Source organism: Nyctibius grandis, chromosome 17 (assembly GCF_013368605.1).
Source record: "Nyctibius grandis isolate bNycGra1 chromosome 17, bNycGra1.pri, whole genome shotgun sequence".
In the NCBI taxonomy this organism is placed as follows: Eukaryota; Metazoa; Chordata; class Aves; order Nyctibiiformes; family Nyctibiidae; genus Nyctibius; species Nyctibius grandis.
The window spans coordinates 2,234,442-2,377,860 of record NC_090674.1 but is presented as its reverse complement, the minus strand read 5'-3'; the positions used below and the strand labels follow the sequence as shown (position 1 = coordinate 2,377,860).

Sequence of the window (143,419 nt, the reverse complement as noted above, 5' to 3'; positions counted from 1 at the left end):
GTTCAACAAACAAACTGTGGTTTTTAAGGGCTGTAGGAAGCGCCCGCGCTCCCCATCCCCTCCAAAAATGCTGCAAAATTACTGAGAGGCTTCTAATATTTAGCATTTTTTTGCTAAAGCCCCAAGTCCTGGAGTCATGGGAATACAGCAGGATGTCAGCTTCCAGCTAAAATAAATAAAGAGGGGATTCACCTCCCCTGGGCTCACACGGCGACGCGGGAAGATGTGACTCCCCCTCCTTGGGGCCGGGAGAAAATCCTGGAAAGCAAATAAAGGGACCAGAAGGCAGAAAGCCCCTATAAGCCCTCCATCTTTGCATGACCACACTGCTCACTGAGCAATTAAAAATCATAAAAATTAAAAATAATCCCTCCAGAGGAGAGCACCCTCGTCCCAGGGCATCCAAGGACACCCAGTTCCCTTCCTCCCAGCCTTGGGTGCCTTGTCCCCGACCCTCGGAGGCACCGGTTGGCCTCGGGGTGCGTTGGTGGGTGCCCCGCGGAGCTGGCAGCGGGGTGAGGAGCGTACCTAGCCCCGTGTTTCCCAGTTTACCCCAGGGAGGGCTTGTCTGGGAGCCTGAATTATTCCGGAGCCAGGCTGCTTGAGAAGAGGAACAGGTGAAGGCGGGCGCCAGCGGAGCCCGGCTCGCCGGCTCTCGCCTCCTCCGGCTCTCCGGGGAAGCCCCCCCAGGAGAGAAATTACTCGCTGGTGTCTGACAGCCTCGAGGTTGGCTCGAAAGGGAAATAAACGGCGCTTCTGGCAGCAGCGGGGAACCGCAGCCAAGTTGGCCCAGGGCGGCGTGGGATTAAGAGGAAACTTTTGCATCTGCCAAGCGGTTCCTTCGCAGCCTCCCCCCCCCAGCTGCAGCCCCCGCTGTCTCCAAAATCCCCTTTTCCGTGGTCAAATCAGCCCCCCCCGAGGGATGGGGAGAGGCCAGGGGCAGGATGAGGCGCAGTCTCGCACCTCGAGCTGGGCGGTCGGCACAGCCTCAGCCCCGGCCATGCCTTGTAAAAAGCCCCTCTCCAGCTTTCCTGTAGCCCCTTCAGGTACTGGAAGGTGCTAGAAGGTCTCCCCGGGGGGTCTCACGAGAGCGGAGCAGAGGGGCAGAATCCCCTCCCTCGCCCTGCTGGCCACGCTGCTGGGGATGCAGCCCAGGACACGGTTGGCTTTCTGGGCTGCCAGCGCACGTTGCTGGCTCATGGTGAGCTTCTCATCACCCATCACCCCCAAGTCCTTCTCCTCAGGGCTGCTCTCAATCCATCATCTCATCATCATCCTCACGTGCCTCCAGACTGAAGCAAAGGACCAGCCTCATCCCCACAGACTCAGGGACGGACAGTCTTCCCTTGCATCACAATTTCTTCGCACCCAGAGGCCACCTGCACCCTGGGGGGGTTTATCCCCTAAATCCCCCTCCTGTCCCTACACCCTACTCCCCCCGCCCAGCCCCAGCCCCATCAATCCACCCTCCCGACTTCGCAGCCCTTCACGGCGCATCCCCCCCTCCCCAGCCCTCCGTTGGGGTGTTTAAGATGTATCTGCAGTACCATCTCAGCTGCTATTTTTCATCCTTCAGCGATAAGGCATCTGCGTGTACACAGCACCCAGAAAATTACTCACAAACAGCAGCTTCCTCCTGTGGATGTTTTTTTTCCCCCCTCTCACACCAATTATTAACATTACCACAGAGGCAGAGGCTCTGCCGTTGTTTTCCTTCAAGATTTTTCTCCCCCACCCCACCCTTTGGTGTTTATTTTTGTTTTTTTTACCCCCGCCCCGCGTCGTGATCGCCGATTTGAGATCACAAACCTGACATTTCGGTGCCTGCTTCACAGTGCCAGGCGGGCAAAACTGCCGGGGACAATCAATTTTCCCCGCATCGTCTACCGGTGCCATCCAAAACATTTAATCAAGGCGAGATCAACCCTCCTGGCAGCTCCCCGCTTGGCTTTTTTTTTCCCCAGCCCCGTGAAAATACACAACACCCCAAAAATGAAGGGTGCCAAGAGCAGGGGTTGGAGCTGGGTGGGAGCATCCCTGCTCCAGGAGGGTGGGAAAGGGAAGGGGTCAGCCCGGAGCACACAGAGCCATGGGCTGTCAGCGGGAAAAACCAGTGCCCCCTCCACAAGACAAACTGGTGTCTGCTGGGACGGCTGTGGGACCGCACCTGCAGCCCGGTGAGGGGCAAGTAAAGGGGATCCCAGCCTGATCCCTACCTAAAAGCGCCCGGTGGAGTCTGGGCGCTTGCAGGGAACTGGATTAATTTGATTTTGGGCTCCCAGAGAGTGATTTGCTGGGTGAGAATTTCCCTGAGCTTCAGAGGGTGCAGCCTGGGCCAGCCTTGGGTGCTCAGCCGAGGTCCCTGCCACCAGCCTGGGTGCAGTGAACACATCTACAGCCGGCTCCGTAGCACAGAGGTATCCTGACGCCCTTGCCCAGGGACATGCTGCCGTATGGGGATGCTGGGGCAGAACGTGGGAGATAACGAACCCCCCCATTGCAATGACGTGGCAACGGGGCTTCCCAGTGCTCTGCTCCCCCCCTCGGCCTGGGGACAGCGGTGGGCACGCGAGAGGACTCTGCGAAGGGGGTGAATGCCACAAAGCTGGGGATGATGCACTGGTGGCACCCCAATTTCTTCCTGGCGTGCCCCCCCCCTGCTCCTCTGTGCCCAGACAAACTCCCACGGTGGAGCAAGAAGTGGGGGCACAGGCAGTTTGCGGGGGGCACGTGGCTTCGAATAAACCCCCAGGGCCATCAATCCGCAGGGAGGGGGGAAACACAGGCAGGGAGGGGAGCGCCAGAGTGACGCCCGTCCCCCAAGAATGCGCGTCCCCCTCCCTCTCCTCCCAGCCCTAATCCAGGGGTGGCAGCGGGATGGCTGGAGACAGCTGTGCTCGTCCCCACCGCCCTGACGTCACCCACCCGCTGCGGAGGTGCTTGCCTTGGCCAAGGGGGTCCTTCGCCAAGTTTTTACTGGGGAGGGGGGAGCAAGAGGCGCCCGCGCTCCCCTTAACCCTCTGCAAGCGGGAGGCTTGACCCTAAACCTGCCCCAAAATCCAGCTGGGAGCTTTGTTTTCTCACAGCCCCAAGTCGCTGCTGCTGGTGCCTCAAAGCAGGGAATAAATAATAGGTGGAAGGAGGGAAGGAAGGAGCTGGTTGCACCAGATGAGACCCAGCACCGCGCCTGCTGCTCTGAACTCTGTGGTTGCTGCTGCTTGGGGGCTTATACATCGATACCATCCAGCAAAACGAGCCCCAGGGTGGTCTGGCTATGCCTAAAAAAGGGTGCTGGCATCAAGGGAGCTGTGCCAGCGTCCTCTGCTCCAGCTAATTCCCCTGCTCCTGGTAACTCCTCGGGGTTTGTACCTTGGCACCTCTGCAGCTGGTTGCTTCCAGCATTTTCCTGCACACTCGATGGGTTTGCTCAGAGCTTTTGTATTATACACCAGGGTGTAGCTACCCACACAGCTACTGGGAACACCACTGGGACAGCTCTGGGGTTAAATGGGAAGGCAGCTTTCCCTCACAGGCTGACCAGCACCCCAAATTTGCTGCAAGGTACGTTGGAGAAGAGGGTTTCCTTCAGTATTTCCTACGACCGAGGGCTGGATGTCACCAAACCTTCCCCTAAGCTGTTGCTGGTGAAGAATTGACCCACCAGGGAATCGTGTCCAAGCCCCCCAGAGATGCTGCGTCCCCTCCTCTCCTCTTCCATCCTCCATCCCTGGCTGGGTAACAAGTAGGATGACCACAACCGGTCCCAGCTCGCTGCTGGGCTTGCGAGGGGGGATAGGATGTCAGCCGGCTGCGCCCCTGAAAGCGTGACCCCCTCCGGGCTGATCTGCCTGATGGTTTCACTGGAACCATCAATCAGTGCAGGAGACACAATCGTATTTTATAGCCAGAGCTGCTTGTGAAACTCAAGCTCGGCATGGCAGCCCCTGCTCTGCTTGCTTGGAAGAGGCAGGCGAAGCCTGGACGGGTCTTTAACCCTTGGGATGGGTCCTTTGAGCTGCAATTCTGCTGCAGCCTCGGCTGTTCTGCACGCATGATTTCTCCCCTCCTCTCTCCTCAGCATCTGATGCCGCAGATGCTGTGTAGGGTGGCGTTGGATGAGGCTGCAAACCATCCTTAACGCTCCCAAGAGGCTCTGCAACGCGAACAGGCACCCGCAGAGAAGCATGGGTATGCGGAGACGCTCCTTCGCACACTATTTACAGCCCACGTTCCCAGAGTCTCGCTAAAAACAGACGCCGAATCACAGAATCACGGAATCAATGAGGTTGGAGGAGCCCTCTGGGATCATCGAGTCCAACCATTGCCCTGACACCACCATGGCAACTAGACCAGGGCACTAAGTGCCATGTCCAGTCTTTTCTTAAACCCCTCCAGAGATGGTGACTCCACCACCTCCCTGGGCAGCCCCTTCCAATGTCTAATGACCCTTGCTGAGAAGAAATGCTTCCTAATGTCCAACCTGAACCTCCCCTGGTGAAGCTTGAGGCTGTGTCCTCTTGTCCTAGCGCTGGTTGCCTGGGAGAAGAGGCCGACTCCCACCTGCTACAACCTCCCTTCAGGTAGTTGTAGACTGCACTAAGGCCACCTCTGAGCCTCCTCGTCTCCAGGCTAAACACAAGCAGGTCTGCGCATTCCCCTCCACTCCCCCAACACCCAGCCCTCACTGCGGGGCCCGAGATATTCCCAACGCATTGGCAGACTTGCAGCTAAAATAGATATCGCACAAGTCGCTCCTTCTCCGGGCACAAACACAACAACCCTCACCCTGGCGATGCTGCTCTCTGTGCGATGCTGCTGCTATTAGGCTCAAATCAAAGTGATGCTCCAGCCACATAGCCCAGCTTCAGGAAGTTTATCCCGGTCCTTTTGTTTCCCCTCTCCTCGGGGAGCTTGTTCCCAGCCACCGTCCCACTGTGCGACGCCGTTCTCCGGGAATTGCTCCGGTGCCTTCGGTTACTCTCGCCCGGGAACAAAGCGGCTCTGGCCGAGGGGCAAGTGGCCTCCCCATCGGGGGACTCGGAACCTTGCTATTGAGACGAGGGGATTGGGGACGCCTCGGGGATGTTTTTACAGCCCAGCCATGCCAGGCTGATGGATTGCTGGTTGGAAATTAGATTTCCAAAGCTTAAAGCAGTCGTAAGTGTGGAGGAACGACAGCTCCTACGGGGAATGAATGCAGCTGGGGTGGGGACAAGTCCCTGGGCACGATGTGGGACAGCCACACGCAGAGATGCTGGGTGACAGCACGGGGCAGGCCCTCTGCATCCCGGGCACAGAGAGATGCAACGGGCCATTGCCAGCTCTTCTGCACCGGGTCGTGTGGCTCGAGAGCACAGAGCAACTGCAGCAACCAAAAGCAGAGCCTGAAGTGTGTATATATACCCAGGGAGGGCAGTAATTAGCCAAATTGGATTTTTAACGGGGTGATGGGGACGATGGGGTGCACCAACTGTGCTGAAGACCTGTTCTGCATGGACCCATCCCTGCTTCGGCGCACGCTTGGGGGTACCAGGGTCTCTTGGCAGTAAACGATCTCACTGCTAAAGGATCTCACTATAAACAGCGGATTATAAATGAATAAATCTGTCGAAGGAAGAAATCAAACACACAGCAGGGAGACGAGCTGGAAGCAGCTTCCACGCGAGCAAAAATAGGAACGGGGTGATGAAATCAGGCACAGTCTCGTGCCCAAACACGCCGGGGACTTGCAGTCACAAGTTTGTGGCTTGGGGGGTGAGGGGTGAAGCGATGGTGGGGGGAATCAGCTGAAACCCTGACATCCACTGACCTACTCAAGACTCAGAGCCAAGAGCTGAAGGGTTTAGTCTACACAAATAAGAAAATATTGTCGGCTATGGCCAAGCTGCCTGCCCTGCCCCACACCCTTTGGGTGCTGTCCTGCCCTCCACCTTGCATAGGACTGAAGGAGGGGGTGGTTAACATTGATAAACAGCCCTTGGAGCAGGATTTTTTGTTCCCTGTTGAGGGGCAGAGACTAACTGACTATGGAAGGAGAAAAGAGGAAAGGAGGTGGCAAAATTATTGTCTTTTCCTTCTGCTTTGGTTCCTAAAATGGGAACTACCTGGCTTTTTTTCCACAGCCGGTGTGTTTTGAGCCCCTCAGAGGATGTCGGTACCCACCAAGCCCCTGGATCCCGACTAGGATGTGACTCATGTCAAGCAACATCGCTTGGGATCTGCTCCCTGAGCCCATTCCTGCACCAAAACTCCCCGCTGGCTCTGAGCATCCTCGGCCCCAAACGATCCCACAGCGGGGCTGATTTACTGCTGCCCAGGCTGTGGGGAAGGTGATAATTCCTCGGTAACACCTGCATTTACGGCCGGGCTGCCTCCCCCACTTGTCAGCTCCTCTTAACCGCGGCTGATAACTTGTCAGAGGCTCTCGAGGTTGTTTTTTCCCCGAGCTGGGCGATGTGGCGAGCAGCTGCGCGCAGGGCCAGGCTCATCTTTCTGCTCCAGCCAAGGAGAGCCAGCCCGTAACCTCCCCACCTCCCGGTTTCATTACGAACATTAAGACTTTGGCACTGCTTCAGACTCTCCCTCCTGGCCCGGGGTGGGGGGGGAAGGCAGCTGTGATGCCTTCTCACAGCCTGGGAAAATAGTTCAGGGCTCTGCTTTTCCCTGAGAGCCCTGAAATTCGAGTGGCCAGCGCTCTCGCTCTCCCCCTCCATCCTTCCCCCCTTCGTTTTCCCTCCCCTTTTCTCACCCCAACCTACACAGCCTGTGTTTAAAAGTAAGGACTCTTCCTGCCTCATTAGGGGCGAGATCAGGCCACCCAGCCCATACAGAATCACAGAATCAATGAGGTTGGAAGAGCCCTCTGGGATCATCGAGTCCAACCATTGCCCTGACACCACCATGGCAACTAGACCAGGGCACTAAGTGCCATGTCCAGTCTTTTCTTAAACACCTCCAGAGATGGTGACTCCACCACCTCCCTGGGCAGCCCCTTCCAGTGTCTAATGACCCTTGCTGAGAAGAAATGCTTCCTAATGTCCAACCTGAACCTCCCCTGGTGAAGCTTGAGGCTGTGTCCTCTTGTCCTATCGCTAGTTGCCTGGGAGAAGAGGCCGTACGTTCCTATACCTCTTCAGGGTTGCAACTCCCAGGCAAAGAGCCCATGTTTATGAACCTCTGAAACCTCCCAATTAATAACTATTAATTATTAAAGTCTATCAATGCATCTCAGCCTTAAGCAGTATCACGCTCTTCCCCCACGGCAGATGAAAACACCATTTATCCCTGTTTTGTAGATGAGGAATGAATGTGCAAAGGGATTTCACTGCTTCCCAGTACAATGGAGTAGGGCCAATGGACATGAACCTAATTCCTACAGCTACCCAGGACCGCTATTTCAGTAAGCTTGTCCCTATTTGACCACTGAGGAACTCCCCCAACACCTCACAGTCAGTGATTTCTGTAGTTCAGGCATGAAACCCTGGTGCAAAGGCCCCTGTTTCCCCAGCAGGGAGTCGAGGGAGAGCCAGGGCTGCTGTTTGCAAACTGGATTCCTCCAGTTTTGCAAATATTTGGCATCACACCCAGGTGATGGATGCTTGTTTGCAAAAAAAGGGCCGTGCAAATGGACTATCTACGGAGTGGAGACCTTTGAAACCTCTGTCAGCACCTCCAGGCGATGCCTTGCTATGCCCATCTTTATGCAAAATAATATTTTAATGCTACTTGGCAAACACAGGACCCAGTTCTCTCCCGAGGCTTTTGATACTCCTGCAAAACGCCACCAGATCAGAGTAGTGGTGGTTTACACCCATTTTGTACTACAGAAAGCTTAGCACAAGGCACAGTTGATAGCTAGTGTATGGAAACAAAGGCTCTTCGTGTGGGCACGGCGTTAATTCCCACCCAGGGTGCACTCAGCATCAAGAAAGAAGGGTGGCTGCATCCCACCGTGTGGACGGTTGGGCAGAGAATACAGCTCGAGCAGTCAGGAAGGAAATGTGAGCGGTCACAACACAGGGTTTACTAAGATAATGCACCTCTTCTTCCTCTGGTTTTCTCCTTTTTTTGTTCTACGGGAGGGAGGTGGCTGCTCCAGAGGCCGGTGGCTCTCCAGGTCTGCCCCTTCTCTGCTGGGAGAAGCTTTGGGGGTGCATCTCAGTCCCATGCAGCGGATGATTTGCATTAGCGATTTGTCACAAACCCCCCTCGACTCATCGGGTTTCAACGATGGGAAAGATGCACAGATGTAAAACCTCACTCGTATGGCTTTGATTCAAGGTTGGATTGACAACCGTAAGGAGCTTGGGGTTTGATTCAGGTTCAGACACAGCTGAGAGCCATTATCCCACATTTGTGACCCAACACGATCAATAAATTTGGTGGTGGGGACAGAAATGGGCAGGAAGGTTTTTTCAGTCCAGGAAATCCAAACTTCAAGACAAAGCCTGAGCTCTTCAGAGAGCTGAGCACTGGGCTCCGTCTCCATTTGCCAACCATCACTCAAACCAAATTCGCTTGAAGTTTGACCCAAAAAAATGTGCAAGAGGCTCACAGATGTTGCAGTGAAGCTGGTTCCTGTTCTCTGCCCTGCCTGCAGTCAGATGAGTTTCAAGGATTTGGGAAAAATGAGATCTTGTACCTTTTCCTCCAAAGGGAGGATGATCAGCACTTCCAACACACCCCAGCTGGGCTGGATGCCTCCTTCTCCCACCTCCTGGCAGGGCAGCAGCGGTGGGACCCTGTTTGGGACGCTGCCGTTCTGCCTAATCACCGCAATAGGAGGAGGCAGCTTTTAACAGCTGTGAAACGCTACAGGGATCGGAGCGGTGAAGCTCTCGCCAGCTCCCTTCTTCCACCCCTGACACAAGCCATTTATTTATTAACTTCTCCCCTCACCTTCCTTCTGTCTGATGCGGGGGGGAGGCAGAAAAGGGACAAGACCGTGGGGGTTGGATGCCATCAAATCACCCCAGAAAGGAGGAATCCACTCTCAATTTTGACATGTTCAGCACACAAAATCCCAGCTGACCCAGTTTTACCCCTTTCCCTTCCACAGCTTACCTTCTAGGGAGGCACAAAACAGGGAGCAGGATGGTGTGAAGGCCAGTGGGCTGAGCTAGGCTTGGGAGAGGTGGTGTGGAGAAGGTTTACGTTCCTCTTCATTGCATTTAATTGCAATTGCAATTAAATAAATGCAGCAGCAGAGATGGAAGCAGCTGCCGATGACCCGAAGCCCATCCCCTGCTCTTGTTAGAGGGGAAGTCTTTACACCGCACACAGGGAGAGCAGATGGTTTTCCCAGATGGGTCCTCAGTGATGGGGACAACCCTTTCTCTTGCAGCCAGCACTTCTCCTGTGGACAAAGGAGAAAAGTTGGATTAGGAAAGGGAAATTGCCGGTTTGGGGAGATAATAGAACCAAAGGGTTGCACTTGTGACTTGCAGAGAGTGTCAGAGCAAACGTTGCTGTTCCTCTCACAGTTTTTTGGCCTCTGATGTGAGGCAGGGCTGTGGCCAGCACCAGCTCAGGTCACCCACGGCTTTCCCCAGCTTGGTTGCTCACATTTGATACCACCCGGTTACCCATTTTGATTGACCTCCTCGATACGGAGGGACATGAGCAGAGGGCTTAGCTCCCGTGAGGACACCATGAACTTCGGGCAAGTTTGCTCCTAATCATGAGACCTCAGGGTCCCACATTCCCCTCTTCCACACCAATTTCTTTTCAGGTGACTCCAAGAGCTGTTGCACGTTAACCTCAAGGAAGGCTGAAATCAAGCCATCAAGCAGCCCCGTCCCCGTGTCTTTGGGTCTCCCCATCCCGAGCAGCGCGTTTTCCCAGCCCTGTGCACCTGGAGTAGGGAGGATGGAGTAGGATGCGATGGGAAAAATGACAAACAAAGCAGAACAGCACATCTGACACCCTGTGAATTAATCAGAGAGCGGGGCCAGCACGCCGGGCAAACAAGACCTGGGATTGCGTCTCGAACCTTGATTAAATTAGAAAGCTCTCCAACTAATACAAACACCCCTCGGTAAACAAGGGAACAGGGGCTAATGAAGTGGATAAGAAGCAACTTGACAAGTGACGGGGCTGGTGAGGGAGAGGCAGGGAGGGATTTAGCAAAGAGAAAAGGGAGGAGGGAGGCACAGAGAGCCAGGAATGGGAGAAGAGAGGGATGGAGGGGGAAAAGGGAAAGGTGATTTCCTTCCAAAACATTTTCCTAAAAAGCCAACATGCAAAGAAAGTGTCTCTTTTCTGTTAAAAGAGATGTAAACGCTGGACAGTCAAAAGTCACCGGCAAAGGCCCTGGGTTACGGCCGCAGCGCAGCCCCTTCCCCTGCACAGACGCCGGTTTAAAGGCACGAGAACGCCCAAGGCTGCGATACAGTCGGACTCCAAACCAGCACGACTCTGCCAGCTGACCGTAGTCTTTGTGGGGTCAAAACCGGCACCAACCAACTGCCCTTGACCGAGATGTCGATTAAAACTCAGTAGCTGCGATTCTGCAAGCAGGCAGGTGGTCTTGTTCACCAGCCACTGTCAGGCTCCCTCCCTCCGCACACCCCATCGACGGGCTCCTCTGTCCCTTGTATGTCGACCCTCTTCGCTCCCTCGTTAAGCCATATGTCTCATTTAGCTCATTTGGATGAAAATTACGGGACCAGCTCTGAGGTAAACCAGGAATGACCTGACTGAAGGCACTGGAGATGCATCAGTGTCAAGGGACATGAGAACAGAACCCACCGAGCCCCTTCTCCTTCCTTTGTGGGAGCTTTTACCCTCCACATCCAAAAATAAGGAATAATACAAACATTGCTGAGACCCTCGTCCCTCCCGACAACTCCCCGGCATCCAGGCCAAACCTCATCTGAAGACACACCACCCAGCTATGATGGAACCTTGTAGAAAACCCCTGACTAACCACCCAAGTACAGCTGGGAGTGAGAAAAGGAGAAGCTGAGCTGGGGAAAGAAGAGGTGAAGCAGTCTGGGATCAGCTTGGGGTAAGTATATCCCCACGCTGGGCATATGGCCGAGGTCCTCTGAAGGGACGAGGAGTTTTCTATAGGTGATGTGGCTACAGAAAGGACGGTGTGATGATGAAGTGTGGCAGAGCTCGGCAAACACACAGAGCACAGCCAACACTTCGCAGGCATCCCCTAACCTGGCTCCTCTGCCCAAAGGCTGGGAAAGGGCTTTGGGGTAAGATAAAATAAAGCAGTTTCTTTCCTAACACCTTGTCTAGCATTGGAAGAGCCCGTGCAGAGAGGCAACATCCACCGCGGGCCGTGAAACGACGCTGAGCTGTATCTGCTCGCATTTATCCCTGTCTCCCGTCCCTCCTCGCTCACGCATCCTCCACCTTTGCCTGCCAGCTCGTTAAAAAGAGTTAAGCATTGCTTTTTTTTTTTCTTCATTCTTTTTCTTCTTTCTTTCTTTCTTTTCTGCAAACCAGGAGGCAGAGCAAGGCGATTCCCACCCCTCCCCACCTCCGCTATGCCAGCGAATTTCCAATTTTCAGCTAATCTCAAGGTCGTGACAAAAAGCGCAGAGGCCCTGGTAGGACATAATGGCAGAAGAATTGTAAATGTTGCTTTTAGTGAATGCAGAATGAGGAAGGGCCAAGGAGGGGAAATTTTCCATTCAGCGCCGGCCTCTGAAAAGAGAATACATTTTCTCCTCCAGTGTGTCGCATTAGATTTCCAGAGGTGCTCGGCACCAGGTACATGTCATTAGTAACAGTTTGCGTGGTAATGAATCCTTTTATTTCTCTTCCACACAGCTCATGAATACATAAAGAGGCCGGGTTTAGTCGCATCTGGTTCAGCTGCAGGAGCTTCACATAACTTAATTTTGCATCCTCTTCGGGAGGGTGGCAAACCCAGCTGGGGCCAGGCTTAAAGGCACAGGGAGGTTTAAAAAAAATAAAAAACTAAGTAAAAATCTAGGCTTGGAGGTGGGGACTTGCTTGGGGATGCCTTGGAGTTTGCTTTATTCTCTGGTGGTCTTCTTAGAGACGGGGCGTCCTTTGGTTTAATGCAGAGGAAGGGATGAGCTTGAGTTTGGCCAAAGTTTGCCTGGTTGGGGCAACGGTGGGTACGTGTTTCTGCAACACGTGATGGATGGGACCAGCCTGTGTGCCTTGTGATTTTGGTTAAAAAAAAAAAAAAAATCTCCCTTCCTTGCCCTGGGAGGATGGAGCTGATGCCTGTGATTGCAGGTAGTCAGGTCTTTCCTGAAGTTAAAAACTTCATAGAATCACAGACTGGTTTAGGTTGGAGGGACCTTAAAGCCCATCCAGTTCCAACCCCCCTGCCATGGGCAGGGACACCTTCCACCAGACCAGGTTGCTCCAAGCCCCATCCAACCTGGCCTTGAACACTGCCAGGGAGGGGGCAGCCACAGCTGCTCTGGGCAACCTGGGCCAGGGTCTCACCACCCTCACAGCAAAGAATTTCTTCCTCATATCTCATCTCAGTCTCCCCTCTTGCAGTTTAAAACTGTTCCCCCTCGTCCTGTCACTCCATGCCCTTGTCAAAAGCCCCTCTCCAGCTTTCCTGTAGCCCCTTCAGGTACTGGAAGGTGCTAGAAGGTCTCCCCGGAGCCTTCTCTTCTCCAAGCTGACCAGCCCCAACACTCTCAGCCTGTCTCCAGAGCAGAGGGGCTCCAGCTCTCTTGCAGGCAGGAATTACAGCTGCATTAACACCCTCGTTCTGCAGGCGAGGAACTGCTGCCAGCACCCCGCCAGCGTAAGTACTGTGTTTCCCCTTCAGAAGTTTTATCTTTCTTAATTACAATTAATTGCCTCACAATTTTAATAATAATAATAATAATAATACTCTCATACTTTTGGCTCTCTGCAACCACCCTTCAGGGCCACGGCTACTGGCCACAAGAGCTATCAAGCGGTGACAGTAAGAGGTGGCTGTGAGGGAAGGAGGATTCCCCAGCCAAGCGAAAGTGCCTGTGGAGCACAGCTGGGGAACAAATGAAGCCCAAACCTCCTCGAGCACCCAGCAAACCCAGACCTGCACCATGTCTCACTCGCAGAGAGCCTCATTGACCCCCCTCCTGCCATGGCTGGATGACACCCGGAGCTCAGAGCATTCCTTCAGAGCTGTTTCTCTAACAAAATACCATCTGCAGTGTGAGTAGACTCCTAGCTCGAAATAAGATGCTGGGAAGATATTAGACATTCAGATATCCAGTGGATCTACACCAGGAATGAGCTGAAGCCAGCGGTGAGCTTAAGCCACCTGTTTAAATTGAAGGTTTGAGAAGAAGATGGCTCTAGGCAGCATTAGAGGGTGCCCAGGCTACGCATGGTCCTGCGGAACCAACCACCAGTAACCAGGGGCTTCACCTGGATAATGAACTGAAACCCGTTGTTCCCTGGTGTTACCAGATCTTGTGGGCTCAGACACTCCTGGACCTCTTCCAGGAGCAGCAACGCTCTTGCAAAGTTTGACAAGTCGCTTTTAAATCCAGAGCTGAGCTCTGCGGAGGTGGCACATCTCTGGGACAAGGTAGGGCTGAGATGCGCATTGGACATGTGAAATCTGGCTGGCTGAGGGCAGCTTTGGGGACAGGTAATGGCTAACTGCTCTCTTCTGACTTCTGGAGCTGGATGTGGAGCTGATGAGGACTTATTTCCTAGTTCCCCTCACTGGTAAGGGCAGGAAGGGTGCACCCAACACCCATCCCACCGTCCGCTCTCTTTTTTTCCCCCCCTGCCAGACCCCTCCTGTTCTCTCCTTTAGGAGATGGGGAGGAATGAAGGAGTTGTCCCTTGACACAGAGCAAGGTGTCTCTTGAACTCATTTATGGTTTGTTTTTTTTTTGATTTATTTGTGGACACACTCCCTCTGCGCTGCCCTGCACTGTCTTTGCAGACACTGGGCTTGGCAAAAACGGGACAGGTTCCTTAGGATGCCTCTAAATCCAGAGCACCTTCACTGAAGTCAGGGTGTTCAGTGTTTTGTTTTTACCTGGACAGTTAATAACAGATCAGAACCTGCCTCTGCTTCATATTTCAGTGGAAGGTGATATCGTGGAGATCACCAGAGCCAGCTCTGGCTCTGCCTCGTGGTGGTTGGGGCTGAGCTGAGACCGTACAAACTCAGCTCAGCTGTGACCTCAGCCTGAACCTCAGTCCCAGCAGGACAGCAAACCTGGTCCATCCCCCCCCCCAGCCCCAAGGAGCTCTTGCAGATGATGTCCCCAGAGCACCTGGGACACCACATTTTGTTGCTGGGGTGTAAAACAATCAGGTCTGACCTCTGTTCAAATGCTTTTCCTTATCAAGTTAATAATAACTTCTCAGCTGAAATTATTGATTACATTAAAAACAATACTCAGCGCTTTTCTGCTTATGTATTTTTCTCGACTGAAATATGTTTGTTATTAAATATAAAGAGTTGCTAGGTTTTCTAGATTAAGATGGGGAAATTTTTAAAAATATGTTAATAAAAAATAAAAACATTTATAGCGTGGGGGAAATAATTTCCTGGCCAATCCTCGCATCCTTTGCTGGGTTGCTCCTGCCACAGGCAACTGGATTTCAACTATTCACACTAAACAATTCTCAGATCCTCCTTATTTACGAGCACCCAAAGCACTGAACACCATAATTTCCTTGTGGATGACTTACAAAACTTCCAAAATTCGGCTCAATACCCCACTTAGATAATGAAGGAGCTGTGCTGGTCTCAGAGTGCCCAAGCCCCTGTGGTGTGACACGAGCAGCTACGTAGGACGCCCACCTCTGCCATCTGCAACAGTTTTTTGCTACCAATTCATCTGAATTTGCCAATTGAAATGAGATTATTTTTTTCCTCCCCTTTCCTGACATGCTGAACACAGATCACAGAGTGGGAATTTTCAGTAAGAAACTGCAGCACTTGTGATTTTGGGGGTAAAAATCTCAAAAATATTAATCAAGGTCAACAAACCTTGAAGCAACACAGACTGGAAATACCCCAGCGAGCTCCCCCTTCCCTAGAGAGATGCCACAGGCAGAGACTCAGTTCTGGAGAGAGAGAGAGGGAAGGAAATCACAAAGAAAAGTTATCCCATTGCACCCAAAGTGATGGCTATACACCACAGAGGTTTTTTTGGTGAGAAACCTACCTGCACCAGAGCTTGGCTTCTTGGACGTCGGTGGGACATGCCAGGGGAGGACTGAAGAAGCAGGACGAGCTCCGTCTACGAGGTTTCTCAAGAACACTGTCTGCAACACAACCATGCACAAAAAGCTGCAAACGTTTTAACTTAAAGAGCTGGTCGCACCCACCACGAGGCCAATATCCAGCATTATCCCACCTCACACCCAATCTCCACACAGGCAGTTTTAAGCTGAGCCCAGTTTTACATCCAGGCCACACAACAAAGCCAACAGAACACCTCCCAGCCCCATCCTCCTGGTTTGTTATCCCAAGATCCAAAATAAATCTGAAAAAAAATGCGTCTCTATCAATTCTGTGCTGCAGCAAAGGCTGCACCAGCTCGTCTCAAGGTACCTTTGAGCAGCGCTGCAAACGTGATGGTGGTTCTTTCATCCCAGGATCAGCTTTTGACTCCTCCTCAGCCTACAAACAGTGGGGCCAAACCTTGGGGCTTAATGACGATGACTTTCACCTGTCCAACGCAGGTGTTCCCATCAGCAGGCTGCAAAGGCATCGCTGAAGGAGCTTCTCAGCTACAGAACAGGCAGAAATAGGTTATATATTTGTCATCTCAAGGGATGTGGCTGCATTCTAGGTGATGCTTTAACCACAGCACGCACCCGCCTGGTGAAATATTCCTATTGCCCATTTTATAAAGGAAGTTAAAAAAAGGACAAATCTGCTACAGATCTACCAAAGTACCAGACAACATCACTCATTTTCAGGCACAGTTCATTCTCCTCATCCCCTACTGGCCTTTAATTTAAATATAAGCTAAATAAGAGTGTGGGTTAGGCAGGAGGACAAAGGGACGGAGCTTGGGACCAGCTCCAGCCCAACAGCCACCCCACGCACCATCGGGGTGTCTAGGTGGGATGCTACAAGCCCTCAGTGATCAGCATCGCTATAAATCAGGATGGGTTGGTGAAATCTCAATAGAGGCACCTCAACTTTAGCTATTTAAATGACTTTTTACCCCAAATAATTGTCCTATTGTTTCAGAGCCGGGTGTCCAGCTCCTATTCTGGTCCCTGCAGTGGGTTTTCTTGAATAGAGGAGGGAAAAAAAAAGAAATCATGGCATCGCCTCGGCACAAAAAGTATTCACCCTGGGTAACCCTGGGTGAAGGAAAGCAGCAGAGCATTTGGCACCGCTGCTTTGCAACCAGGCAGGCGTCGGGGCCGCTCTCGCCCACCGAATCCTACCTCCTCCTCCAAACTTTCCTTCTTGTTATTTCTTTTTCTTCTCCCTCCCCCTCCACTGGTAAGAGCGTGGGTCACAATTTCTTCTGATTCGCCTTGTGTCTCCAGCTATAAAAAGAGAACATAATGGGAAAATAATTAAAAAATAAAAGAGAGGAATAAAAAACACATCATTTTAAGGGAGGAAAGGGGAGGGGGGCCAGGAGATCTGCGGAGCCAGTAGATAACCAGCAGATGTGATTTTTGCAGATAAGCGTAGTAATTTAGATAAATCTGGAGGCTTTAGAGCCTTTCGCTTGCGTTCCTTTTCTTTCTGTCTGATTTTTTTTTTCAATTTTATCTCGCAAGTCAAGGGGGGGGGGGGGGAGCGCGAAGGAGGGAGAGAGGGGGGGAAAGCTTAATCTTTGGGTAGTTTTTCTTTTCTTTTTAATGTGTTTTTCCCCAGAAGGTGGGATAACGCGAGCTGCTCTCCCCCCTCCACGCACACACACACACGCGCGCACACACAGAAGCCGGGGCTGTGTTTTTTAAAAGCAGCAGACAAAAATCAAAATATTTGAAAATGTATTTCATGGTAATTATGTCATATTTCATGGACTGATGCCACTACTGAAAGAGAGCCTGAATGCCTTAATTTGTATAGAAATTGTAATCATTTGTTCATTTCAAGGTGAAAATTGCATTTTTTAATTTAAATTGTATCCTGCGTGATAGTCTATTATCTAGTAAAATTGTCTCCATGTCTGAATGCCTTATATGCAGCTGCAATGCTTGTTACAAATCCAGTTATATTCATAAAAGCTTTGTCGACGTCTCAGGAAATGTGAACAGTTTCTTGTGGGTTTCTTCTCTCTTTTTTTTCTATTTTTCCCCTCTTCCCTCCCAGTCTCATCCTCCCTCCCCTTCCCCCTTAGTCTTTTTTTTTTTCCCAGTTGAAATAAACCCATATCTACTATTAATAATAATTAGCCTGGGTATATACAAAAGACAATTCTGCGTAGAACAGGGCGAGGGACGTGCAGAAAGCATCCAGGATTCCTGCTTAATTATTTATTTCTCAGCAAGCCACCTCGAGGTTGCATATTGCTGGGGAATAAGGGACGGGAGAAGAGAAAGGATGAGCTAAATGAAGGCAAGAAGATGAGGGGTGAGGTTTTGTTCGGCGGCTCCTGTGCAAAAACCTCAGCCCTGAAGGATGGCACGGGCAGGTAGGGGGATGTAAGAGAAAAATTACATCGCGCTGATGTAAAAGAAAAATTTAAGTCACTTTGGTGTTTCGGAGATTTGGGACCATGGTGGAAGGGAGGTAGAAGGTCACTTGGCTTCCAGCCCCTGGTTTTGAGAAAGCCCTAATATTTTATGTCATGACATGTCCTCTCCTACAGTGAATCGCAGCCTTGTCTCTCCTGGTGTCTGGTTTGATCCCCGGTGTGATTTAGGGATGCCCAGAGTCTGCTGAAGGGGCAATCCCAAGCACAACTACAGGCTGGGTGGAGAATGGATTGAGAGCAGCCCTGAGGAGAAGGACTTGGGGGTGATGGGTGATGAGAAGCTCACCATGAGCCGGCAACGTGCGCTGGCAGCCCAGAAAGCCAACGGTGTCCTGGGCTGCATCCCCAGCAGCGTGGCCAGCAGGGCGAGGGAGGGGATTCTGCCCCTCTGCTCCGCTCTCCTGAGACCCCCCTGCAGTGCTGCGTCCAGCTCTGGGGCCCCCAACAGAAGAAGGACACGGAGCTGTTGGAGCGAGTCCAGAGGAGGCCACGGAGATGCTCAGAGAGCTGGAGCCCCTCTGCTGTGGAGACAGGCTGAGAGAGCTGGGGCTGTTCAGCCTGGAGAAGAGAAGGCTCCGGGGAGACCTTCTAGCACCTTCCAGTACCTGAAGGGGCTACAGGAAAGCTGGAGAGGGGCTTTTTACAAGGGCATGGAGTGACAGGACGAGGGGTAACGGTTTTAAACTGCAAGAGGGGAGATTGAGATGAGATATGAGGAAGAAATTCTTTGCTGTGAGGGTGGTGAGACCCTGGCCCAGGTTGCCCAGAGAAGCTGTGGCTGCCCCCTCCCTGGGCAGTGTTCAAGGCCAGGCTGGATGGGGCTTGGAGCAGCCTGGTCTGGTGGAAGGTGTCCCTGCCGGTGGCAGGGGGTTGGAGCTGGATGGGCTTTAAGGTCCCTTCAACCCAAACCGGTCTGTGGTTCTATGAAATAGAGTCTGAGAAGTTAACTGTGGTGTCAAGATCCCCCGAAGCACCGGTAAAAGGCCAGACCCCCTAATCTGTCTTCTGCATATTCAAGCTCCTTTGCTGTTCTGCAAGAGGGTACTTGGATGGAGGGGATCACCCTTCTGGGCACCCTCAGCTGGGCTCTGCTGCACCCACACAGCCCCCAATGGAGAGCGATCCTTCTCCCCCACCTCTCCGACCTTTTCCTGGGAAGGCAGAGATGGATGTGCCTGCATCAGCCTCCACTCCTGCTTCAGGCAAAGAGCCCAGGACACCCCATCTCTCAGCACCCAGCTTTTCTGGAAAACCTCCAAAAATAAAGCCAGCTTGGATTAGAAATATTGGAAACGCTGTTCCAAGGATGCACAGCATCAGGGGATGAACGGGAATGCAGGATGAGCTCGCTGGCTCGTGTAAATCAGCAAAACCAGTTAAAATTCTGGGCTGGTTTGTGCCAGGTGAGAACGTGGCCTGCCCGGGACAGGATATTAATTATATTAATCCTTAAAAAAGAAAGAAATCGGCCTCACAAGGAAATCCTTTTTCAGTCATTTAATTCCCTTTCATACACCTCTCCCTGCTCGGAATACCCTGATTTTATGCAGGTCCACAGCCCATTATAATAAACTTCTCTACACTTATTCTGAAAAGAAATTGCTCATGAAATGCTGCAAAGCTAAAGGCTGCCGAGCCAAATCTGCTGGCACAGTCACTGTCTGCCAGTAGATACAACCACTGAGACGAGCAACAAGGGATCTAAACACAGGTCATGAGACGGGGCTGACCTCAGAGCCAGAAGGATTAAGACTGGGAAAGGGGGGGGGTACCAAAATGCTGTTAGCGTGATGGTTCACGCAGGGATGCGTTGGGTTAGTCTTGAGAAGTGACGGAGCTGGCAAGAGGCAGGAGGAAGCATCCACCCCAAAAAAGATGTGTGGATGCACTCATTGCCCCTCCGCCTTGCTGTCCAACAGGTCGCATCTGCTACATGCAGAATCACAGAATAGAATCAACCAGGTTGGAAGAGCCCTCTGGGATCATCGAGTCCAACTGTTGCCCTGACACCACCATGGCAACTAGACCAGGGCACTAAGAGCCATGTCCAGGCTTTTCTTAAACACCTCCAGAGATGGTGACTCCAATCTTTGATGGTGACGCAAGGCATCTGAATTAATTTCACTGGGGACTTACAGCGGTACTCGAAAAAGTTGTTTGGAGATAGAGAGCAAGGTGCTGGGCACCTCTTCCAAGTTTCCCTTGGGACTCTCCTAAATTAGGCATCACCTGGACACTTTCCTGGTCCCTGGATTGTGATTTCAGGACATATTTTCAGCATAAATATAAAAAAGAACAGTAGACAGGCTGCTAAACGCCACCCAAACCTCTCACAGCGTTCACCCCCTGCAGGGCTGGGCTTTCTGCCTCCCTTTTCTCCGATTTTTATCGCATTGCTGTTGAGATTTGGGGACTGGTCAGTCGGGACACGAACTAGATTCAGACAAAACACCTGAGTCCCTCAACCTCCATCTATCTGTAAAACAGCTTTTGAAAGCCTTGTGTTACAGCCATGCTGAAAAAGGTGCCGTGATGGTAAAGAGGAAAGAATAAAGCTGGTTTAAACAATTTTTTCTGAAACTTTTTGTTTTTATAATAAGGACCTTTGCCAAATTATTTTAATTATTCAATTTTTAATAAAGGAAGAAAATTTTCAGTTTCTTTAGTTTTAGTTAAAAAGAAAATAGTTTTAAATCTCAGGATAGAAAGGCAAAAATGTTTTGCTTCCCTTCCAGGTTGTTCTCTTTTCTTGCACGCCTTTTAAAATGAAAAAGAATCAGAAAAGTGGAAACAGCCTCAATATTTAAAATATTTTAATCTATTCCTCATATTTCCTCTGAGAAAAATATTTGTGAGAATGTCCAGGAAAATAATGTAAACACATTCAACTTTTCTCTGAGTAATTAAAAGTGCTGGTTACTCTGGCAAGTGCTTCTGCCCTCCAAAACTACATAGCATTGGGAGAGAGATATGAATATAGATTAGAGATAGAGATAGAGATAGAGATAGCGATAGCGATAGAGATAGAGATAGAGATAGAGATAGAGATAGAGATATATAGATAGATATAGATATCGATGTAGATATAGGTATAGATATAGATATAGATATAGATATAAATATAGATGTAGATGTAGATATAGATATAGGTATAGATGTAGATATAGATAGATATAGATATAGATTATATAGATATAGATGTAGGTATAGGTATAGGTATAGGTATAGTTATACATATAGACATATATATAGACATATATATAGACTTGTAGATGTAAATATAGATATAGGTATAGATCTAGATCTAGATATAGATATAGATGTAGATGTAGATGTAGGTATAGGTATAGATATAGGTATAGATAGAGCTATAGATATAGACATGTAGATGTAGCTGTAAATATAGATATATGTATATAGATATAGACATAGATATAGATGTAGATGTAGGTATAGGTATAGATAAAGGTATAGATATAGATATAGATATAGATATAGACATAGACGTAGATGTAGATGTAGATATAGATATAGATATAGATATAAATATAGATATAGGTATAGATGTAGATGTAGGTATAAGTATAGATATAGGTATAGGTATATCTATAGCTATAGATATATAGATACAGATATTGACATATATATATATGTGTGTGTGTGTTCTGTGTCTCTGCTCGCCCGGAGTCGCAGTGTCCTGTGCCATCTCCAGCTGCTGAACGCAGAGCTCCAGGGGCACACGCCGCAGGGGGTAAGGGGAGGCTGCAGGAAGCGCATGGACGATGGCTCAGGTCGCAGAGGGCTGCGGAGGGGTTTGCTGGAACCCGGCGGGAGTACGTGTGAAACCCAAATAAAAAAAAAAACTGAAATAAAAAGCAGAGCGAGGAAAGGCACACGGAGTCAGACCCCACAGCCCCTCTCACGCAGCCGTACGCAGCACGGCTGTACCTGCGGGTCAAGTCCAAGGACACGGGACCGACACGGCCACGACGCGGCGACCGGGCTCAGCACCCGTTCCCAGCCTGCAGGGTGCAAGGCGCTTGTAAAAGTTAGCAGCTGGTGTCAAATTGACTTGAATTTGATTTATCGCCGGCTTATCGGCAGATTAAAGTTGACGACGGCTTAGAGCCATAATTGACCAGTGATAGTTGCAGCGGGAGCTGTATCGGCCTGAGCAGCTCCCTTGGGGGCCGGCACACGCCCTTGATGTCTTTCAGAGGTCAACGGATCGACTCTGGCAAGGCCTGGGAAATATCCTGCGCTTCTCGGAGAAGGTTTGAGTCGTTAGGAGAGAGGATGAGGAGCTCAGGGAACGGTTGAGGGCAGTGTTGAAACGCTTGCGACTGCAGGGCCAGTGGGAATGGAGCCTGAACGTGACCATTGCCGGAGCAAAGTCATTTCTGGGAGAGCTGGCGAGGAAGCACAAAGCTGTTACTTTTCAGCCAGCACAGATTTAAAAACAGGGATATGGCTAGAAATAACGTTGTCCTCTTTTAGGGCTCCTGGAAAATGATGGTCCCTTCCTCTACAAACCCCTCTGCGGGCGAATGCGCAGTGGGGCTGGCTTGGCCACCGCCAAAACACGCAGGGTGAAAACCAAGTGCTGCTAGTGAGTGCAGACCTGAGGTGGGGAGGGGGGTTTAGTGCAGGTAAAATTTGCAGATGCCAAATATAACTCCCCTAGGATGCAGCTTGGAAGCTGGGGCTGCCAGCCCTGCTCTGATGGCTGAAGTTGGTTATGGTTCTTACACTAAGGCGAGCCTCTCTGTTTCACAATTATCACAAAAAAGGGGTTTTCTGACAGCACGGTGCCCTTGGTATCATGCAAGAGCAGTGGTTTCCAGCGTCTTCCTCATTTGGAGACCTGTAACATCTTCCAGGGATCCCCATCAAGGCCCTCAGAGCCCACCAAAGCTCCATCCTGTGCAGCCCCTCCTGCCCAGAGCTGCCCCCGCCCTGGGCCAGGCACCCCGCAGCCCCCCCAGCCCACTGCACCCTGCTGCAAACCCGTCTGCTGGGGTGGGCAGCCCTTGGCTCCTGTGTCCCCCATTTTCCTCCCAAACGTGGATTATCCAGGCGTGGAGCAGAGTCACACCACGCTTCACCCGCAGTAGGACAGGCTCCGCTGCCCAGGGTTTCTCCTTCTAGGACTGGAGGAGGCTGTTCTGTCCCAGGGAGGGAGGTTGATTTTCTTAGCAAAAACACTTTCCCTCGCCCTGACGGAAAGGAAAGCTGTGCCCAGGGTTTCTATACCCACCTAACCTGAAGGCAGCTTTGCTGGGCACTAAGAGCAGCTTCAAAGCCCTGTTGTGCCCAGAAGACTGCAGATGACACCGCACAACTTCCAGTGAAGGTCTCTGCCTAAATCCAGGGCTCCGGGCATTGGCTCAGTATTTCTTCAGAGACATAGGACCGAGGGGAGCAGGAGAGTGTTAAGAAAGCATCTCAGCAGGTGCTCAATAGGGACTAACTCTGAAGCTAACCGCAACCAGCAGCGTGCACGTGAGGCGAGGAACGCTGGTGCTAGCAGGGTTTGCAAACAGAATCACAGAATCACAGAATCAACCAGGTTGGAAGAGCCCTCTGGGATCATTGAGTCCAACCATTGCCCTGACACCACCATGGCAACTAGACCAGGGCACTAAGTGCCATGGCCAGTCTTTTCTTAAACCCCTCCAGAGATGGTGACTCCACCACCTTCCTGGGCAGCCCCTTCCAATGGCTAATGACCCTTGCTGAGAAGAAATGCTTCCTAATGTCCAACCTGAACCTCCCCTGGCGAAGCTTGAGGCTGTGTCCTCTTGTCCTATCGCTGGTTGCCTGGGAGAAGAGGCCAACTCCCACTGCGCTACAACCTCCCTTCAGGTAGTTGTAGACTGCACTAAGGTCACCTCTGAGCCTCCTCTTCTCCAGGCTAAACACCCCCAGCTCCCTCAGCCGTTCCTCGGAGGTCAGACCCTCCGGACCCTTCAGCCCTTTTTCCTCCGCTGAGCGTCCTCGCACCGGTGGGAGACACCGGGCTGGCACATTGCTCCTCTTTGGCTCACAAAAGACCAGCACACGAGCAGCATCTCATCGTGCAGTTGGTGTATCTTATCTAACGGTGATCTCATCTGGGCTTGGGAAGCCACTTAGCTCCTGTGGACTAATCCCTCTGCTGAGAGACAACCAGAAAAAAAACCCCAGTGGCTAATGAGGCTAGTTTGTGCGTGCAGATATTCATCCAGCACGACTTGGATGGAGATCAACTTATTTTACAGAGAGCCAAAACGTCTTCAGATGGGAAGGGCTTTTGAATTCGGCGCTTTGTCTAAAGGCAAAATGCTTTATTACCCATTGCCGAAGCCCCGAGCCATGTATCCCTCCGTAGAGTTTCAAAATGTTTTTCCGCTTGTTGATGCCGCACTTCGGCCTTTAACGCAAGCCAGGTGCCTGCAGAGCTGAGTGAACACGGCAGCCTGCCTCGCTCTGCCCGTGCCATAGCTCGCTGAAAATGAATGCATAAAGAACCGGTTGTGTTTAGAACAGGCCAGGTAATTGTTCTTCCCTTATGAAAAGTCACAGCGAAATTAAATGTTTTCTTTATTTACGCAGGTTTCCACGTTTTCACTAGTGAATGAAGCACAATTTCGCTTTTTACCCAGAACATCTGCAGTTTGTACGTACGTGTGAGTATTTTTGATTATTTTTGATTTACCGGCGTTTCCCCCTCGTGCTTGGCAGCCTGCAGAGAGCGAGGGAAGCAAACAAGCCACCCAAAGCCACTTTTAATCCTTTTTTTTTTTTTTTTTAATGTATAACAGTTATGCCTGAGTTACAAAGAGACACCTACAGGCAGCAGGTAGTTAAAGCAAATACCAGTTTCTCTTTTCTACTATACTACTCCATATAGCTGAATAAATTATGGTGCGATTATATATATACACACGCACGCAGGCAGGCACACACGCACACGCACTCACGCGCAGGCACACACATGGAGCAAAATGGCTATGAGGCAAACACAGAAGCGACATATCCGCAGTTACTAGGAATAAGGAATGTCCTATAGTGCTATGTAGATATTCCCCAGGTGGGTGTAGGGAGGTGTTAGGGATGACGGGTTAGAAGCATTAAATACACAAAGTCTCTGAGCGACGGGAGCCAATCTGCTGAGTTACTGGACACAGTGAGGAAATGTCCGTTTTGGGGCGTCAGGAGGGTGCTGAGAGGTGAAGGCAGGGTGTGGGGAGGTAAAAGAAACCCACTCGACGTTTTTCCTTTCCCCCAAGGATGTCAATTCTCGTCTGCAGGCATGGAAGAAACGTCGAGCTGAGAGAACGTCTCTGGAGTGTGTCCCTTCGCTTGGTGGTTGGTTTGGATGAGGTGCAGAAGGATTTTTGGATTCCCAGGCGCCCCGAGAGTCACCAGTAGTTGAGTATCTGCTCAGTCCCTGTTCGGTCTGCTTCGAGCGACCGCAACCGCACGTTCTTCAGGGTCCTGCTGTCCAACGCTTGTCTCCTGCCGATTGCTACTCTTCCATGCTCGGTTTTGTTTCGCCTTCAAGGCACCTCCCTCTGTTCTGTCCCCCCCCCACTCCCCATCCCATCCCACCCCGAGTTTGTCTCTTTTCAGCAGAACTGAGGTTGGCAATCCATAAAACAAAACAAAACAAAAAATACTTTGATTTTCATACATGAACGTACCTTAAAACAAAACAAAGAAACCAAAACAAATCCCCAAATCAAACCCATCCCACCCCAAAGATTCTGGAATGTATTTTGAAAACACACGATAGGCAAATTTCTACAGTTCATCCCCCCTCCCCCCTTTTTTTTTTTTTCTTTTTTAACTAGCACGGCACTCACTGTGGTTTTAGTATAAAAAAAATGTCAACTTTCTATAAACATACAGCACATGACCAAATTTCCAACTAATGTACAAAGTGCGACCACGAGGGAAAGGTCAGAGAATAGCTATTGGCGCTAGCACGGGGCGTTTTCATATTCCTCTAAGAACTCTATTTACAGCAGTGCCCGGGTGTTCACGGACTTTCTGGTGAAGGTAATTGGCAAATAGGTTTCTGCAGCGCTCCCTCTTTTAAGTATTTTTAACTTTCAGGGATCCTGAGCTCAGCTGAAGTCCTCCTCGACGACACGCTGGCGGCGAGGACCAGCCGTCTGGTGTTGAGGGATGCTCGGGAGACACGTACGCACGCACGGGAGAGTAGGTAACGGCGGGGAGAAGAGAGCTGACAGGGCTTTGTGAGCGGGAGCAGCGGACAAGCGATTCTCACGGCAAACTGAAACTTGCCTTCTAGTTTAGCAGGCAGCTAGGAATGCGTTCGGTCAGAAATCTCAGTAGAAAGAACAAGGGGTTGCAACTGTCTGGGGCAGATACGGGGCCAACAATCACCAGCTACAAACTCCATCTTCCAGTGGCAAGGAGGATGTAGATTGGAAGGTGCTCCCAGACTGGGTGATTACCGGCGTTTGGCCTCTTAAATACTATGAAATGTGGCACGCAAGAAAATCACATGCTCTGTTGTTTTAGCAGTCGGCTCGGAATGATACTGAGACACAGGAGGGAATTCAAACAGGTCATTAATCCCTACGCTAGTGTCTACCGTGGAGACACTCTGGCTCTCACCCTCGATCCCCCAGTTCAGGTGTGGCTGAAGGTTGCTGTTGTTGAGAATAACATTTAAGCCAGGACTGGAATTCAAAAGGGATTTCTTCCTTACATCAGCTCTAAAGCGTAAACAACAAAAAACAGAATCTTTTGTTGCTTTCCGAGATCAGGGGAGGGCTTCAGATAACGCGACTGGTCCCAGGTATTTTGGCTGTTCAGTCACCTCAAGGAAACTGGTACCTTTGGCCTCACCTATTGATCCAGCTGTAGGTGCTATATATTGCCCTGAGAAAGGATGGGAAGAACGCAAGCTTCAAGTGCTTCAAAAGCTTTGTCATCAAAGGGAAGTCTTCCCCAACTAGAAGGAAGCTTTATGTGTGATACAGCCGGACAAGCAGAGGCTGAACTGGGATCTCTGGGGCATAAACACCAGCAATACAGCCTCTCGATGCGGATGTCACCCCGCACAGAAACACGCACGTGAGCGTGTGAGAGGCAGAGTAGCCAAGCTGGTGTATTAATATGCTTTTAGGAATGTAGAGCAGGCTCTGTCACAGCCTGAAAGCAAAGCTGATGAAAGCCATACGTGGCTCTGATAGGATGCTGAGCAACGTAAGAAGCACAGCTCTGCTTTGGTCAGAACAGGTACTTGTCCACATGGCTCAAGAGAAAGCAGCTTGGTGGTTCATGATAAATGATGTTGGGGCAAGGCAGGGGATAGTTCCCCAGAAAAATGTTGTTTCAGCTGCAAAAACAAGATCAGATTATTTGAGAAGAATGGAAGAAGCAGCAGCAACAGAAGAGAGCACAAGAGAAGTGTCTCCTTTAACAACCTAGGAGTATATGCTAGACGAGAACTCGTCCGACCACGTGGTGCCCCGTTATCGCCACTGGACAAAAGCAGACATTCATTACCCTAACGTAGACGTATAAAATAGTGAGTGTATTATAAACCCTGACAGTCTGTAGATGACTTTAAGTACTGCTTGTTGCCATTGGACTTTACACATCAGCTACTGGCTGGCACGGACTCTGTGCATCGGGGTGGTTATCTCAGGGGCAGCTTTCCATGTCCTCTCCAGGTCAAACTTCAGCATGTTCTTGAAGTGAGCCCTCTCGACACAGGAAGGTGAGGGGAAAAACACTGATAATATTAGACATCTGCTTAAGAATCATCCAGGATCATCACCACATGCGAAAGGGAAACTATTTAAAAGAGCCATGTGGGTCATGACTTAGCAATAACCTCTTATTGTTGGCTGCTTTTATCTGAGCAGCGCGATGAGCAGAATCATGAGCCGATACAGACGTGAGAGCGCCGGCTGCTACAGAAAAGTGGGGCGATAAATCCAGAGAACAAGATCTGGCTTAGAGTGAGAAAGGCTCCATCACCAAAATGAAAAGCAGGGGGGACTGAGAGATTGGGTTGTAGAGAGTAGTACACGAAAGGAGAGGGGTGGGGGAAGAGCCAGGAGGATGGACAAGGGCAAGCATTTCTCCTGGCAGCGAGAGGATGAAGAATGCCGTTAGTAAGGTAAATCTTTTCCTGCAGTACAAATGTTGCAGCTGAAAGTACTTTGCCTTCCTAGCTGCTGTTGGAAACACTCTTCAGGTCACCTCCCCTCTGATTCCACGGCCACATCCATCCCTCAGTGAGAGGCAGCTGCGGGAAAGCACCTTCAGAACAAGCACCATTTTCTTTCAGGTGGCCCTTTACTTGTAGAAGAACCTGGCTTTGCAGACTGACCCCTCCAAGCAGGCAGCTAACGAACACCTCTGACTCTTCCCTCTCTTGTCCTTGCGCTCACGGCCAGCTTCTCTCCCCCTCAGTGACAGAAGGGCCGCTGGCAGTCCTCGCCCTTCTCCACTGGATGGGCAAAAGCTCCGACGCGATCGGGTGTACCTGATGCCCTTCCTCTGTGCATGCAAGGCCAGCGTTCGCTATCGCGTCTCCTGCTGCTATCTGATGCCCGTGTCTTTTCAGTGATAATCAGGTCTAAATTGGTCCCTAAGAGGAAAAGTAAATGTTGCTCGTGCCTGTGCCCATCATCTCCAGTCCTCATGCAGCAATTTACATTTACACTTTCCAAAGGTCCCAGGCTGGAAGGACTTATATCCTGCCCCTGCTTAGCAGCAATCTGGCCTGCTTTGGCCCTGCTTTGGGAAGCCATCAGTGAGAACGGGAAGGTAAAGTGGGGTGGGGAAATTTACTGTCACTTTAATATGTTTTTCTGGTTTTGTTTGTCTTTGTTGTGTTGTTTGTTTTTTTTTTTTAAACAAGTTCTTATATTTGGTCCATAGGTCTTCTGTGGTCCCGAATTACATCACCCTTAATGATCAGCTTGGTTATTCCTTCCTATACAACATTCACCAAATTTACAGCAATGGAAAGAAAAGGAAACAAAATGAAGCATTTCTCTTTTTTACAAAGAAAAAAAAGATCAATTTGGCTTTGACTATGCCAACTACCTAGATCAATGGAAAGTCCTTAAGTGTGGGCAAAATGCCATGGCCAGGTAGGTTAGAGGGAGAGCATGAGCTCGGGGTTAATAAATGTACCCAACCCATTGTCTCTGGCCACAGGAGGAGTCAGGTCCCAGAGGCCAGGCTTGCCTCTGAGTGCTCTGGGAGGAGCTGGACACTTGGAGAGCCCTCCCTCCTCTTTCCCGTCTCCTTCACAGCTCAAGTTGGTGCAAGGTGGAAGGGAATTGGGAAGGAGTAGGGTCCGGGTACAGGCAGATCCCTGGAAGGCTGGTGGTGTTTTCTCCAGTGGTACCAAGTTGCTGGAGTGGGTTGTTGGCACAGTCAGACTCTTCAGTAAGCTTGGCCTGTCTCTACTGGTAGGAGGCCCAGAACGGCTGAATGTTCTCCCAGCTTCATCCTACGCTGTGTAGACAGACTCACGTTCTTGGCCAAATAATCAACAGCGGCTGAAGAGGAGGGGAAAAAACAGGGGGGTGAGAAAATAGCACAACATTAGCATTTAGTGGAAATGAGGCTTTCAGCATCAAAGGGTGCATAACCAACAGACCCCTCACAGACTGACTCTTACAGAGAGAGGCCCAAAGCAGTGGTTGTCACGGACACGAGGGTCCTGCTGCAAAATACATGATGGTCCTGCCAGAAACACCTGACAGGACAGACGCTGCGGGGGTTAAGCACGGCTGCGGTGTGCAGAGTGCTGTGTGCTGCTGCAGTTCCTTGAATCTCTCCATGGACCTACTGAAAAGAGCTAAAATTCTGCCATGGAAAATGGTGTTTCCAGGGGAGCTGCCTGAAGATGAGCCTGAGCAGAAAGCCAGGGGGATAAGCCTTCCAGCCTCACCTCCCTGTATCATCTCATGGCGGCAAAGCCAGCTCCTGCACTCAGTGATGGTGGTGTAAATGATTCCAGAGATTTCAGTGGAAGCTCACCAAGTCTGGACAGGGCTTGAATCTGACTCATCCGCTGCATGCTGACTCACGCCTGCGAGCTCTGCTGCCTGCCTCCATCCACCCTTCCTAAGGGAAACCGCTTTGCTTATCTCCATCTGGGTGAGAAATGCGGCCACACCTCCTGAGGTGATCCTGAACCTGCATCCCCGCTCGCCTGGCTGCCCCCTGGTCTGAGGGGGAAGAGGACCGGGGCAGGATGGTGACATTGCTCATTAGCTGAGCTTCAGTCAAAGTCTCTCCCTTTCACTGGCTTTAATGTCTCAAATTAGATTAATAAGGAGCTGGCAGGAGATGTACAATCGGTGCCAATGAGTAAACAAATTTCAGCCGTCAACGTCTTGTCAGACGCCTGCCCCAGAGGAGGTCCCTTCCAGACACAAATTCTTATTAGACTTGTCATATCTATTAGAATTCCTTTCACGCTTCTGCGTTCCATCACCGGCATCATTAACACAGCTCCGGCCTTTGGGAACCGCAAGGACCACGTTAATCTGGCATCTCTGCTCCTCACCGGCTGGGACAGCACAGGCTGTGCAAGCGCTGGCAGGCTGGCGCGCTGGGAGCGAGCAGGCTCGGCACAGGGTGAGTTACCTGCTGGGGAGCAGGGCTTCTGCAGGCGGCCGAGTCTGAAAGGAGCTGAGTTAGGCAAGTGGAGCTGGCACGCTGGCCGGCACTCCTCAGGGACTGGGATCCTGGCGTAGCTCGACTGGGGCACTGGGCTCTGTAACGTGTTATGGTGCCTCTAGCTTCAAGGGGGGTGTACATAGGATTAGACCCCAAGCTGTGGCTCTCCTCCAGACCTTATCAGCGTGGTCCCCTGATATTTCAGGTAACCACATTAAATAATGTCTTTGAGAGGTAGGAAATTCACTCCTCGGACATGCTGCGGTTGTGCCTCTGTGTCTGTTGTCCCCTGTGCTCTGGGTGGATTCAGATGGGTGCTTGGGAAAGGAGGGGGGTGAACGGTCAGAGCCGATCACCCTGCTCAGGGCAGCACCCAGCGAAATGGCAATTTGATGGCAATCCCATCCTTCTAAAAAAACCACGCTCAACTCCCAATATTGCTTTTTGTGCCAGTGGGAAGAGCCCAAAGGTGCCAGGGTATCCCACGCCAGAAGTCAAAGATATGGTCTGTTGGTTTAATACAGCAGAAGCCAAAATAAAAACAGAAACTCACCAAAAGTACTCTGGGTGTTTGTTTATGTGAGAGAGAAAGTGTGTCTGGGTTTGTGTTTCTAAAACAGAGAATAAGGAGGAGAGAAGCCTGTGGGGAGAGAGATTCTCTGCAGGCCAGGTCCAAAGCCTATCAAAGCCACAGAGCTTTTATTTACAAGCCCCAGTTATGTCCCCTGTTATCCAGAGCCTGCCCCCACCATAACAACTCCCTGGTTTTATTATATCAGTGTTCACTAAAAAGAGTTTTGATACTTTTTTTGCTGCATCATAGAAGGAAGAAACATGATTTGAACATCAATAAATGATGATCTTGTGGAGGTCACCTCACACCGATCAGCATTTATAGGGCATTTGAAAAGAAGCAGTGAAGAATTAAAAAGCAGGAGGAATTAGAAGTATCTGCTAAATACAACATGCACCGAGGAAGACAAGAAAAAACGTTGTTATATCAAGGTCAACTTCATGTAAGTGATTGCTCTAACAGGACTAATTACCAATGAAAACTGTTTCCTCGCCTAGAGATGATTATAAATGGGGCTCATTATAAGAAAGGTTTATAGTGAAGCAGACTTACACATTGCCTGTACAGCGCTGTAAATACAAATATCTATCTGCACACACGCAGAATTTGCTGCCTAACATAGATCCTACCTTTGAACAGCCACAGTTGGTTTGTGCTGCAGCTGCCACGCAGCATGGCATTGGCTTTGGCTGTCAGACTTGCCATCACACCGGGTGAGACGCCAGCTCCCAGCACTGGGAAGCAGTGGCACTGGGGATGGTGCGTGATGGTTTCTCACCTGCCTTCCTTCAGGAGGTAGAACGCCTTGGTGACTTGCTACCTGCATGTCTCTAGGCATGGGACATGGCTGGACTAACTCTGCTGACCATGCAAGACTTGCTGCTGGGCACGGGCCCGTTGGCAGCCTGGATTCCTGTTCTGAACCGAGCTCAGTGGGCTCTAAATCGGACTTGTAAATTTAATGTGTGTCTAGCGGAAAAGAGAGAGCTGTGCTACAGAAATCAGGAAAGGGGGCAAACAAACAACATAAACAGAGCTTCGAGAGCAGTTTTTCATCAGCACAAGGAGAGGCCCAAGTAAAAATTCCTGCAGCAAACCAAGACAAACCCTTCTTTCTCTTTCCTTCTCCTTTGCTGGTCTCTGTCTCTCAGAAAACATACCTCGTCCTCCTTATTTTATTTTTTACACACATGGGTGTGACTAACTTCTTGCCCAAGGGAATCTTTATTGGAAATACATGGTATTGGAATTTGTTTAAGATTTTTATCAATAGCACGTGTGTCCAGCCTCACATCCAGAAGCGAGGGGAAGGTCAAGGGGTCACAGATCAAACTCCCGAAAAACAAAAAAAGGAGGGGTGGGGGGAAGCTGCTATTGATCCCGTCTGCCGCCACAGCCGGTTCTCATTTAGCTGTAGAAGTTAAAGACATTAAAGGGCTGTGAGGGAGAGGGGAATAAAAAGCCACAGCCAAATGGAAGGAAAGGTCACTGAGGACAAGCTATGGGCAAGCAGGAGCGCTCCCGGAGGAAGAGGATGCACCTTTAACCCTCCGCGGATCACTCTCTCACAACACCACACTCATTATTAGTTTAACACCGGCAGGTGAGCCCTTTGCCAGGCTCGCTGGTGTTTTTGTGACCCAACCATTCTGGAGGAGAAAGAGACCCTCCCAGGGTCCCTCTGCCTTTCAGGTCTGAGATTTAGGTTCAGGATTACAATTCCAGTCTCACTTCAGCTTTCACAGAACCACAGCCCAGTTGACAGGCATTGACTTAATGTATTTTGTAGCAAAACCTCTGAGCATGGACCCAGCCCTCACCTTACGGAGAGCAGGGGAGGAAGCAACACATATAGTTCTGCATCACTAAGGGATGGCATTAAAACCCCAGCTCTCCTTTGGCTGAGCAGGGTGTTGTAGGGCTTTTGGAGAAACAAGAATTGGAGAGGTGGAAGGAGACAGGTCTGGAAGTTGTCCTTTTCTAATAGAAATCTTTTATCTAAAATATTTCAATTGGGACTTTTGAATTGGATTGCAAAGGTGTTGGGGAGGCTGTGTGGGGCAATCTCCATCTGTGTCTGGTGAGCAGACTCTCTTTTCCTCTCTAAAGGGACAGATTTCCATGGGAATCCCTTCCAATACAACATCCACACCTTCTTACATTCCCTCCCGCTCTTCTCCTGTTCCCTGTGCAGGGGGAATACAATCAGCACACTTACTTTGTCCATACTGTCCATACTGGTAGCCAGCCACTGGGTCCACACTGTAACTGGTGGTGCTGTAGGTGGGAGGACAGTAGGACTGGGAAGTCGGGAGACTGTCCACAGACTTGATGGAGTCGCTCCGCTGGCTGCAGCTGGCAGAGATGGAGTTGGTGGTGTCCAAGCCACCGTGAAGGGGAGAGATGGAGAAGTCAGCCTGGGGTTGAGGAGGAACCCCACTGGGGTTGCTCAGGATGCTCATCACCTGGAGAAACACAGGAGGCAACACGTCAATGTCTGGAGGAGAAAGGGTATGTATGCAGCTGCCTTCATGCATACCAGGGAGAAACAGTCTACAGTGTACAGACAGACCCCACAGCTGGCTCCTCTATCTCTAACACTTTATTTGAAAGACCTTAATAGGGATAATTGGGAAGTCCTTCACAGCACACTCCATCTTTGGTCTTTCTTTGCTGATCTTTTAGCCTGGAGAAGAGGAGGCTCAGAGGTGACCTTAGTGCAGTCTACAACTACCTGAAGGGAGGTTGTAGCGGGGTGGGAGTCGGCCTCTTCTCCCAGGCAACCAGCGATAGGACAAGAGGACACAGCCTCAAGCTGCACCAGGGGAGGTTCAGGTTGGACATTAGGAAGCATTTCTTCTCAGCAAGGGTCATTTACCCATTGGAAGGGGCTGCCCAGGGAGGTGGTGGAGTCACCATCTCTGGAGGGGTTTAAGAAAAGACCGGACATGGCACTTAGTGCCCTGGTCTAGTTGCCATGGTGGTGTCAGGGCAATGGTTGGACTCGATGATCCCAGAGGTCTCTTCCAACCTGACGGATTCTGTGATTCTGTGATTCTGTGACCTGCCAACAAGGTTAGCTGTGCTGTTCAGAGTGGAGAAAAGAATAAACTTGGGACAAACCTGCTTGACACGCACTGCCATGAACTAGCACCCCCTCCCTTCCTACGCACAGCCCTCACAGAAGAGGAGACACACAAGACAGGGAGCAAAAATCCATGTTTTCAAAAAGGGATGCTGAAAACAGCCCCTTTCTTTGGAAGTCTGCGGGGGGCTTGGTTTACAAAGGTCCCTAACGAAACCAGACGCAAACCCTTTCTGGCTTTGATGCAGATTCAGCTTTAGGGACTGAAATGTCAAAGTTCTCTTTACCCTCGAATGTTAAAGGATAACAGGTCCTGGTTCGGCTCAGCTCAGTGTAGTGCTTGGTTTGAAAATGTAATTAAATTTGCGCACAAGCGATCTTCCTGCTTTGAGACCTGAAACAGATGAACTTACAATCTTTTTTTTTTCCTTCTTTTGCAGCAAAAATGCCAGGTTTGTTCCTGCGGGTGAGTTTGGGGTAAGCCGCTGCCTACAGGCCTTCACACAAGGACCCCGATCCTGCCAGCACTTTAATGCAATTGCCTTCTGCAATCAGCAAAATGACCCCGGGGCTGCCAAGTTAAGAGTGTAAAGAGTTTGCAGAAGCGGGGCCGTGGCGAGGGAAGGAAGGGGACTCCTGATGCCTCTCGTTGATCCCCGCAGGCGTGCCTTGCCGTATTTGTGCTGGGGAAGGGCGGGGGCAGAGGGGACAGCCAGTCACCTCGGGGGGCCAGGCCAGCGCTCGGATGCCGAGCGGCTGAAAATCTCCGAATTTAGCATAACCTTATTGACATCAATTAAAGTGGCAAATTGGAAATATTTGGAGCCTGGCAAGTGGTAAAATGAGCCCTTTATCCCCCACCAGCGGCCTGGTGAGCTATTGTGCAGAGGATACATTTTCTGGAAGGACACAAGAGGGGTTGTATAGAGCAGCGTCTCCCCTTCCTGCTCACCCCGACACCTTCCCCATCCCCTCCTCCCTCACCTTCCTGCTGGAGCGGGGGCTTAGGCTGAATGACCGGCTCCGCGCTGGCCTTTGCTTTCTAAAGCTTCTCCTCCCTCCGGAAGGACTCAGGAGTCCTGCAAAGATGCTTTTCCCTTGATGTGATGCCACCTCCCGACTCAGCCGGCCTGAGATCCTTCCCAGGCATTTGTCTGGGAGGGGAATTTGGGAGCAGGGGTGGCTGGAGCCCTGCAGAGGGAGAGGCAGCGGGGAGGTACTGGGGAGGGGGTCAGTTTAAAAGCCTGGAAAATCAATCTAACCCCGACCACTGGATTTGTCTGCAGTGCGGTAGAGAGACACAGGAACGAGCTTGGAATGAGCTAAGTAAAAGCAGCGCAGTGGTGGCAGCAAAGAGCTCAGACAGGGTTCATTTACCCTCTCCTCCTTCAGGGTTTTCAGCCTGCACTGAGCTTAGAGTATGCTACTGGTCCCCAAAGTTAAACCTAGCTTAACTATCTCTACCCTGCGGGGCAGACGGCGCTCCAGACAGAGCCTAAATTACCTCCAGCTCTCCAGACCCTCCGGGCACAGCTTCTTAATCACAGTGATTAAGCCTCAAGGTATCTAGATGAAGTTGTTTAGCCATAACGCTGTGCAAAATGTGCCCGTGGAACTCCCTGCCCCGTGACAGCCCAAAGACTGAAAGGCAGAGGGATGAAGAAAGGAAATTGCATTTAAATACATAAGACAGAGTGGATTAATATGAGACTACGACTGTCATGCTTTTCTGTATGGATGCAACATAAACCTCTCTGCCTCAAGGCTTATGCAGCGGGGAAATCATGGGAGTGCAGCCTGAAGGTAGGTTTTCCAGCTGCAAAGTTATTTGTAACCTTCCACTAAAGCCAGGTCACGAACTTTGATCTGGCTCAGCTACGCATCCCCCTCCTCTGCCCCTCGGTCCCGCTGGCTGCAGGCAGACCTCACAGCTTCAGCATCGCCTTAGCTCTAGGTGTTACACCCTGCACTTCTTTCCCCTGACAGATATCCAGGACACTCGTGTATACAGCAGCCACGAGATATTATTGAATTTAATTCACAAGCAGAATCAGATGTTTAAAACAATAAACATCCTTCTTGCGTGCGTGAAAACACAGACATATGAATGATGAGTTATTTTTGGAAAGCTCCAGCTCGGGCAGCGCAAAGCCGGGCCGTTTCGCCTCTCCCTGCCTGAGCTGTCCAGGTCTGGCAGTGCTGCCCGACTTCAGCCGTGCTGTCCGCACCGCCAAGCCCTGCAGATGCAGAAAAGAACTCATACGCTATAAAATCAAGGGCAACTGGAACCACTCACAGAGCAGAGAGTTTCCTAGTGCTCTCCCTCCTGGCCATCTCCCCAAAAGAGTCAGCTCCTTTGTATTACTCAGAGAAAAGAAAAGGCTCCTCAAGCAAGCAGAAGTCATATTAACACTTCCGCTAAGGCCCTTTTAAAAAGAAAGGGGGATGTAAAGCAACGTTGGTAAATGAAACCCAGATTCACACTCTTCAAATTCAGAGGAGCTAACACCGGAGAAGACACTTGCACAATCCTACTGAAGACAGTAATTGGCTTTAATCAGTCAGAATCAGGGCTGATTTCTAATCCCAGCCCTGCTCCTGACTCACAAGGGCTTGTGCAAGTCATTTAAGCCAGGACTCGACTCAACTAACCTTAGCCATGTGAAGTTAAGTTTCTAGTCTTTACTAATCCTCTAGAATCCCTCTACAGAGAGACTGACACTTCTGAAGGACAATTCATGCCATCCTAAGACCTCTTTCTTAAAAAGACGGGCTGAATTTCCCCCTGGAAATCCGTGGTGAAAAATAAGGATGCCAACATTTCATCACGACGATGCCAGAGTGGTGGACGGATACGTAACCGTATGGAGGTTGGAGAGGGGAGATGCTGGAAGGTGTACGAGATGCACGTCCCTGCTGGATGCTCTCATGGAGGTAGGGTGGCTGAGTGCTGCAGATGAACCCTGACAGAGGTTCCCAGAGACACCCCCAAAGATCTCCGTTCCCTCTTTGGGAACACCAACCGTGGGAAGCGTCTGCCTTTTCCAGGCAAGCTGAGAGCAATTTGGGGCTGAGCTCCCCAGAGACTCTGTTTGCACAGGTTTATCATCTGATCTTCCCCACCACAGGACACAAAGGTGTTAGAAATAACAAGAGTGAACCAGAGATTTCTATTCCCTCCTCGCTACGCAGCCACCCAGCACGGATAACCCTACACAAGCCCTCCAGCCTCGGCAAGCCCGCGTTATCTGACTTCTTGTTTCAGCTGAATAAACTCATTTTCCAGGCAACTTTTGAACTTAGGAAAGTCTGGGGCATCTGGAGAAATCCCCTCCTCAAGAATGCAAAGTCCTTTTACCTTTTCTTTTTGACCTTGCTTTCTTATAATTTATTACTTCTTGGTGCATTATCATCACTAACTAAAAATCAATACCTACTTCACATCTGTAAGGTTTTATCTGGAGGGAAATCTGCTACCTGTCCATCACAGTGATTGACAGCCTTCCCTTTCCCCTCCCTCTCATCAGTTGTCTCTCTCCCTTTCCCCCTCTCCTTTCCCTTTGCTGCTGTCCCAAATCAGTCACAGGCGTGGCGTGGGCTTGCACTTCGGGGTAAGTCAATAACAGCCATGGTGCTAGGAGCCTTCGGCCTTGTTTCTACCCTTTCCAGAGGTCATTTGTCATGGGGGAGAGGGGGTAGCGGTCTTGATGTGTTGGGGAGACCAAGGTTAATGCACAAAGACCCTCCTGAATGAAAGAGCCAGCCCCCCTTCCCCTCACCTCCTGCTGCTGCCTCCCTCCCCACCCTCATCTCTGCAGCTCCCCCCTGTTCCTCCCCCCCCCCCGGGACGTTTCATCACTCTCTCCCATACTTTAAAAGAAGGGGAGTTAAAAAAAATGTAATTAATTCCCTCCATTTCTGAGCTGGCCCTCAGGGCCTCTGTCCGTGGAAACTGTAGCAGGGGAAATGTGCACCCTTTATGATAAACGAATGCGGCTTTGGAAAGGGAAGTGCAATTAGGGCCTTCAATCTGTGCAATCAGGCCTTCGTTTAGGTTTGGGGGTTGGGGGGGGGCGGTTGGGTGTGTTGGGGGGGCAGGTGGGGCTCGAGGGGCAGACAAGTGATAGGGAGAGATACCACTTAGGTGTGAGAGCATCATGGAGGGGAAAGGGAAGGCAGCAAAGTTTCATAACAAAACCTTGGCCCCGCAGAGCTGGTTGCTGCACCTCACTGGTCCCTGGGGTCAAGAGCTCTACGGGAAATATCGGCCAGGCTACACATCCTCAGAGCCCCTCCACCTCCTGCCCTGCATTATCAGTTTGCTTTAGGCTTGCTAAGATACCCAGCCAACAGAGACATCAGGCCCTGGACACAGCAGGCTTTACATCTACACTACACCGCCCCATGGCAGGGCAGCCGCAGAGGTGTTGTAAGGAGCTCACAGCCAAGCAAACAAAACGATGGGGAGGCAGGAGCCTGGGGACAGCATTTTCCAGAGTGACCCCTGATTCTGTGGTGTCTCCATTTCTGGGCACCCGATTTGACACAGCGCAAAGCATCCAAAATCAGAGGCTGCCTTAGAAAAATGCTGCATTTAGAAAGTGCTGAGCCTGGCTAAGTTCTGAATAAAGGGAAGACGTAATGATCTGCGACTAGCTGAAGGGTGTTAACTCCAAAGAAGCTGCTGGGTGGTCCCAAGGGAATGCAAAGTGGGTACCAGGCAGAACTGGAAAAGGGAAAACCAGAGGAAGGGTCTCCTGGCAGTGGGGAGCATTTCTGAGGCTGTGGTACTGCTTTCCTGGGTATGGGTAGAAATCCTCTCTCTTTGGGAAGGGCTGGAAGTGTGATCAGTTGGAATATTTGATACTACATCAGGCAAAAAGCACTAGGACATTCTCTGTTATGAAGACTGTTTGTAGGCTGAAATCTCTCTTTGTTTCAGCTTCTCTGGTGTCAACATCTACACCACTTCCTAGGGAATGGGAAGTCTGACAGCGGCCTGATGGCCGTGCTGGGAAACACGCTGGATCTTACGGATTTACTAATGACATGGACCAAGCTAACGATTCGCTCTGAGTTCCTCCACGAGGGCTTGGCCTCGCTGCCATTTGTGGTTGATTCAGCCTGTGCTCTGGGCAGGTCATGCTCTGTCCTCCAAGACTGTTCTTAGCTACTTGATGGGGACCCAGCTTAATCTGTTCCATCTTTAGTTTGCAGCCTGTTCAGCTAATCTTTTCCTTCTCTGTTGCAGAAGGCAACCCTTCCTCATATTAATGCTTTTTGATCTCTGTGGCTTCATTTTCACTTGGTGGGAAGAGGAAGAGTCGATTATTCTATACATACATTAAATGGAAACAAAATGAAGAGGTGACTGTAGGACTACTAAAAGCCGAAGAAAGAGTTGGGAGGAGATAAATACAGTTTCCCCAAAGATCTTCACTTGAAAGGAGGATAAATATATGCAAATATGCCCCTAGGTAGGACTAAAATGACTTATGTAGCAATCACTAACACTGCACTCACAAAACCAAGCAATTAATTTTGAATATTTTCTAAATCACCAGACCCAGCGGAGTTGTATCCCAATATGCCAAACCAATCCAGTAAGTACACCCATTAAATTGGATTTTGCAATCAGGCCAAGGATCCGGACAGTGCTTCACACTTCTTGCACCTAGAAAATGTCTGATCCAGTCCCTTCTACCTAATGTCACTTCCAACTAAATTTTGGTGCCCCACGAGCAAACTTCACGTTAGCCTTCCTTAAGGGTAACTTCACTGACTTCAGGCACGGTCCTGATTCACGCTGGTATAAACGAGCAGGTGACTTAACTCTCTACTTCTATTTTGTTGTGGGTTAAAGTTTAAGAAAGCTGATGTTCCACTGCCTCATCTAGCCAGGTATTTATAATCCATCCATCAGCACGTTACTAAAGAGAACAGTGTTATGAGTACAAACTAACACCATCTCACAAGTCCTTCCTGCTACAGAAGGACTCCAGGGCTGACGTGGCTGCTGCTGTATAGTGGTAATGTCTCATTTTCCCGACCTTTGCCGCTCCACTGGAAAATATGTGGCGGGCAGTGAAATGCCTTTCCCAAGGCCACACAAACTGTGTCAGAAGCAGAGCCGGGAGCAGAACGCAATGTCCCTGAATCCTTTCTGGTGTGTATGGAACAGATCCTACCAGATCCCTTCAAAGTGGGCAGAAACGGTTAACTGTGGGCCTGTGCTTGAACAGTGGTATGGTTTGGCAGTGAACAATAAACCCAGAAATATCATCAATGCCTTTCAGTGACTTGAAACATCTGAAGGATGTTTCAGTACCATAAGGGAGCAGTCTAGGACACAGCGGGTGAAATGGACATGAGCATTTGTGTCCTAAAATGACCCTGTTCACTTGACAGATGAAAAACTGCCACACACTCATGATGGAGAGGGCTTGGGGAGATGCTGGGGATGAGATGGAGCTGGGGATGCAATGGTGAGCTGCAGCAAAGCAGACCAATGCAGGCTGCACAAGGGGAGGATTAGAAAAAAAAAGGCGATGGGAAGTTATTACCTGATTGTTCAAGGCTATGGTGAGGTTCCACCTGGAGCACTGCATCTTGTTTTGGGCACCCTGCTTCTGTAGAGATGTACAAATTATGGAGAAGGTCTAAAGAAAAGTTTCTAAGCTATACAAAAGAACGGGAAGGTCTTAGCTATAAGGATTAGAGAAATTGCTTAGGTCTTGATGGTATGGGAAAGAGGAGTGGGCTCTTCTTGCAATGGAAATACCGTAAGGAAATCAGAAGCACCACGGGGTTATACACCCATAATTTGGAGGGGAATGGGGGGAGGCATCACTGTGAAAGGGAATTCCATTAAAAACTGCTTGACCTAGAAACACAAGCCACTATCCCTGGCATTAGGGCACCAAACTCTACTATCACTTAGATAAAAGCAGATGGCAAGGTTTTTAGGAGTCTGGATAACCAGAGAGGAAACAAAAAGACATGCTGTGCTAGTGGGGGCTGTTTAAGATAAAGAGGGGTCCCAGTTCTATGGGCATTAATTTCGCTAATAAGCCAAATCAAAAGACATGGATTTACCCCTTCCAGAAACAGGAGAGACTCAAGCCAAAAGGCTAACTAGCACCTTGCCACCTTGAAACTGTCGAAGGGGTCTGATTTTCATGTACTGCTGAGTCTCTCCCCTCTGAAAACGGGCAGTTTCTGCTTTACTAACCACTGACGTCATTATTCACCTTGTATTACCTAAGCACGAGGTGTTTTTCTGGTTGAAATAGGAATTGCTAAGGCATTTGACATAGAAAAACCAAAAGAAGGCCAATGCTTCCCAAATATGCTGGTTGGCAAACTGAGCCACCCCATCCTCTTCATTTCCCCGCAGTAGTCTGCATTAACAGAAGCAAAAATCATCTGGGAGGAGAATGCAGAAAGGCACAACCATGGAAAACTGCAATTCCTAAACATTTCTGAACTGGCAGAAGGACTCTGGTTAGGTTTGGCTTTGGAAACAGGCTGGGCTGGTGATCACTTGTGTCTTTTCTTCTGCAGCTACGTGTCTGTTCTTGGGTAAGCTCAGACATGCTGATGGCAAGCAGGGAAGGAAAAGGGCTTGGTGATAGATTCAAAATACCGAGAAATAAACAAACACACACAAAGGTTTCCTGCCAAATCAGCCCTAAATCTATTGCTGTGTATCTGCCTGATGTGAATAATGGCAGGGTGGGGAGCTCACGCAGCACAGCTAAGTCCCAGCAAATTAAAACTGTTTTATAAACTTCTGTTATTCCTCTCTTCAGCAGCCCTACGCCGGCAGAGACTAACAAAGACAAACCCAAATTCACAGAAAGCTCTCCTCTTCCCCTCCTCCCTTTCCATTTCTCTCCCTCATTTTATTATTTTTTTTTTCCCCATTTCTCAGCTAAGCTGCTCTGTGCTCGCTCACTATCACAACCCCCCGCGGACACTGGTAATGGAGTGCGGGTGCTGACTTACTGCTTCGAAACAAGATTTCCTGAGATCCTTTGAGTCTGCTCCATGCCCCCCCTTCGCCGGCTTTTCTCTCTCTTTTTGGAGAGTGGAGGGGAGCCTCTATAAATGTGAAAGGAGCTGCACTACAAAGAATCCCCCGAGTGGCATATCCCAGCCCCAGGCGAAGCTGCTTGGTGCACTGATAGTCCTGCGTATCTGCTCTAGGACTCCTCTTTCTCTTCCCCTCCCTCTTTCTCTGATCAATCAAGGGCTGTAATCAGTTAAGGTCCAGCTTAACTGCAGTGTAAGATACACCAGTTAAGCAAAGCCAATGCCTCCAGGGTTCCCATCGTAAATACGGAGAGGTCATGGGGAGATGAAATAACCCTGATAAGTTCAGCAAGTGCAGGGCCAGCCAGGCTCGCACCAACCACTTAATAACTCAAGCTGGCAAAAGAAGGGAAGAAAGGGAAAATCAGAAGCGTTTCCTATTGCCAGCTCCTCTGCTGCTTGTTGGTTTGCTCTCTCTGGGTTCCCTGCTTTCCCAGGGCAGAGGTTAGTGCATTTTTTAAGGTAAAGGTTTCTCTTTTCAGCTCACCCCTAATAACCTAAAGCCTGGTCCTGTCTGGGAGCACCTCAGCTGTTTGGATCTTCTGAGGCTAACACAGTATTAATTTTTAAAGTCATTTAAAAATTACTTTTTCCCTCACCCGTAGGAAGATCACAGCTCCTGAATCCAAGGAAATGCCTTTTGCAGCCCTGCACAGTGCCATGTGCTCTTCCTTCAGACTCCTCTCTGCTGCTAGGGAGCACTGTGGTATTTTCAAAGACAGGGAGCTGCTTTTTTTTTGCCAAGCATGAACCCCAAAACCCTCGCGGGATCTGAATTGGGGGATAAGGGAGCTGCATCCACCAGGGCGCAGAGTCTACTGGTGTGGAGGCATTAGTGTAACAAACAGGAGAAAAGAGAAGAGCAGAAAGTGGGGATCCTTGCTGAAAACACTGGCTTTAATAGGTTACCCTTAGAGCTAAGGTGTTCTAGCTCAACCACTGCTTTCCCTGGTTTGCTCCACAGTACTGCTTTTCCTTTCTCTCCAGAAATGTCCATTCTCAGAGATGGTCCAGGGCAAAATGAGCCCTTTGTATTCACTATTTGTAATCACCTTTACACTAAGTTCATGCTGTGCTGGATCCAAAGAGCTTATAGTTTCATAACGCCCTTCTTGAAGAGGAGGCTGGGGACACTTGGACTGTCGAGGGGGGCTTTCCTGTGCACGACAAGCTACTGTCTGCTTCCATTTCTGAAACCCCAGAGCTCATTTCTGCCCCTCAGATGTGAGAAATCCAGCAGGATTCGGTCACCATCAAATCCTCCCCCAAATTCTACCTGGTCTTAATCCCAAACTCGTGACTCTAGCTGAACACAACATGAGGTTTGGATCCAAATACCACTGCGTCGGCTCCCTTCTAATTGGACATTGCCCCACTAGGCATTACAGATAGGCAAAAAAAACATGTAGGATTTATTAAAAACGATGCAGACACACAAAGAGCAGAACAAAATCTTTAACCAGAAGCGATAAGAAAGCCCTAAAGGATTTGAGTTTAGATAAGTATCCCTCTTTGAGTCCTCCAGCTCTTTAAAAGCTATTTGGACTGGAGTTTTCCTGTGGTGTTATAGGTGCTTACTTAAGCAGGGGATGAGATTAATTCTTCCCTGGGTATTTTGGCATTCCTGCACCTGGGGTCTGCAAGAGAAGCAGCACAAACCTCGATAAGTTTGCAATGATTATTTGAGTAGCCATCACAAGCAGGTGAAGTCTTTGAACAATGAGGGATAAAAGCAGCAGCTCCTGGGCTAACACATCATTAACTGTGCTTCCTTCTTCCTTGTCTAGCACAATTTGGCTATGTCTGAAGGTACTCCAAAATAAAATATTCTTTAGAATTATAATACGAAGCCACCAATAAGGAATCTCAAGCATCAGAGTAGCAAAATGCCTGTTTTTAAAACCTTGCTCTTCTTATGAACACCATTTACTGCCTTGAACTAAGTGATTTTTAAGAAGAAAAAGATACACTGATGAAAGGTAGCTGTCTGCTGGCAAAGCTGTGGCTGAGCCAAAGGGAAAGGTCGTTACCTCATTAAAATTAAACCTCTTCCAAACGAAAACAGCACTACATTTACTAGGAGGGTATGTAAACCAGCACACAGCTTGCTCTCCTGTACAAATGCAAGCAAAGAACTTTATACATTAACCCCCCAACTCCTGGCTGAGCTACAAGCTCTCTTTTATGAAAATATCTCAATCAAAAGCCTCCAAAAAATGGCAAATCCTCTAATTTGCTGAGTAGAGTTGTGCCCCTCACCTGTCCTACTCACTGCAAGGCCAAGGGCAAGAGTGAAGGTATCGCACCCTTGTATCACTCAGAGTTTTTAAGGCATCTCCTGCATGCAGAAGTTTAAAAGCATACAAGCTACTGCTGATCCAGAGATAAATGGTGGAAAAGGGATTAGAGATACTTAGCGGAGGAGAGGGAAGACTCAGGAAGGGCTGATTATTTTAAAGATATGACTATTTAAAGATAATGATTGCATAAATTTAATTAATGCATTTTCATGCTGCAAATGGCCGTTTTGTAATTAATGTATCTGGCCTCGCTAAGCATGGGAGATCACATCTCCCAGCCCCCCCCCCTCCCTTCTCAATTCCCCCCTCCGCCTCTCGTTTAATGAAAGACAGAAAGCAGATGACAGAAACAATTTGTCAGCCAGTACGGGTGTCAGATGCCTAATTGGTTGCGCTGAGTTAGTGGAAAGTAAAGGGGGAGAGGGTCGAGGCTGGCGGGGCTCTTTCCTCTTTATCCGAGGCTTCAGGGTGGGTGTCTGTACCGGTGCGGGGGAGCGAGGGGGCGAAAGTGTTTCTTGTTAATTGATGGAGATTAGGACACAGATTGGCTGTGGCAGGGACTGGGCAGTGACAAGAAGGGGACAGGAGAGGCTGGTTAACACCCGTGCAAACAAGCTGCCATATCTCACAGTACGTTAAGTCCCGGCAGCGTTGACAACATCAACGGTTCTCTCCCGCGCTCCCCGCTCCCGCTGCACCCCGGTACACCCAGCCACAACTGCTGGGGGAAGAGCTTAGTGCACAGAGCAGCGGCCCTGGGCACAGCTCTCCTCCATGTGGTTTGCACCCTCCAGCTTAGAGAAGAATTGGGACCTTGGCAGAAAGTTCAGGACTCCGGGGAAGGGTGCTGTGCGTGGGAGAATGCAGGGCTGAGGCCACGGGCAAAGCAGAAAGACTGAAGCCCGAAAACAAGACCACTGCCTGGGTCTTATCTGCCCTAAGCCTTGCCCTGGGTTCAGAGCACTGTGTCAGTGTTAGCACCTAAGAGATCCTCAGAAAATCTGCATCCCTGTCTCCTCCCACCCCTGCCCCACTATGAGACTGTCTTAAAAATGGCAAGATTAAGCAAAACTGGAGTTAATGTATGTACCAGCTGGTGCCTGAGCTTTGTGGGTGCATTTGGGTCAGTGGTAATAAAGCACCCAGCTGATTAATTCTCCCCTGGTCATTATGTGGAGAGGAAAACCTCCTGTCCACAGAGAAAGGCCCAGGAGTCTGGAGCTTTCTGTATCAGAGCCGAGCCCCCTGAACCCCAGTAAGAGCTGAGCATCCCGACCCTGCAGACACCCCCAAGAAAGCAGCAGGACAGAGCACGTGCTATCCAAAGTCACCCCTACATAAAAAGCAGAAATGTGTCTTATTTCTGCAACATTCTTCTTTCTTCAAAGATTTCTGTGGCCTGCTTTAATGTATTTATCACCAGCACCAGGCAGAGCAGGGCTGCACCTCTCACCTTACGAGTGGAAAAACGAGCCCAGTAAAGGCTAAAACCTGAGACGGCGCAAAGTTTATTGGGGAGCAGGAATTTGAACATCCCAAAGCCAAGATTGATGTCCTTACCTCTTCTCTTGTAATAAGTTAACCACAGAAATGAGGGGAACTCATATGATGCTCATTGTTTAGTGTATCTACAGGCCTTTCCCTGGCAGATATAAGAAAGTTTTACAAAGGTAGGAAGGGTTTTATCAGCTCTGTTTCACTGCCACACACAAAAAAAAGGTGATGGGTAGAGAGGCATGGGGAGAAAGAGCTAAGAACAGACAACGTTGAGTTGCTGGGCTCTGATCACATTTAAACATGCAGCCTAAGTAATGAAAATACTACTAAGCTTCTGCATTATATTACATAATGTAAAGCTCTATAAAAGGTTTACAAAGGATCGACAGGTGATGAATAAATGTTATGAAAACGATAAACAACACTTTGTTTTGGATGAAAGCGAGCCTTTCAAATAGCATAAATGAAAATGGAAAGGAAAGGGGTGAGGGATGGAAGCTCCAACACAAACGTTTGATGGAAAGATCAAAATGAAGTCAAACATTGCAATTTGTAACAAAAAGATTTTGAAAATAAAATATCCAGTTGCAACAGTTTTGTCCCTTTGTTTATAAAGGGAGAAAAAGAAACTCCAGAGAGTGCTGAATGACACAAAACCATTTTGCTCTTTCCAAAATGTCCCAGCAACCCGTCCCCTCCTCCGCAGTGATCTCAGTCATCCTCTCCACTGCAGGGTGAGCACGTTACAGATACACGACAGGACTTGGTGACTTATACCTGAACCCATTCCTATTGCTATTTATTTGTGGTACAATGACACAGAAGTGCTGCAGTCAAGGAGCACGTCCCACTGCACGAGACCCTGCACAAAACAAAAAGAAACAAAAGCCCCCAAATGCCAGATATTTCAGATGTGGGGACTGGCCAGCTCCTCTCAGCCCTGGCGCTCTCTCTACTTCCATCCCAAGAAAGCAAACCCAGAAGAAAAAGAAAAAGGAGGAAGGCACCAGCTTCCTGAACCTATTCCCCTGCAAAGTCAAGAAAATAGAAGTCAAGCCTGGTCCAACTCTAAGATTTAAAAAAAGGGCCTAAGGTGCTGCAGGTAAAATGGAGGCATGGGAATTATTAATTAATCCCTTCCAAAAATTCACCATGCACAGGCACTGAGGAAGTACTCAGCATTTACTCCTTCCATAAACACAACCCACACACACCCTGCCACAGTCCTCTCGTACACACGTAGCTTTTTCCTTCTGGTTTATAAAACACGAGTGGTGGAGCTCTGCCGGGGAGGAATATGGTCCATCATCTATTAAACAAATGCTAACTGATTACAAGCACCATATTGGCTGAGGTAAAAAGCAGGCTGTGGTGAGTTGTGCCTGTCACATCACTGCTCCTGCTTGGCAAATAAGTTCTAATGCACAATTGGTATTTATTAGATGACATACAACAACTGTCTCATTAAATCAGGGCTTGAGCGTAGGCCGAAGTCTTAATTTGAAGTGTCACCAGCTATTGAAATCAGATGGTTTAGGCAGGAGCAGGGTGAAGGAAAGGGAAAAAAAAAAGAGGCCTAAAGAAGTAGGAACCAGTTGCTGGTCCTAACCCACCTTTAGAAATGGATTGTGATTTCTATGCTGGTCTGAGCACTGGTTCAAAAAAATATTTGTTCTGCATTCGCCTTCTCTACGTGCACTTTCCAACTCTCCCCCTAATAAACGGTTGGGCACCTTTCTCTGTGTTTTAAATGCAGCGTCGAAAGCAAAGGTTAATGCTGGAGATTGCATTGCAATTGAAAACGCGGCAACCGGTAAATTTGGTTTGTTTAGAGTGGAAATGCTTGAACTGCTGTAGATGGGTGGCGGGTGCGAGAGCGTGGGGAGAGCGGGGTGGGAGACGCTCCCTGCGCCCCGGCTCCTCTCCGGACAAAATTAAATTTCAAAGTTTAATGAGTTGCGAAGGGCGCTGGAATAAAAAGCCTCGTCCCTGCGCTGCCAAAACTGAAGCAGTGCAATGAAGAGAGAGAGAGAGAGAAAAAAAAAATCCCACCAAACTCAAACCGTCAGGGAACAGAGCAAGTGAAAAATGTCAGGGCAAATTGCTCTTGACAGTGTTAATATCTGCACCTCATAGCAATAATTACATGTAAATAAATAGTGAAATAGCTCTCAGCTGGAGTCTGTACTCTGCGTGCAGATGCCACTAACAGCCAGCTGGGGACCTTTCGCTCTTCCACTGCCGTTTCCCCCCCTTTTCTTCCCTCCCTCCCCCGTTTCATCTATGCCAGAGCTGAGAGAGCAATTGCTAGTGACTGCAGATCTGTTCGCAGTCCTCCCCCCTTTCTCATGGCACCACATTCGCTCCCTCTTCATATCACCCTCCCAGCCAGGGGCTGCTGTGGGCTGTCGTTGCTTTTAGCCCCTTGCCAGGGGAAAACAAGCTTTACTGGATTCACGTCCTGCCATCGCGTGAGTAAAGCCGAGAGGATGGGAATGGCGTGGCTGACTATCCTTCCATCTCTGTGGGCTCCTAAAAATGTCAGGAGGAACGGAGCTATCTGTTTCAAGCACTGGGATTATGTTCTTCTTATCACCAAGGTTGTCTGTATTTCAAAAGGACACTGGAGAACATACGGTTTGGCATCAGGATGCAAAAAAGATGCTTCGTTTCCACAGGAGATGCATCTCCCACTGCTATCAGTAGCATCCACAGAGATTTATAAGCCTGAGCTGGTGCCTCCAACCCTTGCCCAAGAACAAAATGCACTTCTACAAACCCGTATCGCTCCTTCCAAGGGCCTCACTGCGAAACTGCTGTGGCCCAAGCAAGGGGGAAAAGAAGCCACCGCACCATCAGCATCACCGGTGAAGGTGGGCTGGAATCAATCAGCACCTTTCCTGGTTCCCCAGGCTTTGGGGATTTGATGGCAGCCTAAGAAATCACAAATGACACAGAGAGGGTGAATATCAATCGACTATTCACCGTCACTTCCAGTAACAGCCCTCAAATGAATACAGTAGGGGTGAAATCCAAAGCAAATGAAGTGATGCTTCACTCTGTGGAGAGTCAACCTGTGGCACTCCTTGCCACAAGATGCAATGGATGCTGAGCTGCGTGGATCGAATAGAAGACTGGATAAGTACTTGGAAGAAAGGTCCGCTGAGGATCACCAGACAGACAAAGCACCTTTCTTACGAAAATCCCCCGCGCTGAAAATAGTGAGAGGCCAGGAGAGCACCCTGGTCTTGATCCTCATGAGGAGTCTGGTCGCTATCGGAGAGGACTCACTGCGCTAGGCAGAGCTTGGCCCCAACCACTGTGATTGTCACCAAGCTCTTGGCAGCTCCAAGGAAAAAATTCCCTTCGTCTCCCAGGCACTCAGATAATACAGCCAAAGGGCTGCGGGTGTCTGAGTGGGGAGGGAAGAAGGGAGGACTCCACAGGACTGAAAAGAAACATATAACTACACAGAAATACAGAATTACTGAATATGGAAGCACTTTTACAGAGAAGGCCTTTTGAGCTAGCAAAGGGCCTTGACAAAGTCTCAGGTTCCTACCTTACATTTAAGCAGGATAAAAACTCTGTGCCTCCGTTCCTGGCCTTGGAGATAACAACCTTCCCCACGGTACCGTGAGGAGAAACACATCCCAGGATGATGAGATGCTCAGATATTACGATGAAAGTCTTAGATAAAGTTAAGCTCATTATTTTAGCCCTATTCTTTTCCACTCGGTCGATTTATCTCTCTGTGCCCTCAGTTTAGCTCCCAGCCCTACAAGTCAGGGTCTAATTGTGAGCCATAGGGCTCTGCTAACCAGCCAGCAGCCCCCTGATGCTTATACCTGAGCGAAGCTGGCGTGTGCCCGGCCCTGCCGCAGAAAGATGCCATGCTCTTACGCCGACACAGCTCGTTAGCCACTCCCTAATCAGCATCACTCCAGGGCCAAATTACTAGACCAAAGCAAATTAAAAAAAAACCCCAACCTGCCACTGATAGGAGGGAGACGTTCCTACTCAACCGCTGCCTTGCGTAAGGGAGAAAAGCTTTGAGGCCTTTCCTTTGGGCTAATGAAATTCACAGCAACACCCCACACTGCACTGAGCAACAAACACAGCTCCATTATTTGGAAAACAAATATGTTCTTTAGAGCTTCCTGGTTGTCAAACACCTTTTTGTTTAGCTCAACAACTAATCCACTTATCGGAGGATAAAGCTGCCAGTGAATCACCAGTATGATAAAAGCATGCACAAAATTAGCAAAAATTTGCCTATGGCTCCTGCACATTTAACAAACACCAGCTAAGAGAAAAATGATTCCTTTTTTTTTTTTTTTTAATAACTGAGATCCCCAGGAGAGATTCTGTCAGATAGCGGCTTTTATTTTGCTTGCAGTTTTTTTTTCCTCTCTCTCTCTTTTCCCATATAGCCCAAGCACTGAGGCTGGGAGATGCTGGGAGCTGATATGAGATCCACGGAAATTGGCAGTATTTGAATAAGCAAGAGATGCAGTCAGGCAAAATTTTAATAAGTTGGGGGTTTTTTAAATAAAAAAAATAGTGCTTAGGCATTGGCTGCTTCCCTAGGACCTCAGCGCTGCTGGATGCTTTGCTGCTCATGAGGTTGTAACACCTACAGGATGCTGGATTTGTCCTTCCCTGCGCTTCACTGTGGTTTGTAGCCCTTTGATTTTAGCCTGTCTGCATTCCTGCGTGGCGGATCCACGCCAACTCTCCCTGCTACATGGACAGGGAAAGCACTGCAGGCAAGAGTAAGTAGTTAGCCAGGGTTGGGCAACCAGGTTAGCAGCAACCTGAGTCTTGTAACTTCCAGTCTTCTGCTGCCACAAACATGAAACCACCTTCCCTCTCTTGAGCTATTTCACCGAAACATTCAGCAGCACCTTGCAGAGCATTAACTGAGGAAATGGGATTTACCTACTCTCTAAAATTCACTTGGCTATGTAAACCTTGGGGATTTCTCCAGAGTGGATGTGTGCAGAGACGTTTTGGTGAGATTTCCAGCATTTCTGGAGAGAGTTACCAACCTGTGTGTGTGAAAGAGGGAATGAGAGAAAGAGGGAAAGAGAACTCCTTAGGCTTGGACTCTAGCAAAAGACTTGTTCCAATAAAGACAAAATAAATCTCTCCATAGTCTGTGGCGTCAGCAGAGAGTGATTCAGTTTTTCTGAGGTCTGACTCATTTTCTGAAGATCCTTGTCTCTCTGCACTCATCACACAGAGCATGTAAGATGACTGAGCCCCTAATGGAAGTGCGTTAGTTAAGAGGAATGAATTTGGGTGATATTCTCTCTTTGTCACCTTTAAATGATGACAGTCTGAAAGGGAGAATCACCACAGCATGACTGTGCTGCCTTCAAGATTACTGTAATCACGCTACCATGGCCGTTAACTGGGCAGGAACCAACACAAGCTGACTGACGCACTTAGTGGCCAGACCTTGCACCACAGAGAGCTCACAAACCTCGTCAGAGCCCACCTCCAAAGACTCAAGTCATCTCAGATGATGAGGATGCTCCCTTGATCCCAAATCCTTATTTCCCTGGACCATATCAACCTCAGCTGGACATTTGCATCACTGTAGATTAGCAAGAAGATGTGGTTAGTTCAGAGCTGCACCACAGCAGCCAAGCTGGGAGAACTGGGGGCTTTGAAGGTTTCTGACTGTATTTTCTCAGCACGCATCTTTACTTGAAAGTACTGTCAGCATGACGAGTGCTGGAGGTGAAGATCTGCAACTCTTCCAGGCCACGGTCCCATTGCAAGAGCCTGAATGGGGAGAACCTAATGCATTCCAATATTCTCCTTTTTTCGCCCCTAACTTTGCCTAGACTTGAACGGGACCACAGCACATGACGACAGGAGCATTTAGGGGAGCTGGGAATTAATCAAGAGGCACCCACCTGTCAGGCTGGTATCTGGAACTAAACGGAAACACTTGCTAGTGCTTGACCTCTCGCCCTCCAGACAAGCCTGCGGCTCTTGAGTGGTTTGAGAAACCCTCTTGCAGGGACCGCAGCTCTGAGACCCCGGGTGAAATAAAGCAAGGGGAGCAGGCAAGGAGAGACACAGGAGCTGGGTTACGAGCAGTGAGGGAAGGAGGAAGAGGCTGTAGCTGGTGGGGCTGATGGGGGGACTGGCAGTCTTCTGGCATGGCTGGGATTATGTAGCTGGAGAGCTGGTGTAATGATGTGGACACGATGGGAAAAACCAGGGCACACAACGGGTTGGCCAACAGGCCAAGAGCAAGAGCTGTCTGAGGCTCAGTGCTGTAGGTAAAAGAGGCTGGATAGTAAAAGATATTTAGAGTCAAATATCCCCACGACTTTCTATATATCCCCTGGATAGGGTTTGTGTTGGGTGAGATATATTTGATACATCAGTGCATGCTCATTAGCAGTCCAGCACATGTTTCAGTGTTAAATCAGCCTTTCTTGTAGGTAATGGAGGCCAAAACTCTGCACTGACGACTGTTCAAACAGTGAAACCTAAAGCAATGCTAACTGCTAAACAGCAGAAGCAAGCCCTGCATGCGTGCCAAGGGATTGTGAAATACCAATTGTAAGGTACGGGATTAAGATCTTAATTTTTAAGAGATGTGGGGCACTTGCTCTTCAAAATGCACGAACAGGCTCTAAGCTGATGTAAAATCACTCGGCCACTCTGGTAGCATGGACCTCAGACCCAGATGATGTGACCAGAAAGACACCACCCTAGTTCTGACTTTCAGATTTTCAGTTTTAAGACTTCTGGGGTGTCTGTGTAAAACCTGTCAGAAGGGAAAGGACAAATACTTCAGGAAAACCAGCCATCTCCACCTGCCCCAACACTGAAGAAAGAACAGTGCAGAACAAGATGCAAGCCAACAGTGCAAAGAGGTTGGGACATCCTACGCCAGCAGCAGCATCCTGTAAGTTCCCACACTTTAACAAGTGCAAGTCAGTTTGCCAGTATAAAAGACTCTGATGTTTCCAACAGGCATCTGTTACACCTGCTTCCTCCTCCTCATCTGAGAGAAAAAACCCTCCTTTCCTTGGCAGCAGAAGTCACTCAAGCATTGAAGTTACTGAGTGTCTTAAGTCTTGAGAAACCTAAATACTGGGGGTTCCATTCCACCAATGGCCCCTGGATCTATAGGGTATGGACAGAGTTTATACTAGGAACCTGCTGGAGCTGGAACACAGACCCTGAAATTCTTGGCATGGAAGATGCCACTTTATAGATGGGCATAGAAATGAGGTAGGGAAAGGGGAATGGACATTCATGGGAGCTGGGCAGAGACTAAGGCTAAGGGAGCAGCTCAGAGTGAGTTATAATGTGCCTGTGGCCCAGTGATGGGAGCAGGAGGACAGAAATAGTTGCTACAGAAACAAAGAGAACATTTTCTACAACTGGTCCCTGCTTTTTCTTCTCCATTGCTCCAAGCAACGATGACTAAAAGCCCCAGGGAGACCCCAAAGCCTCTGGTGTTGTACAGAAACATGCATTCCCTTCGGCTAAAAACCTGGAGCTACGGATTCTGCAATGAGCAATGCTTTTATGGAGTCTTGTATGTAGGCAAGATCAGGAAACAGAGCACAGATCCAGTCAAGGATGCAAAAATGCCTGGGACACATCAAGTAGCTCAACTGAACGCCCGAGAAATATCAGCCCTACCTGGTGCTGAAACCACCTGGCTCCCCAGGAGAGCAGAAAGCACCATGAAACCACGCTGCAAACTAAGAGGGAGCACGGCAGAACCGTGTCCCTTTTTCACTGCAATACCAGTGACCACCTCCAGCCCAGCTCTCCTGCATCACTGACCTGCTCTCACCACTGCTCCTCATTTTTAGGGAGCCCTGTGCCCCCTCAGGAAGCGGTTCTCAGGCAGCCTCAGCATCACCTCCTCCTCACTGCAGCATGCAAGTCCCACAGCAGGAGTTGGTGCCCACCCGGGCTGGCTCCTGCCCTGTCTGCCAGGCCGGAGCAGGGCACGGAGATGCTATTAGCAGCACGCGTGGCCCAGAGCTTCATTAGAGCTGGAGGACCCACGCGCTCCCAACAGAGCTGCTGAATCCAGTGTTGGCTTTTAGGGTCGGGGAGACCCCATGTGGCTCCTAATTCGGGGCTGGATTTGTGCTCAGCTGCGCACTTTAATCGCTAATTAAAGGTTTGCCATCATCCTCCAGCAGCTGTTAGTGTCCTACAGGTCGATCCCCAAGCAACACTCTGCTGAGCCAGAGCTGCCGATTGGGAAGTTCATTGGATGGGCAGTGTCCATCCCCCTCCCCAATACACACGGGTATTTATTTCCTCATCAGAAAAGGGTTGCAACATCAGACGATGCTCTGCTTTGCACCACCTCTTCTTCTCCTCTTCTTGTCGTCAGCCCCCAAATATTTCTTGCTTTCCCCTCTCGTTCATTCTTTTTTCTTTCTTTTCTCTTCTTCCCCCCTCCCCCCTTTTTTTTTTTGAATGAAAAAATGTTATTTTGTGCCTCCTGAGCCTTGCTGGCTGGGCTCGGCGTCTGTATCAGCTGGAGGAGCTTATGAGCCTCGTCTCCTCGGATTTAGACTGAAATTTTGATTTTCTGCCGCGCTCAGATAATGTGGAAATCCTGTTCCCCGATATTTACTGTTTATCAGCGCAGCACAGCGCAGTTCTGGGGGGAAGGGAATCTCTCCCTCCGTGTGTCCCCCCTCGCTCCCCTCCACCCCCCATCCTGCATGCTAATGGAGTTGGACTTCGGAGCAGCCACTACAACAATAGCCTCATTACGGTGAGCGGAGGGGAAGAGGAACTCCCTGGCAAAGAGGTTCTGCCATCGCTGGGACGAACTCTGATCCCTGTCCCCATCACCGGAGCCAGCCGGAGCACAGGGCTGGTCCCTCGTCCTGCCGGGGATCACTAAGCCACCTACCCCTCTCGAGGCCCGCTCCTAAGCCAAGCTTTGTCACCTCAGGTGGACCTCAAGTCCCCTCCAGCTTTAGGAAGCTGAGGATGGGGAAGCGCAGGAGCACAGTGAGCCACACCGCATCTGCTTCCCTCCAGCTCCTCATCTGGATTAAGTGGTCCTGTCTCATGTGTCCAAGCCAGGTTGCCCTCAGCATCATGGTCTACGAGGCCACCTTCCTGTCCCTTTTGCATCGCATTTGTCCCAGAGGGAGCCCATGTGTTCGGGGACCCCTCTGCAGCCTGGCTGCAAGCACAATCCCCTTCCAAGGTGTATATCCTGCTCCCCCATGTGCCAACACACACGCCAAGTCCTGCACCCTCCAGTGAGGATTAGTGTTGCTGAGCCCTTGCAAACTCATGCCTGCAAGCAACCCAGAGGCAAGAAGGGAAAGGGAGGACACATTTGCCTGTGTAAGTGACATGAACTAGGCAAAAAAAAATAAAACAATAATAAAAAAATCTGGGGCTCAGCAGCAGGGGAACAGCCCTAAGGACCACTTAAGTGGCCAGTGGTGCATAATGCTTTGCTATTAATGAGGCCTGCTGCCGATCCCTGAAAGGATTGGTTATTGTCAGATAACGTATGGGGCTTTCTCTCCCCCCAGCCCCTCACGGGGAAGGCAGGCATTTCCCTGTGGTTGGGATTGAGCTGAATAATGTCCTGGTCACCTGCAAATGCGCTGGGCTTTCTCTGCAACTGCATAATTAGAGGTGGCATTGGGGTAAGGCAGCAGGGTAACGCAGCATGGAGAAAGGAGGGGAAGAAAAATGGCAAAAAGAGGGTTTTTTTAAAAAAATTAAAAAAAAAGGGGGGAAAGGAATGGAAAGGGGGACAGGAAACATGATAAAGCTCAGCCAGGCGCTCTCTGCTCGGCTGTTCTCTGTGCAGCTTGGCTGTTGGCTGGCTCTTCTGGTTTAAAGTGACTCCGCTTCTTATGGAAACGGAGAGGCGGTATTAAAAAAAAAAAAAACCCACCAAGACACAGAGAGCTTCCTTATCTCATGGAGACAGTTGTCAGGAATCACTTTGACTGAGTCGTTTTGTCTCCATGCTTTTTTTCGCTGTCAAGCAGGCCTCAGGACATGGATCAAAGGAGAGGCGCCGAGCGCTCGCTGAAACTTCTGATCCCTTCTCGGTACAGACGCGCGAGTGGCAGACAGCTCTCCTCCACATCAAATGGAAGGAGAGAGGAGAGGGAGGCAGAAGGGAAGGGAGAGGGAGAAGAAAAGCTGGGAGAGAGACAGAGAGAGAGGAGGCTGTGAGGGGCTCTCTCTGCCGCTCCAGATCTCAGGGGAAAGACAACAGCAGCCTTCGCTTTCCCTCTTCATTCCCCGAGTGTCCCCCCGCCAGTGTCCCCCCAAAAGGGCAGCCAGAGGGAGGTTTGGGGCATGCAGCAGCGCAGATATTTCCCCCAGACTAACAGGTGAGCTCCCCACAGGGCCTGCCTCAACCCAGGCTTGGCCCCACGCATCCGTGGGTCCCAGACCAAGCTTTGCACTGAAGCAAGAGTCATGGTGAGAGCTTCCACCCGTGTGGGCTGCTTGGACATCTCTGTTTCAGCTCTGCACTGGCTTGGTGGGTGAATTCCTACCCCAAAACAATCCCCTCCACATCAGCCTTGCCTCTTTCCCTTCAATCTCGAGCCAGTCCCTGTGATTTTCCTATAGCTGCTTGGCGAGCAGCTCCGCACCCTTTCCCCTGTGTGGCTCACGATTCCCTTTCAGGTACTTATTCCCTGAAATAAGATCCCCCTCATCTCCAAACTGGATAGGCTTAAGGGCTGACTCCAGCTTACCGCGGCCAGCTAAGACCCTCCACACCTTTGATCAATTTACTCCTCGCACACCCCAGACCCCGCGAGGATTTCTGATCTTCAGCCCTTGCTGTAAATTGATCTCGTGCACGCCTGTCTGATGGAGGCAAGAAGCAGCATCTTGAAGCAGGAGGCCTCGCCGCACCCAAGCCATCTTCCCTTGTGCCCACCACCGTGCGAGGCAGAACCCCCCGTGTGGCACGCACCCCACAACCTGACAGCCCCCCATTATTTATCTGTTGCACACACAGCTGTATCTCCTCTCCTTTGCACTTCCCACACTCCCCGTATGCTACAGAAGCCCCTGTAACCCCAAACTGCTAAAGCACGTGTTGCACAGCCATGTACTGCTCCCCTCTCCGCACGCAGTGCATCAAGAGAGCCTGCACCATAAACACTCTGCAAGATGAACACTCTGCAAGATGAACACTCTGCAAGATGACGCAATACCCAAACTCCCTTCCACCTCACACAAAAGACCAGTGCAGCAGCATTTTAGGGTACATCTCCCCCATAAGCGTCTCGTGATGCCTCAGGACCTAACAGCTCTTCTGAGCAGCCCTCCAGGATGCTCCTGAGATGGATACAGCTCCCAAAGTCCTCCCTGTCCTCTCAGCCCCAAACGTCCTGCTTGCAACCTTTGCCCCAAGACGCTGCAACCCATCTGTCAGTGAACCCAGCAGCTGCTAGCTGTGGGGTGGGAGCGAATGCAGGTTTCCTTCATCATTAGCACTCATGGATGGTGAAGCAAACAGAAAATAAACTGTAGTGAATAGTGACCCCTTTCAAAATGCATCCATCAGCTCTTGGAAAGCTGGACGTCACGGCATATCCCCCTATGTGAGCACTACGTGAGCAATGCACAGTCCTACGTCCATCTTCAGTGTTTCTTGAGCCAGGGCAGGCTTGAGGCTCCAAGGAAAGCAATGGACCCACGTATACCTGGAACACACCGTCCCACCTCCTCTCCCAGCACAGTATCTCTGCTGTTCTGTCACACCCACTGAAGTTAATACACTTTCTACAACCTCTCTTTGTGGAAAAAAAAAGAGGGAGGCAGGCTGGGGTTAGTGCATGATACACTGCAAAGTATGTTGCTGTAGGTTTTTCCTATCATAGATGTTTTTTCACAGCCAGGGCACAGTTGGAGCACAGCTGTTACACCGTTGCTGGATTTTAACAGGCACACACAACGCAGAGGCACACACGCTGGTGTGCACACACAGAACGTGCACGCAGGACACCGATGCCCTTGTGCACGCAGGCGTGCAAGAGCGCGCGCGCGTGCCCCTGCCTCTGAATCCTAATTATTCCTTTTATTGCATTCCACCCTTTTAAGCTTCCCCTCTGTCTCACATCCCTCATTCCAGGGCTGCCTTTCCCCGCTGCGGTCCCTTGATTCCTCTCGCAGCTCAGCACCAGCTCCCCAGTCCCTGGGATATTGCAGCTCTTCGAGCCACACGGCGAAACACTCGCCTCTGAGTGCCAGAGGTCGCTCAGAAACGCCTGTCACCAGCCTGGATGCTGTATTAATTGCTAATCTCTCATTTTCTCTGTATCTGCCCTGCCTGCCTTGTCTCGAGTTCCCTTATTAATCATAAAGCAGGGCAAATCCTGCATTTGAATTCTCCAAGTCTGTGTCTCCCGGCCAAGTCCCTCTTACCGTCCCTGGTGTGGAAAAGAGACAGGACCCAGAGGAGAAGTGTTTCAGCAGAGCTCAAAGCCCCACCAGTCCTGTCCGGATTTCAGTAGGAATTACAGCCCCTGCGATGCCTGTTCCACCCACCTGGCTTCGGCTTTGCTCCCACCAGGCAGCAGGGTCTGGGTGGGAAGGGATATTTAGAGATTTTTGGGTACAGATTTCCATGTGTTAGCCCTGGGTGTCCTAAATACGTGCTGCCTGCTCTGAGGTCTGGGGGCTTATCAGACACTTTCACACCTCCCTGCATTTCTTCTTCTTGCTGTCATTGGTCTTGTCATTCTCCTCAGGTTTTTTTTCCTGTATTTCTTCTCCTATTTTCTCGTTATTCTCTTTTCTCCCCAATTTGTCTACTTCTGATATCTCAGTTTACAAATAGTGCAGTGCCACAGAGGCTGATCCTGGACCCACCGAAGGTAATGACAAAGTTCCTGTCGAATTCAAGGCTCAGGAACCAACTGTTTGCTCTGAAACCCTTCAGTGTTTCTAATATTTTAATATCTCAGTAATACACACAGAGAACAATGTCTGGAATGGAAATCACATAGGAGTAAACACAATCAGTGCCACCCAGAGCATTAGAGTTAGGGTTAAGGTACTAAGATGCTGCCTTATTTGCTTCTAATCAGTTTTCGATGGGACCAGAGCATCCAAATAAACTGAGGAAACTCATGAAACTTCAAGATTGACAGCAAGTGAAGTGGCCCCTCAGATATGAATTTCCCCCTTCCCACCCTACTCCTTCGCTCGCAGAATCAGAGTCATTAGGAATCAGGCAAATAAATACGTCTCTGTTTTCACATGAGAAAAATGTTCCGTTCTCCCCTTTTCCCGGTGCTGGGAGCAGAGGCGTCTAATTGACAAGAGCAGATGGGCTTTGTTTGGTTAAATTAAAAAAAAAAAAAAAACACAGAAAGAAACTTTAGTGGAAAAACTACCAGCTTTCCTGGGACACATAGGTTAAAAGTTTAGAGAGATGGAGCTGCATTTGACACCGAGCAAGGGAAAACGCCAACGCAGTCTCAGAGGAGCCAGTTTCTCCCAGAGAGAAACCTGGAGCTCCCATGGCTCCTTTCCATCCCCCTGGCAAAAAAAAGGACACGGATTTTAGCACGTGTTCACCTCCTTCTCCAAAAATCCTGCGTGCAATCTGCCACGAGGTCGTGGGGAGGCTGAAGACTGAGAAAGAAATGGGGTGTGAGGAATAATTGTGACTCAGAAAAGGGACAGCAGCCACTTTCTGAAGGGCAGACACTTCGTTTGAGGGAATCACGGTTCTCTAGAGAGATGGGGCTGCAGGGGGAGTGTGGAGGAGGCAGCGTGGGGGGAAGAGGGCAGAGACCACATGGAAAAAAACAGGAGTGGAAAAGAAGGGTGGGAGAAAGGGGAAGGAGCGATGGAAAAGGGAGGTAGAGGAACGCAGGAGGCAAGGTTAAAGAAAAACCCTCATGTGGGGTGGCACCCGAGAGCGTCAGAGGTTAAAGAATATTAGAAGAACATGTTCCTACACTAAGATAAGCCGGAGAAATGAATCCTTATCCGTCCAAAACCAACCCTTTAAAATTCGAGCGAGAGAAGGGTCTCCTTTCAGGGAAACGGGGAATCCTTAATGCTTCCTCCCTCAGCAACTGTAATGCCAGGATGTTCCCAATCTGCTTTGAGGGATGGAAAGATTAAGAATAATAAAAAAATTGCAATAAAATATGTGTGAACGAGGGGGTAATTGTGGACAAATGCAGCATTCAAATTCATTTTTCAGCTCTTTTACACACCATTTCAATCTTATTTTCTGCTTGTTAATGAGATCTTGTTGGTTGGGGTGGGCACGGCTGCCCAGTATCGCTTGGGTAATTGCACATAATTTTCTCTCTACTAGTGATTTGCATCAGATTTTTTTTTTTTCTAATTCTTTGCTATTTAAACCCCCTCCTCCCTTTCTCCCTCCCCCCCAAATCTCACCCTATCCTCCCCCTCTTTCTTCCCCTCCCCTTCTCCTGGCCCAGCAAGACTCATTTTGAATGCTTATTATAGGCACAGTGTCTCCGACAAAAAAAAAAAAAAAAGAAAAAAAAGAAAAAAAAGAAAAAAAGAAAGAAAAAAAAGGAATGAGACAGAAGGGATCTGTGTCACTGAAGGAAGGAGCGCTGTCTCATTGGAGCCAGACACCGCGATGCCTGCTCCCCTCTCGCCAGCTAACATCATGTCCTTCCCAATTGCCAGGTTTCCCAAAAAAAAAAAGGGCTCAGCTGGCTCTTCTCACGCTTCTGCCAGGATCAGTGTGCTCCTGACAGGGATTCAGATGATCTCTAATCCCACCCCAGTGAGGCTTAGGAACACGTTACCCTGGATGGTGGAAGAGAATGGAGCCTGGGACGATGTCAGGAAAAACAAAACTGTGCTACGGTTGTGCAGACTAAGAAGGTCCCTGAGTTTAGAGTGTAAATTTGTGGGCAGAGCTTGACCTGCGCCTCAAGTGTCCCTCCAGGAACAGTATCAAGAAACAGTGATAAAACAAAAATTGTAAAATCTGACTCCAGCCTTCAGATACTACCATTACACTGGGAACGAATTTGCTCATGGAGCAAAAAAGCCACTGAAAGCCCTGAGAAAATTAAAGCAACAAATATGAGATGGTGAACAAGTTTCTCTTGGCTCTTCGTATTTCTGGAATTGTCTTAATCTCTGGGTGATCCTGTGGGTTTGTTAAAAGATTCAAAGGTCTCAGAAATAACATATTATGAAAGTATAGGAAATACCTAACTCTTAACTATGCCTTAATATGTTCTCCAGTGAGAGGGGGCCATCTGCAACAAACTAATGGTCTTTTGCTTTTGAGTAACCCCCTTGCAAGACCCCAACATGCTACAATGAACAGTCAGACACATTTAAGATAAATGCCTGGATCTACAAGGGCAGGAGAAATTTTAGGAGGTGAAGGAGTGGACAAAATCCTCCTAAAAAAAACATGAAGTCATTTTAAAAGGCAGAGAGATGTGCTAAAGATGAAAGCAGCCCAGAATACAACACGACCCTACTTCCTTGCTGTTTGAAAAGCACCCAGGGAGTTTCCCATCATTGCAAACGGCAGAGGCACAGTCAAATGTGTCTCTCACGTTTCTCTTTATGCTGATTTGTAATGTACTGCTTAATTTACCTCATTTCCTCCCACCTCAGCCCGCACTGCAGCATACACATTTCCTGAAGGACTGTCAGATGCTGATCAGGACGTAACTGGACTTAAATACTGAGTTTACCATTATATTGAGCTATTTGTCACAAGCCTTACCCCAGCCACAGTGAGGGGCAACACTCAGCTAGCACAGGTCTGAACTTCAAAACAGATGGATGCAAAGTTTGTTCTCGCTGCCAGTGTGACCTGGCTAAGGATGTTTTGCTGCCTGGCCTTGTTCTAGCCGAGGTTGATAGGTATTCTCAAATAAATGGGAAATGATTCCTCTGTGGGACAAAAATAAGTTGGAAATATTTACAATGGATTTATGAAATCCCACCCACCCACGCACACACTTGGTTTACAACCCACTCTTGTGAGAAATGATGAGACAGAAGCTCCAGGGCCAGAAATCACGCTCTATGACTGCTAACTGGTTACTCACTCTTCATATTCAAGTTTGCTTCGGGTCTCTATCTCTTTGCTAAGTTTTGGCACAGGCATTAATGCCACCTCGGAGGCAGTTACGAGCCACTGAGTCAGCCCAGCTGAATCGGTGACAGCTGCTGCTAACGCCCGCGGCCTTTGGGGAGCGATGGGGACCTCGCTGCTGCGTGTTCCTGCTCCCCGGTACTGAGCTACTTTCTGACAATCCGTGACTGTGGCAGCCACCCGGTGCATCCTGACAGATGCAAGGTGACTCATCTGGCTGCAGCTGGTCAGCCTGTGAAGTCGCTTTCTCAAACAGGCAACGCTCGGAGCAAGATCTGTCTCCTACAAAGGCTGTCCCAGCACGAAACCATTACAAATCACTGCTCGGGTTACCCTGAGGTCTCTCGCTAAGGTCTAGGAAGGAGCATGACATGAGGAATTCTACTAGGTAGGTTGTTTAATCATGTGGGACTATCCTTTGCACAACCAAGTCGGTGTTCTTGTATGAAGTGTCACAAAAAACATCATCATGGGATGAAGTAGCTGAAGACAGAAATTCCCGGCTGGTCTCTCACTCTTTGGCAGCCTCAGGTCTGGGATAGAGGCAGAACCACCTCTAAACTGGGAAAACCACATGGGAAATGCTTTGGAGAGCTGGACAGGCACAAGGTTTTGTGTGCTACAGGCTGGAAAACAAGGAAGAAACCTGGCCATTTCCCACGTGAAGTCTGGGTAACTTTCAGCAGGGCCTGCTCTTTCTGTCAGGAGGGGGAGGACTAAAGTGCGTGTGTGGACCGAGCCCGCAGAGGCCAAACGTAATCCCCTTTGTTGTGAGAATGGAAATGCCATGCTTCTCCTCTAGAATTTCAGCTGCCAGCACCGAGCCCGTCTGGTGGATTCTGGCTGGGACACCCAATCCTGGGGTAACTGGATAGCGTGCCGAGTGGGAGCAAATGCTGGGAGCTCTTGGCCAGGCTGGCCCCCTCCTCCTTGTCTAAACTGCAAAGAAATCTCCCTCCTGCTGCTGCTAAGGGATGAAACCAGAGACCTGTCTGTTTGCAGCTCAGACAAACTGCCATCATTTTAAGTTCCCAGGTTTTTTTTCTACCTCCTGAACTCCCTCCTTCCCTGTAGTTGATATTTACCCCTGCAGAGAGCAACCAGATGCCACAGATAGCTGGACAGGAGGATGAGAGGGTTGAGGTGCAATGGGTTTTACCCGTAATGCCACGGAATAGATGAGTTATGCACAAATACGTTACTCAGAGCATCGCATATTGAGACCTCACAACATTTCTACCCCGGCCCGACACATAAAAGAGCACACTTCCCTGAGTTCTAATGCACGCCGTTAGGAGTATTTCTTGCATCTTTCCACTAGGAACAGCAGAGGGCTTAGAAAGGCAGGAAGGCAGCAAGATAAGTAAATATAAAGCAGTCATAAAATAACCTGGGTTAGCCTTTCTATGCACAAAAGAAATAGAAGAATTCATATGCTGATATCTTGGCCCTCACATGATTAAAAGCATTAGGAAAATGGGAATCTCCCCTTCTTGGGGGTGCAAAGCTCTCTTTTCTTCAGGATTGCCAGATAATGTATCCTCTCTTTCCCATACAAAGGGCTTATTGGCTCAGGACTCTATCTTCCCCTAGCCTGAGCCTGGGGGCAGGGTAATTTGGGATAGGGATAAGCATAGAAAAAGCGTTGGTCTGGTCATTTCACTGAGCCTCTGATTTAGTGAGCGGGACTAGTAAGCAGATGATGAAGCTACAGAAATGGAAATTGCATGATGGACTTGTATATGTCTAGTGCTAGAGCAGCTTATCACATGGATCTCATCCTTAACTTATTCTATGGTGCTAAATTGCACTGGTGATAATCTGAATTAATCACGTGCCCTGGACCACCTAACCTGCGGTCTGCCTTTGAATTCCATACTATAGGCTCATCTCCCAAGCCCAGTGGTATTAGAAATCCCCTTGTCAGAAAAATGTCTCCCTCTTTCCCCCACAAATGACACTGTTTGAGGCAATATTCAGCCTCACGCCAGTCACACTTTTACATTTTCTATCTTATGACCATTCAAAGCTAGAAGTGAGATTTTTATACCATTTCAGAGAAGCTGCAAAATTTCCCTCTTTCCATTGACACTCAATGTTTGTTTTCACACTCGAGAGATCACAAGCTATTGGACCTTTAAAATCTATATACCTCTCTGATGTCCCCGTTTATTGGGCTCCTCTCTAAACAGTTGTAGCCTTTTCATTTCAGATGCCTACCTAATTTCTCCCCGTAGTTTCAAATTATTTTGCACTTCCTGTCTTAAATAGTGTTACTGGCCACTCTGAAACAACTGCCATAGTGCACTTCATATGTCTCCATATTTCACAAGTGACTGAGAGCAAAAGTAGAACATATTTGGTACCCTCTCCAGGATGGCAGGCACCACACGACTCCAAGTCCTTGCTGATAATTTTCAGCGTACAATATGTGCCTTGTTTCACTTAAAAGCAAATATGCATTTGGAAAACAGATTACATTAAGTAAACCAAAGAGAAGGTTAAAGGCTGTATCTAATGTGGTGACAGAAAATTAGAATTCTTATCCCAGGATAGTGATGGAGAGAGTGGGCTGTATTCTCAGGTGGTGAACATCCTGGTGTCCCCACTGACTTCAGTGGAGCTCACCAGCTGAGAACATAAGCCTATCCCATAACACACACATAGCACAAGCTCTGCTCTCTCTAGACCCGCTGATGATGGAGGCTTTAACCTCTCTACACTGCTGAGGCTTGCTTCTCTGTCACATGCACCACTGAAAAGCCACACATACAACTGGCAGCAATCTGAGCAAACCTGGGACAGGGCCCTTTGGAAGGCAGCTGGGCTGAGGCTTGGAGCACAGATCTTGGAGTCGGGTCATGGACGCTCTATTCTGAGCTCAGGCAGGGATTTTAAAATCAAGGGTGTATTACATGGGGAGAGCGTGGCTGTTGCCTGGTAAACTAGATGCGTGTGAAATATATCTTTCCTCCTTTAAAGCTTACCTACACCTCTTATTCTGGCCTTGTGGAAAGCATTAACAGAATTGTATACATGACAATTAGTTTCTCAAAACTAAATCCCAGCTCTACATCCCTGTGTTTTGAGGAAGCTCAGATCCATGGCACTTTCATAAGTAAGGGCTTTCCATGTTCCAAGCAGACCTGGACAAGCTGGCTTCAGCTAATCTAAATCAGTCACCCACAAATCATGGACTATTTCTAAAGCAAGCCTGCAAAAAGTAATTAAAAACATCAAGCGTGCTGTCATTAGGCTAAAATCCACAGTCGAAGGGCCCACACCTGCACTGGAATTTTTTTGGAGGGCTGAGAAGATGAACACCGATGCTCTAGGTCCTCGTGTTTGGAATTACAGTGTGCTAACCTGAATATGGGAGCTAACAGGATACAACAGTGCTGAGCTCAGGACAGAGATACTGCCAATAAACAAATTAACTAATTTCTTTAACTAGGTTGTCTCCAATAATTTGTGACAATAACAATAACTCCCTTGTTAACCATAATACACTGCGATCGCCTGAAGATTGCCCTGCTCTCAGAGGATCTGGCCAAGCCAAATACTCTCAGCCAAAGAAAGAGAATGGAAGTGGGTCACATACCTGTGGCGAGAGGCCATTGCTAACAGGATTCATGTGGTTGGCAGGAGCTGCAGCATTCATGAAACTGTCCGAGTAGCTGGAGAAGCTGTGTCGGGCCCCGTAGGCAGAGCCGGTGTCAGCAGCGGCGGCTGCAGCAAGCCCTCCCTGGTGCATGGTGGATGGCGGCAGGGGCTGGGGTCTGTGTACAGTGCTTCCCCCATCTGTGGAGAGAGTGTTTAGAGGTAAATGGTCGTGGGGTGTTACAGCTGGGACTGTGCAAAGCATAAATCGATGGCTTGGCTATCCTGATCTCAGCTTCTGAGTCCCACCATCTCTGTGCTCCATGTGAACACAAGAATATCATGTGAGAGTTTATGCATGGTACAAAATATGCAAACCTGAGATGAAGCATCTCAATTTTCTCTTGGTTTTCCCCCAGACAGAAGCCATAAATTCCTTTGTAAAGTCAAAGGCCAAAGCCAGCTGGAATCAGCAATACTCCTTCCACTGAGCCCCGGTATGGAGCGATCACCTATACGATACTCACCTTGGATTGATGTGCTCTCCATTTCAAAGCTGAGCAAAAGAACTACAGTCATGAGACACACTGACACAGCAGACAGGACCATGAGACAGAGGAGAAAAGTGTGGAGTTTCCATTGACTTGAGGCAAAGCCTGGCCTCCCCGACTGAAGGAAAACCACCTATGTATTACAAGAGCCCCAGTGGGATGTCACAAATCAGACAGGGAAGGGATGATGGGATGACGTAGGGCAAGAGAAGAGGAGCAGTGCAGGCAAAGGGGTGATCACCTTGGGAAATGGTGGTCGTTGGGTAGGTGGAGTCCGGCAGCTGGTACGGGGGGAGGGTCGGCATCCCTGTGGGCGGGAAGCTCCCCGGCAGCAGGTGGTTGAAAGCCGCAAGTTGGTTCGCTCCCGCCTGCTTGCGCCACCTCGCTCTTCGGTTGCTGAACCACACCTGCGGGGGGGAGAGGAAAGACCATGTGTGACTCCCTCCGAGCTGCTGTCCCTTCTCATCTGGGTTGATGGAAACACATCCTGAATTACTGCACTGGCCACAAATAGGCTCAAGTCGCTGCCTGACACAGACTTTGTGAATATTCATCTCCGTTCCTCAGTTTCCTTTCTCCCAAATGACAGTAATACTATCACCCTGTCTCCTGGGTGCAGATACATGCATTTAAAATTGTTAAAGATACTACTAAGAGCATGGGAGGGTGCTATCAGCAGTAGGGTGAGACGAAGAGGAATCATTTAGCTTGTGTATTCCGAGAGAGTCCATACCAAATAGATGCACTGCTACCACCTGGCCATTCTGCCTTGTTATCTGACAACTATGTGAATTATGCTGAAGGATTAAGTACCATAATAGCAACACGGCTGCACTGTTAGGAGGGATAAATAGACAGATTAGCATCATGGTTTGTATGTTAGACAAGCTAAATAGATAGAACCAGACCGGAGGGAATACAGGGTTTTCTTAGCTTCTCTGTACTGCAGCAAATCACTGTTGTCCGTATGCTAAGACATGCTCTCCTTGCAAGAGGCACTGCAGTGTGCACTAGAATTGTACTGCAGCCAATTTACATCTCTGTGCAGCAAAATAAACCCAGTATTAATGCTGTGCAAAGCTTGACACATGCTTCCTACAGTGCTAGTTTACCTGTAAGACTCAAGGGGAGATTTTTCTAAATGCATTTGTCTGCCCTGATGTGTTTTATCATGGGCAATCTCCCTTCTGCATAGTGGAAAGGGCTTCTCAAGCTGTCTCTTGGGCTTGGTTTACTTCATTTAATCAGAGAGGCTCTCAGGCCCAGTCCCTGTTTGGGGTTCAGAAGTATGCGGATAAGCTTTCAACCCAGATGAGAATGCAGCTGCTGGACTTTGTGAGGCCTAAAGGGCTAGAAAACACGATTAAATTTCACAGCAACAAGAAAAAATGGAGCAAAAATCAAGAGTGTAAAGCATTCGGGGGGAAAAAAATCCTCCATCAGGCTTCCAAGCTGCTCAACGTCAGATCAGAAGCTGGGGTTACAAGGGTTTGAGGCGCTGCAGTCCAAACTGTCCCCACATCTTGTGAACCAAAACAAAACTCTCTTCCCTAAATATAGCAGAACCTTAGTCCAATGCGCTTTGCAGCTCAGACATGATCCAAATCTCAAAGTGGGAGTCTTTCTCTGCCCTTTAAATTGAGTTCCCCTGTAAACAGTCACTTGTTAGTTTGCCTTTTTCTTATTGGCACCCGTGGGTATGTATAGTCCACTCGGCACGACAAGGCAACGTGTTTTCACTGAGAGCTGCTTATTTAATGGCGTGTTGGCTCTCAGTCCACACACACTGCAGTGGTGCTTGCGGCAAAAAAAAACAGACACTGAGCTTCACACACAAATCTCTGTGAGGTTCTCTGGATCACAGCCTATTATTGCTCTTTCTACATGTTACTCATCTACTAGTGTGCTGTGGAAACCGTTTGATTAAAACATGCTAATGATAGTTGTGTGTGACCTGCTGACGATGGCGAGGAAGGACCCAGTCCTGGGCAGCGCTTCCCTTCACACCGTTATTTACATCCATGTACAGCGAAAACAAAAAAAGCCCTTTTTCCTTTGGACACGCTGGTCTAAATTAACCCCCCTGAAACGTACACAGTGCTGATGTCAGGTCCTTGGCACCAAACGTGGCTTTTTACAGACCTGTTCCTGCTGCACTGCACTACTGGCTGAAGCAGCATAACCTCTTAGCACCTTCCAAAAGCGTGACAGAAATAGGTCAGCTTACATCCGATCTGCATTGATCAACAAAGTCCATGCAGGTCAGAATCTCTGTGTTCATTTTTGGCACCAGAAGTCGCTAGCAAAATCTAGGACAGAGTTAAGGAGAGAGAAATGAATGAATATAAGGTCTGTAGCACTTCACTCTTTTATACAGTCCAATTCATGGCACAGTTTCTAGGAGCAGTGAGCAACATCAATGAATAAATAACCTTTTGTTTGCCCTGGTCACGCAAAGAGGACGGTCCTGTCCTTTTCTCATGCACGCATGTGTGTGTAATTCATGCTTTGAATGAGGGATACAGAACTTGGCTCCTCCTCTCATATCATTTGCTTCCACTTTCACAGTTAAGGACATAAAACCTCACTATTTCTGTTAGCTGAACATAGGGAGATAAATAAACCTCCTCTCTTCAGAGAAAAAGGCCTAGTCCCAGGCTGGAAGAGCTTCCACTCCAAAAAAAGATCTCAGTGCTAAGGGTAGCATATAAAATACCTGAAGAGAAAACATAACCACACAGTTATGAATCCAGGAATCAAGAGGAAAAGAGAAACTGAGCTCCAAAAAAGTAAAAGCCACTTCAGTGATTTCTGACACTTTCACACTGCAAAGGGTGGGAAAGTGCCTTTTTTATAACCAAGAGCCAGATGTTGGCAAATCCACTCGGGATTAGAAGTTCAGAAGAAACATGTGGAGTGAGATGGTCTAGTACAGGACACATTTCTCCAACATCCCCACAAGTACTCAGCTCCTCTGTGGTGGTTTGTCAGTTGGCTTGGCTGACATATGATCAAAACACAACTTTGAAAAGATCTGTGTTGTCTTATGTTACACCACGTGAGGTTATTGTTGTCCACGCACCAACACGCACGTTTGCATCCATTGTTCACAATTAAAATTCACACACACGCGTACGACTCCTCCCGTCCTGCTTCTCCACATCTAGTTAAGGGTGTGTAGCTCCTTTATTTTTTAAGGGAGATAAAAGGATACTCTGGATCCTTTTACAACCAGGTAGAGTCGAAGAAGAAAGGAAAGCTGACTTTCAAGACAAGGGACTATCACCAGAGAAAGACAGTCAGTTCTTAATTATGCTACAGGCTCCTTTTGTGCCTTCAGGAAAGCTACTGCTTTTCTGATTCGAAGTCAGTGGAAACATTGCTGCATTCAACACATTTTGGTCCTTGCACAACGCACACATCAGATCACCACCTCTAAATTGAGGATAAAAACCATATTTTCTTACATATCAGTTTATTTCAACCACCAGCCATCTGAGATAGAGGCTCTCTTTAACTGCCAGTAGGCACCATACCCAGCGCAGCAAGATCTCTGTCTTGGCTGGAGCATCATAGCAAAACAAATAATAAACGATAATAATGGTAAATACACACGCACCAAATGAGATTCACAACTACATGCTTAAACATAGTGCTTCCTAACAGAGCCTGGCTGGAGAATCCAGCCACAAATACACTGAAACCTTCCACAAAGAAATTGATAGGATTTATCTTCCCGTGCAGAGGAAGGGACATTTCATGGCCCAAACAGGTTGATTCTGCCCCTTATTTATAACCCACAGGAAAAAAGAAGATGCATTCCAGCTAATGACGTTAGCAATTCTTTCCCTTCCCCCGCCTTAAAGGTGGCTCAGGCCTTTATGCTTATAAATCATTTTATTGGTAGTTAAAATATAGAGGCTAGAGCATCTAACTGTAATGCAAGGCGCACTTCAAAGGGAACCTGCTTTCATTTCACAACAGTTAAGGTTTTATCAGCCACTAAAGATTCCCCCTGCCAGAGGATCCTGTTACACCATGTTAAGCCGAGGGTGAAGGCTACGGCTGCTAAAACCAGCCTGGTGGGAGGAAGATGAGGAAGAGGAGGAAGTTTTGAAGCTGCTGGTCTGCCTACGGAGACGTTGTTCTAGAGGCTGCAGGGGCTGGATCACACAAGTTTTACGCTGGGACAAATGTAGCCAGCACTTGGGAAAAGGGCTGTGTGAAGAACCCAACAGTAGAAAAAACCAGCATGTCAGAAACCTGCTTTTTCTTAAAAAGACAAATTCTTCGTGATCATTTCTCTGTGCACAGCAAAGAGATCCTGCGCTGTGTAAATGTGCTGCTTTCCAAGGGTATGGAAGTATAATACAGGCCACTGAAGACAATGGTTTTTACCTGCTAAAGACATTTGGGTCTTTTGTCCCTGTGAATCATCTTCCAAAGAACGTATTAAGCAGACAGGAGCTGCATTATAGAAACTGCTCAGCTCAGCTGAGGGGAAACAGATAGATACAGGAATGCCCTCATGGAAAATAACTTAAAATAAGATATCCAAGCAGGTTCTTCATGTTCTAGTCATGCCCAGCGTCCAGATAAGACCAGAGTCCCTCACTGTGCCACATGCACCTTGCTCAGTAAGCGAGTATGCTCCTACAAGGATCCTGAACGCTAGATACTCACCACAGAATATCACTCAATCCGTTACCTTCACCATCCCCTTCACAGATGGGAGAGGGAGGCACGGCGAGACTGAGACACCTCTCCAATTCATCCCTGTCTGCCTCGCCGTACCAGCTGATTTCAGAAGAGCCCATCCTCCCGGCCAGACTGGGTTTGGGGCAAAGGTTAGCACTGGTTCTTATTTAACCTGAATGCCTGCACCCAACTCTGCCAACGGCCGGCCCAAGATGTCCCAGCCGCTTGTTCTCAACCAGCAGAGCCACAGAGAAGGGCTGCAGAGACAGCTGCCTGCCAGGATGGGGCTGGACTGAATTATCCCCGCAGCCGCTGAGATATGGGTCAACTCCCACAATTTGTCAGACAAGGAGAGGAAAGGAAGGTCAAAAAGAGCCTCCTGTGGGAAAGAAAGCCTGTTGTGTTCCTGCTCAGCCTAATCAGGACTTGATGTTGGAAAAAGATAGATGGGATAAACGAGCTCGTAAATGGAAACAGGGATGGAAAAGACAAGTTGTGCCTTTGCTTTGCAGCAGGATGGAAGAGATGCAACATGTGTTTGCTTTCACAGACCTAAGAGGTTGCAGAAACCTGGTGGAATAGAATCATATGGCCATTCATGGCTCAAACACACCAAAAAAATTCCACCAAAGTCAGATGAGGTCCCTCCCCAGGTTGCACAGAGGCAAATCTACCAGATCAGGTCCTCTCCAGGTTCTCCTTTGAAGCAGGGCAGATCCCTGCAATGCCTTGCCTTGTCCACACTGGTCATAAATACTGCAACTCCTGGGCTTCCCAGGAGCTGGATGCAGAAGGCTTTTGGAGGGGAACTCTAGCAGCAACAGCAATGAGAGACTGAGGTAGTTATTGCTCTGTCCGAATGCCTCTTTCAGATGGTGCTGAGACTGGAAAGGGCTGGGACGGTACAGTGAGTTGGGATCCTCTAAGTCCCTACAACAGTTTAGTGATGACTACGCTTCCTCTGCCAGGTGCTGAGGAGTGCGAAAAGCAGACACCAGAGACATACAAGCATCATTGAGGCTACTGAGATAATTCTTCACAGTATGAGAAAAAAAGCCCAAGGGAGTACACAGATTTTAGGCACGTAGATTTTTATCTGTATGTGTAGGGATATGGCTGTATCCAGTGACACTTTGGTTCAGTGCCTAAAATGCTGAGCCTCTGCCACTTGTGGGTGATATGGTTAAGATAAATATTAAACAAGGTTAGTGGAGCAGAACAAATGAGTCTTCACAAATGAGATTATCCAAAGAACTGAGCCTATATTTCTCCTGGCATATCCCCGTTCCTGAAGGTGTTCAGCTATTTATAAAAATCTAGTGAAGAATTTCAACAAACCGCTTGTGGCATGTGGTTTTTTTGCAAACCACTTTTTTTTTAAACAAACTATTGTTAGCAGTGAAATATTTGATTGTGACATTGATTAACTTATTCTTGCATTATTCTTCCTAATCTTTGAGTGGCTGTCTAAGAATTAATCGTGTCACAAACACTTCCTCACCCAAAAGGCCATCTCTACCTTTAAACAATTACCACAGTATGAACACTTCATAACTGCTAATGGGTTTCATACTCCAAACAGGGAAGCAGGAGGCAGAAGAAATGGAATAGATCTGTCCACTTTCACACTGAGATACCCTAAACCCAGGTTTGAACTCATGGCTTCACAGCTCCAAGCCCAACCCTGCCCAGTGATGCAGCTTTACCACTTACTGCAATAAAAGTTAATAATATTTACAAATAAAAAAAAAAAATTATCATTGAATGAAATAGCTATTGGATACTGAATGACTGTTTGCAAATGTTGTGTTTTCCAGCTCTATATTTTACAAACTGTGCTTCCCAGTGATTATTTCAGCTGTCAGAGGAAATTCTGTTAAAATAAAATCAAACAAAAAATAAAACCTGTTTTACTTATCTGTTTATCTCTTTATAAACCCTCTGTCTGAGGATGCGTGGGACATGTGGAAGCTGAAAGACATTAGGATGAGCTCACTGCTGTCAGAAAGCAGCTGCAAGGTAGTATATTTTATGAAGTACTTTCTCTCCACTTGAACACTTGCTTCTTAGACGGCCAGGTCTTAATGGTGTTAGAGTTGCATTTAAACATTTCGGAACACGCTTTGATGTCCACACCTCATGGAGGTGAACGAGATGTTGGGGAGTAGATTTCCTGCTGCTATTGTTTGGCTAGAGATAGGCTGGGCTTTAACAGCAAACCAGGAGCACATCAATTCCCACTATCAAGATTTGCAAAAGAAAAAGTTACAAGCTTTTAAAAATAGCTTAAACACTATATGAAGTGACTCAAAGACTAAAACACCCTGGCAAACCCTCCTCCTGAGTATTATAAACGTTTTCCATTGTTGACCAAACAGAATCTATTTAATTGGTGTCCCAGTAAACAGAAAACCTCCTTAGCTGGGGAGATTGGGAACAGACGAGAGCCACGCGCGCTGGCTGCTCGAAGCAATGGCACCCTTCGCTGGGCACACACAGGGTGGTGGCTCCTCTAGAACCAGAGGTTCAGCGTAGGGCATACAAGCCCTATGAGAAATATTTTGATCCACGCCCTCGTTGGACTGGAAATTTTGTGATAAAGGTTCTTCTCATAAAACCTCTGGGAGGCCCTATTTGTTTTTAATACAATGGGACAGACACTCTGCTGCTATAAATCAGTGCAACTTCACTGACTTCTATTTAGAGCAGCTGAGTGCGCAGCGTTACACACAACCGCTTCATCCGAGGGACTGGGGTCTCGTTCATTGCTTTGGCCTCTGGGCCCTCTTTTCTTTGTAAGAAAATCAAATTGTTACCACATTGTTTAGGGGATCCCTTTCTCAGCTTGCCACCATGAGGCTGGCTATTCTGTTCCTCGGTCCAAAGCGGACCAAGAAAAGCAGAACAGGACAAACAATCAAAAAAGTCAGTTCCAGGTTTTGCATCTCGACAAAAAAATCCAGTTTCGTCTAAAAATCATGTTTTGCTGAACTGAATGGATTCCTCCACCTGCAGAAGCCACCAGGTTCAAAGGAGCACTTTCTGACATAAATTCCTCCATTTGTTTCATACAGATTCCCTGCTCGACACGTACAAAACAAGCTGGTCTTGTCAAATTATGCTGCAAGTCCTGAAGTTTATATTCATTCCTGTTGATTTCAACCAATGTTTTGCCAGAAGGACTACAGGATTAGGCTTATCATTTTCATCTTCAGTAAACTATAATACACTTAATGAAATAGTGCTGTCTCCAGCAAGATGCCCTCAGGCTTACGTAGCTGGGACTATGTCCTCTGTCAGTGGGACATTTCTCTTTCCAAGGGGGCTGGTTACTGTAATTCTACTACGAATACCAAAAGTGCTGATGTTTTTCTAAGCAAACCCTTAGATACAGGCATAGGACGTGCTTGCAATTTTAAGAGATCATCTCTGGCTTTTCCAAAGTTCAGGTGGAAAAAGCCTTGCTGCTGCAGTTTGGATACCTGGAAATTTACTTTACGGTTTGGTTTTGGTTATTTTTTATGTTACTAGTAGGTGGACTTGGAGCATATTAGCTGGAGCAAGTATGCAATGGGTTACTCCTTTCGTTAATCCAATTGCATTTCTGTTTCTAATTCAGGCTGGAGAGATGTGAAAGAACTGCAGCAATGCTGTGAGATATCAAGCACCAATTCACTGAGCAAACAGTAAGTAATGTTACAAGACTGCAACCGACCTCTCTCTCTCTCATTAGCAACATCCTTCTGCAGCAAGATCTCCATGAGACAGGAGGGGGAAGCATCTGGACCCTCCTCACCATCTCAGCTGCATTCAGCCCTCGCTGGCTTTACGTTGCAGAGCTGCTGCTTTAAAGCTGGCTGGACCAGCACGCTACCCTCGCCCCGACCTCTCCCGGGAGCTGGATGCCGCTTGGCATCGCACCGCCGCTCTCTCGACGTGCCTGGGCACACGCACCGGCAGCACCGCCGCGGTTCTCACGGGCCGGCTGCCGCGGTGCCAGGGGCTGTTCTCGCCGTGGGCCGTCTATCTGGACGCTCCGGTGTGCGAGAGCACGGCTGGCCCCATGCTGTGGAAAACGAGCGTGCCAAGCCAGCCTCTGCCAACAAGAGCCCCAACTGCCGGCTCCTCCGCACAGCCTCTCGGTGCCCCGGCTGCTGCCAAAAACACAGGGCAGCTGTTGTGTCATAACCTCATCGCAGCTCTCTTCACAAGAAATGTAAACTAGTCAGACCCTCAGGAAGAAAGAAAACATTCTCAGCTGACCTTGAAGGGAGGGGGATGATTGCCTCAGAAGAGCCAGTTTGGACACATCTCAAAGAGTTTGGGAAGAAAAACACCAGGCAAACAGCATTAGGCTCCAGCAGCTTTGCATGACTCCAGTTGATGCGCAGAGCTGGGGGAGAGCTGCTTACCACCATATCGTCCCTTCATTTAATACCTTCATCTTCAAAAAGCACCATCTTGAGGAACAGGACAGACCTTTGACCACAGTGGCAGCTGGTGAAAGAGCACTGGGGTCCCCACTAGCACAAAACAGAGAGATTCGAGAAGTTCCTGAGAAATCCATACATTTTCTGGAAACTAGACTGCAGAGTACTGCTGGTAAATGGTGGTTTTCAGCTTCTTCACACTGAGAACAAAATTGCTTTGTGAAAAATTTCCAACCAAATTGAATGGAATTTCTTTTCTGGTGCTCCATTTGGCATGTCTGAGCTGCTGCAGCACGATCTAGAATATGGCTGTTTGTTTACTACAGTTTGAAACTGTGTCATGAAACACATATTATGTGAGTAGCCTAGAAATGCACCAAGATTTCAGAGACAGAATTGCTCTGAGCCTTTTTATTAAATGAAACATCCATTTTCTCCCAGGCAGAAATCACAATGGTATCCATCATAAAAATGATCAATAAAGCACTGGGTTGCGACTCCTGCTGTCTAGTTTAATTTTGTTATTGAAATAACGGTTTCTCAGTGCATGGAATTTCCTGGGGATTAATAACAGACATCAGCATCACAACGTACCCACCCCTTCACGCTGCTTATTTATTTCCAGAAAGCACCCACTGCCCAGACCATAGGAACTAGGATTAACGACCTTGCTATGGGTTGTATGCTTGTACCCAGCTGCCTGGGGTATGACCATCTGAATCATCTGCAGGTGATGCTGAGAAGCAAAAGCTGCCATCTATTTTTTGGGAAAGATTTCTGGGAAAGCTTTTTGAGATGATACTTTGGAGCCTGCTGCATCTGACTCATTACAGCATCAGGAAAAATGGAGATGGGCTGCCTGCGTGGGAACCTATGCTCCGAGGTCTATTTGTGAAGAACATTTTCAGTGCACAAATTTCTAAGTGACTTGAGATTGTGGTGCTGACCTGAGGACAATTTGGGCATGTGCACTGCTTTGTCTTACCTTATATTCCTGCCTGTTGGTATTGTTCAAGTAAAAACCAGAAATAAGTGCTGAGGTTTGTTGGTAAGTAGCCTTAAAAATGCAACACATTTGGGCAAAAAGATCCACAAACGGGATCATCTAGGAGAAGGATTAATTTCAAATCCCTAGACTCATGACTGATGTACCTGCTGTCTCCTTTGACATTAGCATTGCTTTGAGAAGTCATTTTACACCTAGACAAGAATTTCCTGACAAAACTATTTTCCTTTTGAAAAACACTGTACTGACAAAGCTAAAGTGTTTATGAGAAAAGGGTTGTTCTGAAAAATTCTCTAGAATTTCTTCTAGAGATGCCTTCTCTAGAAATGCCAGGGAGAATAGTTTCAAAACTATCACAGAATCTCGTTTAGGGTTTTTTCCTTATAAAACCTTTGACATCATCAGTCAGATAATTGCAAAAACTGGTGTAAAAACCCAAAATACATCCAAGATCAAAATCAAAGCTTCCATTAAATTAGCTAAGTGAATCGCTTAGCTGTTAGACTTAATTTTTAAATCCATGAACGCTCGGCATTCAACAGCTTGTTTTCTGCAAGGGTGGAAACGGGAGCTTGCAGATGGGCAAGAATTTGTTCAGTCCTGGACAATTAGTGGGGACACATGAGTCAAGACATTGCCTTGCACAAAAACAAGTCAGTGGGAATTTCCACTGGTGGCCTCACTAGGCGTGGATTTGGCACTGTAATCCTGATCCTTCCGGAAATCCGTGGCAGTCTTGTCCCTGGCTATGCTCAATTTGGGATTAACCTTTTAATGGCTCATACCTTTGGGTGTGTGGAAATCTGAACGCTGGAATCTTGCGTCTCAACCACAGAGACACTGCAGTGACCTTGCAAAAATATTGCTCACCCTCCCGTGATCTTCCTAGCAGATGAGAAACCAGAGCTTGGAACTGCTCCCCACCACTACCCCCTCTTGTTGTTCAGCTTGTGAATTTTATTAGCTGTCAACGTGTCAAACTTCCACTTAGCTGGACAGCTGCATGACCAGCCAGACTCTGAGGCCTGTCAATAAAGTTTAACAGAGCTATCAGCTTTTCACATGGAAGAGATTGTGGTATGTGAATACTCAGGTATCAGAGAGAACGAACGAGACTTAGGTTTTCACATGGTAAAGCAGAGAGAGGTGAGGAGGAGAAAGAAGCAAAGAGATGGACAGGTCTGCTTGTTTTTGTTCAGTGCTTGTACAGTGATGAGCAAAATGGGATTCTAGTGCAGGGATATTGTATATCTACGACACAGTGAGAAAGCCTGCTGGCAACATCTGAACTGTGATTCAGTTGGGTGTGATCTGGGGATTGTCCAGCCATGGCTGCGCAGCAGATAAGCAGCACTGAGATACAGAAGATGGATGAAGCAATGACCAGACATTGAGGAGCAGTAAAGGCTGCTCTCAAGTCTCTTTTGTGACTATGGGTCACAACATACTTTTCATACGTCTGCCTCCCATTTTACATGTTATCTGGGGACAAGATAGATGGGTAGGCGTTGGCATGGCCCTTAACACCCAGAAACCCTGATCTCAGCTGGCCCTACTGTTGTTACAGATATCTTTAATCCAAAGCACGTCTCTTGGCCTTAAAAACTCTGTTGACAGGAGTAAGACTTTAAGGTGGTAAAAGATTCCCTGCTGGATGGGTACATGTGTGGATGTGTGTGTGTGTGTGGTTTTTTTTTCTTCCACAAGAACTTGATTGACTAATGTTTGTAGGTCCCGAGAGCCAGTAAAAGATCTGCTCTGATATCCAGAAAATTTTACAAGGGGCGGCAGGCTTAAAAGTGGTGGGAAGAAGCTGACTCTGCCAGGATGTCGGAATGAGAAAGCCATCAGGAATGTGCCTCGGAGAACAGCTGCTACTAGAGCCCTGGCAGGAACCTCCACGCAAGCTGCCTGGGAGCAAGTAGGGGGATTCAGAGATCACAGCTTGAGACGAAGGAAAGGTTCTCTTTATTTATTTATTTAGCTTTCCCTTTCTCAGCTTTTACCTCCCTCCTTTCTCCCAGCCTTGTCACAGTGAGGTCAGAGCACCTTGGAAAAGAGAGAACCTGCCTCTGGTTTTTGCACTCCCTGGCACTTCAGGGCTTTTCCCTTCCTCTCCAGCGTGCCCACATCACTGCTCATACGATGCAGGTTCCTCTCACCCCATAAAAAGGTGTTACCTAAATTTGTTCTCCCTTGAAACTCTTTTTTTTTTTAGTCTATTTGCCACAGAAACATCTCTTTTTATTTCCCCCCTAACAACTTATGTCCATCTACACAAGCAAGACCAATTAAAAACAGGATATACAAAACAAAACCGAAGGAATTTACACTTTCCAACTTTTGGTAGCTTAGTCATCTAAATTAGCCACTTTCCCAGGCTCCAACTATCTATGAACCGACATGGCTAGCAAATTGAAACTATTACTGTTGAACACTCTGGCACGGTCTTTTGGCTAAGATCAAAACTAGAATGAATTTAAAGTTTGCTACGTTTCCTTTTTGCTGTCTCCATAGCCAAATCTTGAGGGATGATGGGTTCAGGAAAATCCAGTACCTCTCAAGAGAAAGCTGGAGGCAGGTGAGAGGGCACTGCTGCAGTGCTGTGACTGGCTTAACACTCCTTTGGGAAAGAAGGCTCATGGGAAAAGTCCTCAACCAGTGAATGTCCCAGGTGTGGGGGGAAATGTCCATTCCCAGACAGCTGGGGGAAAACAGCAAAAACTTTTGGCTTCTGAGTGAGCACATCAAGCTCATTATCCTGAGAACTGCAGAACAAAAAAAAAGCCTGTTTTGTTTCAGAGGAGCTGGTTAAATGACTGTTTCCTTGTCACAAGCCTGGAGGACTCTTTCGCTCCTCTCTCAGTGCCCGCAACCCAGCTCTCGGCTTCGTGCAGAGACCCCTGCGCTTAGCCAGAAACCTAATCGCACTGGCCACACGGAGGACGGACTGCTGGGGTCTCCATTTCACTTCTTTAACCCAGCACAATCCCCAATCCCTCCCCCTTTCCTTCCCTTTCCCCAAGGGACTCTATTATACCCCCCGATCTGTTCACACTCCTTATCCCTCTGCGTGTTTGCACACACTGCTGACCCAGCCTTTATCTGGAAGACATAAGGGTCTCTGTGTGGAGTTCCCACAAGGGCTATTAATCGTGTAGATGTCAGAATCCCCCCGCTCCAAACCCTCCCTTCCTGCTCCTCCCCTCTTCTTCCCTCCCCCCGCCCTTTTTGTACTCTCTGGAGATCGAGGAAGAAAAAAGTTTTATGAAAATTCACACACAGAACTTGCAAACTTTGCAAAATATGATCTGCTCCCCTGGGCAAGGTTGGTAAATGGTGTGATTTCTCCTAAAACACCAAATACAAATATACACACACACTGCTTCCTCCTAGGCAAACGGAGGAATTTTCTCCAACAGAAAACAGAGCTAAATGCTTTGCCAAGTCAGGGAAACTTTGGCTCCTGGTCCCAACCTGGATGGAAACCCTCCAGCTGGTACCTCTGCAACGGGTCAAATCCAAATGGCGTATCTGCAAAGCCAGGGGAACGTGGGAATCTGCAGAACCGGATTTAAGTCTCAGATCCCTGTGGATGTGGCTCCAGAGAAGAAGTGCATCCACGTTACCACCTTTCAACACTCTCATCCCCAGCACCACCACCTCCTTCCCCAACACAAACAAGAAGCTGTGCCACCAGGCTGACCTGTCACACAGTGGTTCTAGTCCTTACCTGAACTCGGGCCTCGGTGAGCTTGGTTCTCTGAGCTAGCTCCTCTCGTGTGTAGATGTCTGGGTAGTGGGTTCTCTCGAAGGCCTTCTCCAGCTCCTCCAGCTGCTCAGCGGTGAAAGTGGTTCGACTGCGGCGTTGCTTGCGCTTCAAAGGCAGGTCTGGTTCAGATTCGACGTCTGAGCCTTCATCCAGCCTGTTACCTGGGGTGGGAAAGAAGTGGGAGATGAGGCTTGTGTGGTTCAAAAGCCATGGGGAGAAAGGCTGTTGGAAGAGTTAAGCAGCCCAGCAAAGTAATCTCAGTTCTACTGTGAGGGCATCCATCGAAACAGATACTCTTCCACGTACAATACGTCTACAAGTTTTATGCTATTTCTGTAGTTTCCTACTATTATTTTTTCCCCACATTGTAAAAAGACAAGCTATGAAAATCAGAACTCTTTGCAGGAAAGGTATGGTTCAAAGTCCACTATCCAAATCGTTACAGTGAAAGAACTTCCAATTTTTGACTTATTTCAAGAAATTACCATTTTTTATTGGAAATGACTGTGCTTCAGAGTTGCACATTTTACACTGAAAAGATGTAGAAGCTGAAATGAGCACATAAAAAATTCAATACATGATGCTTTGACTTGTGCAGCCTAATTCCCTCTTGTGTTTTGTCAAATATCAGTGTTTGATATTTCAATTTTTTAAACCACTTGAGGAAGAAAAAAAATATTAGGAATTTTTAGAGCTGGGCAAAACCTTTCCAACTCTGCTTCACCTCTGGGCTGAGCTGCCCACAGGATACAGTTCCTCTTCTCTTAACTACCCAAATTTCAGCAGGAGTTTTGCACAAGGCCAGATTCCTACAGCATTAAGATGACATGAAAGTCCTTTACCAACGTCTAACTGGTCACCTGCTTCCTCCACCTTCACTTGCCCTGGACCTCTGCCTTTCCCTTCTCCCTGCCTTGAGCCCAGGACCACATCTATTGCCTCCTGAGGCCCGTATCAAACCCAAATAAGTACAGCTGGAATAAGTAAGCCCAGTTTTGCTGGAGATAAAGCAGAAGGCTCTACACTGATACTCACCAAGCCTACAGTCAGACCCAGAGGATTTTAGAGGGGACACACTGAGAACAGCGGTAGCTGTGGCTCTAGTGTTCGCCAGAGGCTCTCAGGGAGCAAAGCTTGGGTTTCAAAGATGTGCGATGTGCAGGTTATCGGTTCCCTGCGGTGCAGATGTTGATGTATGGAGGATCTCAGCCAGGCCAAAACTTTATGTCTGCCTTTGGGACAGTGAAAAATGTGCCACTGGTTCATGGCAGCAGAGAAGGAAGAATATGATATATGAAACCTTTCAGCTAGGTGAGAGATCTGGCTCTGGCACCTTTTCCTTCTCTCTCATGAAAACAGGAGAATCATTAAATGTGCACGTATTTTTTTTCCCTACCAAGCTTGACTGCTGTCTTTCAGAGTAACTGCACAGGCAGACCGAGAGCCAGAATCTACTTAAACACTGTGCTCACAGACAAGTGTTTTTTCTTTTGGGTAAACCTTTGCTAATTTAGGATTAAAGCAGGACTTACATATGCTCATCTTGACGATAAAGTTCCCTAAAGTTACTCATCGTGTTTTTCAGTCCTCTCTTTTTGTTCAGCTCCTATAATATCATCATCCAAAAATCTGCCTTTTTCTTTTCAGAGCTGGGAACGGCAGCTGTGACTTCCCCAACAGCTGCTCGAGAGTGGCAGCAGTTTGAGAAGTACGAGGCAAATATCCCATCGGAGCTCCCTTGTTTATACTGAGCCCACCACAAAATGCCATCGCATTCAGCTTGCTGCAAGACAAAAATGCTTTTATGTCTTGGGGCTTCACGGGGAGGATGCGGTGTTGGAACTCAGATAACTACAGTTGCGCTGGAGTCAGAGAAACTCTGCTGCAGAGGAGTGGGTGGCTTGTTTTGGGGACAAACACATCACCTTAAGAGGTTTACCCTTCTTTTAGCTCTGGTTTACCAATACACAGAGTCTTTACACACGTTCATCTTTTTAAATCAGGAATCCTTTATCTCTCACTGAAGTCAGTGAGAAATTCACTGTTGACCTCAGAGGAGCAGCATCTGTCCCACATTTTAAAGACAGTTTCACTGTACATAGGAGAAATGTGTTACTAAACTAGCTTTTTGGTTACGTCCATTTTCAGGGAAGGTCTAGAGTGTCAAGTGGTGTAAAAGGAACATCTGTACTTGAAAATAACAGCCCTCCACATCTGGGTCCCAGATGATTCGGGGCAGGTAGAAGCACATCTGGACCTTGGAGTACCACGCTGCACAAAAGCACATCTGGAAACCTATAGCATACAGTAAATTTCTTTAAGTTAATCACTTAAGTCACCGACTATTATTGGTTTAATTAGTTAGTATCTTTTCTGGAAATATTTGTTGTGAAAAAAAAATAAGGATGGAGGAGTGTTTTGGTCCAGGATGTGAGAGGGCCAGTGGGAGGAAGGGGAAGGAAAATATACTAAGTTAAATGTCATTTAACTCTTCAACTGAGCATATTTCTTTACAGTAAATACACATTTCTGTATAGTTAGCATGCATGCTTAGTAGCAACTTTCAGCCTGCGAGCTCTTTAGCACAGGAATTGTCATTTGCAGCATGTTTCATGCCTGGTGCAACAAAGCCCCAATCTGCTTGGCGAGTACTGTGGTGACAGCAATGTCAAAATGACTTTTTTAAGATCTAACTCTTCTCTTGGCCACTTGCTAGCAATGCTGTAACATCTACCTTGGTCCAACCGCTTACATAGTATACAGCAAACCTGGGATCTAGTATCTCCCCAGGTGAGGGAAAAAAAGTCTAGAAAAGGATCTGTAACATGTTTCATCTCCCACATTTCACTTTGCTCACTTTTTTTGCAGCAAAAGTCTGGAAGGAAAAACAGCCAAACTCTCTTCAATAGCTTTACGCTCCTAATTAAGGATCCCCGATTTGGCCACAAAGGTTTGTGAGAGGAAAACTGATTGTCATGAGTGACAATCCATCCTGTTCACAGCAGCACCAGCAACTGTGCTGGCCATCACACTGGCTACAGGGTTAAAAGTGTGGAGAGCCAAACCTTGCAACATAAACTGATGTAACACTTTCTGTCTACAAGTCTCCAAACAGCTCCCGACGGGCATTATCTCCATTTTACAACCGTGGCAGAGATGGCGGAAGTCACCCACCTACGGTCACCCTGTGAATCAGGAGCAAAGCTGGGAAAAGAAGCCACAGCTCCTCGTGCCAAGTCCGAGGCTCCAACAACCCGACTACAAAGATGAAACCAAGAGAGCAAGAAAAATCCCAGGGTATGTCTGGAACCAGCTGGTCTCAGTACAACGCAGCTGCTGCTGTCAGACACAGATTCATTAAATAATATAGAAAGTCTTTCAGCTGAGACAGACTGCAGTACGAGCCTATTATCTAATGCATCCCCTATTATCAGGGGACAGTCTTCCTTACCTGCCTAAGATGCAACTTGAGGATCTAACAGGTCTTTTCCATTCTTAAACAGCTCAAATCTGTTGGACAAACCACTGCTGTAATCTCTGCAAAGTTCCTGTGCAATAAGAAGCTTTACAAAGGTGCGGGAGTAACTCAAGGAAACTCCCTCGCTAGGCAAGTCCAGGGGGATTCATCTCAAACCTGAATGCTTCATTTTTTGCTACACATCCCCTGTGTGAAAAATGGATGCACGGCACTGCCAGCAGCATGAGCACGGAGAGAATGCTGGTTTGCAGCCTCCAGCACAACAGGGGTATTGCTGTAGAAATAACCATTAGCATGCGCTGGTAGCATTTTACACTTACTCAGCACGGACAGCAATGAACACCCTGTAAATACAAAGGTGGAGAAACATCTAGCAGCAGCTTCTTGTGTGGCTTTACCAATCACTAGTTGTGATGAAGGACGGGAAACAGCTAGCTGTCCGATCCGCAGCTCCCCTAGGATCTCATACTGGCTAAAGATTGACAGAAAAGAACAGAATGGAGAGGTGAATGGAGGGAAAAATCTCACAGGAGGACAAGTCAGAGAAAAGGAAAAACTAGGAGAAAAGTGTGCATATTACAGGACACACACACTGATCCTGCTATTTTTATTTTTTTAAGTGTGATTCCACCTTTATTATTTAGCATAACTGCTCTGTAGCTTAGGAAAAAAAAACCCCAAACTGTTCAAATCTCTTTGCTTTGCAATACTCTTAGAAATAAAGAGACACGGGCTTCATTACAGGAATGAAAGCAAGGTTGCCAGTGTGAAAATTCATAAGCTCTTCCCTTTGCTCAGAGGGGGCCATTCAAATGGACAGGCACCTTCTTGGAGCAGAGACACAACATGGCTCGTGCAAGGGGGGAGAGGAGACCACGTGAAGGGACTTACTGAAGGTTTGCATGGATCAACATCAAGTCCCACACCTTCAGGAAGGATGAGCTGGGCAAAATTGAATAAACCAAACTGGTTCTTTCTCCCCATGGAAATGAGTGCAGCCAGAGCATGTGCACAGGATGGCATAGGAAAGGTGACAAATATAAGCCTGGGCTTGTCCTGGGACCCATGCTAGCATGAGGAAATGTGTAAATTATGGCCCACAAACTCACATTCCTGAATAATGCTGCTGATTCAGGTTGGGGTACAATCAGCAAGAGCTGGGCAGAGCTCTCTGGAGAGGTTAGAAAGGAACAGAAGTGGACTGGACCTTGAGGAAAGGAACAAGAAAAACCCTCCGTAATTATGGACTGGATGTGTCCTCCCTCTCCCCATTCCCTTCACTCCTCTATTTCCCTTCCTCCCCCTCTGCCTTTCTCCTCTCCACCTCCATTCACTGCTTCTGGGCACCTCTTAGCCCTGGAGTTAAATTAATCAACAGGATTAGGTGGAATCAGCCACAACAAGACCCTCCAGGCTCAGACTGAGCCCTTGATGCTCTACAAGGACCTGCTGCCTTGTCTTGAAGCATCTTGGTGCCGTCTGGAAGGATTGGCAGACAGGACCAGACATGAAAACGCATTCATTAAAGCGGGGATCAGATTTTGTTAGAGGGTAAAGGGGAGCTGCACATTCTGTCTTTCAGTATTTCTCATCTCATTTCCTCTCCCTCTTTCTCTCTTGCTTCCAGCTGCACCATCCTAAAAATTAAATGTGTGTTGGAGGGGAGAGATGAAGAGGGGGAAGGGAATGGTTTTGTGAAGGGCTTAGCTGTAACTGCACCTTTTGTGCTGCAGCTGGCTTTAGCAAACTCACCCAGACACTGCTGGAGCAACGGTGATGCTCCATGAAACCAGATCTGGAGGTGACTGGCTGGGAAGCTAATGCAGCCACAGGGGAACTTGGATTTAATGGCATGACAGAAGTAAGAACAATCTCACTTTGAAGGTACCAGCAAGATATGAGCACCTCCACGTTACAGCCCCACACCAGGTCCCCCCTACTTCACAACACTCTCCATCCACCAATGCTGTCGTGCTTGGTGGCCCCAACAGCTACCCCTGCATAAACATATGCATGCACTTTTTTCCAGTCCCATGTGTACCTGAACTTCAGGTACATAAAATAACTTCAGGTTCTTTTATGCTGGAGGACAATTAGTCTCTTGATGACCTTAAAAAGGGCAAGCTTCACCTGCCACATGATGCTTTTGCTGCCTGACACTGCCATGGGGCAGTGAGGCGGTACCCATCCCACAGATGAAAATATCTCCCGATTGTGGGTACCTTGTCATGAGGGCCTGAAATAATAAGACATATTATAGCTGAGATCCTTGCTGTGGACCTCAGCTACAGTACATCTGTGGAGCAGGAAGGGTGGAACTGCACACCTCGCACTTTCTACTCCCCCCAAGGATGTGGGACGAACAAGGATCACCAAGATGCAGCCGGTTATTCACAAAGCACGTCCCTTGTGCTGGAACCTGCAGCCAATGGCTTCAGAAGCAAGAGCTGAAGCTCTCCCTGACTTCTGAGCATCTGCCGTTCCCTCTGGCAGAAAGCAAACAAAACCCATCAAAATGCAAACAAGACTATGAAAAGCCTGAGAGAAGGGCGACACAGTGGCAGCATCGCAGGCACAGAATTGTATTGCCTTGATTTTTCTTTCCAACGTGAAAACCAGAACACCCTTTTCTCTCTCATCTTGGAAAATGATGCAGTCCTGAGCTCAGGACGACAGAGAGGTGTATATGTGCGTGCAGAACAACCCCTGCTCACTTCCAAACCTATTCCACAGCAAGTGGGATTGCAAAGGAGGACAGAGGTGTTTCAAATTCACCTCTTGCCCCCCTTTCTCCTGTCCAAGCACATTCCCAGACACAAAAAACTATAATTGACACAGCACATATAATAAAGCTTGGGTTTCCCCCTCCCTCCCCTTTCCAACCTGTAAACTCCCCATTCTCCAGCATTTGCTCGTGCCTGCGCAGCTGTATTACAGTTTAACATAGTTTAGAGAGCTGCGCTGTGGAGCAGCGGCAGAAAACGAATCACATAATAGTTGATATGCGTTTTAATCAAGTAATTCGGCCCAAGCAGAATGATAGCGCCTGTTGGTGGGGTGCTCTTGAATACCAAACAGACCAGACAGCAGGCCTAGGAAAATGAAAAAGTCATTTACAGCTCAGCTGGGGGCTGCAGTGTTCAGCAAAGCGTTAGTGGGGGGGCCTTAGAAGATAAAGGTTTGGGTATTTTTCTGGGGTTTTTGTTATTCAGGCACTGAACTGGCCAGCTGTAACCAAACCACAGACTGAGGTAATGTCCATTATGGGCTTTACAACCTGGAAATAATACTCACAGAGAAGCTGATGCTCTTGAACAGGGAGTCAGAGACAGTGTGTGTCTGTCTGTCTGGGGGGAATATAGAAAAGGGGGGGGGGGGGGGTCAAAGAGAGAGGTGTTTCACAGCTGGGTAATTCCCTCATCATGTCAAGATCTCTACTGAATGAGTGAGATCATACGTGGAAGGAGAAGTTGTAAGAAGGAAAGCTGGAGGTTTAATGAATGAAAAAGGAGCATATGCAAAAGGTATCCAAGGATGCACACCTCCCAGGTGTGGGTGACAGGACACAGCCAGCCAGCTGGATGACCACAGTGAGCATCACACAACCTCTTCTGGCTTGGAAGGTGGTATCCAATGATTTCTCCATGTCTGAATCCCAAAGATTGACCCTGGAGGAACCCTGCATTCACATGTTGGGCTTGAAGACTCTAAGGTGAGATCTGGTCCAACATGTTAAGCTTTATCTGGTTCTGGCTGTCCTGCTTCCCTGAGCACTCACTCAACACTTCTTTTCCTCCCAGCTCTGCTGGAATTTGCCTCCTAACTCATGGATTGGGTTTGGGATTTTAAGAAAACTCTTATACAGGACTACCTCACTGGCACTCAGCCATGAAATACATATATACCTCTAAACAAAATATAAACTTCTCTTTGGTTAGAGTGCCAATCTGGGATGCACAGAGATACAAAATCCACCTCCATTTTCCACTATAAAATCCCTACACCTCCTTGAATGAGCACCTCAGCCTTGCAGGCTCAGTTCGAGCTGGGTTCATAGGCACAACTATATGTGGATCAGTACAAGTTTTTGAAGAGAAAAAGCTAGAAAGACCCTGTCTTCCTTGGAACAGTCATCCATCACCAAAAGCGTCTTGCCAATATGAGGACTTGCACTGAGTGAAGACATAGCCAACAGCTCTGTGCATTCCTCTCTGCATCAATTGCAGCCGTTCCAGATAACTCTGTTCAGGTTGTGAACATACCTTTGCCTTGAAGCTGGAAGCTAAGCTGGATGAGGGCTTTTCCAAGCCCACAAAGAAGAAGGAATTGCATCCCTAACCAGCTGCTCTTTCATAATCCAAGCCACGCATATAGACCAAGCAAACTCCTTTGCTGCCATTCACCAGGGCAGTTCTGGTAAAAGCCAAGAAGCTGTACTCATTTATCTCGGCGGAAGGATCTGGCCCCGGAGGCTCCATCTACTCTGCATGTGAAAGCAGTAAGAGGCATCAGGGCCCCAGCAAATCCTACCGCAAATCAGGGTCTGGCAGCGTAGGTACCAGCTGCAGTGCCCCCACGCAAAGACACATGGTCACAAAAAACACAACATATTCTGTTCCTTGCGAGTAGTGAACAAAACCAAATCATCCAGAACATTTGGAGGAAGATAGGGAGGGAGGGAGGGCGAAAGAGAGCCTACGTCTCCAACAGCCTTTGTTAATTCCCAGCACTGGCCTGAACATAAACAGATGGAATATCCATCAACTCCAGTCGTCTTTTCTTTTCTTTCAACTTTTTTCTAGTTCTCGCCTCCCTGCCCCCTCCACCCCTAACACTCTTTCTTCTGGCTTTTGTTTGGCCTTTTAAAGAACCCCGAGGTAATGAGGCCTGCCCCAACTCCCCAGCACATCTGTGAAGTCCATAAAAGGCCCCTTTTTCACTTCAATATTCATAGCCGCGTGCTTGTGGCAGGCGCAGGATCCAGCGGAGGGCTGCATGGGAGGGACCGCAGGGGCTCGCTGGCTCCTCTACTTGAATTGAAACGATGTAGTTAGAGAGGCATCAATAGTGCTCCCAAAAGTGGGAAGCAAAGGGAGACCAGCTGGGATACAGGGGGAATAATGAGGCAGGGAGAAGAAAAGGTCTGCTCACTTTCTCTGGAGTTTTCCCTTTTTTCCTTTCTTCCCTTTTCAGCTTCATCTCCCCAGCTCCCTTAAAAGAATTTCTCCTAGACATAGGGAAGTTGATGGAGCAGCACAAAGACGTCCTACTCAAGGGTCTGAGCTGCACAGGAGAACTGGACATAGGTACCCAGGATGCTGGAAGCCTGCTAGCGTTAAGGCTGGGAGATCTGATCCTTTGATAACCGCCTTGACTTACAACCCAAAGCAGCAGGCAAAGCCAAGACATTACCTGGCCTGCAGTGTACGAAGCCAGGGCCTTTATCCGGGCAAGAAGGACTAGTCTGTATATGGTACCTGGGGTTGAAAAAACAGTAAGTGACTGAGCAAAGGGTAAAATTAAATGTGCCTGTTTAGCTTGGTACTCTGATTTGTTTCAGCACTGATCCTGGCAGAGGTACGTAGCGCTTGCCTGTGGCAGCCATACGGCACGGCCCCAAGTCAGCATGCAGCCTCTCTCCCCGGTGCTCAGCCGGAGTCCCTGACTCTCACCCACTGAGTTCATGCCATGCCTCAACTGGGCTGAAGCTCCAACTGGGGGCCAAGGAGATGCAAGGAAACCCTGGTGATGCTCAGCTTGCTGTAATCCCACTCTTTGTGCTCCCACCGTGCCCGTTTTCCCCCAGCAGCAAGCATACATAACATCACAGCCACTACAGCAAGGGGGTGAACCTCCAGGAGCCTGTTACACCAGTTTGCCTCCTCATTCTGAGCACAATACAATATCTAACCGCTCCCCACGTGCGTTACGACCACCCTCCGAGGGTGCCTGGAGGTACAAATACCATAACAGAAAAGACACTGTACTATTCAAACACCTTTGTGAAAATAACATTCAGATCCACAGGAGAGAGGCTCAGAACTGACCCCAGCCTGATGACAGGCATCTCTGGGCAGTTTTGCCCTTATACCTCAGTTGTAATCTCGACAAATGTGTGTTCTTCTATGCCAGCCCCAACCCCTGTCCTTAACCTATGCCAGTGCTTTTTACTCAGTAATTTTCTCAAAGCTGACTGAGCAAGAAGCACCATAGGGTGATACCTAAGCAGAAGTTACCTTTCTCCAGCTCTGGGCTGGAATCCACCTGGGGTAACGTGTTCGTCAGCATGTCACATACACACAGACATGCCATCTCAGATGTCTAGCACCCTAGCGAGGTGCACAAATCCAGGTTTCACAGTTTCTTGTCTGTGACAACCTCTGCTCCCCCTGGCTTTGTCCCAGCACGGCTCTGCTCATGTACTTGAAGTACTGCCACCCCTTCTGTTCCAGTTCTGGGCCCCACACGCTCTGCCAGCACATCTCAATCTTGGTCGATCACTGCCTTGCTATTCTTACCCTGGGGTCCCTGCACAGCTCTATCATTGCTCCTCCATCCCAATTTGCAACACCCTCTTTTATTTTCATCCTAAACCCCTATATAGCTCTGCCAACGGCCCTTAATCTTGTCCTGTAGTTCCTCTGCTGTTCCAGCCCTGGGCCTCCCTGGCTGGATACATCAAGTTAAAAGACCTTTCAATATAAGACTCTTTCAGGAAAGATAAACAAATTTAACCTCATAAACCTTTCCCAATCCTGAAAAACCAGCCCGTGAGAATGAGGCACCAGAGACCACTTAACCACACATGAGAAACACATTCCTCCTGCTGTTTGCAAGCCCTGCTTCATTTATCTGAATGTCAGACCGACCGCCTGAAGCCAAGAGGTGTGTGAGAGCGGGCACGAGCAACCACTTCGCCTCCTTTACTTTGTCCTCTGCCGTGTCTGTGCAAACAGAGGGATGCAGCAAAAGTCATTAAGGCAGTTGTCCTTGGAGAATGTCTGATTTTTTTGCCCCTGTTCTGCTTCCTTCCCTTTCCTGTGTCCTTCTGCTTTTTTACTTACCTACGTACTCACACAATATGTACATGCACGTGTGTGTATGTATATACACATCCTCTCTTGCTCCACTGCTACTTCCACTTGCTTTCCTGTTCTCTCTACTGCACTACTGCTGGCTCCTCCGTCTTTCTCTCCATATTTACAACCCTCCCCTGCCTACTTCTCTCCCAACACACACAAACACTCACAGCTTTACATTAATTTTGGCCCAGGGAGAAAACACCGACGTACGTGACCGTAAAGGGCTCTGGGAGAAAAGGACCCACAAGCAGAGTGTCAAGTTGGCCAACAGCAACGCCGGCTGCCACTGAAAATGTGTTGAGAAGCTGGACTGTGACATTCGCCTGCAATTGAACCCCTCTGCTTGTCTCTGCTGCTCTCTGCTAGCCGAGCTGCGAGAAGAAAGAGAAGAAAGAAAAGTATAGGGAGGAGAGAATGCAAGTGACAGAAAGAAGGATTGAATGAAGGAGTGAAAAGAAAGAAAGATATCCCTGCGCCGCTTGGTCCTTTATCAGCCCTGTCATCTGGTGCAGGGCCCTGTTCGCATTGTCTCACCTTGGACAAAACAAAAAGGCGTTTTTGTGCAGATTCCTTTAGAGCTGCCAGAGCCAGCACCTTAGGGGGTCGCTAAAGGCTGAATGTGCAGCTGACAGGCCTGCGCGGCCCGATGTGATATCAATAAACTCCGACACGTCAACTCTTCAGCACAGCTCATGTGGAAGGTACGGCTTGAATATTAAAACCTCCAGTGGCCGGGAAATAAGCTTGGGGTGGAGAGGGGGGGAGGAGGTGGCTCAGAGCAAGACGAGGTCGACGAGTGAGGGGGCTGCGCTAGCACAAGCTAGGGGCAAGGCAGCCAAAAGAAGAGACACCATTACAGATCTGCTACCTGCTGTCTCAGTAACCGTTCAGTGCCTTTTTCCTTTTATTCTTGACCACCAGTGAGGACAAGAGGCATACAGGCTTGTATGATGGCTTCCACTGCAGGTCCTGGGACAGGGATTCTCTTCAAGAACGAGACTGGGCAGGAGCCCGACAGCCAAACCAGAACCTGTGCTCACCTGCTCCGTACTACATCCTACCTCCTGCTTGGCGGACGTTTGCTTTAGGGCAGGCGTCGTGTATGCACAAGTGAGCAAATATACTACCTCTTCAGGCACTGCTGTTTATTATACGGTGGTGCTCAAAGGCATCCATCAGTGACAGAGCCTCAGCTGTGCTGCCAGCAAAACTTCCAGTCCAGAGTGACAAGTCAGGCAACACAAGTGCCTGTTTTGCTGATGGGACACTGAAGCCCAGTAGCAAATTTTTGCCACTTCTGACACTATAACAAGGTGCTTTCCCCAGAAGAGTAGGCACAGCACCATGATAGAGGAACTGGTAAACTTTCATGCCTGTTAACACTGGCTACAAAATGTTTTCCTCTGCTGACACTTTCCATCACTAGGTCCCAGAGTGAACATGCCCAGCTGAAATAAAAGAGGCAGCTCACTCCATGAGAACAGAACTGTGTTAAGCGCAGAGCCATGCTAGGCTCTCTGAGGACTACCCAATGTCCACAGCCTCCATTTCCACGCCGATCACAGCTCTGAAGTTTTATTTTTGCAGTAAAGGTTAAAACATATTTTGCTCACGTTAAATACTTGGAGTTCCAGATGCCAGTTCCTCTAAAGCGGTAGGGGGAGGCCAATCCCACCACCAGAGCTGTGCTGAACATGTCCTTTAGCCCTGATGAAGGCAGGACACAACTTTCCCATGAGGCCACGATCAAGACAGAAGTAAGTTTCAAAGTCTCCAGCCCTACAGAGGAGTTTTTTCAAGAGGCAGAGCGCTATACATGCATGATATTCTGTGGGTTTTATCTGCCAAGTATTTCTCAGGATACATGACTTCATTCTTTAGGTATTTTAAAATGTAACAAGGGATCTTTCAGGAGCTTGCGATGATCTCTTTCCCTCTTGGATTGTGATCCTATGAGGCAACTGTGCCCTGACAGACACACAGCATAAGCTGAAACCTTTCACAACTACTTCTTGCTTAGGAATTCAAGATGAGGAGCAAGGTCAAAAACATTTCCCACCATTATGAAACCAGAAGGATGTGTGCAGCAGAGCTCTGCTCTTACCAGATGGAGAGTCAGTCCATGTGTGCAGAATAATGTTCTAGCCTGTGAGTCACAGGTGGGAACAGGTATTTCTGCTTCTAGATATATTTTGGTTAGAACTGCACAGATCTTGAGTTTTCCAGTTTGACAGTCAAATCCCCCGAATGCAGGGAGGTGAGAGTGTTTCAGGATAATCTTAAATAATTTCTCTTTGACTGTACTGTTTGTTGGGTTTTTTTTTAATAAAGAATCAAAATATTTTAATCTAAGGTAGTAGAAACATTTCAGCTAACCTGAAACGAAAAACCTTGCTTTGTTTTCAAATTATTTGATTAGATATTTTTTTCCATCACGAAGTAGCTTCATTTCAACACGAAATTGTGATTTGAGAAGACATTGAAAACCCTTTGTAATTTTTTTATTCACCTCCTACATGTGGCCAATGGCCCTGGGATCTTTGCAGAGGCCTCTGGTCTTGTTTTAGTTCTGTTTTGACCATGTGCCCTTTGCCAGTCGCAGAAATCAAGAGAGTCAAGAGTTGGTACTGTGTTGTTAGAGACGTGATGTCTATAGCCTCAAACTGTTGGCTCCTCCATGACTACTACTGGGCAAAAAGGAGAGGATTTGTGTGCCTGGCTCTCTGGGACCTGCACTGCCACATGCAGTCTTCTGGCATGAGCTGATTTCTGGCAGTCAGGCCAGCAAGGTGGTGGGCACGTGAAATACAACTCATGAGCTACATGTAGGACTGGCACTAGAATTAAAAAAAAAAAGGTACTAACGATTCTCACTTGGAAAAAAAGGTCAGAAACCCAAAGAAACCTACTTGAAAACCAAGCAGTGAAGTGTTACAAGAAGAAAATTCTCACCCTCAGCTTGAACAGACAGAGCAAGTGCACAAAGTGTCACACGAAAAATATTTTTCCAGCTACTGATGAGCCCACATGAGAAACACTCACCCTTCAAGGGGCCCAGTAATATGTAAGTTAGTTCCACGCCATGTACAGTTTTGAAAGCTGAGCACTGACCATGCAAAAGCCTAACCCCTTTCATCCACCTCTTCTTCCCAACCAAATTTTACAGACCAGAGAAAATTAGCTGGAATGTTTAATGAACCTTTTGATATTCATACTTCTTCAGCTGGTAAATAATTTCATTCTGCACGCTGAGGACATTCAGGGTGCAAGCACGGAGATTTTCCTCTTGGGATAGGGTAACTTGGCTTAGCTAAATTAAGAAATTACCTCCCCCTGAAATTTGAAACACTTCAAAAATGCAGTTGTCTGAATTGTCCAGATTCTCTGTGTTTCAGAGTGTGAAACAGTATTAAGTGTTATTTGTATTTCTGTAGTTCCTACAGCCCATAAGTAGGGTTAGGTGGGGGTTTTGTACTGTACTGATGCAAATTCGGGCAAACGACGGCAGGAGGACAAGATGAGGGAACTAGATGGTGGAAATTCATTTTTACTGGTCTGAGTCAATACTGGAAATAAAATTTGGATGTCCTGACTCCCAGGTGGCTGCTGGGTCCACTGGCTGATCCTTTTTAGATTATAATGCCAAAAAAATTCATGGTTTGGTCTGACTCCTTGCACCTTGCCAGATGTGCTGCATAGCTCCTATACCAAGTCCCAAACTCCCGGTTAGGTGAAAACATACCTTTTTGCAAGACATCACTCTGCTGAATATCACCTGCAGCTCTAACACATTATTCAAGTAATTGATTAGCCTGCCTTTCTTACTTCAACACTTTCCTCCATGCCTAAAGACTCCCATTTCATGCTTCAAAAATCCCAGAGAGAACAAGCTCTTGGGTTGCAGGAGTTTGCTGGAGAACCCCAGAGCTGTTAGCAGCAGTAACAAGGCGGACCCCTCTACTAACCAGCGAGCAGAGCATTCAGGTGCCATCCAGCAAATCCAACAGGTCAGCAAAGGTTTGAAATTCGAAGGTGCCCTATGAAAACTACAGTGTTTATTTGTTTTAATGGATATTTTCTAAACAGGAGAACAGCCAAGCCAACATCAGAACAACTTTCTTCACAATACAAAATAAACTGTGCACTGGGACAGTCAGAAAAGTCAGCAACAGACCTAGACCTGAAGCCTCAGCAAAACACAAGCCAAAGAGCTGGACCGTGCTCCTTGGATATTAATTGTAACCCCAGGTGAGCTGTGGTTTTGGTGGGGAGAAACCCCACCGGGATGTTCAAGCATTGGGCTCCGACTGGCAGCAGCGGGAGCCGAGCCCTGTTCTGGGAATGGCAGGGCTGCCCCGGGTCACGTAGCCACCGTTCCACTCCCCACTGCGAGGGGCCCCAGCGCTGGATATTTGCAACCGGCTTTAGTGTCACAGTGGGAGCTGGAGAGGACTTACCAGCCCTTTGTGATGGATACGCTTTTCGGTCCAATGCTGCCAGCGCTATCGCTATTAGAAATGCCACCAGAATACAGGGTAGATTTTCCACTCCCTTCTCATCCATTATCTTATCTGTCTGTATTGTCCCCTGTTTGGTATTGGGCTCGGGGACAGCTGACACACACAGACACAACTCAAGAAGTTCCAGCGAGCCTTGAACGTCGTCGCGCGGGCCATGCCTGGGTCTTTTAAAGGCACGCTTTGCACACTGTGTCTCTGCGATCTGCGCGAGATGCTGATATTTCTGGGAAAAGATTTTAAAAAGCGCGGCGCACGCCCCGCACCTACTTAGTATTAGGTGGAGGCACCCATCTCAAACCAGCGGAGACTGAGTACTCCCTTTGTACCCACGAACAATCTTCCCCTCGCATTATTAAAGATTGTGCCTCACGCTGACTCCATGGGAGCTTTGTTGCGGTAGGTGCTGTACAGAGCCGTGAAAGCACATGGTAGTACCTGGTCCACAAGTAAATACCAGCAAAATCCAGCGTATATACATTTCGACAGCTGTGTCAAACATGTTTGCACTCAGTTAAGTTCATAACCAGTCCATAACCAGTCTTAGAAAACCTATAGGAACAGCACAGATTTCTCTTTACCAAAAGCGCAATCTAACATTTATATTATTTTATATTCTTACAGAATTTCACTTGGATCAATTTCATTCCCAGAGGACAGAAGAGTTTCTCTTCCAAAACCTGAAGTTTCCATCAAAAATATGTACAAACTTAGAGGCGCGTATTTTTTATATAGAAAAAAGTAGCGGTATTTATAAAAAAAAAAAGAATTTTTAGGCACAGAAATGATATTTAGATATAAATATTTTCTTAGTCCATAGCAATGCTACCTGAAAATAATTGCTTATAATTTGTTATCGATTTTCACAAAACCTAACTTACTTTCTTTAAATTTTAATCCATTCTAAACACTCGGACTTCAGTATTTTTGTTGATGGTCCTCAAGATATTTCCCAAACCTGCACAATGTCACCCTCTGCTGACGCCTTCAAATAGAAGTTCTTATAACAAAAGAGATAAATGGTCAATTTAATCCACTACCCTGCCCCTGACAGCTCCCAATGCTGGACACTTCCCAATGGAGACATGGGCTACTCTGTAATTATCTCCTGCACCGTTACTTCTGTTGAGCGATTCCCAGTGCCAATTAATTCGTGGCTGACCTGTGCAAAAACCTGGATTGTTTTTTGCATTAAAAATAGTTATTCAGTAAGTAGGATCACACTGGGGCAGTACCCAAAAGTTCAGCTGCTCTCTGGGACAACTTGAGCCTGAAAACCTGGGCTGGAAAAAGTCTCCCAAGAACCACAGAGAAATCAACATTTGAAAGACATTTACATAAATAAAGATGGGAAAAACAACCACGAACACTTCATTACTTGCCAGCAAAATTCTGCTATGAAAACTGAAAGTCTGAGAGGAGTTAGAGGCTATCTAAATAAGGTCATGAATAACTATTCTTTATTAGAAAAGCTTTCATATTCATGAGACAAGGCCCAAGTTCCCTTGCCGATCTTCATCCCTCCTCAGCTCACTGTACAGAAGTACTCAATTGTTTTAACAGTTTGTCTTTAAAAAACACTGATTCAGCACTGGCCTCTTAGCACTTCCTAAGTCCTGTTCCATAAGCCTTAATTTGAGACGGAAATTATACTCAAACGCTTTCATCTGGTATTTACTGGGTCCAAATTGCCAGGTAAATTTAAACAGAACAATACATATGACCTGCTAGTAAAGGTACACACCTAAATAAAGACAGTGAAAAACATGGTAAAGGCTAACAAACTATATACCAATAACACATGGACCTTCTTATATGTTTACATATTCTGTGCATGAGACCTAAAGATCTGGACAGACATGGAAAACAGAAACAGGACTGGGGTCAGCAACAAAAGGCATAAATATAAATCGATCACAGGTATGTGAATGAAATTGTGCCTCTGAGGTTCTTTGTGACTTCTAAGTGCCATTGACAGAGGCATTTATAGCACTCATCTTGTGTCCTGCTGTAGTGTTGAGCCAGCAGGCTTTGTGCTGATGTCTTGTAACAGAGAAGTGGGATTTATCCTAATAAATGTTCTGCAGTTAGAAAGCCTTGCTCCAAAGTAGCTATCACTTATGTGTGCAGTGAACATAGGCAGAAAGAGAGATACAGGGGACTACGTGCCTGGTGGGTTGACAAATGGTGGGCGAGTTTGCTTCTTAACCTAAAAATTGTCGCTAGATGGAGAAGACAGAAAGCAGGAATGACTGAAGACAAAAAGTGTACTTTCATCAACATGCTAGTACCTCAAAATAAAACAGGAGAAGAAAGAAAAAGGGGAAGAAAAAAAAAAAAAAGAAGCCTGGAAGTCCTTGGGGATGAGATCATCTGTCACCACAGGCCAGCAGAGCTGTCGTGAAATAAATAAATGGTCTGGATTGTCTGCAAGGGTGACCACAAGTCAGTGACATTGATCCACATGCCCATCTGGATGAAAACTCGTTTGTGGGCAGACCCTTCACTCAGTGAAAAGTGCCTCCCATGGCTCCTTCTGCCCATCATTGCTCTCTCCTTTCCCTAAGTCAGAGATAATGAAGTTACAGAGCTTGCTAAGAAGGCAAGGAGGTTTTTTTTCCTAACCCTTCAGCTTCCTCTGAAACAAACCCAACAACAACTCAGCTGGTCTTCCTCTATTATTTTTGTTGGAGAGACTTCCCCAGCCCCTCCCTCCCTACGGATCTGCTGCTAATAAGAGTCGTGTAAGTTTGTTGTACACCTGCCAAACTTTCGGATGGGACCAGGAGCCAGCTCGCGTGGTTGTTGTTTTTCCTGAATGAGAGAGCCTGCAAGGGCAGGCGGGTGTGTGGCAGTACCTGAATGCTGGGGCTGGAAAACGTGGCAGTGACTGCCCTGCACTCCACCACCATGGTGGGAGAAGGAATGCGACTAAAAGAGATGGAGAAGGAGGATGGAAGAGAGCACACGAATATTAGCACTCAGCGAGGAATGCCCTTGGAGAGTATTAAAAAGCAAACCCAGCCCCTGTGATGTGCTTTGGGGAGAGAAGCAGAGGCTGAACCTAATGCAGTATTTACTGTGCACTGCCTGTATTGCAAAGCACAGACGTTTGGGCTGTGTTAGTGCCCGCGGCTGTACAGATATATATAAGCACAGCAGCACGTGAAGGGAAGGGAAGCCCAGAAGGGGCTAAACCGACACAGCAGCAAACGCAGACACCTCAGGGAGCGCTGCCTGGAGGCACACAGCAATCGCAGCACAGACTGCGAGAAGGGCTCTGACCTTGCTGAGGCTCTAGCAGGTCGCTGGGTCCCCGCAGGCTGCTGGAGTAGCACCACGCCGCACCCGGCCGGCTGTCCTGACCGCTGGCCCACGCCGCTCTGTGCGGGCTGCCCTCAGCGAGGCTGCTCCGACGACTCACACCACCACGGCTGCACCGACTAACTGCCCGCGTTAGGGCTGCCCTGACTGGCTAATCGCCCAAACGAGGGGCTGACGGACCCTGCCACAGCCACTCTGCCAGACAGACAGACCGACTAACCACCAGCCCTGCCCAGGCCGCAGCCTGCCGAGCCCAAGGACCAGCGCGGTGCCCTCCGCCCGCCCCAGCGCGGCCACGCAGCCGCGCCCCTGCGCCCGCCTCTGAGCAGCCCGGGCCCCCTCAGGTGAGGGCGTGTGCTCCCATTGGCTCCCTGCCCCGCAGGCCCGCCTCCTGCCGGTAGCCCAGCCAATCAGCACCTGGGTGTGGTGGAAGGTGCCAGAAGCGGGAGTTACCTCAGGTGCTCGGCGGTCATTACTGCAGGGGCTCCGTGGCTGTGCCCTCAGGGACTCGGTGCCCGTGGTGGCCTGGGGAAGGGCTGAGGGGATAGAAGAAACTCCATTTCCCCTCAGCGGAAAGAAAGCAGGGCCCTGCCTGAGCTTCCCCCCAGCCTGAAGGCAGAAAGGGGCTGGGAGCGCCTGAGGTGTCCATTTGCTGTGAGGGAGCAGAGGGTGGCTGTGCACACAGGCCCCTCAGCATACCTGACCTGGAGATGACGATGAAAGGGCCACAGCATATTGATTATACCCACATTATAGCATCATACCTGTGCTGTTTCACTGAGAGGGAAGCTTGGCTTGTGTGCATAAACCGTGGTCTCTGGGCTGCTGCGCACATTGCAGGGGGACGCAGGCAGCCATGAGCTGGCAGGGGGCAGCTTGAGGGGGGCACGCCACATAAAAAAAGGGCGAGAAGAGTTTTTGGGGAAAGGCAGTTTAAGGGATTGATCTGTGAGATTTGGGAAATGGTTCGTAAGGGGCGAAAGAAATGGGAGAGGAGAGGCTGGGGGGTGCAGGGAGCGAGGACGGGCAGTTATAGTCAGGGTAGATTACACAGGTCCTGCGGCAGAAAGAGCAGGATTTTGATGTCTCCCTGAAGAGAGAGAGATGCTTGCACGAGGGCTCGAGGAGAAGATGGATTTTAGCAGAATAACTTTAAATAACCAAGAAGCTGGGGAGGAAGGAGTTCCACAGCAAGAAAAAAAAGACTTAGTAGGTCATCTCCTGCACATGGCAGTCAGCACAAGGCTGCTTTTGCCAGTAGGAATTTTTCCTCCAAAAGTCGATAGTTCAGTCTAAGTCCCAGCACTTTCTCTAGTGTCCAAATGCCACAAGAGAGGGAAATCCGGGCAGTCCGACTTCACTAACCACTAAGTCCTAAAATCTTCCTCTTTTTTTTTTTTTCCCCTCCTGTCCCTATTTCTTTTGATTCAGACAAAACTCCCTCTGAAGTTGAGTGGACCAAATACGAGGGCATTTACTCAAAGCCCAATTCAGATGTCACTGGGGGTAAATCTCCATAATGCCAGCTGGCGCTTGCTTGAGTGAGCAGTCATTACTCTCTAAGTCGTCCACCCAGTAAAACCTGAACCAGGCCCACAGGACACGTAATGCTAAAGGGCCAAGCCTGATATTGAGGAAAATGGGGTTCAGAGCATCATAGACTTTTATTTAATTAAAGACGAACAGTTTAGCGTCTGTGTTTGCGAGCGTGGATCACAGCACAGTCCCCAGGGGAAGGCAGTTTGCAGATATTCTGGTAATAAGGCCAGGCAAGCAGCTTTCTCCATAAATTGTACCAACTAAGACAACTCAGTTCGTGTCACAGCATCCCGATCTGGTCCGTTGAGTTGTCTGCAGAGAGCTTTAATTGTAATTTATGGAGGCTAAGTGCCTAATAGCCAACGGGTTTAAAAATCACAGGCTCTATTGAAATTAGCGGTCCGCTGGTTTAGAATGGTTAAAAATATCTCTCACGGGCTGCTAGAAACTGAGTGAGATGTCCTTGATCTTTTTTTTCTTTCCACTCTGCAGGCAGGACCTCGCGGTTATTTCTTCTAGCTTAAACAGTATAGGACACATTAAAACAGAACAAAGCAAAAAAGCCCGAACAGAAACCCTCGATGGTAGGAGGGGGGGAAAAGTTAGCGAAAACTCAATGAAGGCAACAGCCGTTTCTTCCCGCCTCAGGTCTGATTCAATCAGGTCTTTCAAAAGAAACTCCTGTCACCACAAACTGCCTTTTCATGCCAGATTCCTCCGGCTCCCCCTCTCTGCCCCATCCCAGCGACTTCCAACAGCACCGATCAATCTCCAAGCGACACCCTGCTCCCCCCGCCCTGCTCCCAGCTGCCTCCAGCCACCGCCGTTCCCAAGCAAAAGGCAGCTTCACCCAGGAAGGTGGTGGAAAAAATGTGGACAAATTTCTGATTTGCAACACTCTGGGAATGGGTTTATTGCCATTGTTTGAGTGCAAATGTATAAATAAAGCAAAACGAAGATTCCAGGGTGAGGCCGATGAAAAGCAGAAAACAAGAAATTTTATGGCCATAAGTGGCGTGGGCTAATGGTGATTTTTGAGGCACTGGACCATGGTAGTTACTTAGCTAAATGATTGCTGTGAAACCGGGCAAGAGGCTTATTTCTTAATTACTGTTACATATTATGTCAAGCTGACACTTCAAGGCGTGCTCAGGCACTGATAAAGTTAGCCAAAAAAAAAAAAAACCACCCCAACCAAAACCACCCTTACTGTTCTGAGAGGCTGTTGTTAAAGCGTGTGGCTTGGGTGGCACAGCTAGCGCTGGGAAAAGGCAACACTGGCCCCCCAAAAAGGGGCACAGTGGGCTCATGCTCTCCTTACCTCGAGATCCATAGGACAGGGCAGGAGTGGATAAAAAATCTCTGGGAACCTGGCAGCCTTTCAGCTGGCTGAGCAGGAAAGCTATAGGGGACTGGAAGGAGCCAAGAGGAGCAGTGGCACTAGGACAGAGGAAGGGGACAGTCCCTGCTGTCGGGCCGTTTGGAAAGAGCGAGAGCCAGGTTTTCCTCTGGGCTGCACGGAGCCAGCCCGCTGTTTTCAGAGCCCAGGCGCTGTAACCGGGAGCATAATTCAGCCCCGAAGAGGGACACGCACGGGATAGATCCCGGAGTAAGGCGAAGCAGCGTATCATCCCCGTCTCAGTGCAGCTCCTCTCATTTCTAGTGACCACAGAGCTGACTCGGAGTCTGCGCAAAGTTCTCCAATGTCCTGCCAGGCCACCGACCCCCTCCTTCCTCTGCAGGTACAGATATTTGAATGCAGTTTCCCTGGGGCCACCTCTTCGCTGTTTCTCTTTTGATCGCTTTGCCCCAGTGTAACATCACGGGTAACGTGGGGCACGAGCAATCAAGCTGCTAATTCCCTACGCCCAGATCTATCTATGCAGCCATCATCAATTATATCATACATATGCTTTGATCAGGTATAGCCCATATGTAAAAAACTCACTTGGAGGTAGCTCAAATTTACAGTTCCTTATATATCCCATAGGCTTACAGTCCCACAGGCTGTAGTTCTGTTACTTTAGAAAATAAATATAGAGAGAGAGAGAGTTCCCAAGATACTGCCCTCTCCCTCACTCTTTGCCCAGTGCATCAGGAGGTGTACAAATCCTGAGCAAAAGCATCGTCACTGCACTAAAATAACCTGAGCACACTGGTGTATTTTCTTCCCAGTCTAAACCAGTGCACTCCAGGAGAAGAGAGAGAAATTACCCATTTGCAATGCCTCAAAATAATCAGCTCACCACTGACATGAGCTGGATATAAGCAAACACTAGAGATTATTGAGCTAGGAGAGATGGACAGAGCAGCATCACAGTCCTACATGATCCCTGTTTTTAATTTGATTTAATCAGCCAAATCACCACCTCTATCTCCACGTGACCCTTCAATTTATGGCATGCAAAATCCAGATAAGAGATTTTCAGCTAGGTCAGTTTTACCCTATGTAAGCTGATTACATCCTACATTTAAAAAAAAAAAAAACCACAACAAACCTCACTGTGCAGGAATGCTAATAGCAAAATATATTCACAGCTTATTTAATAACCCAAACTCCATAATTGCAACAAGTAAGCTTGTCCCAAGGTGTTTAACTTATATTTTGTGAGCAGAAAATTCTTCTCCCTGAAAAAACGAATGGAAAATGAAAAGTCCTCGCTGAGACTCCTTCTCAGTCTGAGAAATTTCATTCCCTTGGAATTAGTTTCTGTCCTCGAAACTCCTCTGAACAAATGTAATTATTTGTAAATTGTGGGGCTTGCTTCACAGCAAGCTGGCCATGCTCCCGCAAATGCATTGGTCGCCCATTGATGTTGGAGAACAAGTAAGGGCACTCTTTCAAAACTTTAGGAAAAGGAAAAAGAAAAAAAAAAAGAATACAAAAAGTCAGGCTGCTTTTTTCTTTTCCTTTCAGCTCTTTGGAATAATTTGCCTTCAAGAGCCCTGGATTTGCTCCAGTATTTTTGAGGTAGGAAACATGCAGAGGTTTAATTCTTTATTGACTCCATCAGGTTCAGGTTACATGTCGGGGTATAAAATTATAAACAAATGCACGGCATTTACATTTCTGAAGTGTTTCCAGCCCCCTCACCCTCTCGCCCCTCTGAAAGGTACATCAGAAGCAGTGCCGCCTGGGTAAAGGGAGCCAGGTGGCTTCACCGAGAAACAAGACATCCTTTCTCCCCTCTTCCTAGCAATGGGCTGCTCTCTCCCTCGGGTCCCTGGCTCGAGTCCAAACTGAAATCCTACGTGCACCAAGGAGGTCAGTCTCAGGTGAGCCCCGAGGAAATCAGACGTGTGTCCCAAATCCAGAGGGCTGAGCAATTATAATTTTGTAGCCCTGGTAATATGGAGAATAAGCTATAAATTCCCTGGTTTCATGAACAGGGCAGCCCTATCGGGATCAAAGAGAAGGAGTCAGAGAAACCTGACAGGAGTATGCCCATCAATTTTTACTGCAACTCCCTTCGCTAGTGCCACTGCATTTTTGGGGAGAACATTGATTCAGACCAGCTTGGCAAACAGCCCCAGAGGTGTTTTCTCCTTCTATTGAAAAGAATTGCCGTCGCTCGCTCTGTTTTCATATTTGTGACTGGGAAACGAGGAAATGGAAATTGTAAAGTCACACAACTCTAATCGAGGCTTATGGTTCCCGGAGAGAGGAGGGACAAAGTGACACCGGCGCCGCCGATGTCACTTTTTGTTCTAATGCATTTCAAGTAGACAATCCTGCCCAACCCTCCAAGCCCCCCGCAAAGATCAGAGGCTTGAATGGCACGAACACGCGGGCAACTGGAGGGAATGCTGGAATCAAAGCCAGCCAAGCCCCGTACAAATCACCACCAGCCCGAGTTTTCCCTTGATATCACCGTTTGTCATTAGTAGTCAAAAGTGCTGCACTTCTCACGACAATGTATAACCTTGATCATGAAACGGTAACGATGCCGCTACGCAATTAATATCAACGTGCTCCTTGCACTGCGTGACTGCAAATGCAGTGTGAGTTGTAGCAAGGGCTCATTTGAAGATCCCAACTGACATGTAACTAGTGCAAGAAGCAAGAAAAGGAGTCTGACTGCGACGGGGCAACTTTCCATGGGGCAGACTCTTAAATACCCAAAATGGCAACAGCCTTAAGTCTACCAAGTATACTTAAGGGACCAATAGTTGTTAAGAGCGATCTCCTTGGAGCCTTGACAAGTACATCTTCACTGTTTCTGAGACAAGGTGAAGGAATACTAGTCCAGAGTTGGTTCCCATTCAGCTACTGAATTATTAACAGTGGCTCTTCCAGCACTTAGATGTTTCTTAGACATCTTCCAGCTTCAGGAGATGTTTAGCTAAATCAGAGCAGTAGTGATATGTGTTATTATTGCAAGAACGAGACAGCTCGGTCAGAGCTGTCAGACAAAACAGAGGTGGGAGCAGAAACAGAGCCACAGAGAGGTGAAGCAGCTTGGTCAAAGGCAAAGCAATCCAGTGGCAGAACCAGATTTTAGGTCTTCACAGACATGGTTCAGTTCCATATTCTTTAGACAAAACAGGCAGCAGATACAACGCAGGGCCAGGTTGCATGTTTGTAGATTAACTAACCTGGTGCTGGTGAAATAAAAATCAGACTGTTTTTTAAATCGATATCTAGAGTTAACTGATGAAGTTCCTTATTTGGTGTAGGTCCATCAAATTCACTAGTTTGTGGCAGAATCTCTCCCTTAAACCTTGTGTGTGAGCACAACTCTGCTACAATGAGTGCATAAGGAGATCCTGCACCCTGAGGAATGCTTATTGCTAACTGAGCTAACGATCCCTTTTTCGGCTGTTCACTTTTGTAGATGGTGGTAGTGGAAGTATCTTCTTAATCGTGTCTGTGTTTCATACCATGAGGCTACTCACATGTATAAAGTTAAATATGGGCATAAGTAATTGCAGATTTGGGATATGAGGCAATAAGGACCAAATTTTCAGTGGCTAAGCCTAGGCCTCCAAAACTGCATGCCTTAAATTGGGAGATGCGGTTATGAATGATCACGTTTTCATATGCCCCAGAGCTCTGAAATACACACAAACGTATTTTGCATGCACCAACCTAAGTTCTGAGCAATGAAACCCAGACCAAAAACCTATGGGTATGGGGGGGAAGTAACTGATCCCTTCTCTGATCCAAATGAGGAATCTACTATGAAATATCCCCTTTTTGTCACATGTAAGGAACATATTTCTAGATCAGTCCTTGTGAGATTTCTTAGCTGTATCGACGTGGACAATTCTTACCAACACAATTAGTCAGAGAGGTGAATCATTTGCCAAATAATCAAAATGCTACGCCTAGAAGTGTGTTAAAAAACAGGAGATGGAGAGCTTGTGGATCATAGACCCTAAACACCAAAAACCCCTCCTCAAATCCACAGTCAGCGATCTACTCGATTTACGAAAGTCCATGAAGTGAAGCCATTTTACGTGATTTGAGAATTTGACCCCGTGAGTGGGTTGGGCCTCAGCACAGAGATGAGGTGTGAAGATGGAGGAGGCCGTGATGGAGGGGAGAATTCCATGAGACACAGATTCAGGTCCTTCTTTAACTTGGAGCTCCCAACGGGACACCAAGCGACATACCTATCTAGCCTGTGCTTTCATTTCCTTACCTATAAAAATACCGATCATATTGCCCTTCTTCTGGGGTATGGTGACCCAAAAGGCAGTAACGATGCGCTGGCGAGTATACGACATATGTGTTCCCAGATAGATTTTCCAGCTGGTCACATTTCACTGTGACCTTTTAAAATATTTTTCTTGCTGCTACAAAATACGAAATGCCTGTTACTGAGTGGAATAAACCAGCGAACATCTATTCGGTGCTTGCTTGCAAATGAAAAAAAAACCCACTCACAACATTCAGGAGAGATACAAGTGCTCACAGGAGCCTTTAAATATATATATTTTTTGGTTAACTGTGATGTTGCCTGTAGCTCTTTATGGCACTTTTAAAGCATCAAAGCTCAGATTTGTTATATTGAACCTGGAAAGCTTCAAAAAGTTTTTGTAAATTAAAATTTTAAAAAAAAAAAACGAAGATACCAAAAGCTATGAAGTGGTATTTTTCAGATGGGAATGTGCTTTGATTTCAGTGGTTAATGCAAATAATACTCTCTCCTCCTCCTCCTTCCCCCTGCACCCCCAACAGAGTTTTCAGTGCTGCAGACAGAAGGTGGGGAAAAACAAATATGACATAAATTGTCTTGGTAAACAAGTAAATAATGTCACTTAACTCTTCCCCCTATGACTCCTTGCTGGAATTCAGAATTAGTTTATGGCAGGGCTCTGTCAAAAGGTCCCCCTCCCTGGAAACAGAGGTGAGACCTCAAAAGCCATTGTCTCTTTAGTTAATTAATTAAGGTAATATTGGGTAGAGCTTTGCTTCTGAGTTCAAGGAACCCAGCTGGGGGCAGCAGCCTCTTGTTTGAAGCCATAAATACGAAGGAATGAGCTCCGGGCCCTGCATTAAAATCCAAAATCATTTAAAACATGCCAGGGAGGAGGGAATGGGGGAAAAGAGCTGGCGGGGGGAGCCCAGTTTACGGGGCTTTACAGCAGGGTCCAGCCTTCTTCAAACAACTACGGCGGGTCACTCTGCATTTTACACCACCGCCAGCTAAGTGGCAACCAGTTCCTTGGTTCATGACTCTTGTCTTTCAAGCCTAAGACAGGAGGAGGCTGTTTAAGTTTTGCAGAGCTGATTTCTTTCCCCACGCAGCCTCCTTCGGCTGGGGAATGCTTCTTACCGGTGCCTGGCCCAATCCCTATAAATGTCGTACTGGTCAATTTTGCTTACACGGGGAATCCTCTCACAGACATGGGATGGGATGACTCATTTGGATAAAGTCACCCACAAATGTAAGCCTTTGCAGGCCTAAGCTGGAAATGTGTTTTATTTCCGAGTAGCATCTAGTCATTTGCTCTGTGAGCTGATTTGCCTCTAAAGAAAAAAAAAAAGAAAAAGCCAAATCTCCAGGTCCATATTCAATCTTTGGGTAAAACTCCTGCAGATACCATGGGAATTTGCCTGCATAAACCCACCAGGTTTAGAAGAAAAAAAAAAGCTGTGGATGGGGCTCCGCTTAGTAATTTTTACACAAGGTTCCAGTCTTGGCTTTGCCGCTGATATACCATGTGAACCTGAGCAAGCTGCTTCACTTCGGTTATCCCCCGGCTCTTTTCTACACTGCAAGCTGGCTCTGGCTGTGCATCCACACACCGCCTAACCCAACGGCTGCGAATGTCAGTCCCGGCCCATAAAGCAAATAATATTCATCCATCCCACCAGCAAAGCAAGGCGTGATGCCTTACCTCAGTCCCTACCCTCGTGCCACAGGCTCCTCATGCATAAACACGGATCTATTTCTTTCGCTTTTCCTATAAAACAGAAACTAACAAGGCGACGGGTGCGGGATTTAATGCCTGGAGATTGCACAATCTTTGTGGATCTGAACCTCTCTTTTTTTTCCCCTCATCCCCATATGCTGTGTATTAACGTCCGCCGCTGCGTTAAGTCTAATTTAGTTTGGTATCTTCTCAGGGGAGAGGTTGGCTCTCATCCGTACGTGGCTGCCGAGCGCCAGGCACACCAGTGGCACCGTATAAATAACAGCGATCATAAATAGCTGACAACACCTGCTGGTTTTGAATCGGCAACAAGTGATAATCCTGTGAGCAGCTAAATGGGACTATGGGATTGAGGGTATTGGCCTGGTTAACTGGCTCCTTGGTTTGATTATGTATTTGTGTTTTCCCATATCTTTTTTGCCTTTGAAATGCCTCAGGGAGCCACTATGGGAACAGGAATGACCCCAAATCTGTTGGTCTTTCATCACATCAGCTCCTCATCTGTTTCTTTTTTTACTCTCCCCGGTCCCATTTGTGATGCTTTCAGGCAAATGTACCTTATGGAAACCCCAAAAGGAAATAATAAAAATATTCCTGCACTTGAGGGGCTGCAAAGGGTCCCCTGTCCTGCAAAAACCTGAGCCCATCCAGAGGTCCATTTACTCGTACCAATAAAATCAAACATGGATGCATTTGCTTGAAGGGTCAGAGACCTGATTAATTCTAGCACTGGCCCAAATTGCCATCCTTCTCTGGAAATGAGCTCTACAAACAGGGCTTGGGCACGTAGGTTTATCCTGCAACGGGGGAGCTGGTCCGAGGCAATAAGATGCTGCCACTGTGTGCACGCATCCCTTTGTGGAAAGCATCACCGCCACCAAACTGCAGCTGAAGATGGGGATGCTCGTCTGATGCTAAAGCGCTCCTTGGGTTTGCAGAGAGTTAAACAGCAGGACTGTCACCAAACCCACACATCAGGTCCCTACAGTTCCCTGCAAACTACTGCCCTAGCTAATTAAGCAGGTATTTCCCCAATTGGGAAACACTTCTGCTTTGGTTGTTATGTTTTTGCTTTTGCTCAGTGTTTCTTCTCCTCCCTGTTGCTGTTTTGAGTTTGATTTTTTTTTTTAATAGCTTGGTTTTGCTTTTGTGGCTCCATCTCCATTCAGGTCACCTCTCCAGGAGCACTAAGTACAGGTTAGGAGGGTCATAAGTCGCATAACCCCCTTGAGGGAAGTTTGGCTTTAGCCAGCCATGAAATAGCAACTCTTCCGCTGCGGAGGGGAAGGTGATGCTGGGAAAAGGGCGGTAATTTTATTATTATTATCATCGCTTGACCTCCCAACCCAGTGCTTGGAGCTGTCTCTTGTTAAGTAGTGTGCAAACAGGCTCTGCAAGCACTGGAGACCAGCTAGACCGATCCATCATGTGAGTTATCAGCCCCCAAAATGCCCTCACAGCCGCTGCGGCAGCCAGACCAAGATGCTTCCACCTTGGAGGGATCCCCTCGATGTGACGACGGGGACGGAGGGGACCAGGGCTGGGGTGTGAAGGGCAGGACTGAGGCATTTGGGTAGGCTGGAAAATCTCTGCGTTCAGGTTTATACCTTGCCTGGGCTATTTGTTGCAGTCTACGCTTCTAGATGTTCTTTTGAGGGCCAAAGTGATAAGAAACTCACTCCCTATTTTTTCCACCGTCCAGGCAACAAAATACCTTGAGATCACAAAGCTAAAACGCCGTCAACGCAAACACACATTAAAGTCTCTCTCCCCTTCCAAGGCTTTTAAAAACTTTTCTGAAAGGTGGAAAATGTCTGAAAGAGGCGAAGCGGGGGAATGGGGTGCTCGTACAGCTCATTGCCATTTTATGGGAGAAGCCAAAGCTGCTCGGTACTACCCAAATTTACCCAAATGCTGCTCAACCCTGTCCCTTCCGGCCATGACACAGAGTCTGGAGCGGTCAGTGAAAGCGAGGGGATCTGCACCAGTGGGTCTAGACATTAATTTTGGGACTTTTCCAGGCACTCATTGCCAGGTTTGCCATCCCCTGCCCCTCTCCATGGGATGCTCAAGGTGTTTCTCCCTGCCACCATGTCCTGACAGCGCAAGGCCAATATCCCGGGGAAAGGAAAAAAAAATATATAAAATAAAATAAATCCATCAAAGCCTATTAGTTAAATTGCTCTGTGCAAACCTAATTGACCACGAGGGATCTCCTAGACAAGCAGGCCGTAAATCGCGATTTTAACAGCAGCAGGAGGAAGGAAAAAGGAGGAGGGGGAAAGAGAGAGAGAGAGGGAAGAAAGTTTGCGATTGCTGGGGATCATTTTAGGCGACTGCCTGGCTGGAGGCTGCGGAGAAAGAAGGGCTGATCTGCAGCATATGGTGCAAAGAGCCAATGCTGGGGGTGGGAGAATACAAAACCCCCCCGAAGGCCGCAGATCCTAAGGAGCTATTTATTCCTCCCCCTGCAGATGTACATTAATGCAGGAGGAGTAGGGGGAGCAGATCTTTGGGTTGGAGAAAGAGAAACAGCGCTCCTTCCTTTTAACATGCTGTTGTCTGGCTTGATCTTGTCACTCCAAAGGGACCCATTCAGAGGTATTCATGCATCTGCCTCAGGGGGACAATGGGACCTTAGTTTATAAACTGTCTGTCCAGTTGCCTGCGGCCTTTAGTCCTTTTGTTTTCGCTTCTCTTAATAAACTTTTTGGGGGAGTTCATCAATACGCTTGAATAGCTGATGTTCTCATTCTCAGAGAAGGGAATAACAGAAGGTCTCGAAGGTTTTTTTAGTTTTTTTTAATAGGGGTGGGTTTTTTTTTCCCCCCTTAAAAGGGAACGGAGCCTTGAAAAGCATCAGAATAAACCCTTAAAAAAAAAAAAATCTGAATCAACCCCAAACAAAACCTCTATTCAAAAGAGACGGAGAAATGCGCAACATTTAATTGCCCCCCCCCCACTCGAAAGCAATTTTCGTCCTGCCCACAGAATTAAGACGATCTCCGACTAATTTTACAGCTCTCAAAATATTTTGGGTAGGGGGATTGGGAAGGAATTTCAGAGACCAGGCTCATTTCCAAGGGATTTAGGGCTGAAAGCTGGCTCTAACCTTTCCCCCTGCGTTCTCCCCCATTCCCCTTTCCCCTGGCAATTGCAGATATCACAACCCTACAGATATATTTTTTCCCCACACGCTCCCAAACCACAGGGAATGTCCCCAAACCGAAGGCTCTCGCCCGGCCCGGCCCCGCCGGCAGCCCGCTGCCCTCTCCTTCCCCGGCGCCTCTTTTGTAGCCGAGCCCGGAGGCGAGGAGGGGGGTACGGAGATGCCCCTATTTCTAAGGCACAGCCCCCTCCCCGTGCCGGCTCCCTCCCTGCTCCCTTGATTTCTCTTTTAAGGCGTTTATTTTCCTGGCAGCCCCTTTCTCCCACCCCGCAAAGCCGAGGGAGCCCGGCCGCAGCCCGGCGCGGAGGCGATGCTTCGCTGCCCCCCTCCCCACCTCTCCTTCCCGAGGCAGCCCCCCCATCAACTTCTCTCCCCAGTGACTCCAGTTCAACGTTTTAAGGTCCTAATGAGTGTTGACAAGTTTAATGAGTTTGTTTTAAAGAGGAAAAAACTGGTCAAGTCGAGATTTCCGAGTCAAATCCATTAGGAGATCCCATTCAAACCCCTCCTGACAGCTCAGCCGCTCTCACACTTCACCAGCCAGCGCAGGGCTGGGCTGCTGTGTGAACCCGATCCCCCTGCCCCACAGCGGGGACCCCCCCCTCCAGCCCCCCTTCGCCCGGGGTGCGGCGACCCGGAGGTATCATTGCCCGGGGAGAGCAGCCCGTCCCCAGGACGGACTCCGCTTTGTCCGGGATGGAGGATCGGGCCCCCCCCGGGGAAGGGGCGAGCCTCGGGGCTGTCCCCTAAAGAGGATGGAGGGGGCTCATCCCCCCCGGGGGGGCGAGTAGGGAACCCCCTAAACCCGCCCTACGGGGCAAGGACCGAGAGCACCCGGCGACCAAAGGGCACCGTCCAGCCACGCAATAACCTCGCATTTCTATAGGAAATTTCATTAAACGCCCCGCTCTTCCCCCCCGCCTAATTTTTTCCCCCCTTCCCCCCTTTCTGTCTCCCCCCGCAACCTTCATATAAGCAAACAGCCCTGTGAAGCCGAGGTGGAGGTCACGTTAAGTCATGCAGTCTGACTTGGTGAACTTTGAGCTGGGTGATTAGGAGGGGGGTTCTCCTTTTTCAATTTCTCCACTTCCTAGGTCTCTCCATTGTTCCAATTCCAAACAGCTGCTGGTGCTAATCTTTCGGTTATTTGCAATCAGGAGGAAGAAATACCCACACCCTAGAGTGCTCCGATATTAGCCTTGCCAGTGGAGTAAAGAGACCACTGGAAGCTGGAGGAAAGCAAAACAGACCCAAGTTATTGAACTCAGTTTGACTCTGAGCCTTTCAGGTACCTCTCAATCCCAAATCCGCACCGGCAGAAAGCCATGGAAATCAGGCTTACAGGTACCACCACACCACTTAAGGCCAGACCTGATTATTTTTTTTTTCCCCCCAAAGGTTAAACTCCTCCATCCACTCACAGTCTGGCCAGGGCGGGAGGGAAGGGGGGAAAAATACCAACCGGGGGCGAGCTGGAAGGAAAAGAAACGACCACAAAAGCCCAGTTGGAGACAAACCTGGAGAGCTACGCCCAGGAGGGTTTTGCTCGAGCTGGCTCTGAAGGATTTTTTTTTTTTAAAGCTATTATTAGGAAGGGATGGAGAAACTAAAGGGTTGAAGGAACCTGCAGTTTCCCTTGTGCAAAAGAAACCGTCCTACTTACATGTGGTGACAGACGGGAGTGCTCTGCCCCATAGAAGGAGATCCCCTTCTAATTAATTTATTCCCCTAATAAATAGGGCGGTGGGTACCAGGTAATGATGGGTGCCGGGTAACGATGGGTGCCTACCTTGAGGCATCCCGAAGGAGAGAAAGGAATACCCCTTGCTTCCCAGGCAGCAGAAACAGCACTAACAACTCAAACCTTTACGAAGAGCCCTTAAAAACCAGGCTCCTAAAATTGCTGCGGTGGCCCCACACGTGTCCAGGCCAGGAATAAACCGCCGTTTTCTCGGGGGTTTATTAATATGCTGCCCTGGCTCTGCCGGGGGGAGCCCATTAGGCCTTGATAGTCTTACACAGCCCCTGCCTGGCCCGCAGCCCTCTCACCAGCAACGCGGAGCCTTTATTGGTTTACTTAGGTGTTAATCCCTTAACAATCAAGTTGTCTGACCATGGAGCCCCGTCTCTATTCTTGTTTACATCTAATTACGGGGCTGAAATGCCACTTCCCTTCCCAACCTTCTCCCCCCCCCCCCCCCCCCCCCCCCACAAGCCTTCAAACCAACTTTCATTTCACCCCTTTTAAGCAGGTAAAGCCCCTTCTCCCGGGGAAGCAATTGAAGATAATTACAGCAGCGGTGGCTCGGCGGCATCTCGGGCAGCTCTGCCGGGCGCAGATGGCTGGGAAAAAGGGGGGCTGGCTGCTAGAGAAAGGGGTCTGGGCACCAAAATACCTGTCCCCTCCATAGCACAGCCCACCTTTGGAGATGACATGACCCTTCTCTCCTGCATCCACCCTCCCCTAGCCCGGCAGAGACCCGCCCCCCCCACCCCACAGCGGCTCCGGTCCCCAAGATCTGCAGATGAAAAGAAGAGCTCTCCCATCCCGGTGTCACACGCATCTCAGAGCTTCCCTTAATTCAATTAAACCTCAAAACTCCAGGAAACCAGCGGAGATCCACCCAAGCAAGCCAGTAACCGGGACTAACAAAGGACCTTTCTTTCCAGAGGGTGTAGGGACCCCGCTGGCCCATGTGTCATCCATCCCCGGCGACTCCTGCCTCTTCGGGGTTAACGATTCAGACACCACTGCGAGCTCTGGGACTGCAGCTTGGCTTAGATAGCGTCTCAGCCCTGGGGCAATTCCTCTAAATCAATTTTCAAAACAATCAGTTTAGGGGCTTTTAATTAAGCTTTAAACCAGTGGTTAAAAATAGCAGTTTACTTCTTTGGGATGCAAACTAGGCTAGCGTAAAAATAAATCAGAGAGACGGGCTCGCTGCCTTTTGGGATTCAGGGAGACGTAGATTATATACGTCCCAAGATTACGAGGATTTTTTTTTTCTTTCTGCTAATACTTGTTCTCTCTCACAGCAGCTGTTCTTTCCCTGCCAGACAGTGAACTGTCCGTAGGACCGCAAAGCCGGGGGATGCCGTGCTGCTTTCCCAAAGCAAAGCAAAATTTCGGCGAGGAAACCTCGCCGCCCCGGTCCTAGGTCAGGATCCCGCTGCGAACAGCAGGTTCACCGCATTTTCTATAGATCATCAAGGGGAAAAATATAAAATAACATAAAATAATCTCTCCGACTGGGCTTATCGCAAGGAGGAAAAGCCCAGCCAGCCCCTCAGCCCGGACATGGGAGCGCTGCAAACCCAGCCTGCTCTCCCCAAAGATAGATTTCGCTTAAGAGATGAATTTAGGCTCCTTTTGTGCCTTTGTAGTTTAAATCGGATCCTCCAGCTTCTTCCCACCTCCCCGCCACCCTCTTCCTTTGTTTAATACTTTTGTGATTACAGCAAAAGGGATGCTCGCAGGGCCCAGCCCGAAACACACGCTCCACACCTTTAAATCCCTTAAGCTGGAGCAGGTTTTTGGCTCCCCAGCCTCGGCCGGGAAGCAGATGCTTAAACGCAGCTCTTGTACCAAAAGCAGCTCTTTAAAGGGACCACTGCGTTAGGTTGATTAAAGAGTAATTAAGGGCGGTGGGACTCCTTTGGTACCGCTTCTAGGACTCTCCGTACCCGGAGGATTTCTCCCTAGGTGACCCAGATAAATTACAGATAGGGTTGAAATAACTTTTGTCCACGACGGGCCGGGATGAGCCTGGACCGTAAATCCCCGCTCAGCAGTGGTTAATGAGGCAGTCATGCAAAACGCAGCCAGTTAAACCTGAAAAGCAGCGGCGTGGGGGGACTTCTCCTCCCTGCCAGACCCGCGGGGGCTTCGCAGGCAGGTTTTTTCCCTCCCCGCTCCCCATTTCTCGCAGAAATTCACAGCTTTTCTTGCGGGGCTGAGCCCTGGGACCAAGCGTGGCTACTTGGCCAAACGCGCAGCCGAGACCTTGACCCGGTTTATTCCCAGTTTGGGAAGAAAAACGGGGTCCGGCCGCTGGGCTTTTGCCCCGTCTCCGTGCTGCTGCAGCGAGGCGAGGGGTAGGATTTCCCTGTGCCCCCTAAACTTTTGGGGGAGACTATCTTGGGGGTGCCACCATCTTGGGGAAAGATGCTGCGACCAGCCCGGGGAGGATGCGCAGGTCGGCCCCGCACCATCCTGGCCGTGTCCCCAAGAAGCGGGACTTGAGTTTTTCCTCCTTTTTTCCCCCCTCTGTCAACGGGAGGAAAGACCCAAATTCCCCGTGGGGAAGGTGGAATAAAAAAATAAATCTCACCACGAGGGAAGACAGACGGGGAGACAAGGGGTGGGGGGCAATAATAGGGGGTCGGAAAGGGAGTGGGATCTTTCCCCCATCAACCTGCTCTGGGGTGGGGAGGGAGAAAAACCTTTCCACGGTTGGATTAATTCCCCCCAAACTCTCTCCTTCCCCTTCCCCGCTACTTTCAAGGACTTTTTGCTGCTGCTTTTCCTCCTCTCCTTCCCTGAGCATCCCACACCCCCCCACCTCCCGCAAGCGCCTTCCCCCCCTTTAGATCTCAGCGTGTTTGCTCTTGACTTCATCCACTAAGTCAATAGTTTGGAGATGCCCTCATCCTCAGAGGCCCGAGCCCCCTTGTCCCCTCCCTGTTTTCTCCTCCGGATAATGGCAGCCTTTTGTCGTGTAATCAAGCTCCCGAGGGGTTGGGAGACAGATATAGATTCTTGGCATTTGTCGGTGAAAATGAAAGCTGGATTAGGCAGAGGCGGCTGCACACTCCATGGTAAAGGACAACAACTATTCCCCCATTGAAAGTCCCATTCTGGTTTGGTTATTTTATCTTTAAAAGTTGTTTGTATTTCTAAAGTGGCTATTGATGCACTTAGAAAGTGTAGCAAGCTGTAAAGCCTCGCTTCAAATGAAAGGCGGACAAAAAAAAAAGAAGAGGAGGTTAAGGGAGAAAACAGAGTGAGAAAAAAATACCATCAGAAAAGGAGGGGGGAGAGAGGAGCGGGGGTGGCAAAAGAGTTAAAAAGATCAAATTCAGCCTGGGTAAAGTTTAAAATCGGAGAGAAAAGTCACGAAGTCACAGCAGCCGGGAGAGGAGCAAGGGCGCGGGGGGTTCGGCTCTGCTTTTTCCCTTCCCTGCTTCGCAGGGCAAAAATAATTGCAATATTTAAGTTTCCCTCCTGCGCATGGAGCTGACGGGGACGGGGGGGGTTGACGGGGATATTTTTTTCTCGGCGGGAGACACTTGACTCTTTACAACTGAACTCTAAACCCGACCAGCTTTCTGCTCTGCGCTGAAGTTATTTTATTCTTTAGCAATTGATCACAACCACCACCCGATTTTTCTCCTTGACAGAGATTTGCTGAGACGCTCTTGCCAAGCAGAAACGGGGAAGATTGTCCATCTCTGCACTAGTAACCTTTGAGCATTTTCCCTTGAGAAGCACCGAGATTTTGACATTTTATATATATAGTTTTCCCCCAAACGTCACTTGGATTTAACCATCTTGGACCCCCTCGTCCTTTAGACGCGTCTTAATCTGGAGCTGTACGGTCTCTCCCTCTTTACATATCCCCCCTCCAGTGAATAGGGGGTGGCAAATACCGGGTTATTTTGTTTGTTTGTTTAAAAAACAACATTTGTTAAAACCCTCAAACTTTTCTCCTCCTTTTGCTGGAGTTACAGGAATGGAAATTGCAGCTTACCCGCTGCGAGCATATTCAGCCGCACGCACAAGGGAGGGTTTGTGGCTGGAAGGAGATTAAGGGGAAAACTCCAGGAAAAAGAAACAGAGCAACAAGGTACAAACCAAATATTCACATTCTCAAAAAAAAAAAAAAAAAAAAGGCAGCTTCAAATAGCTCAATTTGCTGCTATTTAGCATCAAACAGGCATCTTCTCGAGAAGTGGGGAAAGAATTTTAAAAGAATTAAGTTACTGCATAGAAAAATAACAAATCCCTCTGGAAAACGCCAGCCTTTTAGTAAATACGCGCGTATATACGTGGAGATATATATATATTTTCCTTTAAAATCACCAGCAGCTCCAGCTATGTGCCCTCTCTTGGATAATTTACACCATACAAAGGTTGGGGGCTATTAATCCCGTCCCCCCCAGACCCCGTTCCTATTCATCTCGGTGTTTCTTTCTTTTTCCGAGCAATCAAATGTGGAGACAATTGTAGCGAATTTAAACATGACTATCCCCTGAATATCCCTCGACATCGAAGTGTCCTTTGTACCTTCACCCTCTCCTTTTAAAGACATTTATACATTTGAAAATGCAAAATAATGCAGCCAGCGGATCTTGATTAAAGCGCAAGATGAGGCTCTGGTTGGGTTGATTTTTCAGAAGGAAAAACCAAAATAATCATCTTTATGAAGTTATTTAACGGTGGGAAGTTTCACGGACGATTTAAGGACCCTGCTTCTACCTTTAGGCAAAGCAAAAATCACCCGAGTATTTTTAACTCCACTTGGAGGGGAGTTGCTCAAAAGCAGCTTCTCGTTGAGCAATCCTGTCGAGTCAACTTTCCTCCCTCTCCTTTAATTCCCAATAAAAATGCAAATCAATTCGTCCCCATAATGGGAATGAAATAAATAAATAAAGTACAGAATTGCGGTCGCTCCGGACTTTCCCTTCCACTCCAAATTTTGATGCAAATGGAAATGGCAGGAATGGAAATTCCCTTCGAAAACAGCAAAATAACATTTTTTTTCCGGAGCCCCCCTCCCCTCCTCTGGGTTTGGGGACCGCAGTTTCATAACTGGCTCCCCCTTCCTCCTCTCTCCCTCCTTTAAAGATGCCACCAGGTCACTTTGATCCGCGGTCCTTAGGGTCTCCGGACAAAGGCGGCAGTGAAGGCTGAAGGCTGCCGGGTGTCCCCCCCCCCCCCGCCCCAGCTGCCCGCACCCCGCCCAGGAGGGAGCCCCGCCGCCCGCCCTGCCCTCGGCCCCGCTCCCCAGGGTCACGCAGAGTGCTGCCTTCCAATTTTAGCAACAACAACAACAACAAAAAAAAAACAACAAGAGAAGAGTGAAAACCAAGAAGGGTTTTTCCTCTCTCTTCCAGAGAGACAGAGCGAGCCCGGAGGCAGGGGACAGCCAACTTGAAGGGGAGAGCGGGTGTAAAAATAGTTTGCGCTTCCCCTGCCTCCGCCGAGCCCCCCCAAAACCTCCCTCGGGCTGGGGAGCATCCCTCCCCGGGCCATCCCTCCGTGGGGCTGCGGAGCATCCCTCCCCGCATCCCCCCAGCCCACCTCCGGCGGGGCAGGGCAGCGGGGGGCCGAGCAGCCATAGGAAAGCAGCCCCTTCTTTGAACCTCAGCTTTTTTTTTCCCCCCCAAAAAAAAGAACTTTTTTTTTTTTTTTTAACCCTGACAGGTGGAGGTTGAAGGGGAGCATCCCTCGGGTGGGATGATGTTGAGGGGAGGGAAACCCTCCATTTCCAGCGCGACCCCTTCGCCTCACTTGCCCTCTCTCTAAGGCGACTTGGCCAGTCTTTTTTAGTTATTTTTTAATAGTTTTGTTTTAAACAAGGACTTTTCCTCGTCTTGCTCCATCCAAGCCCCAAACCCTCCAGGAGCCCCAGAGCTGCACAGCCCGGTCGGGACCGCAACCGCGCACAAAATGGATGAGCTAAGATGTCTCCCCAGCTACAGATTCATGAATGAGCGACCCCCTTCCCCTCTCCCCCCCCCCCCGCCCCCCCAATCTGCAGCTATAGATTGATAGATATAGATATATTTCATGAATGAGTCGAGGGTCCTCCCCGCCTCCCTCCTGCCTTGGCTATCCCCGCAGAGCCTATAAACAGCAACGGCCCTTTACAACAATTCATCACAGGACCCAGAGCCATCCAAGCAAGTAATATGTAGCCTCAGATCTAGTATGTCCCACAAGACAGAGCGCCTGCTAATTAATAGACAGTGATTCCTGCAAGCAGCCCTAGCAGTCTGTAATATGATGAACTTCCTTTGTACCGGTGTCACCACAAATGTTTCTGATAAGGAAAAGCATCCAAGGATCAAAGACTATAAGCTTCTCAATTTCCTCAAGCTGCCTCTACTTTTCCTCACCTACTTTTTCTTTCTTTTTTTTTTTTTATTCCCCCCGTTCCCAGCCCCTCCAAGGAGGTACAATCCCCCTCCAAGGAGGTACAATCCTCCCTCTCCCTTCCGACAGCCCTGAGGTCCGCTCAAGCGCAGGGGTCCCAGTCCCAGACCTTGCCCCCCAAAATATCATCCTCATCACTTGCACCTTCATATTCTACCTTAAAAAAAAAAAAAAGCTCCCATTCTGGCTGTCGCCCTCCCCGGCACCTCCTCTCATCTCTTCCCCACTTCTCCCCAACTCCGGATGACAAATGTCTTTATAAACAGGCATTAGCTGACATCTAATTTCTTTTGTGGCAAGATCATGCAAAGTGCGAGGGCACAGGCGAGCCCTCCCGAGCGAGTACCATCCCCGGGTGGGGGTGAGCCGGGAACGAGGGGGTTTTTTTTGGGAGCAGGGGGAGATGCAGGCAGAAGTGGGGGGGATGCAGCAAACCTCCCACCCCCGGGCACGCCGGCAAAGCCGCATCCCCATCCCAACCTCTCCTCCCTCCGGGAGCTGCACCTGCGCTTCCCAACTCCTTCATTTCTTTTGTTTTTCTGGGCTGATTGGGGAGGAGAGGACAAGGAGCCCCCCAAAACCCAGCCCCCGAGGGCTCCGCTTCCTCTCCACCTGAGTCCCCCAACGCTCCGGGGAGGGAGAAGAGGTGCCCAGCCGGGCAGGAGCAGCTCCCACCCGGGGAACGTGGGGTTCCCTCTCCCCGTATCCCCCCTGGCTCAGAGCCCTCCGCTGCTTCCTGGCCTGGGACCCCTCCCCAGCATCTTCTCGCCCAAAAAAATCCAGAGCCCAAATCACACTGAAGTTCAGATTAAATTTAAAAAAAAAAAAAAGCAAAAACCAGTGATGGAGAGAGGAGTAATGTGGCAGCTGATTGAAACGGGCTTTTTTTTTTTTTTTTTAAGAATAGTCTCTATAAATATATAATATCTCCAAAGCTTAGGTCTTAAGAGGGTCCCTTATTTGCTTATTTCTTTTGTAGCAAACGTAATTTTCAGAAAGATACTTCCCCCCCCGCCTTACCCTAATGCTCGAGTAAGTACCTTACAGCTTTAAGGCTAGTGTTATATGTGCTTTAAAATCCTGCCATGTAAATTCCCCTGAAAAATTTGGAAAGCTTCTCGGGGGGGCTTTGGGAAGGAGGGGGGGATAGGAGAGGGGGAGAAAGGGGAGGTTAATCCGGGTTTAATGCTATGATGCAGTCACAGGACCAGGGCTAGGCTGATTGTGTTATCTCTTCCCAACATTTGGGTCTCCCATATTTCACCCAGCCAAATAGCTGCGAGAAAAAAGTGCGTATGGAGGCACTCCTGACGCCTCAGGAAAATATGTTATTAATATCTAAATAACTTCCCAATACTGTCTCTAAATCTCCCCTTCACCACTCCAGATGATGAATTCGTTTGAAGTGTTCTCCCGTCTCATCTTTTCAGTGTCTCTCTCTCTCCCCCTTTTTTTATAACCAGGCTTATTTCAAACTGGTAAATATCTAATTCCTTTAACCACACTGCAGACACGTCTCTCCCCTCTTATATACAATTCTCATTTGGAGACATCCATATATACACGTCTCTATAAAAGAGAATAAGCCCCAGCACAGCCTTAAACTACTTCTTTAAATTATTTGGGTTTTTTTGGGGGGGAGGATCTGTTTGTTTCCGAACAACCCCTGCACACACCTGGACCACACATTTCCCTCACAGCCTTCCTGCCGCTTAATTCAATCTCTGCCTCCTCTCTCCTACCCCAATTACGGGCGAAACCTCGGATTAGAAATAGACCTTACAGCTTCCTTCCTCTTCTCCTCTATCACGGCATCCATCTCCCCCGCATCGCCAAATAGCTACTTCCTATCCCTCCCAGTAGAATGTAATCTACCCTCCACCTTCAAATTACAGATTATAACGTCTAAAATGTATTTCCTTGCCCTTCCGAGCTGAACCCCGGGCACCCCACCTGCCAGCCAGCGCTCCTGATACCAATATTTGCTTTATATTTTCCCCGGTCTATAAATGAACCTATTCTTCTCCCCCAAAGAAGGGAGGGGGGGATGATGTAAAAAAAGAAAAACCCAAACAAACCCTGGATCACAAACATCTCCCTTATATTATTTCACTTCCTACTGTATAATTGAACCTCTCTCCCCGCATCCTTGTCTTAAGTTTGTTTTTTAAAACGCCTTGTATTAGATTATACTCGTTTATTCCCCCATCCAACCTTATCTCTCCTCCTCTCTTCTCTCCTTCCCGTCACACTTGATTTAGGAAGGAGTTTATCTTGCAAACATTTGCCTACTTTGTTTATGTAGACCAGGTTCTGCAGCTACTTGTTCCCAAAAGCCACTGTTTGCCTTTGTAATTGTTATCTGTGTTTATTGTTGTACCTCATTTGTCTCAGCTTTTTTTGTGACATGTAAGCTCCGTGTGTGCTCACATCCAGCCCCCCCCTCCTTCTCCCTCTCCCTTTTTTTTTCCCCCCCCTTTCCTTTTCCCTCTTCTCTCTCCCTGAAATATGCACAGAATAACTCAGCCTAAAGCCAATGAATTGCTTGACACTACCCTATCTCTTTCCTGCCCCCCATTATTAGAGCTGATCCCACTCGCAACACTCACAAATCCCGCCTGGTCTCTGTTTGATTAGATTGCCAACCTTTCGTAATCCCTTGATTTGATGAAGTGTCTATTCTCCCCCCCCCCCCCCATCCCCATCTCCCTTCTAAACATACATTTACAGAGAAAGCGCTTGTTGGTTTTAAATCGATGCAGATTGTTTGCTGATAAATTGACTCCACATCCCCTCTTCCCCCCCAACCCCAGTTGGGAGACAAAGCCCCTTCCCAGGTGTGGAAGCCAGGGGTGTGTGGGGGTCCCCCTCTTTCTGCCTATCCCTTCCCTCCCTCGAGCCTAATTAAATTTGGCAGGACATTGTACAGCTTCCTCCTCTCTCCAGCCCCCCAAAAAACCCTACCTAAGCGGCCCTGACTGCTACCAAATTAATTTATTATCACCTCCAAGTGGCCAAATATCCCCCCCTTTCACTGCTCTTCACACCTGTACGCCTTCCCCACCCCTAATAAAAGTACCCCCCTCTGCTCTCCCCGGTTTTCACACTCGGCTTTCCCCACCCCACACAATATTTCCACGCTGTCGCGAGGTGGGAGTGGGCATCGAAGCAAAATCGAGCGGCGATCGGTGCCAGGAACTCCGTGCAATAAAGCGGAGTTCAGAGAAATAAAACAGGGGAGAAAATGAATTTAAAATATCTATTTTCACCCCAAATATAACACGGTGGGTCCCCCGGTACTCTGCGAGCATCGCCCTGAGCATCCTCCGCAGGCATCCTGCCCTGCATGCCCCGGTACAGAGGGCAGGACCCCACCCGTGACCGTGGGGTGACACGGGGGGGGGAGAAGCCACTGAACTTCCCTCTCCTCCCGAACAGGCAGATCGCCTTCCCCATAACCCCACCGCCCCCCCCACCCGCCTTCCACCCGCGTCTGGTTGCAATTAATACCCCGCCAGGATGAGGCCTCGCCCCCGCCCCTGCTCCTCCCGCATTAAATGCTGAGCACCTTCCTCAGCACCCTCTTAGATTTGGGGGGGGGGGGGGGGGGGGGGGGGGGGGGGGGGGTGGCCAAATCACACCCCACTCACCCACCCCCCCATCTCCATCCCCACCGAGCACCTCGGATGTGCGGGAGAACAGCGCATCACCCACGCGTGACCCTCCCTAATAAACCCCACCAGTCATAATAAATAACAACAACCACAAATAATAATAATAATAACTCGGTCTTAACAAGGATAAGAGGAAAAAAAAATAATGAAAAAAATAAAAAATAAAGTGAAGCCTCATGAATATATGCCCAGGGCTAGCTGGAGTGAGCCGTTTAAAGATGAAAGTGCAAAGAAATAAAGGCTCAATTTAATCTGCCTTAAAACCCTTCAACTTAACGTTTGTGCTGGGAACTCAGAGAGTGAGTACTGATTGGGGATAAATACATTTCTTAGCATGCCTTGGAGCTATTACACCCTTCTCCAACACAGCTCCCTATTCAACAGCCACAGTTTTCATTACCAGCTCTAATAAGTCTTAACATTATTAAATGCCAAGCAGACGATAGAAAGAAACAGGCGCAGGGTGGAAGCTTTCTTTAACACTTAAAAAGAGAGAGCATTTAGGGCTGTCTTCCTCCGGCTCCCCGCAAGGAGAACCCGCAAATGGAGCAAAGACGGTTGTCAAGAGGAAAAAGGCCAAAATAAAGTTTTTCCCCTTCTCTCCCCCCATCCACAATAATAAAAAAATGCATTAAAAATAATAATAAAAAAGGCAAAATCCAAACTCAAGCAGTAAAAACAGCGGGAGAACAAGTGGCAGGAGTGCGTTAGTATTTTTATTTTATTGTAAACCTCCCAGGAAAATTGGGGGGTGTGGGGAAAGATCTCTAAAGAGTATTATTATTTCCGAGTGAAAAGATAAAAAGAAAAATACACAACACACACTCACCACCTCTGAGTGTATTACAAAGTTGAATCATCAATTACCCTAATTCGGTTCATTAAAACTTTTCCAGAGCTGAAAATATACACCGACGGCGGTAAATTATTATTATTTTTCTTTTTTTTTTTTTTAAGGATTATTTTTTAATTGCACTCGATCTCGTGGCGATCGCGGCAGCGCTCGGACGGCGCCGGATCCAACCCGCTGCCAAACCCCCGCGTCTGCGGTTCATGTTCCCCCCCCTCCTTCCCAAACCCCAAATCAAAGCTTTTTTTGGGCGATTTGTCCGCAAATCTACGGAGTCAGGGCGCGATTGCGGGGGGGAGGAAAATATAAAATAAATTACTGATAAATCGTGATTTATCTCAAGGGATGGGAGAGGGCGAGGAGCCTGAGCGATCGGAGGTAACGCGGAGCTCCGCGGGCTCCGGCATCGGGAATTTGCCCAAATTAGCCCTCGATTCATAAAGAAATGGGGGCTCGTGTTTTATTTGTCCGCGATATTACCCATGAAGGAAGAAGTGAACGTTTTGTTTTGCTTATTGACACGCACTTCTGCATGTTATTAAGGAATAAAAAGCTTCCAGCTCCTTCACTCTTTTTTTTTATTTTGGGGGTGGTGATGGGGAAAACATGGACAAGGGGGGAAAAAATATCAATCAGCTGTTTAAAAATTATATATATTTTTTTCAAGCGACGAGGCTCGAATAAAATTAATCTTAAACCCAAAAAACTTCAACACAGCCCCCCAATAAAATTAAAAACACCCCAAAGTGATGCGGGGGGGGAAGCTTTTCGCGGACACAATAGCCCCGATTTGCAAATGAGCATCGCCTGTTTCCAAATCACAAGCAACATTTTGCAACGTCCAACGGCTATCCTTTTTCCAACAGACGGTCCTATAATATTACAAAACTATCTAACAGCAGGGAGTTTTGAATAATTTATCTCCCTTTCTTCCCTTCCTTGGCCCTTTGTCCCAACTTTTTCTCCTCCTTGCAGAATTTTGAATGAGAATAGACAAACCCTCCCTCCCCCATCCCTTTACTCCATTTTTAAGGCAGCCTAGGGTTTTCCCCCCTTTCCCCCCCCTTTCTTTTTTTTTTCCCCCCCTTTTTCTTTTTTTTTTTCCCCCCTTCTACTGTTTGCTTTTGTGGCCAGGAATCTTTTGCTTATAAAGCTTCAATAGACTTGAAGGTCTTTGTAAGTGAAGTTCATCTTCAAGGTTGGGGAAAAAAAAAAAGGATCGGATCCTTAAAGAAACCCCTTTTGTGCACCTTCATTTAAAACTCCCAGTAACATTTGATGGTCACCCGGAGAAGCTTTTTTTTTCTGCCCCGAATTCCCCCCCAACTTCAATATTTCCCTGCTTATCTGCATCGGCCCCAAATAGGGAAAACTTTGTAACTAGTGAGAAACTTTGTAAGCGATCCCCCCTCCTTCCCACACCCCGATCGGGGACCCTTCTCCACACAGAGAATAACTCTCATCCTGCTCCCTCTTGGCCCAACGCCGATGCTATCACAAATCCCCCGAAACTCCGACCGACCCAACCCCGACAGGCCGGGGCCATCACCATCTTGCCATCAATTTTGGAGAAAAATAGCAAACCCCAATTCCCTGAAGCCCATCCCCAAAACTTGTATAATTGCCTTTTCCCCCCCAAAAAAGCGCTGAGCTCTGCGACACAAGGAAATCATTTTCTGCCTAAACCGAGACAGCAGCTCCTCCCTCCCATTGCTTAAAACTTCCCTGTCTTTGCAAACGCCCCCATCGATAAACCTCAATTATGCCCCCTAAAAATGCCATCTTTCCCCCTTTTTTTGGGGAGGAAGCGGAATCATCACCCCCACTGAGGTTGCCAAAAATAAAATTACACGCGCCACAATGGCTGGCTCCGGCTGTGCCTCATCCCCCATCCCACGTTTACAGCACAGGATCTTTAAGAAGTTTAATTTTTCTTCCCACAAGAGGAAAGCACAACCACAGGAGATGATAACAGGGCCCCTGCTCTCCCCCACCACCAGCCTGGCCTCACCCCTTTCATCACCAATACCAGATTTATTTTTCCTGATTTTATTTAGGGGTGCAGACCCCCCGTTTCCTCCGATCCGAGGACCCCCCATCTCCCCTCAGCGCTTCCCCGGCACCGGTGGCTCTGCGGCAGCCGCAGCGCAGCGCCCAGCCCGGCTTCTCTAATTGATATTGATTGGCCAAATCGGTCAACTGTCAGCCAGAGTTTCAGGGGACCACTTAGAGAGCAGGAGAGAAATCTGTTTAACAAATTCATTTAGGACTCAGAGATGCCTCCCCCCCCAGCCATCTCCTTTCCCACTTTATAAATAATTGATCCAGAGCAAAAAAACGACAACTCTTCCCCCTGGGAAAGCATCCTCAGCCCCAGGGGCTGGGTACCACCTTCCCCTCCCAGGGCCCTGCATCACACCCTCCACTCTGCCAGCAGTCATTTTTGGAATGGACCAACACAAGAGGCTCTGGAGCCATCCCCTGTCCTACTCTTTGGTAGGGAGGGACTTGTCCCCTCTCCCAAATGTCCCCTCCAAGCCCAGTCCCAGGGCACGCACGGCCACCTTTACCTTTGTCGCCCAGAATGCCGTCTATGCTGTGCTTGGCCTTCTTCTCCCCGTCTTCCTCCTTCTTGTCACAGTCCTCCTCTTCCTCTTTCTTCCCGAATTTGATGCGTAGCACACGGCTAATCGAACTCACTAAACCTCAGACAGTCAAAGACAAAAAGGCAAGTATAAGCTGCCTGGGAAGGCAAGGTGGGAACCGGCTGGGAAAACCCAAACCGGGGCTGCACAATTTGGGCAGGAGGCCTTGCACACATGCGAAGGGCACCCGCACCCCCTTTTCCCAGGGGTACACACCTGCCCACTCCTCTGCACTCTCCGAAACACCCCTGGCTTCACCAAGCTGCCAGGGTGGACACCCAAAGTTGGATGTTCTCACCACCTTGCCCCTGAGACACCAGGCACGAGGAGCACCCGGTTATGCGCAACACCCCACAGAGCATCACAGCCAGTGCAACACCCCGGGGCGCACGCCCCAGGGTTACCACCTGCTTTGTAACAGGGAAAAGGCCCCCCAACACTCAGCTTTCACCCCAGCCCCAAATGGGACCCACAGCCTGGATTCAGACCTGGACTCTCCTGGATCCTGCTTGGTGGCGGGGGGGGGAAAAGTGCCCTGCAGAGAAGGCTCAGTCCCCCCAAAACAGAGGGGAACTCTCAGCCAGGACCCAAAGAGCTCACACATCCCTGCAGACCCAATATTGGGGTACGAGATCACTTTCTATAAGCAACGGGGACCCCTGGCTGATGGAAACGCTGCTCTGCAAGCCCCCACTGAGCACACAAGTCCCAACAGGGCAACAGGGCTCCCCTTTAACCCTGGATTTGGGGTCTGCGTCCATGCACGCTCTCTCCATGCCAGGAGCCCCCCTGCTTTCAAGGGAGTTGGAATAAGTTGGGAAAATTGGTTTGTTTATGTTTGTTTTTCCAGCAGACCACAGCATGGCCGGGACACAAACCCCCCTCGCCTGGTGTTTATTTGCTGCTGTGGGTTTGCTTGGGGTGATTTTTTTTTTTTCCCCCCTCCCCTATCAAAGCAAAGGCTGAGAGGATGTTTATAGCTCCTGGAAACATTTATTTTTTGGTGGCAATAATCATTTCCCTCTATGTTTTTATGGGTATTGGAGTGTCCTTCTTGCCAAGCTGCCTTCTCACCTGAGGGCACGGTGCTCCGGTCGCAGTGCCCATCCTTCAGGAGCCTGTCTCGGATCTCCCAGCTGAACATCCCGGGATTTTCCCGTTTGTATTCCTCGATTTTCTTCTCCACGTCGGGAGTCGCAACCTGCTTTTGTGATCAAGGGACACCGGTGCGTGCCCGCGTGTGCAGAGGGAGGGAAGGGGGGAGAGAAAAAGCACTTTTAATTGAAAAAGAGAAGCTGTTTCAGCTCAGTTCAATCCTTCTTGCCCTGGCTGCTAGTTTTGGGGCTAAGAATAGGAATTTGAAGGGGGAAAAGGAAAATAAAGCTGGGGAAAGGCCCCCCTCTCCCAAATGTTGGCCACCCTAAAAGTAGAGTCTCTGGAGGCCAAGGAGATCAGCCAGGATGGGTTTATCCTGAGCCCCAGGGCAGGGAGCGGGTACAGGGGCTGCTTTTGGGGGGAGGCTGTGTACACTCATCGATTTATTATTCCCTGAAAGACCCCAGCTCGCCTCCTCCCCACAAACCGGGACTGAAGCAAATGCTTGAACGCGCGCAACTTGTTGCACATGGGGAAAAAAAAAAAAAAGACGACTTTAATTTATTCACAGCCTTCAACTCGGCACCGATTTTTACCCATCTGAGCCCAACTGCAGCTTTATTAAAGCCCCTTCCCCTCCTTCCTCCCTTTCCCTGCGTGTCCACCTGAAAAAACTTATACCCCCCCAAAGAAATCTTAATTTTTTTAACATCAGGAGGGCGGTTTAGCTCAGCCCCAGCATTACACTCACCCTGGGCTTGCTGCCTCCGATGGCTCCGGGACGGATGGAGCCCGTCTCCTGGTACCTGCAAAGGATTTTGGAGACGCAACCGTGGGAGACCCGCAACTGTCGGGAGATCACGCAGGGCCGGATCCCGTGGTGAGCCATCTCCACGATTTTATGACGGATATGGTTGGGTAGTGGTCGACCGTTGATGAACACCCCTCCGAGCTGATTCACCCTGCCCTGGCCCAGCGGGGTGGAAACTGGAGAGCAAGGAGGGAAGGGAAAAAAAAAAACCAAACACAAACAACCCAACAACAAGAGTTAAAAGAGGAAAAAAAATCCAGCAAAACGGGGCGCATCCCTCCCCGCACCTCCAGCTTCTCTCCCCGTGTTTGAATTTTTCAAAGAAGGGAGAAATCTCTCACCCATCCCCTGGCCTCGGTATTTATCGCCGCTTTCAGCATCACGGGGAAGATTTTTCCCATCGAAAGAAGGAAAATAAAACCAGCCCACGGCCCCGCACGCCCGTCACCCCGCTCTCGAGGTGGCCGCTACGCTTGTGTCCATATATATATATATTTTTTGGCATTTCACACTTATGTTTTAAATCACAGACGAAGTTTTTATAGGGAAAGATTTAAAACCCCATCGCAAAGCCCCCCAAAAAGTTCCCATTTCCCCCTCCCCAAAAAAAGCGCACTCCACTTCTTGCTTCAAATTACGGGGCTACCTGCTTTCAAACAAACTTTTGGCAATAACCTCTTTAAATACCCTCAAGGGCCTTGTTTGGGTTTTGCTTTTTTGTGGTTTTGGTGAGGTTTTTGTTAAGCGGTTTGAGGAGGTGCGGAACAAGCGCGGATCTCCCGCGGCCGCACCGCTTCCCCGACACCTTGAACAGCGCATCCCCGCCCGGAGCGGGGGCCTTAATATCCCCCCCCAATTTGTGTAATATCTCGCCATGTAGATCTTGCAGATTAATACGATTTCACAGGCTGGAAATTAAAAAAAAAAAAAAAAAAAGGGGGGGGGAAATAAAGGGGGGGAAGATCTCAGCTGGGTAATTTGCAGAAAGGCTGGAGGGGGCGAGGGACAGGGAAGGCGAGGGGAGTGATATTTTTTTTTCCCCCTCTCTTTATACAAAGAAAAGTCGATTCCAGAAATTGCCTCGCGATTTAACAAGAATCATGCACCACTAATTCCAAGTCACTTGGCCAGCACTCCCTGGATATATCATTATCGACAGATAACACTCGAGTGGCCAATTTTACATTCAAGAGGTACTAAAACCGCCGGCCGCTCTCTCTTTTCATTATTCCCAGTCATGTTGTGCAAATATTGTTGTAATCCTTTGATCCTTTCCCTTGCCGTCTGTTTTACTTCATTTGCTACAGAAAAGCACTTTACCAAATCCCCCCAGCTTGTATGTTTTGCAGCCTGCGTGGTTTTCCACGAGTTTGAGTTTCGCCACTTGATCACGGGCTGGATCAAATTTTCCTGGTTAATAAATGCGGGGAGAGGGGGGTCTCGCTCTAATTTTGCCTTTTTTTCTTTCCCCCTTAGAAATAATAAGCCCGTAACACAAAGGAAAAAAGCAGATGAGGGAGAAAGTTGATGCTCTGCGAGGTGGGGATGACACTTAGCAAGGTGACAGCTACAAAGTCCCCCCCCTCTCTTTCCCCTCACCAGCCCCGGCCAAGGACATCTCGGCTGCCCTCAGCCAGTGGATGCTCCGAATTTAGGATTTTTCTTCTTATTTTCCCCCAGAAAAATGGAAAAAAATCAAATTGGTTGTTTCCCCCTCACCTCTATCGGGGAGATTAAATTGTCGGGACGTTTGCAGGTTTAAAAAAAAAAAAAAAACAAACCCCAAACCGTGAGAACTTGCCCCCAAAAATCTGCGCGATGCCTGAAACTACTTGAAATACGGGGAAAGGGGGGAAAAAACCCTACAAATCCCGGTAATTTCGCGGGGATGAAGCAGCTACAGAAGGAAGGGAAGGAGCTAAACACGGCGAGAAGTTGGATGCTCAGGTCGGGGACCCGCACCCCGGCTGCAAAGTTTAGCTGCATCCCCACCCGGAGCAGCCCAGCCCGGTCCCTCCCCGGTGATACCGAGGTGCTGGGGGAAGGAGCGGTTTAGCGAGGTGCTTTCCCAGACCTACCTTCCAAGGGGAAGCCTGTGCGAGGGTAATTTTGCCCCGGAGCTGGACGCATCATCCGAGGCACCGTCCCGGGCAGAGCTGCCATGGTACGGGGAAGGGGTTCGGGGAAGCGGAGCGGGTCCGGTGCAAACCGGGGGAGGGGGGGGGGAGGGGGCACCCCTTGGCCCCGGGAGAGGCGGGGTGGGGGGGCTGCGGGGCTGCTTCTCCTCAAAGCCGAAGAGCTTCTCTCTTCCAGCCTGCGGCTGCAAAACAAGGGAGAAATCTTTGCTCCAAGGAAAAATAAATAATTTTTTTTTTTTTTTTTTAAAAATAAGAATAATAAGGGGAAGGGGTGGGAAAAGGGAAGGGAATGACCCACCAGAAATTCTTCTGAAAGTTTTAGGGCTATGTCAGAAGCGGCCTGAGCGGGCGCTCCGGAGGAATGTAAGCCCGGCTGCCGGGAGCTGCAGACACATCCGAAGTTGCCTCGGTGCTGGGCTGGGCTTAGGCAGGGAGGGGGGTGACTTTCCCCCCTTATTTTGTTGTGGCTTTTTTTTTTTTTTTAAGTGGTTGGTGCCTGTCCCTTCAGGGATGCTCGTGATGAAGGAGGGGGGGGGTGGGAGGAGGAGAAGGAGAGCGGGGGGGAATGTCAGATGGAGGGTTTGGAAGTTGTTAAAGCGACGAAGTTGGGGCGGTGGGGAGGCCGAGCGAGCCGTGATAGGCTCCGGCTCCCTTCTTTTATTCGCGGCCGGGGAAGGGGGTACCGCGGCGGGGCCGAGGGACCAATAAGAGGCAGCAGCTTCCCAACGCGCAGGCAAAGCTATGGGCTCGCCTTAGGATTTTTTAAAGACGTTATTATTCATTACTAGGCTTGGTTTCCTCTGGATGGAAAGCTGGGGTCCCCCCTCCCTCGGTTTGAAAAGATATTGGGGTGAAAGGAGCGAGGAGAAAGTTTAGGGAAGGGGTTTGGTGTTTGGGATTTGTTTTTTTTTAGCCTAAGAAAGTTCGGTGCGCTTAGAGCGTGCGTGCAGATCCCAGCGGGGTAAGGCTGGCCCGGGGAGGGGGCTGCACTATGGATCAAAAAAATAAAATAAATAAAATAAAATAAAATACCTGCCTTAGCTGCCCTCCCGAGCCCAGCACTCACCACCTTGCAGCCCGCTCCCCGCGGAGTGGGGGTCGCACCCTCTTTCACCCCCTTCCCAGCAGTTGACGGGGGGCAGCTCGTCCTGCCCTGCTTGTACCTGGCCCAGGCTGGCAGCACCCCCCCGCTGTCCCCCCCAGCCCCACTCTATAGGGCCGGGTTTAGGAGCAGCTGAGCAGCCCCCCCGCCTCCTTTACCCAGCCCCAGGTAGCTCCCTGCGCTCCTCCCTCATTAACATCACAGCTTTAATTAAGAGACAGGCTCCGAGCTGCGCAACTGGTACCATTTTTTTGGGGTGGGGGGACACGACTCCGGTGCTCCCCGCGGTTCTCCCGCGAACTGCCCGCTCGCTCGTTGACCCGGGACGGGCTGAACAAATAGCCAATGTTTTTCCCCCCCAAAACAGGAGCGGGGCAGGAATCCTCCTCGCAGCGGGGCATGACGCCAGGGCTCACGAACCCTTTTGTTTGCAGCTGTAAAAGGACTTTGCCGTGCAAACCGCTGGAAACTTCTCTTCCCCCTCCCTTAAAAGCATCCTGGGGTGGTGGTGGGGGGAAAAAAGCAGCCAACGACACTTCTGACCCGTCTGGATCCAAAATGTGGTCCCTAAATCTCCTCCCTGTCCCCCCTCCCCTTCCCTAGGGCATCACCACCCCTAATCCCCCCCTCCCCTTCTCCCGGTGCTGGCTTTTGCTTTGAAATTAAAGCCCTGGCTGGACCCTTCCCAGTCCGGCCACATCTTCATCGCTCACCCTCTTCCTCTTTCCCCCGCACCCACTTTGCTGCGCGGCCCCGATTTGGTTTTTCTCACGTTTCCACACCTAAAATTTGCCCAAATCCCCTCAAAAAACCCACGGGACAGGGCAGAAAAAAAAAAAAAGCAACATTGAAATTCTTTCCAAGGTGTCAAGTTGCTCCCAAAGTCTCCTCATCCCGGCGCAGCCCCGACTTTGGGGCTCCAACAAACGAAAATAAAGAGTTTCTCCTCCCCTTCGCCCCAAAAATGCCAATTCCCGAAGTTTTAGGCAGAAAAATAACGGGCAGAGCTGAGCGGAACCAGCTCGGAGCCCCTTGCAGCCCCTTCCCAAGCGCATTCCTCCAGCGCGGCAGTAATTCAATTATTTGCCCTTCATTCGCTTAGATGGGGAGGGGGGGGGGAAGAGCCTGGGAATAAAGTTGAAAATTAAATGTTTCTGCTCTCCCAGCACCGGGGGAAGATTAAACTAAAGCACCCGAGCCCGGAGTCCTTTCCTTCCCCGCCGCTCTAGGGTTACCTCGCCGGGAGAAAAATATCTCACATCAAACAGAGCATTTGTTTTCCCTCCCCCGCCCCGAATTGGGGTAAGATTTGACACTTTCCGGCAAAAAAAAAAAAAACAAACAAAAAAAGCAACCAACCCCAAAAACTTCACTTTCTCCTCCAGCACTTGCTGCCAGCTCCGGGCAGCCACTAAGCAAAGAGCTGCCTTATAATATTTTTTTGGGTGGTATTTATTTGTATTTGAGCGATGCGGTGGCATGTGGCAGCAGCCCTTAATTTTGTTTCGGGAAGGGGGGGGGATAAGGGGGTGACAGGGGACTGTCACAGCCGGGAGAAGGGGGGGACATACACACTCTCCTGCTGGAAAGCAATTTCACAAATCATTTTTCTAACAATTAAGGAGTGTGCAGGGGTGAAATGGCGATTTCACATGCAGGTCTGGGGGCCGGGGGGGGGGTGTTACCTGCGCACCCAGCTGAGAAAGAGCGAACCTCTTTTTTTTTTAATTTTCCTTTTTTTTTTTTATTTTTACCCAATGCTTTGCTTCATTACCCATGTTCACAAAAGAGAGACCCCTTCTTTTCTCTCCTGGGAGCAGCGAGCAATAGATTAAAACAAGCATCAATCAGGAAAAGGAGCAAGTAAGTGCTTAAAGGAACAGGGGCAGAATTCCTCCCCGCTTCCCCCTTTTCCCTGCTCATCTCCATGGTTTCCTAAGGTATGTTTCTGGTTGATAAATGCCGTATATCGCTATTCCCTTTGGAGAAACGGCTTGTAAATCAGCACTGAAAGCCAACTCATAAGCAGAAGGCAATAGGGTTTGGTTATTTTTTTTTTAATTATTACTATTTTTTAGGAGCATCTCTCACCCCCCAGCATCCATCCCCTGCATCCTCCGGGAGAGGAAGGGGCTTTTTCAAGTGCGAGGTGGTAGATAACTCCTTGGAGGGGGCTAACATCACCAGGCTGGGGGGGAAAAGGGCTTTATATCCAATTCTCCACTTCAGAAAGATGCACACAGGTTAGCTAAGCCTGCCCAGAAAAATCACCGGGGCATGAGCACTGCATGCGAGGCAAACAGCCCCAATAATCAATTATTATTAATTATGATTCTCCTCAAAAAGAAAGTCCTATTCTTTTATTTTTCAGGATGCCACCCCATTTCTAGAGCAATGCAGATCTAGAAGCAAGAAATCCTCTTAGAAGACAAGCCAGATGCGTCTCATCTGGGCAACTAAAACCTGAAGAATTTGATCATGATATTCTTTTCCCCCCTCCACAAGTAGAATGCAAAAAAGAAAAAGCGCCTGGGGATGAATTATTTAATGAAAAGTTGCTACCTTCTGCAATTACAAGAAGATTACTAATGTGGGAAGGTTTTCCATTTGAGATCCCGGAGTAATAAGCATTATTTTTTTAAGCGATTATCCAATAAATCTCTCTTTAAAGGGCGATAAATCCACCTTGAAAACCGGGGATTTAAAAAAAATATTTCTGAGGGACTTCCGCATTTTTTAAAATGACCATTGAAAAAATCGTGAAAGGGAGAGTAACACATTCAGCCTGAAGTATTTGTTTTTTTCTGAAAACCCAGAAAGAAGGAATATTTGCAGCAAAGGCAGGCTCAGGAAAAACAAGCTGCTTGGTTAAAAAGGTGGCTGAGGGCTGGAAAAGCAGCTCCCGGTCCAGGACCAGGGAAGCCAAGTCCACCCATCCTTGGTATCACTAAAAAATATTCATTTGTCTTATTTGCATTAAAACCCAGAAGCTGCCAAATGAAGCAGATGGGATTTGGGTGCAGACATTTGGTGCCTGATCCCACTCAAGCCCCTTTTGCAGCATCCCTGACCCGCTGATGCAGAAGTGCCCTCCCACATCCCAGAAGACCCCAAGTGTCCCCAGGTATCAGAGGTCCTTGGGCAAGGCAGCTCCTCAAAGGGGGATATAGGCAAAACAATCAAACTGCATTTAGGGCTAAGATCTCCTCTTGGTTGCAGGTGGGTTAGAAGAAGCAAAGTCAGGGGAGGGAAGGGAAATGTAAGGTCTTTGCTTGGTTCCCCACCTCCAGAGCACAGCCCTCAGGTTGCATGCTGGTCCCTAATTCTCCTCCTTCCCCCCTTTCTTAGGGGAACAAGGCTCTGCTTATTCCCAGAGATGCTCTTAACCTCATTGCTGAAGAAGGAAAAAAGTGCCTTGTGATCAGACCATGGGGTTTTTGAAGCCCTGAAGCAGGGAGAAGACAGTTTCCACTTCCAGGACTATTTCTGAAGGAAAAGTTTGCAATTTTTTTAACTCATAGTGCTCCTTCACCATGAACACAGACCCTACAGCTCTGCAAGGAACCAGGTTATCCCTGCTGTCAATTTGTGCATGCAACAGGAATTAATTTCTCATTTTTTTTCCCAGGGGAAACAAGACCCAAACCGAAGAATAAAACTACTCCAACCCCGCTCCCCATCAGGATGTCAAACAAAAGGCGAAGTGTCACAACTCCACCAGGCTCCTTGGATCTGCCTCTCCACTGGGTCAGGTTTAATTTGCCCAGGGTGCAGTATTAATAGGATGTAAGCTTGCCCTTGAACAATTACCTTATCAAAGCATAACATCTATGGAATGAGCAAAGTATTTTCATTAAACAAATCAAAATAATAAGGCTGGCAATGGCCTTGTTCGTTCTTTGAACCTGTAAGTGGCTTTAGAGATATTCAACAGTACCACACCAACTTCTATTCCACTGGTAGTCCCTGCTTAGTTTTTCTAAAGAAGATTAACTACTCCTTGCTAAAAGGCTCAGTTCTACTTTTGTCAGGGTGCACAGACTAATTGGGTTTTCCCGGCATACAACAGGATTCCTGTACTCCGGCTACCGGCCTCACTTCCCATTTCATGTGGCTTTTCAAGACAGGGAGAACACTTTCCTCCGTGCATTTGATTTGTTCCATGTTATGAGTTAGAAATAACACACTAAAATAGTACCAGCACATGCAGGGAGAGCAACCACTTTGAGAGATGCTGCTGGAGCAGAACAAGGGTGCGAGCAAGAGGGGATTTTCCTAACTTGTGCTTTCCTGGAGTTTAGCAAATTATATCTTTCATGGGACCAGGCTGCTGGAGAAGGTGGCATGGGACACAGCCAGTCCCAGGGGAAACACACCACTGCTGAGCACTCATGGACCAATGTGCTTTAAGAGGAAGGAGGACAGCCTGGGAGCAAGAGGGATTGTGATTTTAGGGTGCCTTTGTTATTGGGACACTCAGCTTTGGGCACGCTAAAGATGGATTTACACAAGAGAGCAGAGCACCTGCCCTCAAATAATTCAAGCTGCCTCCGCACTGGATATACATCCAAATCCCTCTTTATCTGGCTCATAACTCACCTGTTCCCAGATTAGTCCCACTCCAGCACTAAGGGCCAGAACATTTCTCACCGCCATAAAGACATCACTCTTCCTTCCTTACACTGAGGGGTAAAAGTACACCCAGATGCCTGTGTTTAACAGCCCAGCTACTCTCCATGCTTCCACAGCTGTCTGAATTTTCTGGGAGCTGAATCTGCTCTAGCTACAGTCTTTTATGGAGGCAAGGGGGACATGAAGCTTGGTGAAGCCCTTGGAGAACCAGGTAAACCAAAGCACAGGGCTTGTATCTCACATCCTGGTCTGGCCTCAGGAGGCTGCTGGCATAGAGAAGACCATGGCAGCAGCATGAAGTCCTGGAAGAAGTCGTGAGCATGGAGAGGAGAAAACACAAAGGATTTGGTTGGGTCTTTCCTGAAGTGTAAGGAATCGATGGAGCAAAGCTACATATTTGTCTGGGTGAATTAAAAGCACAATCCTCTCTTCCCAGAGGGAGCAGCTGCTTCATATTTATACATTTAGTCTTACAGGTGTAAAATAGCTTCCCTTTATGCTTATATAATAATTTTTTCATTTGAATTTCAAGGCTTTATTCACTTCTTTGGATTCAAGTCTCCTACCTGAGCCTGGTTCTCTGTATTGCCATTAATTCCTTCATCACAGAAATGAATTCCATTTAATTCTCTATAGCAGTTGTTAAGGTAGATCAAAAAAAGAGTGCATTTGCACAGGTTTCTTCCTCTTCTCCCTTCTAGTTTCCAGCTTACCTGTTTCCTGAGAAGACTTGAATTTGAAGCCTTGGCACTATTCACCACCAGTTCCTCTCACTGCAGAGGAGAAAGGGATGGGTCAGAAGCAGCCCTTTTTCTCCCCCACAGATCACAGCTGGGCTATTTCAGCCTGCCTGATATTAATAAGGTTAATTATTGGTACAGCTTACCTGTTCCACCAGGTGAGTTATAATTAGGTAAGACCTGACCCCAGTTGAGTTGGAAAGCTGAGACACCAGCAGAACCCAGGATTTCCATGAGGAAGAGGATGAAGGCAAGGAATTAGAGAGATTTAAGGAAAAACTTCACCAATTACACAGATTTTTATCAACACCAGACCTGCTCTCAGAAGCACCATTGAAGTAGAGCATCCCTAGGTGAGCTCACACTAGTGGTAATGAGAAACCAAGCAAGGCATCCCTGACAGCATCAGGTGCTCCCCTTGCTGATGGAGGAAGGCTTTTCTCAAGAAAAGCAGAATTAATACACAGACAGCAATTCAGGACAGCTAGGGAATAAAGGAAGAAGTTCAGTACTGTGTTTTTTCACATCTACACACAATGCACAAGGTGACTGTAACCATGTGGTGCCCTGAAACTGGCACATCTTTACACCACACTGTATGGAAATGCAGCAAAATCAACTCAGTTAGCCAATGTGTTGATAGAAATCAAGCAACAATAACACAAGGCTCCCACAGACAGTATCAGCCTTCAGGAAAAATTACATAACTCTATCAGGTTTGCTGCTGTAACTCCAACATTATTCAGACTCAGAACCTCCTCATTTAAAGGCCTTGATTTAAAATTGCTTGACATCCCAGTATAAAACCTGGTTTTTTATTCCCACCTCAGTTTAAGTCAGGTATTTAGCTCTATTATTGCATAAGTGGAGCTGCTTTGTTGCCAACTATAGCATTGCACAAATGCATTGCTACAGCAATAAAAGAAAAAAAAAAAAGAAAAAATAAGATAGCTAGAAACCCTCTTTCTAATGCTTAATTACAACATTGAGAATTAAACACAACACACCCTCACTATAACCAACAAACATTAGGTTTAAACACAGTAAAATAGCATTATAACATTGTTTTACTTAAAGATTTGATGACATAGAGCAAAGCACATACCAGAGGCTGCAGGTCAGGATGCTGCCTGGCCATGGGGGAAGGATGTTGAGCAATTCCTGCTTTTTATAGCTCTGGAGCCCTCTCTGGAGCCCATCATATAGGAGGGGGCACAGACACCTGGGTTGGCTGAGCTCCATGTGTGATTACTTGGGGAGCTGATTGGGGAGGTGCTCAGAGGTTGGTTCAGTTGCTTTAGGGCTCATAAGTAGCACAGGTAGATGAAGAAAACTCTTAGAGAGTGTTTAATGTAATTCTTAAACTTCTTTCTAAGGCTGCTAGAAAGCTTAGAAGAAGGTAGATGTAAAGCCAGAGAAGTAATCAAGCCTTGCAAGCTCCAGAAAGCTGCATTTCTTTTCTAGGCTGGTTTCTGTAACCTCAAGGTAGGTGCTGTGTAATTGCTTGGACTTTTTTTCTCTTAAAAACTAATAGTTCAGTAGCTTTATTATTTGTGTGTTTGGTTTCTGAACTGAAGATAAATCTTGTGTGAAAACTCTGTTAAAGTAGTTGTAAAATGTGTTTTTTTCAGAAGAAGTGTGTTTTTCTTGTTATCCTTTATTTTATGTGGCTGAGGTGACTCTTACTCTCTCCTTGTAGGGTTTTTGCAGCTGGGTTGTGGTACTTACTACTTTACCAGGAGTAAGTAACTCTGCAGGGAGGGAGCCACGAGTAAGTCAGGTTAGGTGTCTATAGGTGGTTTTAGACAGGCTGGTAGAGCTTTTTCTGCTCCCAGCCGTGTGCTGTGGTTGGGGGCAGTTTGGGCGAGGGTGTTCCTGAGTACCAGCGATGTAGGTAAAGATGTGGATGCAGGAACAGACTGAGCTGCCTGGGGATATTTCTTATATCAGGTGTATATTTTTTAATATTAATCTAAAAGTCACTGGGTGAGTAGTGTGAGCCTGAAACAAGCTGGTTTTAAACCAACAGAAGCTGTTGTTGCTGAACATGATTTACTTCTAAGGAGGCTGGTTTGCAGACTTCCCTTGCAGTGGTAGGAGAGAGAGTCCTTCTGGTTGAGGGACTGGGCTTTACCCTTAAAATATTTGGTTTAATTCCTACTTTTGCTATCAATTTCTTTATTTAACTTTGGTGGAACCTTTTCGTAAAGGCAGGGTAATATTTTTGTTATCTCCTTGCTGTCTTGTACACAAGCTCTATAGGACAATGATGGTTTGTAGGTCCTCTCAGGGGCTGCTTCTGAGTTTCCAGAGAGTTGTAATTCTGCAGTCTCCCTATTACAGGAGGCTACACATCTTTTCCAGAAATTTGGGATGGATTTGGGATGCTTCCAGTGCTGAGGAAGAGAGAAACAACAAGCGCAGGGGACGAAAAGGTTAAATCCCACTGAGCAAACCTCCAATTCCCCTCTTTCATTCACACCAGGTAGCTTCTAATTACTCCAAGAGGAAAAAAGGTCAGGAGGTGGGAGGAGGCTGCCACAATAGGGAGGAAAATGGTTTATTAGCTACTAAGTTAAGGGCTCCCACCCCCCTGCCCAGGCGTACCTCTGCACCCCGCTACTCTCTGCATGCTTAAGACTCTCAGCAATGTTGAGCTGTTTCTTGTAGGTGATACCTTTGATGGCCAGGTAGTTCTTAACTGAAAAAAGAAGTCCCTATATTGATTTTACATCACTTGAATGCTAGATTGTGATTTCCACGTGAATTTAGAGTAATGCAATGCTTAGCTTGGGCAGTGTTGGATGGAGAAGAGCAGCGCTCCCCACTTTGGAGCTCTTGGAGCTGTGTCTGGTTGTAGAAAACTATGTCTCTGTCTCCATCTCTGCCCAGAAGTGCTTGGGATGAGGGATTATCTTCTTCCCATGCAGGCAGTAGTGGTATGTCCTGCTTCAGTAAGATGCTTTCTCTGAGTGCTATTGTAAGACCTTGCTAAACTTGAGACGAAGCTGTTTGCTCTCCTCATGTGAGATTTGGCGGTGTTTTGTTTTCCTTTTAAAAATGTATTTTTCTAGCCACTTTTTCTCATCCTATAGTAGTGATTACACCAATTCACAGTGAGACAAAACATTAAAGGGGGGGGGAAAAAAATCCTGGTTGAAGAAATGCATAATTTTTTTGTCTGAAGGAGATAAGTCTTCAGAAACAGAGAAAGAAATTTGCACGCGGCTCAGCCTCGTAGTGCTTAATCTCATGCCATAATCGCTGCTGCTTGGGTTGGAGGAAGAATAATTAAACAGATATTAAAAATGCAATCGACTGTCACTGAAATCTAATAGGACCCCTGGGTGATCAACATCTGAACTGCTGTCTGGGGAAGAGGAGTAAAGGGGAGCTTCATCTGGATGGGTTTTCCCCATCCCTGGTGCAACAGCCTGGATCTGGAGTTGGAGAGCGGTGGTGGGGTTTGCGTTGGTGCAAGCTCTGGAGCTGGCTGAGTGATCTGTAGGATAAATCCTCTTAATTCATCTCGAGTCCGTGTGTATCAGCAGTTTGCTTGTGTGTAGCCAAGCCTGGACACGAGGTCTCTGATCTGCCACAGCGCATCGAAGATGCTCCTGACTTAGCTGAGCCTGGTGCTGAGATGTCAGTTGTGTGCAAAGTCCATGAGGTCCTTCACAGACTGGGTTAAGCCTGAAAAAGTGCTGGGAAACAGCAAGAGAGGGAAGGTTGGATCATATTTAACATTAAGGAAGCCAAAGGATGGACTTTGGCTCAGCAGAGCACCTTGGTGTGTGGTTTGCGGGGGCTTGCTTTAATTTGGTGCTGACTTTTAAACATAATTTCTTTTAGTTGAGACCAGTTCAGGGGCCTGAGATGAAAGACAACCTAGTCACTAATGCACCGTAAAGTTGGGGAAAAAAAAAAATCCCCTGAAAACCCCAGTAAATAAGGCAGGAGGGTATTTTTTTCCAAGAGTCAATTCTAATTTCCTGAATTTTTGTTAGAAAGGAGGGGGGAGGTTTTCTTCTTTCCTCTTAATTCCACTCCATAATCAATTGTTTTGCTTTAATATTTGACATAGGTGACAAACTGTTGAAAGCAGGTAATTGAATTGTTTTGCTTTCAATATGCTCCAGTCTTTGAAGATTGGCCTCCTGCTTCTGGCACCATTAAAACCTACGGCGCTATCCACCCCTGCACCAGGAGAAGGGTCATGCCCACGTAAAAGAGGGCACGGTAATGGTAATACCTGACTCCTTGGATGACAACAGTGCATGATCAGGTCCCTATAACATAAACACAGGAGGAGATTTTGCTCTAAATTATTTTGGCCAAAATCCAAAATAACCCGTTGACTTCAGTGCAGTTACTCCGGCTGGACGGATGCCCGGTGTAATGGAAAGCAGGGTTGGGGGCCCTCTCCTAAAAGCAGATATTTAACATTCGCAAGTTACTTCTCAGCATTAGGAAAAACAAATTAACAAGCCTCCAAAAGGATTTATTCTCCTGGAACAGTAAAATTGCTAATTTTTTTTTTTCTTTGTCCCTTAAAACTATAATCTTTCTGTCTTCAAGCCACTTTTTTTTAATTTTTGTTTTTTTTTTGAAGCCATAAGCTGTATAATTTTTTAAGCCCATGGTTATATTAGCCTTGGATGATGCAGTATCTGTAAAAGAAGGGTCTTTGGCTCTAACACGCCGGCTGCACTTGACTGTTTCCTATTGATAGGAGATAGAGCGGCACGGAAAATAGCCTGCACGAGGCCAGGTAAAGGGAGGGGAGTCGGTAAGTGTGCTCAGCGTATAAAACCGCCCGTTCCCTTATCATAATCCATGGACTCACTTCCCTAACATCACCCCCGCTCTTCTGGGGAGAGGCAGAGCTATCTTCCCAGACTGGAGAGAGCTAGATAGTAGACGAGCCGCACACTTTATCGCCCAGCGCAGCGGGCGTAATGGGAACTGAAAATTGCTCTAAAATAAAGTTGCTGGGGAATTAACTTCTAAAGGGTGGAAATCCTCGGAGGAGGAGGGGTTTGGGATCTGTACAGAATGAAAATCAGGCTTGTGCTCGGTCTTGCTCCATTCCTGGGGAGTTGAAAGCCTCAGGTTAGCCAAGTTTATTTTTTTTTTTTCCCCTCCTGAAGACTTAAAGCTTTTGTGCAGTGGCTCTGTTGGATCAGGCCCTGGAAACACACTCCAAATGAAGGTGAGAAAGGTGATGTGATGCAAAGCTACACCACAAACTCTGGCTGCTTTGGAGTGCGTCCTTGGGCTGACCTTGCTGGGCTGTGCTGATGCAAAAAGCACCCAGCACCTTGCTGCATCCATCTTCGCTGTTGAGTGAGGCTGGTAGAGCTGAAACCACAGCACAGCTTTAAGCTGAGCCTTCTAAAACTGCCTCCTGGGCATTTGTGGAACCACGTAGGCCTTGCATGGACACTGAGACCTCTGTTTTCTCCCCATGCTGGCTCAGCAGAGCATTTTGCCTCCATCCCTGCTCAGTCAGACCTCCAGGGTGTCCTCTGAAATTCGGGAGGATTTAAGCTGTGCTTAAAGCAGTTTTAACCAAGCAGGGGAGGAAGCACCACTGGAGGTAGTTAGGTATTTTGTGGCTGCGGGGCATGAAGGAAGGAGCGCTGCTGGGAGGAGACAGTCGCGTAGGCAGGCCAGGGCAGTCAGGACAGCCAGCTGCTCCAGGTAAATCCAGGTTTTTTTCCCCAGTTTTTTAAATCTAGTAAGTCAGGTTGCTTTGTTACCTGTTGGCGGTCAGAAGTTGACTTAGTCCAGCATTTCATCTGCTTTTCTTCCTAAGATTAGGCTTGGAAATAAGCCTAGAAAAGCATCCTGAAGTGCAAGCTTAATTCACCCCACCTCCCTGGAAAGATGCTTTCCTGAATGGGACAAGACCTACTGGGTCAAAGAACAACATCTAGAGAAAAAAAAAGTAATAATCTGGAAGTGTATTTACCATATTGTAATCCCAAAGAGGTCTTGGGATAGAGCTGGTTTGAGCACAGGAGTTGCTGCGATGCTTCTTTCCCCTCCAGCAGCAGTTGCCCAGCTCCAGCAAAGCCAAAAGACACTGTTCCAACCAGTGCATTGAGAGTGGGATAGAAAATAAATTGCTAATAAAAACTCTGGGGGATGCCATGGGAATGGGAATAGAGCCTGGCACACGTTTTTATTGACTTCAATGGCATTGCACCAGGTTGTCCTCACACTTTTGGTGATAAATTACAGTGTGTTTCTGACAGGGGTAGAATGATTAAGCTCAGATGCCTTATTAAGATCTCTCCTTTCCAAAATGTCATGTTGCCTTGATGTTTAAAGGTCTCCGTTGTGCAACAAACACGGCATTGTGGCGAGCAGCAGGCTCGCTGGGGCGGGCAGGCAGGACCCGCGCGGTCCCGCTGGGAAGCGCGTGGAGGGGAAGGATTGGCAGCTCCCCTCTCGCAGCCCAGGCTCTTGTCTCCTGGGGTCCCGACCCCACTGATGGCCCTGATAAGAGGAATGGGATGAGCAACACGGGGCCTGGGGTGAAGTTTGCTGGTGATTCCAACTCTGTCTCCTGTGCCAACTCAACCACTGGTGCCTTCAAGTGCACCCACCTTCAAGTCCACCCAAACTTCCAACACAGGTTTGCAGCCCTTTGCTGTTTAATCTGATTGCACATGTTATCTCCAGCCTGATGTCCCTTCCCTGTCCCATGTTGCTACCTGAGGGATGCAGGTACCTGGAGCTGCAGCTCATGCAGGACCAACATGTGGTCTGAGAGCTCTGTGCTTGGACACAGCTCTCCATCCAGGGATGTAGGAGTGTTTGAAAGCCTCCTTGAACCTCCTGTCCCTAAGGCCAGTCCTTTGCAGAGCATGGGACAACTCTAGGCTGTCATATTCCTGCTGCTGGTCATTGAACAGTGAAGATGGGGCTCCAGTTCAAGTCCCTCTGAAACATTAAGAATATATTGGTGGCCTTTTAATGGTACAAGGTTAGCCTGTGGTGAAGCACCTGGGTACAGCAGGAGCT

At 48.3% G+C, this 143,419-nt stretch overlaps 1 protein-coding gene across 2 annotated transcripts; it reads right to left on the bottom strand.

The window, feature by feature from the left end:
• Positions 1-28,717: 28,717 nt before the first annotated feature.
• PAX7 (paired box 7) lies at positions 28,718-130,267 on the bottom strand. Of its 2 annotated transcripts, none has more exons than XM_068414352.1 (10): positions 130,212-130,267; positions 129,854-130,095; positions 127,716-127,951; positions 126,944-127,073; positions 125,795-125,923; positions 80,012-80,211; positions 66,386-66,551; positions 65,595-65,794; positions 33,104-33,350; positions 28,718-29,182 (listed from the first exon to the last, which is right to left on the bottom strand). In XM_068414352.1, the coding sequence occupies exons 2-10, from the start codon at positions 129,936-129,938 to the stop codon at positions 29,067-29,069; spliced, it is 1,509 nt and encodes a 502-aa protein (XP_068270453.1). In that variant the 5' UTR covers positions 129,939-130,095; positions 130,212-130,267; the 3' UTR covers positions 28,718-29,066. The 2 variants fall into 2 exon arrangements, with proteins under 2 accessions (XP_068270453.1, XP_068270454.1); XM_068414353.1 differs by having other exon boundaries at positions 126,944-127,070.
• Between the last annotated feature and the right edge of the window lie 13,152 nt (positions 130,268-143,419).

What these genes read in the sequence shown, in the direction of transcription:
- PAX7 (XM_068414352.1), bottom strand. Translation starts at nt 129,938, where the DNA reads ATGGCAGCTCTGCCCGGGACGGTGCCTCGGATGATGCGTCCAGCTCCG. An exon ending in CACAGGCTTCCCCTTGGAAG is followed by an intron (nt 127,952 to 129,853) that starts GTAGGTCTGGGA and finishes CTTGCTCTCCAG; the next exon opens with TTTCCACCCCGCTGGGCCAG. An exon ending in CGGCATTCTGGGCGACAAAG is followed by an intron (nt 80,212 to 125,794) that starts GTAAAGGTGGCC and finishes TTCCCACCCCAG; the next exon opens with GTAACAGGCTGGATGAAGGC.